This window comes from Micrasema longulum, unplaced genomic scaffold (assembly GCF_059751315.1).
Source record: "Micrasema longulum isolate JH-2025_06_02 unplaced genomic scaffold, ASM5975131v1 h1tg000951l, whole genome shotgun sequence".
Taxonomy (NCBI): Eukaryota; Metazoa; Arthropoda; class Insecta; order Trichoptera; family Brachycentridae; genus Micrasema; species Micrasema longulum.
In genome coordinates, this window is record NW_028278142.1 from 63 (window position 1) to 144,241 (window position 144,179).

The 144,179-nt window shown below is 31.9% G+C and overlaps 1 protein-coding gene across 1 annotated transcript; it reads right to left on the reverse strand.

Annotated features, from left to right (window-relative positions):
- Positions 1-5,092: 5,092 nt before the first annotated feature.
- On the reverse strand, positions 5,093-81,379 carry Syt7 (Synaptotagmin 7). Its single transcript, XM_088232129.1, has 6 exons — positions 81,239-81,379; positions 53,655-53,831; positions 47,685-47,765; positions 27,456-27,624; positions 12,971-13,183; positions 5,093-5,214 (listed from the first exon to the last, which is right to left on the reverse strand). Exons 1-6 carry the CDS (start codon positions 81,377-81,379, stop codon positions 5,114-5,116), a joined length of 882 nt encoding a protein of 293 aa, XP_088088255.1. The 3' UTR covers positions 5,093-5,113.
- Between the last annotated feature and the right edge of the window lie 62,800 nt (positions 81,380-144,179).

Below are 144,179 nucleotides of genomic sequence, written 5' to 3' on the forward strand. Positions count from 1 at the left end.
GATTTGACTCGTATTATGTCATCGTGTATAAAATTGTGTCAAAAAATCACCACAAAACATTTGAAATACCGTTATTTTTCTTATTGTTTTGTAAGATTTTCACCGTTTTCACGTAAGCCGAGAGGATGTAACGTCCACATATCTATCTTGGCAAAAAATACTAGAATCTTCCACATTTTTACATCACGTCACGTTTATATATATATATATATTTGGATAATTTATATAGCGCCGTTTTTGTGAAAATCACCTCAAGGGCGCTGTACAGTAAATAAATATCCCAGCACGTCTTGCAGCTACAGAGCGCATGGACAATAAGAAATTTAGCCCCTGTTTACATTTCTATTTTTTCATTTGACAATGGAGTTTTAGTGATATTTAAAAAAATGAAATAAAAAACAAATTTATAAAAATAGAAGTTAGGTAACAACAAGTCTTGCAGCTACTGAGCGCATGGACGGTTGGAATTCTTGACCTCATTTACTAAATTTGGATATTTGATAGTTGATAACATTTACCTCTTGAAGCTAGATTACTAATCGTCTTACAGCTACAAAGTGCATGGACGAGTGAAATTCTGGCAACTTAAAATTATCAATAAATTTACAAAAACAAACATTGAACATAATAGTAAATTTGTAAAGTGTTCGTGCTAAAAAGTAAATAATAAAAAACTAAACAGATAAAGCACTTCAACACTATGGATAACATAACAGATAAAAATATCCGAAGGGTAGCTTTCGTAGATGTTCGGTAGTCACTAGTCACTGTTGTACACGTGTAAACACATCTTTTTGCTAAATTCCTAGAATATGGTCCGGTCCACGTGTAGTTGCCGGAGGGGGGGGAAACCTTCAATTATGTGAACTTGAGACGATAGCGCCGCAAGCTTGAGCGCATAACTGATCATCTTTCTTTCATGTGACAAATTATCAAGATACGCACGAGAAAGTTCAGTGCTACATGAAATTTGACATAAAACAAGAGTCCAGGCAACTCAAAACAATCTGTATCATAATGGACTTAAGATGTTTACTGAGTTGCCTGCGGAGATTAAGGATGCTGGGTCTATCGCATCGTTTCTTGGCGATTATTTTTGTTTAAAACAAACATCCATATAAGTGGATAGAGTGTCATCGGAAAGCGTCTGGATTTTTTAACAATGCTTTTTAAAAAAAAATTATATTGTATAACTAGGTGTTAAAATTTTATTTGTACAACTATCTAAAATAAATACATTAAACATTAAAAATGATTTCTTACAAGTGGCAAAAAATTTGTACATTTAATTGTACGGCAAATTTTCTCCAAAATGTATTAAAAAACAGATAAAAATGAACTACTTTAAAACGTCACAGGTTCACGCGAATACGCGTTGATCACATCAATCAAGTACAGCGTTGTGATAATTTTTCAGTTTGTGGGTAGAATTGTTTTTTGACGTTTAGCGTGTTTTAAGGGGTACGGAGTTCTACTTTCAAATGTAAGGAAAACTCACCGGCTTAAATTCGTGACGTCGCGGGCGGTGTAATTTCAAAATTACAAAACGTTGAAAAATCATAGCGATGACAATCAATGGATAACATTTAAAAAAAAATTGGCTTAGTTTATTCATCCTCATAATCGTTCCCTTTTCGCACCTAATGGTGCATAGGGCACTGCATTCGTATACCGATCGAAGCGTATCTTGATCATTTTTGTTACATGAAGGTAAGATGATCAGTCTTATGGTTCAGGTGCCACTCCAGGGACCATAAAATATTCTAGGGAATCCAACCTGAGACTTCTTGCATGGCAGGCTAACGCGCTGACTATTACGCCACGAGGTCGACATTATTATATATATTATATTAGTCTAATAAAAAAAACAGTTGGCTAACTTAACAAAACATCTGAATTTCCTTATTGGCGTTGGTGTGAAAATGCAGAAGCCTATAAACGTGAAAAAGGAATAGACGGCTTAATTCTGGGGTATTTTCTGACACAATCTTACGTTTTAAAATAATTTTCTTGTCTATAGATACATATTTTACAAGTGTGATGTAACATTCATTATAATTTTTAGAACATTGACTTAGATTTTAGACATTCGTAAGCGTTCCTATAGCACAGTTAAGTATTTTTCTAGTAGACATTTTAGTTTTGGCCTGTAGAAACATGATCTAGATTTCTTACTTAGTAAAAATGAGCATTCCAAATACTTAATGAATGAATAAAATGCATCTGATTAAATAAAATTACATTCTAACACCAATAAATTATAAAAAGGTTGTTTCCATTGTAAAATAAATTATATTTTAATTTTGAATTCACAATATAGATGTTTTGAAACACAACGACAACTGACAACTAACAATATGTTGTTCTGGGACCAACAATTAACATCGGGTTTTTAAAACAACATGGACCATGAACATTATTGAAAATGAGTAACTCTGGAGAATTGCGGCGAGCGTGAAGCGAAAAAGTGCAGTGAAACGCGATCAAATAAAGTGGCACGTTGACAGATGAAGTTGACAGTTAACGGTATCACAGGCGTAGGATGCGGGCGCAGATCTTCAGAAAATTGGGTTTGTTCTAATTTTTCTGACTGCGACCACAGAGTTCACCCAATGGCCCTCTTCACACATGCCACGCCAATCTACGGCCCAGTAACTTTACCGGGTACACGCTTCAAACGCAAGTACCCGGTAAATTACCGGGCCGGGTAGATTGGCGTAGCATGTGTGAGAAGGGCCATAGTGTGTATTGAACGACACAACACAAATCGGGTCAAGATCTTGTACCATTTTCTAACCCGTGTGGTACGTGCTTAAGAAAGTATGAATCTAACCAGGGTAAATTCGATGATAAAAATAAAAAATAATTTTATATGGGCTAATAATATTTTACATTTTTTTCTTCTTCTTCAGCCTCAGATATAGGCCTCTTCCATATCCTTCCATTTCCTTCGTTCGGTTGCTGCTTGCAGCCAATTTTTACCCCCCACATGTCGTTGGACCATCTTTTTTGAGGTCTTCCGACGCCTCTCTTATTACAATACGTTTGAAAAATTATTAATTTTAAAAAACACTGAAAAACTATGAAAAAAAAAACAAAGTCAACTTGAACATGATCATAATACCAGAGAAAATGTAAAAATCAGACGCGCTTGTAGAAAAAAGGCGAAGTCATAACATTTATAAATTATTATAAGGCTATCTTTTTGGTGGTCTTCCGGGGGGTCTGCCGCCTACTAGTATTGCACTTGCCACTATATTCACCACTCTTTCTGAATTTGCTCTCTCGATAATCACCAAAATGTGAAAAAAAATTAGTTAAAGCTCACAGAGTGGGCAAGCGGGCGATCCTTAGTAGAGCTCCGAGAGCAGATGAGAGCAACTGGAGTTCTGTAGCAGTGTTACAGACTGGCCTGCGTCACGCGTGAAGTTGTCTCTCTCGCTCGCGAATATACCTGAAGTGCCGAGAGAGAGACGTAAAGAGTGTGTGAGACAATCGTATATTCGGTAGTCTTTTACTTCATACGCCACTACTTCTGACACATTGGTAAGTTTTTGATAGTATAGGTGATGTATCTCAAATTTCTGATGAAATGCTTCATCTGTGCCCAATAAGTGTTGATTATTTATTGTTAATTTATTTCAATCGACACGTAAATGAATAACGAAGGAATGCCGAAAATCCTAACTCAGTATTTATTATATTATTTACAGATATTTAAAAGTTTTTAGATGATATGTATACTGGCTACACATCACCAGGAAGAGAGAGTTAATATCTTCTTATTTGTTTTCCACATCCACTACAAGTTGAGCATGTGGACATTACCAGACGCCTACAGGTGACGTCTGTAACACGTCTTTCTCGTATTTTTAGCTCAACATGATAAATTTGGTTTGATATTATAATAAACTATTATTACATATTATAAACTGCTATAATTATGAATAATATTGAAAGCGTCAGTTCTGTAATCAGTTCTGTAATTTTGTTTACACAACTAGAGGGCGCTTTACAAAAAAATAATTCATGGAACATTGAATTTAATTTCAATTAAAATTTATGTTGGCTTTTAATTAAAACAATCCATTTTGTCATTATATGCTTAGCATTTATATTAGAGTTTTAAGTTTTGCACTTCTGCTGGATTAGCATTCCATGCCACAGGAGCGAATGTGAGTTTACCGAATACAATATGAATATTTGATGCATATTAAATTGTTAGGAATTCTAAGGAATTCTTGTTATACATTGTGATTATAATGATGATTTATTATAAATGGTTATTTTAAAGTTTTGGTACTACCCATGTCAGCTCAAGACAATGGTTCCGTGGAGCTGGAAAATATAATAAATTTAAAATTGTAACAATTGTGAATAAACAAATTAATACATTCTTTATCATTTAAATTGATTTTACAATGGAAACAACATTTGACTCTTTTCTATATTAAAAAAAACTGTTATCAAAGTGTCACATACCTCGTTTTAAAAATCACCTTACTATACTATTTTCCGTAAAATTCAAAAACAATTGACTTATCTCTGAAAATTTACGTCTAAATAAAAAAGTTCCTGATAAGTTTTTGATCAAAATATGTTTTACAATAATTTGCCATAATTATTAACGACAAGTGTTGTGACACCCTGTATATAATTAATTTTTAGATTTATATGATATTTCAAAAGTAAACATGAATAAATTAGTTAATTAATTAAAAGTTTCAAACCAAATGCAAAATATATTTGATTGATGGATTTATCTAAAAAAGCTTTGAAATCACTCAATTTTATGAGTAACAGAATTTAACGTCTCGGAGGAGGTTAAAATATTTTTGCATAAAGATTCATTAAAGTAAGGTCACTTTAAATATACAAAAAACACAAATATAAGATGAAGTATTTAGCAAATATACACGTAATTATTGAAAGAATTAGTCAAAACGTATTTTTTCCTTAATCCTCCAAGTTTGAATTGAAAACCATAGATTTAGACTGAGAATAGATGAAGAAACGGCTGTTGATGATTCCGTGTTTGGAAATAGTTCTTCCAAACTCCGCCGTGGTGTAAGTGTATGTCAAGATGGCCGCTGCAGAGCTGATTCTTGTCAAATTATTCCGGTTTTAACCTGTGCCACTGAACGATAGTTTGCCGCGGTTTTGTGATCATATCTTGCCAGTGCTTAGTTTCCGACGCTCCTGATCCATTTTTGCCTGAAAACAGTAGAAAAATAAATACATTATTCATAATAAACATGATTTGCTCACTACCTAATAGAGAAGATAGTTAAACAGTCACGACACGAGCGAATATAGAGAGCACTTGTTTCCTACTGAGGAGCAGATTTAGCAATATGTCAATACTGCTTGGTTTGAGGTCACCACTGGAGTTCGCCAAGGTTGCGTCCTTGCACCGTGCCTTTTTAAAATCTTCACTAGACTAGACTTCATCTTTAGAAAGTCGATTCCACTAGATCGACGAATATCCATCTCTCCCTCCCAAAAACTCTGCGACCTAGAGTATGCCGACGATGCGGTTATAATTGACGATTCGTCGGGGGTCTTCAGGTTACTGTAGATAAGCTAAATAGGTACTCCGCATTCATAGGTTCAAAAATCAATATTGCAAAACCCGTGTAATGCGTAATATTTTGCGCCTTGATGCTCGAAACCCCTTGACTGTCAAACTAAATCATCGAAAGGGTCGAGAGTTTCAAATACCTGGGAGTATATGCTACTGCAACCAAGAAACACGTCGCGTTTTTCTACGAACGTATTTTTATTGAATTTCTTTTTTACATTCACGTATGAAAACATTTCTCCTCAGCATCCACATTGATTTTGAAAATACAATTAATTATCCTAAATCCATTTTATATATTTTTATCGGTATTCGTAGTATGTGATATTTCGCTATTACCGACAAGTTTTGTTTATTACAAACGGCAGCTAACTTTTTGTAATTTAGGGATTCATATTGAGAGTACATCCCAAGGTATTTTTAACTTCTGTTTTAAAACATGAAGCATTTATTTTAATTTTATTATTTTTTTAACAAAAATTTTTTCCCCAACAATAAAATATATTCTATTGTCAATTTTACATTGAAAAAAATGTTAAAAATTACCGATTTATACCAATTTTTGTTTGGGAAGAAACATTGTTTGAAGCATTTTTGCGATATCGTTATTAAGGCAATAGTTTTAAAAGTGTTCAGTAAATATGTGTTTTCCCACTTTTTTCTCAATTTTTTAAATAAAAAATTATAGTTACCAGAATTTTATCGCCTTTTTTTGTTATATTAAGTACTTTTCATGTATTAAACTTAACGCCAAGCTAAATTTTTTTTCATGTTTTCAAAAATTGACCTGGGCCCCGATTACAATGGGAAGTTAACAGAGTTATCTTCGACTGTCTATAAAGAAAAACCGATATTTGTGTACAAAATGAGTATATTAGCATGAACATTTAAAATATCTACGTCGGCAACACATAATAATTGAACACTTAAGTTTGTAAGTGAAAATTCTTGATGAAAGTTCATTGTAATTTATTATATAAATAAAAGACGAGTGATACTTTCATCCACAAATTTGGAATATCCAGTGACCGGTTTCTTTCGCGACATCTTCGAGACTGGTATCTTTATTAAGGAGTTCAATATATTTTTACAAAACAGAGGTAAGGATAGATAATTAAAAATTATATGGAAGTAAATGCAATAAAGTTATTTTTATCTTAATGATCATTATCACTTTTTAAATTTTTTTTGGGTTAATTAATGAGTTTATATAAAACTATTTTAATGAGTTTAAGTATTTTATTTTTAGTGCCCCATCCTTCGTGAGTGTGATTTTTGTCAATTATGATTTCTGAAACACAAAGTGAAACCCACTTTTTACCCTCTTAAATGTTCTTCAATGTTCTTCATCTCTGTTGTAAAATGTTAATATAAACAGCTCCCCAGGGAGTTGAATCCAGTCCTTGTCTACAAAAATTTGGACAAACTCAAAATATTGTTGATAAATTACCTGGTCCATGAAGAAGTATAGAAAATGAAAAAATAATATTTTCAGGCGTTGCCTAGTATGTAGGTGAAATAATTCAATTCGATGAATCTCACCCGCATAAATAAAGGTTTCAGCTCTTTAACTTCACAAACATCAACAGATGAAAGAACTGAAGGAATATAGATGTTCAAATATGGGCAGAATGGTGAATTTGGTAATGTATCCAAAATAAAACAAGTTTATTGGATTATAATTCTACTTTATTTTTTATAAAATATACAAAGGGTATATTGTGACGCGTTTCGTCTTGTTAGGACATTTTCAAACAAACTCCACATTACCAAATTAAATATGGAATTCTACCAATTGTCTGCATACACAATAAATAAGAATGGTGAATGTTACACAGTGTGTAAAGTGGCCACTTAAACCAGCCATTGACAGATCATAAGCCCTGTAGATGCCGATTTCTATATTACCTTCTCTTAAATGTTTTTTATCTCTGTTGTAAAATGTTAATATGGCCACTTAAACCAGCCATTGACAGATCACAAGCCCTGTAGATGCCTAGACTTCTATATTACCTTCTCTTAAATGTTCTTCATCTCTGTTGTAAAATGTTAATATAAACAGCTCCCCAGGGAGTTGAATCCAGTCCTTGTCTACAAAAATTTGGACAAACTCAAAATATTGTTAAATATAAAATACTTAAACTCACTGAAATAGCATTATATCAACTCATTAGTTAACCCAAAAAATATTATATTTTTTTTGATAATCATCCTTAAGATAAAAATAATTTTATTTAATTTACATTCATATAATTTTGAATTATCTATCCTTACCTCTGTTTTGTATAAAAACATTGAACTCCTTAATAAAGATACCAGTATCGAAGATGTCGCGAAAGCGATGAAACCGGTCACTGGATATTTCAAATTTGTGGATTTAAGTCGGTAGTCAGATGGCAGAAGGGACCATCTGACTGCCGACTATCACTCGTCTTTTATTTATATAATAAATAATTGAACATGTTTAGAAGAAAACAATGTATGCATCATCTGCTTTTCACACAGAAAACTTCGTAAATTATAATCGAGGCCCTGATGTTAAACATCTATTATCTCAGTTTGACGTTCGTGTAGCTTAACGGCTTAAAGCTAGGGTTTCCTAGGACAGCGGTGCCCGCATCGTAACGGCCGTAGTGAAGGGTGATGCGGTGGACAGCCGTCGTAACGTCGACTAGAGAGTAGTTTCCTAGGGAAACGATGTTTAATGGTGTTGATGACACCGTTTTCCTAGGAAACCACTCTCTAGTCACCGTTACGACGGCTGTTCACCGCATCACCGTTCACTACGGCCGTTAAGATGCGGGCACCGCTGTCCTAGGAAACCCTAGCTTAACACATTTTTGCATAAAACCATCCAAATATGAAATGCGGTTGGTAAGGCTTACGTGTATATTTTTTACATTATACATGTGATCAACATTGTGTATTTTCTGTTATAAAATGCCCATGTATTTGAATTTAAAGCGGAAAAACGGACACTGTTAGTGCTTATTATGGAAGCTCGCTGCATACAAATAATGCAACATAAATAGATAAAATAAAATAATGCATTTCGTAACACTATAAAACAGACCATAAACTTAGCTCGTAAAATCTGTTTAGGTTAGTGTCTTGCCGCCACTGAGGTATAATAAATAGACACGTGATTCCTTTACAAACTACCTCTTGGATAAAGCAATGAGGAAGTTCAGTTCTATGGTAAATTGGATGGAAAAAAATGATTAAAAGTTAAAGCATTTAGTTGTACTACGAAGTATCTTAAAAATGAATTTAAAAAGTAATAAAAATAAACTATTTTGAATTACGTCACAAATTCTTCCGAAAAAACCAATTATAGTGATGTGATATATATGGATCGGGTTGTGGTCCTGAGGCTAGTGTCTCGGACTCACGGACCAAAGGTCCGTGGTTCGAATACCATTGTACCCTAACTCGATTCCCATTTTCCAATAGTGAGTTATTTATTTATTTATTTATTAACGGACATTGTCCATGTATACAATTTATAGGGTTTAAATATTACAATAAAAGAATAGTTTAAAACATAAAAAAAAGAAAAGATGCATTGACAACATTTTCCAATAGTGAGTTATTTATTTATTTATTTATTAACGGACATTGTCCATGTATACAATTTATAGGGTTTAAATATTACAATAAAAGAATAGTTTAAAACATAAAAAAAAGAAAAGATGCATTGACAAACATAAGGGACATCGGGACAAGATCTGGACTATTTATTTAGAGCTCGTTTAAATCGTTGTAAACTTAAACCAAAAAAATCCACATCTTGTCTTGAGTTAACAATATGACAGAGGCGGGTCATTGGAGAATTAAGGCCATAGTTTGTTCTATGCTGATCGATGAACAGTACTTCATTGTTTCTCAATCTACGAGTCGGAATTTCGAATTTTACTTGTCCCAGTAATGATGGAACATCGATTATACCATTTAGTATGCCGAACATATATATGGAGTCAATATTAGTTTTACGTTTTTGTAGACTAGAAATATTTAACATTGACTCTATTTTAGCATAAGAATAATTATCTCTCTCTAGTCCAAGCATCCACGCTATTTTTCGAAGCATGTGATTGACATTGAATGGAGACCAGACCACTCAGGCATATTCTAGAAGAGGGCCAACAGTTGAGCAATAAACAGTTTTGTTTGTACGGACATTAGTAAAATACACGAGTTATTTACAACTCGTTGAAAATGGCCCTCAAAATGAAATATTTGGGTAAATCATACGAACGCAAATATTTATTTTTTCATTAAAAAAAATAATATATTTCCGGTTAGCCAACTCACCAATCAACAGAACTCACAGACTAGAACTTGTGAAGTCGCTGGCGGAATAATTTCAAAAATACAAAACTTTTAAAAATCATGGCGCTGATAATACGATACATAAAAATATATAAAAGTTTAGTTTGATAGTGGAAGTACCTCTTCCACATACTGTTTTAATGACCGTAGGTCTTCCTATCGGTTTCACTCATACAAACAACAATGTTTATTGGTCAATAAACAAGTTAGTCTTTTAAAATTTTCTATTTAAAATATCGCGATTTTAATTCAATTTAACTCTTCATATTACTCTCCAAGTTTCTATAGAATGGTTTACGAATTTGGAAAAATGATTTTCATTTAGGCACCTTAAGTGTTCTTTTACTCTAATATTAAAGTTTATTTAAGCTTCCTATGTAAATTAAACCGCTACTATAGGGAAATATCCCCCTTTAAAAACAATTAAAAATAAATAAGGGTCTATGAAAAACTGCCGAGGAAACAAAATATTTTTTTACTTATTAGCAGCAATAAAAATATTTTTTAATTTATCATTTTGAATTCCCGCGAAAACGGTCCGTTGCATTGGCCACGCCCCTAATACGTCACGATCCGGAAAAAATTTGAACTTTCTGACCGTTTAAATTTCAAATAGAACGTTGATACGAATCTTGACGTCATACTTATCAAGGCTAAACATATAGCGTTTTTGTAGGGACATATTTTTTATATATATTTTTTTAAAGTTACGCATGGAAACATTTCTCCAGTATATTCATATTAATTTTGAAAATACAATGTTTTTTTCTAAATCCATTTTGTATATTTTTTCTATACTGAAAAAATCTGATTGGGATGCATAAAAAGCGAATATTGTTTGTAAACATTCAACTCGATTCCGTTTTCTAATAGTGAGTTATTTACAACTTGTTGAAAATGGCCTTCAAAAATTAAATATTTGGGTAAATCATAAGAACGCAAATATTTCTTTTTCTTTAAAAAAAAAAAAACTTTTTTAAACACAAAAAAATAACATCCTTACATTTTTTTGTATATTATGCGTTCTCGTCGAAACCAACCCTGGTAAGTCGATGAAAAAATGATTTATGCTTCTAACTTTTTTTTTACAGATTCAATTAAAAGTTTTAATGCAGCGCAAAGATCTATATTTCTCTGAAAACCGCATGTAAATCGGTTCAGCCGTTTAGGAGTTCACTGACATCACACGTACAGAAGAATAATATTTATATAAAAAAAAAAAAAAGGAAAAGAGAAAAACAGTTTCAAACATTGAGAAAAGTTTTAAAATTTTGCTATATGGTTGGATAATTTTTGTAGCGCTATTTTTGTGAAAATCACCCCAAGGGCGCTCTACAGTAAATATGTTTATTGCAAGAGAAAAAAAATCAGACTCGTTTTCAGAACTCGAGTCTAGAACCAAATATTAGCCTTATCCTCATCGTTGCATTTATACAGAAAATTTCTTCATGGGGTAGATTATTTGGGATAGTTTCTAAATGTGCATCTTGAGTGGTTTGTGCCATGTATATGTGGCGCATGTAATGTATTTTATTTTATTAACTAAACGGCAAATCTTCCTTTTATAAACATTTATAATACTACAAATTTGGCTTAATATTTTTTTTAAAACATAAACTTCCTTATACCCCAGATTTCTAAAAAAAAAATTAAACCTAAAAATTAACCGAGATTTATATTAAAAAAATTAACCTAAAAAATATACAGCATATTTAGAAGAAAGTTTAAATAATAAAACATTCTACAGTAATACAACAAGAAAATCATAAGTACTGTTTCATACAGCTGGGCAAAGTGAACAAAAAACTGTGTATATTATGAAATGCATGAATAAATAAATATAATTACCATTCACCATCTTTGATAAATTCCAAAAGGTTTGTTCTATAGGAACAATACCCTACACTAAATATATCAGATACGTGGGAATAACTATTGCCGAGTTCATGAAGTCTGTTTCATACGGCATTACAAGTATACACTGTCCGTGAATTGTTGCTACAAAACGGTGGCACCTGTCTAGTCATTCTTCCAGGCACCCTGAAGTTGATGAGAGATAATAGTTCAGGGCAATCCCATACTGAATTTACAATTTTGAATAAATTTAAAAGGTCATTAATTTTTCTTCTATCGTTAAGTTTTAACAAATTAAATGTTTTTAGTAAAAAATCGTAATTTAAAAATTCATGACTGATTCTTAGTTTAAAATTTATACACCGCAAGAATTTTTTTAAACTCTTTCAAGAGAATTTTGGTGACAGTTGAAGTAAGGAGTAAGGAGTCCATATTGTAGAGTTATACTCTAACTGGCTTCTCACTAATGAAGTATACATCAACTTCAAAGTGCCTATGTTTTTTAATTCCTTAGTCACACGTAACATGAAGCCTAACATTTTTAGAGATTTACTAGTAATATTATTTATGTGCCTAATAAAGGATAATTTTTGATAAAAAACGATACCCAGTATATGTTTGTGAATGTTTTATATGTGCGTCCATGTGTGTGCGTGGATGGCTCGGAGTGTGCATTCGGTATTTTATTTATTTTAATTTATTACCAACGATAACCTCCATGGAAAACGCAAATGTTAACAATTATTATTTTCTCACTTGAATTTCTTATTTATTTTTTTTGTCACATTTAATGTTTATATCTTTTGCATAATTTATGAAAACTTAATTGGTCTTTTTACGTCAAAAATTGTTGTTTTTAATACTCATTAAATAAAACTGTATGTTTTCTGAATAAAATAAAATAAAATAAAATAAAAATATTAATAACGTATAACCACAAAGTTGGTAGTTCAAAATTGCAATATAAGTATTCTTATTACAAAAGTAAACGTCCAAGTACGCATGTTGGTACAATAGCAAAGCTAATTTTAGTGACAGGGATGCACTGGTAGGAATACGTTTTAAAAAATATAAAAAACATTCCCCAAGTCAAGCAAACTTTGTAACTCTCTAACTAACGGGTCAGTACTTTTTTCAATATTTTGAATGTCAATGGGTTCAAATATTGATTTTATTATATTTTTTTTCAAAACGGGTTTTTACCTGCAAGTAGGATTCTGCCAATCAGTTCGTTTCTTCCAATGTTATCAAAATCCATGACCATCACATCCAGGGAGCATTCCCTAATCTTCTCCCAAGGGACATTGAAGGAAAAGGTCTCGTTAAAGATGGGGTTCAGGGTGCACTTGAAGATGGGCGTCTTGCGTTTCTCTATCCTCTTGTCACCAAACTGGAGCCACACCTTCACGTAAGGATCTGAAAGGCAATGAAAATAAATTTAGAAATACATCGTATTAATAAAATAATATGAGTTATAAAATAATACGAGCACTTATCAAAGAGTGTATGAGAGTCATAATCCGTTGATCGATGACACACACACACGTGCTAAATGATTTCAACTAAAATATAGAGCAACGACTGCAAGAAGAAACTCAGCGTTTTCTATTGGATACAATGCATTATATTTAAATTTTAATACCAGCCATGTGACTCGGAGCACAGACTTTTTGGCATAAAGTAATTAATATTTTAAATAAATATCGAACTTTATTGAAAAATACTGTATTTTTCCTACCTCGTACATACACAGAAGTGTTATTTTCGGTTTGGTTTTTTAAAAAAATCGTTTTTATCGATTTTCTCAGAATGTGCTCCGAGTCGCATGGGCCATATTTGATGTGCAACGACGATATAATAACAGAGATGAAGAACATTTAAGGGAAGGGAATATAGAAGTCTAGGCATCTACAGGGCTTATTGGTTTAATCATCAGTCATTGGTTCAATCATCAGTGTGGCCATATATGAAGCAAAAATTAGTCGCATGGAAAAATATGAATATCCCCAAATTAACCACTCCCTAGGAGATATAGAAGATTTTTAATTGCACCACTGGGGTAGTATTCCATACGCATTTACAGAGCGCTATAACGCGTATTTAGTACGCAAAAACGCGCTGTACCACGCTATAATTGCGTACGGAATACCAATCCTGGTTGCTTACTGCGAACCAGTTTGTTAATAAAATAATTCAACATGACATTGGCAAAAGCTTCAAATTTAATATGCAATGCCATTATAGTTGATAAAATAATAAAAAGGAAAAATACGTAATTTTATTTTGAAAAAACATTTAAGTATGTTTAGTTGAAACGAAATTGTGTAATCTTAATGAGAAATTAAAAACATTAAAAAAAAAAAATAGCTTAACGGATATTGCCAGCGCAATGACGATAACAGGATGACACGCGGTGACATTACATACGCGGTGATGGATTATCGTCGACGATATTCCCTTCTTTGACTAAAATGCTCTCCATCTTCTAGTAACATATGCTTATCTTTCTATTTTAAAATATTATTCTAGCTTTTTGAAGTGTGCTTTAAAATTTAGTTCGTATTTAAAAAAAAAAATGTTGGTTATTTATTTTTTGACATGGGTACTTTGTGTTTTTTGAAAAAAGGTTGGCGTTTCCTGAAATAAGCAGGGGAATTGAAGCATTTTTAATCCGGTTTAAATGACATTCCCTGACGTGGAACTCAGGCAGCTAAAGGCCATTAAAGTTACACATTCTTTATTCAAAATGGAGTGCACTTCCATTAGTGTCCGTAATGGAACCAACCCGACCATTTGATAAATATTTATGAACTAGAATTTAATATCTTATCTATAATGTTATATATTATTCAGCAGATAAATCCCAATAAACTAGATGGGAAACCGAGTCTGGATGTGATCCCGTGGGTAGAGTTGCGGAGTCAGGATCAGGAGGTCCAAGGTTCGAATCCCACACTACCACAACTTGTTCCCCGGTTAAAAAGGAAGTTCAGTGGTTTTTTTTATTTGACGTAACTTAACCAAAAATAAAAATGAATATTTTTTATGTATTGTATTATCAGGGCTATACTTAACTGTCATTTTTGTTTTCCATTTCTGTAATCTAATATTTTTTATTGATGACAAACTGTAGGAAAACTCTACTCGTCTGGGTCTTAACATTAATACCAAAAAGACTCAGATTATAGTCAACGAATCCTGTCCTGACCCTGATTGGCCTCTCTTTAATAATGGACGGAGGATTGATAAAAGTTGACAGCTTTAAATACTTGGGAGTTTACATAACTGAGGATGGAAGCATGCACAAAGAGCTCGCAATCCGCTTAGGAATTGCTGGAGCAACATTTAATATGATGCGTGTTGTCTGGAACGTCTATACTCGGTCAAAACGAAACGCTAATTATTCAACTCTTGTATAATGCAAGTTCTCCTATATGGGTGCGAATCTTGGCACCTTACCAAAGCTCAGAACACCAAACTTCTGAGTTCTGAGAGTAAGTGCTTGAGAAGAATATTAAGCAAAAGTTGGTTCGATTTTATAACTAACATTGAAGTCCGAGAACGGACGCAGCAGCCTCCTACAATGAGCGTCTTGAGAATGCGGCGGTGGATCTGACTTGGACCCGAGCTGCGCATGTCTCAAGAGAACCTAAGCCCAAGTTGCCTTTTCCTTTAAACCTGCGGGCTCACGCTGTCCTCGAAGGCCGTCGATAACAATCTTTCGACTTTATTCGGCAGAACTAATGGGCGCTGGATTGACGTGGGAAGAAGCGAAAATGCTGGCTAGCGATAGGGTCTCCTGGAGGCAACTGGTGATATCCACATGCTCTATTTATAAGCAGATGTGGAAACTAAGAGGAGTAAAAAAAAATTAAAAAATTGGTCCGTGCCAGCAAAACAATTATAGCCTTTTTCATCAAGAGGAGGAAGTAAGCTGCTCTTAAGCTTCCTACTCTTTTTAATAAGACTTTGAACTTTTTCAACGATGTCAAATATCTAGGAATAATCTTGGGTCAAAGACTAACTTGAAATTTACACATATAACATGTTATCAGAAAGGCCAAAATTATACTGGACACTAGCTGCCACATGTGGGTAAAAAATGAGGCCCAAAACCAAATGCCGCGACGCCTCGGAATTTTTTTGTCCTGCAAATTGCTGTTTACACGTGGACAATGTCGAATCCTGGGACAAAACAGTATTGTGTTATCCACGTATAAACGGCTTTTTACAAAGGGTTAAATTTTGAACACACTGTACACTGTATATTATGAAAATGATTGCCCCTCCTATCCATTAAACTAATTACAAATAAAACCACCCCCGCTTTTCTTTCTGTCGCTAAATGAAATAACATGAACCCAGCTAATTTCTTAATCACTTTGAAATGAAAACAAAACGAAATTACGTATAACTAACTTATTTACCCCTATTCGTATGTATTTTATTTATAATAGAATTATTTTTATTTATTTATTTAATCAAAGGCAGTTTATTACATATTATTTGACAAAAGTCCCAACTCCATGGGACTAAAAGTCTTGTGTTGAATTAAGACGAGCAATTAGTTGACACAGGCATAAGAGTATATTATCACAAATATTATATGGAATCAAAAACACAACAATAATAATAACAATAAAAAAACAAATATATGGCACATCAATATGGTTAACAGTTTTATTTTTTCTGTAGATATGAATTGAAATTTTCGATTTACTTTGTTTTATTTTTTATCTTGTTTTGATTACATTTATGAGCACACACTATTTATATATGTGTTTATATTTTTTTCCTATATTTAAAATATATTCAGGTAAATTGATATTCTTCAATTTTAATTAAATGATTTTACTCTATTTTCTTACTTTAAAAAAAATATTTCTTTAAACTATTTTTATCTGGTTTTGTTGAGTTTTTTTCTTCTTTATAATATTTTTAAAAGCATCAAAAACAAAATTCATTCATTGTTTTATACGTATACAGTATTATGTCTGTAGTCTTTTTATTGAAATATTATTTAAAACTAATGTCTGAGCACCCGATGACAAACTATTATTGAATAGTTTATCGGAACAAAATATATTTTAACACTTTGTTTTCTTTATAATGTATTATTATTGTGAAAATGTGTATATTTTATTGAATTCTATGAAAAAAAAAAAGTTAACTCAAACATTGGGAAAATCATTAAGGAGTTTTCCACTCAAATTCCTTCCACTAAGGAAAATCCAGTCCTTAACTATCTTCTCTTGAAAATAGTTTTTGTCCTTGAAAGTTTAATACGCTTTTCTAAAATATTGAACACTCTTGGTGCGATAAATGAGAAATGTCTCTGAGCAAAAGTCCTACGGGTAGTGGGTGGGAGATGATTCCACTGTAGAGAAGCATGGAAACTGAATGAGTAAGAGAAGAAGAAGGAATTGTGGTTAGGAATTAAGAAGGTGCTTTGAAATTAAGAACGAAAAGGTAAACAATTAATTTTACTTTAATACAATATATAATGAGTTAGAAACTAGCTTAAATATATCTTCTCTTCAACTGTTGAAATAAATCCAACCTTCTAGTCCTATTTAAAATTCACAACTCACTCTTTGATGCGCCTAAACTACTGAGCTCAATAAAATGAAATATCCCAACTAGAAACCCCAGACAAAACTTACTCTTTTATACCGATAACCATAGAACTAACTATGGTTTTCATTCCCCTATGCCCAGAATTCTTAGGTCTGCCAACAAACATACCAGTCTTGATTTCTTTGATAACAAGTTGTCTTCTTTCAAACGATCACTGAATCAAATTCAATTATAAACACTTCTCTCACGCTTCCACTCCCACCGAGTCTACTATATACCATTGTGTCTTTCTACTTTCCTTTATAATAATTTTCTATGTATACATGTCCTTAAACGTGCCCATTGGGCGTATATAGAAATAATTTTGATTTACTGTTTCTACTTATTGTGTTTTCGTATTATTTTCATTGTTAAGTAATTCTTTCTTATAAAAAGTATGTACATAATAATACTCAACTGTGTTACGTAAGACTCGCTCGCTGTACTGTTATATTTGTGATACACATTTCTATGGTAAAACCAGGCATTGAATAAACGGGCTGAAGCCCATTTTCTATAGACCTAAGAAATGAAAAGCTTGAATAAAAACATCTCATTTTCATAGAGTTACGTATTCATCAATAAATATATATCAGGGCTGTGCCTTAAATACTCGTATGTTAGCAAAGTTCTGAAATTCATGTCTTACCAGTTGCCGAAAGTAAAGTTATTGAAATATTTTGAGTTGCCCAAATGTTTGTAGACAAAAGACTGGATATCATTAAGATAAACAAATGACAACAGGGATGGAAAACATTTTAATGAAGAGAATATGAAAGTCTAGGCCTTTACAGGACTTTTGACCTGTCATTGGCTGGTTTAAGTGGCTTCTTTAAAAAACAAATACAATAAAAACTCACTCCCCCAGATACAGTTTTGTCCGCAGAAACTCACTCCCGCACAGGTTAATTTAGTTGGTTAAGGGTGACCATTGCAATGAAACATAGTATAACAGGCTATATTGAAAGGTTGTTTGATTATTGACCAAAGGAATATGATTTTTTAAAGCTCCCCTAATGTGAAATGTTTCCATATTATTTACTTTTAATCCTTATTTATTTAATTTTAGACTACGCCACAAGGGGCATTAACAAAAAATATACAGGTAAGTACAAACATAGTAAGTAATAATTTAAAAAATAAACAACGCTTTTTGTATACATGTAGAAACAATAAAAAGCATACTGCTATGCAAAATAAAAAGTAAAATTTTACACAGTACAAAAGAAAAAATATGGATATAAGAAAAGTGATTGAATTAAAAAGCAAATTGTAAATACTTCGAAAAATTAAAACAAAAAAAATATATATACATACGAGTATATACGTATAAAAAAATTGATGTTAAAAACAAAAAATAAAAATTAGTTTACAGTAAGTATATATAAGATAAAAATATAATATCTGGTACACAAAAGTATTTGATACATTTATTTTAGAAAAAGATAGGATAATAATAATAATACATGTCAAAAACAAATAAAAAATTGTAAGAAAAAGAAAGTTTCATTACGACATTAATAATAAGTTTTAAACAGTGCAATATTTATTATTATTTACTATTTGTATGTAAGATTTTAACTGCTATATTTTTATTAAGTCATGATTAAAATTGATTCGGTGATTTGCAAATTCAGAGAAATTTTTATTGAGAAGACACTTCATATGTTCTTTAACACGAATATAACAATTTCTCGATGTTCTTCCAACGAAAACAGAAGACATACAAGAATTGCACTTTTCTTGGCTTACACTTGAATTATTTTTGGTAGACATAGAAAAGTTCGTAAGTGGTTATAGACAAATATTTAATAACATTACGCAAAATGTTTGAAGTTAATGTTTAAAATATAAATAAGTTTTTTTAAATTGGTCTGCAAATTTTGATTTATTATTTATAACTTCCTTCAAAACCCTCTTTTCCATCTGCTGAAAAGCTTCTAAAATATAAACTTAATGGGTTGTTAAATTTCTTAAAAATAAAATAAAATAATAATAACATTTTTTTAAAAAGGGAAAACAAATATACACACACATATTTTAAGGGATTCAAAGAAACGATGAGAAGAATCTTTAAATAAGAAAATAAATTTAAGTCAATTTAAAAACATCTTCAAAATTAATGACACATAGTAAGAGCAGCAATATATTGATTTTATATACATATACAATATAAGTAATTAAATGTAGTTTAAAAGTATAAAAACACGTCAATGCAGCGGAGAAAAAAGAAGGAATAACAGGTATAGCGAGTATGTTTTAAAATTTGAAAAAGCAATATATGGAGAAGATTTTAAGCCAAAGGTAGTTGATAAAATTTCAGTAAAGCGATGTTCGCAGTAATACAAATTTCAGTAGAAAAAATTGATTAAAATTAACAATATTAATGTATGTAAGAGAAAAAGAGATCAACGGGAGTTTTATTCAAAAGCTTTTAATACACTATTTTTGAATAATTATAATCCTGTATGATAGATGTATGTAGATGTATATATGGTTAAAAAAAGCTGTTAAAAGTGGAACACGATCTATGTAAAAATGAATTCTGACAATATTTCGTATTGGCACTAGGTATTCGAAAGGTTGGGTGATTTCGTAGGGCACATGATGGACAGTTAATTTGAATTTTATTAAGGAACTGGGACGAATCAGTTAGACTGTTAATAATTTTGTAGAGGAAAGTGAGATCCATTAATGTTCTCCTTTTTTCAAGGTCAATAAGTTTGTTAAAACGTGCAGATAAGTCATAATTTGGAAATATAAGAGAGCATAGGAAATTCAAATGTTTTAAAAATTTGTGTTGTACTTTCTCCAGCCTGTGTGACAATACATTACTTATATTGATAAGTAATGTATTGTGGATTCCAATTGATAGACGAAAATTCAAGATGGGTTCTAACATAGCTATAATAAAGATTTTTTATTGTTAGATCATTCTTAAAGGGTTCAGATACACGTATAATAAAACCTAACATTTTTTATGCCTTTTCAATAATTTTATCAATATGTGATTGAAAGGTCATTTTTGTGTCCAGAACTACACCTAGATCTCGTATTTCTTGGACACGGTGCAAGACTGTACCCGATAGAGAATACGAATAATCTATCGGATTTTTTATTCTCGTAAAGGTAATTGTTTTGCATTTAAGCGGATTTAATATTGGCTGATTATTTACACAATAAGTAGAGAAGTTTTCAAGATCTTCTTGCATATCAAGACAATCTTGTAGGGAAGTAACTTTCTTGTATATTTTTGTGTCATCGGCAAATATTATGTTATGATTTTTCAAAGTTTTCTATATCCAAAACAACTTCGCGTGAGACGTCAAAGATTCTCTTCCGCTTATTCTCGATCAGTTTTGCCCATTGATCCATTAACGGCAAATAAACCAGAAAATTTCCATAACCCTCTTATCATTGGTTGATTCGCATGACCCAGTGACGTCGTTTAAAGTAGTTCGTTTTAAATTTGTTGCAACAGAGAGGGAAAACATATTTTAAAAGGGAATATGGAAGTCTAGGCATTTACAGGGCTTATAATATGGTTTAAGTGGCCACTTTACAAATTGTGTAATATTCACTATTTGGACATTCTCAAAACACTGTTTAGTTCGTTTTTATTAAAATATTTTTTGTTATTTTTTTCGTATATTTTCAGGAAACTTCGTTGTACAATTTAATGCTGCAATTTTTACCGCGCGCAAGATAAAAAATATTGTATCCAATTTCCCGTTCCTCATTAAAAAATTTCATTTTTTTTTGGCAACCCTGTTTAACCTATCCTAATGATTGATGCTCTGGGCCGGGATATTGAATCGCATTGTATACTGTAGCCTTTTCGCTCCAGTCACGCGTAAAGTGGCGAGTGAAAGGGACGAGAGAATTGTGTTTGCGTGGCCTTATTGGAAGTTGTAGATGTCACTTTGACAACGTACTTCAAGTTCGATCAAATCGACACCTCTTATTTTCGGGAAAAGTAAATCTTTAGGGTGAAGTGGTCCATTACTGGATATTTTGCGACTTGACATGAATTTGCATTTCATGCTTGCGTTGAATAAATAAACAAAAACCGCTTTTTAGATAGTGTATCACGAGAGAAGGACATTTATTATAGAAATAAAAGACGACTTATATTGAAATCCACCAATTTGGTTTAGCATAATATCAACTGAAAGTATATTACATGGTTATTATATTAACTGAACGTATTGGAGGTAAGGATGTAGCAAGGATTTTCTCCAGGGGGCATAAGGTTTTCTGTTAAAAAATGTTTTATTTAAAACGCTCAATTCGAACTACATACATATATTTTTTTTTTGGATACGTATTTTTGTTTATTTCTTTATATATAAATTATACATTTGTGGATTTATTGCCAAATTCCATCTTCTTCCAACCAACTGATAAAATGAAGGTGTTTTAAGATTATTTAAGCTTTCACATTGATCCAAAAAACGTATTATTTAAAAAATCTTATTCTTGTATTTTTTTTCTTTTTCATTATAACCTAGCTAAATACTAGTCACTTTATGTTTATGCCGAATAGTTTTCAATTTTAATTTGCTATATTTATAATATAAGGTTTTCTCACTTCAATTTGTTATCTTTTATTTGTCATCTTATATTTGTATGTTTCTTTTTTACTTTTTTGCAGCTTAAAAAAAAAATATTTAAAGTTTAGTTTTAATTATTTAGTTGAATTATATAGTTATATTTCATATTATATATTACATAATGAATTGTTCACTGCTGTGATTATTTCTGTAAAACTTTTTATTGTAAAAGGTCCTTTGAACCGTTGATATATAAATAAATAAATATCTGTAGAATTTTGTTGTTCAAGGTTGGAGCTCCTAACCCAGTAAGACATTAACAGAAGACACGAAGTTGCTGTTTGATGCGTATTCATTAAATAGCGAATAAATAATGAATTGTGTCGCGCGAGTGTTACAGCGTTGAGGTGTTGAAGTAACCGCACTTGAACTAAACGCTGGCGTTGATTAGGCGTTACCGCGCCCCGTGGTCTCTTTATGGGCTACGTTTCTTTGCTCTTCATTAATCCATGAAGTGAATGTACTGCAGGACTTTGCTCTTTTCGCTATGTGCCATACTGTTAGAGTTATATAATATGTCGGCCTCGTGGTGTACTCGCGGGTTTGATTCTCGACATGGTTGATTTGAATTTTTTATTTAAAAAGAGCGTTTTCATAGTCCCTGGACTGGTATCTGAAGCGTAAGACTGATCATCTTACCTTCATGTAACAAAAATGATCAAGATACGCTGCGATCGGTGTACCAATGAGTGAATAAATAAATAAAAAAAGCAGGCCCTGTTTTTTAAATTTATTTTGTTTATTCAGAAAAACAACAGCAATACAAAAAATATACACAACATTATAAAAAAATAAAAAAATAAAGCCAAATCAGTTTTCCACATAAATACAATTATAAAAATCCAGTTTAGTTAGATATTAATTCATAGGAGAATCAGAGGAGAGTTCTGTGCATAGTTGGTGCGAACTGTAGGTACATGGAAAAGAGATAGATTCGTGTGACGGGTGCGGTAGCCAGGTGCATTAAGGGCCAACTCAGAAACCAGAACAGGACCATCAAGACGTCCATTATGAATGTCATGTAAAATCCCCATATCTAATACCAAACGACGATCCTCAAGACTAAGTACATATATTATGTTTATGACAAGAAGTTTTATAGTTAAGGTCCGTAAATCTGGATCTCCAATTGAGATGTTTTCTGAATATTTTCAAGACTTATCTTGTGTATGGAATACTGAGGAGACCCACAGAGGAGGCATATTCTAGGAGACTGCGAACGTAAGCGAAATAAATCAATTTGATACTACCAATATCATTTAAAACTTGACAAGTGCGGATAACAAAACCTAAGTTTCTGTGTGCCCGGTTCACTATATTTTCGATGTGGTTTTCATACGTAAGTTTTTTAAATCTAGAATCACACCAAGATCACGAACACTTTCAACTCGTTGTATAGATTGATTACTTTAAAAATATTGATTTAAAATAGGTTTGGAGCTACGTGAAAAAGAAATGAGTAAATATTTTGAGACATTTACATTTATGATTTTTTTTTCATAGTTATCTGTTGATCGGTAAAGATCGTCTTGGAGATTATGGCAGTCGCTAGTATCTTTGATATTCAGATATGTATATATTTTTTTTTTTTTTTTTGCTGTCCACAATAAATGGTAACACGTATTCAAGAGGTCTATTTTTTGTATGATTTCTTTCAGTATTACCTTTAATTCACCGGTACAATTAGCTATATGAAACTATGACGTCAAAAAGTTCTAAAGATGCCTGGACTTTTTTTACTGATGAGTCATTTTATTATTTTAATTACCTACCATTCATACAGGTGTAGGCGTCAGGTGTTTGCGCAAGCTTTGTTGACGAAATTCAAATGAGTCGCAAGAGTATTCTTTATTACTCTTGCGTTAAATTCCCTTAAATTAAACATTTACACATGCAAACAGTCATTATTTGTAAGTTTCGTATTCTGATCGCTCACTGGCAGAACTTTTGGCCAGGATATTCAATACGATAAAACTCCAGTCATCCTGATTGACAAATATCAGTATCATTATCAGGAAATAAAAAGCGTATGCGGGACCTTGCTGGTCTTAAATGAGTTTTTTCGTCAAAGCAATTAACTTTTCTGGACATGTTTAAGTAAGGTTTTAATGTGATTCAAATTCGCTGCATTATTTTAAAAGTAATAAAAAAGTGATCTTAATGTTCATTTTGAGTTGTCATTCAAAATGTTGCCTTAATTTAATGGTTAATTCCACTATCCGGATTTTTGTCAGTTCCTTTTAATCCGGATAATTGGAGTTTTATTGTATATTTTAATATTTCATGTGTTTGGGTAGCACTATTAAAATTAGAAATAGTTTTTTTTTTACATTTCGATCGCATAATACATATTCTTATTTTTTAAGTATACCTATCTGAATATGTTGTGTGGTTTTGATTCTTATTCATTACATTTCGATTGCTCCAAAAAACAAAAAAATAATTGTGAGGCCCGAAGGGTAAATATTTCCAGGTGTTTTAGATTCTTATTAACCGAGACCCGAAGGGTAAAATCTTTTAGCACGTAACTGTTTCCTGCCAGTTAGTTTCTATTTGATTATTTTATAGAGCCCATTTAATTTGTATAATGCTCCCATAAATCAACTAACGAGAAAATGTTTTCCAAAAAAAATATGACGGCGAGGTTTGAGTCTTTTGTACCACAGCTTAAATTTGTGAGAAAAAAACTACCTCTGCCAGTAAAAATGAATCCTATGTAGGTGTGTACATAATATATTATTATGAACGCGTTGGCCGGTTTTAGGCGAATTTACGGTAAAAATATAAAGTTCTTTCGTTCCGAGACAGCTCTTTTATTTATAAGAGTAATTCGTATATCGAAATACACTCAACGGAAGAATCGTACATTTTTTATTATGGAACTTATCTGAAAGAGAAAACAATTTACGTCTAGTGCAGTCTAAGTAAATTAAACAATATTATTTGAAACCAGAAAAACAGCACCTTTCATCTTTTTTTATCAGTGGCAAATGGTGAGTTTATTTACAGGTAAGCTATTAAAAAAAATCATATATTTGTACCTACATAGAAGGAACATAATATTATGTAAGTAATATATACTATAAATTGATATTTTTCTGTGGTTCTATGTGATACAACGACTCTCATCCATGAAATCAACTTATGCGACGTAACTGCTTGATATATTGTATTATATAGATATAGTATCCATTCCTTTAATCCAAAACTCATTTAAAAATAAATAAAAAGTAGCACTATGAATTCAGTCTATATTAGGTATTCAATTGAAATGACAACTGGCCGAAATGTTCTAGAAATAATTTGTGCTAAAAACGGCCGCGTCGAGCGCATATGTCCTGAAAAATGACGCATGAAAGTAATTATCGTCTTATGTCAAAAGTACCATCTCAAAGAAAAATAGCTTTTAAGAAATAATGTATGAAATACTGTTTTCCAAATCAAGAATCTTCTAATAATTTGTGTAATCTGCAAGTTTAATCTAGCAGGAAAAACCCGCACTGGGGTTAAGACATTTAAAATACAGTATACTTATTTGTAAGAAAAAATAAGCTGGAATAATCGGCAACTTTCTTGGCTCACCGCAGGCGCTGGGCGCGCTTTATTAATATTGATATTTATATTAGGATAAAATACAAACGGTGGAAATGATTTAAAATAAATAGTAATTATTTATTTGTTTTTCTGTAAACAAAGTTACAGTAAAACATTATTATGGTCAGTCAAATATAATGGTAAGCTGCGCATAATCGCTTTTATATACAGTTCGCCCCTGTTTATTTATACATGTTGATACTTTTACCATATTTTTGTCAGAAACTTTTCCCAGCTTATAAGGGTACAATCCCCGTTCTAAGGCAGGCAATTACTTTTGAACATAAAACTGTTTATATTTAAGTCGTTCAAAGTCAAAGTTTGTCTTGTCCATTATGCATTTATTTATTTATTCATATTTTTTCTCTTACAGACTATAATTAATAATAAAAATAATGTGACCTCACTGGGGTGGTTTAACCCGTTCCAAGGACACTTAACAATATACTTTTTTTACTAAATGTTATCAAATATTTGTACATAACTACTTACCAACTTTTCTATGTCTACCGGTTTCGAGACGTACCCGTCTCTTCGTCAGGACAACAATTAAACCAACATGCACTAAAACGACTATGGCTTCAGCAGCTATAGCTCAAAAATCAGTGATCAGAGTTATATTAAAAAAAAACTATACCGATTCCCGAGTGATTAGCTCTTCAAAGAATTTCAAGTGCTGGATATTCGTCAACAGTATATATTGAGGTCAGTTGCGGTCACACATCTCAACAGGGAAAAATACGCAAGGGTTTGTCATGTTCATAATACTAGACACTCCAATAAGGATCTGATTCTACAGAGAGGGGTCAATACTTTTTTGTCTCAAAGGCAGCAATATTATATAGGCCCGAGAAAATATATCCTTATCCCAGATTAATGGAAATGTGGTGGGATTGCCAGGCTGAGGAAGGTGTTGACTGCATTTTTAATCCATATTGGTCGAAGGGAGTCAGAGAAAGTTGTTGTCCGACGTAGAAGGACGTAAGCCGATTTCTTGGTTTACTAGTAATGACTTAGGACTTAGGATATAGAGATTTTGGTATTATTTATGTTTTCACTTATATTTATTATATACTTTTTAGACTGAAAAAGCACACATAATAATAAAACTGTAACGACTTTTTAATATTATTATAAAATACATAATTTACTGCCTTAGAACGGGGAAGCTATCCCTAGTTTTGCAGTTTAGATGAACCAATAGCAAAAATAAAAAATATTTATGTTTACTTTTACTACTTAATTAATTTGTTGTATTAATAATAACTTGTAAATTGCCGTTATAAATATGTAAAAAATAAATAAATAAATAAATAAAAATATTAAAAAACATGCGAAACCCACTATACACCTTCACTATAGATATTCATTTATTGAATGTGTCTCTATTTTTATTTAAAAAAAAAACTGATTTCGATGGGAGTTAGGACCATCCAAAATCCTTTAAAGCGCCCAGTTTTATCTGCCGTCTTCGGACGTATAATAATTTTGAAAAACGGAAAACGTAGCGATACAGAAAATTTCAGTCTGATATTCAAAAAAATACCAAATCGGTTCAGGTTTTAGGTGCAGTAAACGGGACAACGAACCTTTGTTTTTGTATATTTTATTTAGGCATAATCAGTCCGACGCAACGTGCAGTTGTAAATTGTAATAAATTATAAATTGTTGTAATTCATCAAATCTGCTCTACCGCCACATTTCCTCGTAAGGTTAAATTTCATGTTTATTTTTATTTTTATTTCCAGTAGCTAGAATAAGATTCCAAACCATGGCATCCATTAAACTCCTACTCAAAAAAATCAGGCCTGAACATTTCTGCTGCAAACTGATTTAGTCTTCCGATAAAAATTGAAGGCTCTTACCTGATTTTCCGTTGATATCTTTAGCCTTCAGGTTCCTGGCCTTTAGCAGCGTAAGGGTGAGAATACTGTTGCTGGGGTGGTAGCACAACGACGTCAAAAGTTCTCCGCATTTATCCTTAGCTGGAGGCTTCAGCGCCTTCCAGAATGATGGCTTTTCACTTAGGTCCACCTAAAATAGAAAAATTAAATTAGCAAACTGAAAACAATAATTTAACATTTATTTATTAACCTTTAATCCTTTTTTCACTGCAATATTAATTTTCAAAATCATTTTTAATGTAACAAAAAACAATTTAGATACGCCACAATTTGTGTATCAATTATATTGGCCTGACTTGCTTGACTCTCGCCCGGAAGGTTCCTTGTTCGATCCCCGGCTAGAAAACAAAAATTCCATTTGTTTTTTCTCAAGCCTGGGTGTTCTGTGTTGTAATTCACCACTGTTATTGGGCCTCTTGGCCTGTTGTGGTGCAAAAAAGGATTGGAATTGTTTAAGGACGAAATAAAAAATCAATGGAGTCATTAGATACAATGTTACACAGTGTGTAAAGTGGTCTTTTAAACCAGCCGATAACAGGTCATAAGCCCTATAAATGCCTAGACCTACGTATTCTCCTCTCAAAAATATTTTCCCTCTCTTTAGCAATAAATTTTGATGACAATTTATATTTTAAAAAAAATAAGTACAAATTTTGACCAATTTTTTTTGACGAGTCGTTTATAGGTAGGCTAGAAGATTTTACTTGTAGCAATAAGCCCGCCAAAGTGCAAATATGTTTTCTTGAAGTTATAATAAATAACATAAATAAATATTTGTTTATTTATGGTTGCGATACGATCCCACTTGCTATTTAATGATGCTTACACTTACACACACCTAAATACTTATTCCCACATACACACAAACACACCTATACACTTACTCTCATACAAATACACATAAACACACCCCTTTGTTGTACCACAATTTAGTATGTATATTTTTTATTTAGAAACTTCGATGGTCTGTCCTTAAGCTGTATCTTTTTTATGTTCTTATATCATTGTCGACTGCTTGTTTCTGTAAAATAAATAAATAGTGTCCACAAAGATCCTCCAAGCATCTCTGTCAGCTGTCAGCTCCTGTGCATCCTCCCAAGTCAGGTTCGCGTCCCGTAGTTCTGTCGCGAACTGCCAACAAACAGTCAGCAGTGGACGTCCAGGACATCGAGAACCTGATGCCTTGTAAAGTAGACTTCCATATTACCTTCTCTAAAATGATTTTCATCTTTGCTTTAATATGTTGAAAATAGAAAAAATAACGCCTACAACGTTCTTTCAAAGAAACCATAATTTATCACGTTGAAAAAGTAAAAACAACGAGATTTCAAAATTTTATTTTAACTGGAATAAAATTTGCACGAAAAATGTCAGTTACCTAGAAAACCACCCCCGTAGAGGGAGTGTAATAAATCTTACCGATTTACAATTGTGGAGGGTGAAATTGTTTCCAAAATGTCCAACCTTGGAAAATGTACAAAATAAACTTATATATATATTGTATTTTCGTAAAGATTTATAATTCATACAATCTAAAACAGACCCCGCTAATTAAAACGGGAAGGTAATTTTCATTACGCTTATTAATTTACCGCTTTGCTGTCTATTTTGAATAGTTAACCCTTTCGTATCTTAATTGATTCCTATGGATACCAAAAAAAATTGTATGGGAATTATTTGAACAATGTTGGTATTTTTAATAAATACGTTTTCAAAATAAATATTAATTACTTTGTCCAGGCGGATGAAGCATACAGTTCTGTCTGTAAAAAAGAGCCCTGGGCGAGTGTTTTTGACTCGATGGCTGCTCTCAGGTAAAACTCCTGAGTAAGGAAATCAAGCGGAGATAAGTTTGCCTCGTTGTGTAGAGATTAGTGCATTTGTCAACCATTTTTAAAGTTTCTGGGTACGTATTCTGATGGGAAGTCAAAATTTATCTTCAATTTTATCTATAAAGTAAAATTAAGTTTTCTGTATGAAAAATAGAATATCTATAGATTTTTTTTTCTATGCATGTTTAATCACCGGTTACCGACGAAGGTATTTTGAACTTTCATTCAAATACGCACACTTTTGTACATAAATATCGATATTAGTTTTACATACCATAGCCGTTCATAATCGCGGCCCTGAATCCGAATCCTGGCAGGATAAATGTGAAGTATTGCTTTTAAAGGTTATTTGGAACTGCAATATTTTATTGTTCCCAGACTTGCATCGGAAGCGTGGAACTGATCACTTCGCTTTCATGTAACAGATGATTAAAATACGCATCATTTGGTTTTATAGGACTGCTTGTCGGCTGAACAACTGCCAGGCTACCATAGATCAACGGGCACAGCGCAAAAACCTTCGGTATTCCATACCAACAGACCTCCCTAACCACCGTTGGTTGCAGAGGTAACATTCAATTTTGTAAAATAGTTGTTTGCTTCTTTTTCTTCTCTGTTTAGATCGGTTGATCTGGTATCGGCGAGAGGATGATTCTTGAGACGCTTAGTTCCACCTGTCCTTCCATCTCTTTGGTGGTCTTCCAGGTAGACAGCGACCAGCTGAGATTTCATACGCCACGGTATAGGGGGTTCTGCAGCTGTCCATTTTATCGAACTGATCTCTCCAGAATCTTTTCCTTGTTCTGCTCCGCCGTATTCTGTCCTAAGATTTCCCCCACTATTGCCCTTAGTACTTTCGTTTCTGACGTTTTGAGCAGATTTTCAGATTCAATCCTCATGTGTTTATTGTGCCTTTCGATATTACTCAAGCATCCAAATATAACCAAGGCTTGATTAGTTTATTCCCTCACTTCAAAGTAAAGGTCACTGTGGCTTGAGATTTCAACACCTAAATATTTAAAAGACATGACTTGTTCCACTGTTTTATCATCTATCATTAATTTGCATCTCTTAGGGTGCTTAGATATTGTTAATCTTTTTAATTTGTTTTGTTTTTGCGCGGCCAAATGTATAAATCAGTATTGCATACATCCATTCGTCTTAATTGATTATTTAAGTGATTATTATATTACGTAAGTCAGTATATAATATTTTTTTATTTAATATGTTGCTGACATATTTAATCTTGTTTAAACACACAACTTTACAACATGTACACATTAACACGAAAGTCGTAATATTCCCCACAGATTCAGTTCCAAATTTCCTTTGAGTAATAGTCATTAGTGTCATTACTCATTACCTACGTCTACCTGCTTTGAGTTTGAATTGACCCTAATCTATCTATTTGTGAATGTGTATGTAGTTATTATAAGTTAAAACCTTAGGGCCTTACTTATAAACCCGGTATAATGTTATGCCTAGGCGTTTATAAGGCCCTTAGAGTATATACATACATCTTAAAACTATCAGGACAAAGACAGTCCGGACCTAACTTGTCGGTTTGAGCCCATTTTATATGGATCGAAATTCCCTTGAAATTAGCCAGAAAACAAAATCAACATGTGATATATGATATAAACTTTATACATTATTAGAAGGATTAATAATACCGCCATTCCTATATTTAAAAAAAAAGTAAAATGCTAGGCTTGGTAATACGATCACTACACTATAAGGCCGTTTACATGTGAACAACATGTAGGATTTAGGTAGTTGAGGGTTGGAGCTCCTACTCCAGTTAGAGATTAACAGAAGACACGGGGTTGCTGTTTAATGCGTATTTATAACATAGCAAATAAGATACAGCACTTGGTTGAGTAGCGGGAGCGTAGCGGCGATGATGAGTTGAAGAGACTGCACTTGAACTACATGCTGGAACTGTGTGACTGCGTTGAGCTGGACTTGTTGGGCTGACTGGGCCTTGACTGCGCCCTGAGGTCTTTTTTTAGACCACGTTCCTTTGTTCTTCATATCTTTATGGTAGGGATGATGTTAATATACTGCATGACGTTTTTCTCGTGTTACGCAGAATGTAATGAATCGAATTCAACAGAATACGCTAACTTGCTTCTCTGGTCGTTGTTTTATAATTTCAGATGAAATTTTTTAGCGCGTGTGTGTGTCATTAATTAATGGACTATGAACCCCACAAATATAATTAAAAAAACGATACCGTCTTGCCCTAATTTAATTTCTCGCTACCTTGCAACGAAACTGTGGTAAGGAAAACCAACGATTTAATATTAACAAAAGATTTCACTACACAATGAAAGATTTACTTACATAGTTCTGAGATTTAATAGATAATATGATGAATACAAGATAAACAATGTGATTAAATTAAGAACAACATTGAATGAATTAACCGTGACATGAATTCACATGATGTGGGTATTTGTAAGTTTTGAAGAGAGAGAGAGAGAGAGCATAAGCCAACTGAACCGAAGCAGACCGAAAACACGCAGATTCTGGTGAGCTTCGATCGTGCCAATGTCGTGCAGTTCTAGTTTGTTTCGCGCGGTGTTATTAATGGTAAAAATACGGCGAAAGTGCGTGCCCATAGAGCTATGAAAAATTAATGTCTTTTCCCGAGTCTGGATTTAAAATAAGGGATTTCTAGTAAACTATTTAATCTTTGACTAAATAAAGTATTTTTTTAGTAAAAATTTTAGCGTTTGCATGCAAGATCAAACAGTACGTATATTACAGGACACAATTTTTTTTGATTCGTGATCTATTCTGGCCAATTTCTTGCCCAGTTTTCAGACTCATATAAATTGGCTTCAAGGACGAGAAAGTTGAGCAATATTAATCACTCCTGTCTCAAGACGTGAATAATTTTCCTTAGTAAGTCTGATTTGAATACAAAATATAAACAATTATACCAAACCAAAGGTTACTCGTGGAACTCCATTAAAAAATGTAATAAATCTGTAATTTATAACATGAAATTGAACTGAAATGCTTTGTAATTCAGAGTTTTTATAAATAGTTTATATAAATATATTAAACCCTCTTAAAACAGTACAAAGATTCATTATTGAAGTAATTAAAAAAAAAACCTCAACATTAAATACGGACATATTTAAGGTTTATACAGTAGACACTTTTATAAAATAAATTCCATTATACAAATTTATAAAGAAGAAAAAATAAAAGAATTTGAGATGAATAAGTCACTCAGATACCAAAATAATATAAAAATTCCTAAATTCCACACAAGTCATCGTCAAAATAGCTTTGTCTTCAAAGGTGTAAAAAATTATAATAATCTCCCAAATGAATTTAAAGCAATTAAAAATAATATATCAATAAATAAATTGAAAGTAAATCTAAAGAAATTTTATAAGCACGTGTTAAAACTGCATTAAATGTTAATTACGATTAATGTATTATTATTTTATGTTTTTTTCTTTATATATTTCATGTTTTTTTTTCTCATATACTCGTATATTCAAAATTATATAAACTCTTATAAATAAACAACTACAACAATGTAAGTCACTCTCCGAGCACAAGAGGTAGTGTCTTTTTTTAGTTACAGTAATAAAATTTACTAGATGTGAAAAAGTAAATCTGTCTAGAATTTAAAAAAAACACAAACTTTTTATGAAATTTATTAATTAAAAAAATAAATATAAAGTATTGTAGGTGGTTCATGCGTGATATGGGCTCGGATTAAAATGGGAAGTTAAAAGAGTTATCTTCTATATTATTAATATTTAAAGCTTTAACTTCTGTGGTCAAACATTTTACTAAATGTTATTGAATATTTGTATATAGCCACTTACCGACTTTTCCTTGCCTACCAGTTTCGAGACGTACCCGTTTCTTTGTCAAGACACCAATTTTAACCAACATGCAAAACCCACTATACATCTTCACCATAGTTGTTGCAAAAAAATATAAAACCAATACGACATGCATTTTAATAAGCACATGCACGGATTAGGACAAACATGCAGTGATTAGATTATGAAAATATTTTATGTTGTTTTAAAAATAGTTGAAAAAAAAGACGAGGGGATGAATGGAGGGGCGCGAGTTTAATAGGTATAGGGCGACCATTACAATTAAATATCGTGTAACGGGCTATATTGAAAGGTAGTTTGATTATTGATCAAAGGAACATTATTTTTTAAAGCTTTTGTGTTGGTTTTATATTTTTGTGCAACAACAATGCAAAAGGTGTATAGTGGGTTTTGCGTGTTGGTTAAATTAGTGTCCTGACGAAGAGACGGGTAGGTCTCGAAACCGGTAGACATAGAAAAGTCGGTAAGTGGTTATTTACAAATATTAAATAACATTTAGAGTTATCTTCAGTTGTTGTAATAACCGAAATTTCTTGCCGCGGCCCTTGCCGGTACCGGAATGGAGGTAACAAAAACCTAAATAAGATTTTGTTAGAAATTGAATAATACAACCAGAATTATCTTCTTTAAAAAAAAAAAACATTTCTATAAAAAAAAAAAAAAAAATAATTAAACTAAAATATTTCTGTAAATATTTGTTTTGAAGTGAAGTACCGAAGGCATAATTTCACGTAGAAATAAAGAAAAATGTCTCAAAAATTTATGTGAATTGCTTGTATTTCTTTTCGACAGCAAAAAGTTGAGATTTTTCTTCCCCTATCGTAATTTTCAATTTATTATCTTAAAATTTTTATTATTTTATTTTTTATTTATTCATATTTTTCGCTTACTGACTATAATTAATAATAAAAATAATGTGACCTCACTGGGGTTTCCCGTGCCGAGGACACTTAACAATTTAGTTTTTTTTATTACATTTGAGAATAAACAAAGAAGACTCACTTAAAAAACAAACATAATTAACAAATATTTAGACAGTTTTAAAAACAAGGTATTTATAAACATCTACATTATTTATATTACAAAACACACAATGAAAACAACAAAAACCTAACATAAGCCATACAGTTGTGGAGCAGTTGATTCAGATTAGTTCTTCTAGTTTTTATATAAGAATTGTGGCCCCAGAGTTTAATCTAAATTTGAAATGGCGCAATCTGCCGGTCAAAAAGTTATTATATTTTATTACAATATTTGAGTTAGTCCAAATGTTCGCAGACAAAAGACTGGATTTCACCCCCTTTAACTTCACTAAAATCAACAAATGGAAGAATAGATTAGAAGAATAGATTGTAAAATATATTAATTTTAAACTTCATATTCCAGCTGCTTAATTTAATTATAATCAATTGTTGTCTTCAGCAAATTTTTTGAGACTTTCTGATAGAAGAATCCTAACTGACCTAATATTACTTTTTAAAGTGATCAATTCATTAATTGATTGTCCTGATTTGCTGGAGTTGGTGTGTTTCCGCGTACCTGGTCGACATACCCGCCACAGATCTCCTTTTTGTTCTGCTAGTTCTAGGACCAACTAACACATGCACTCGCCTATCCCTAGGCTCCATAGATATGGTAATCAATGTGAGGACAAGGCTGATATATTTGGTTCTGGACTTGATAGTTATAAAACGAGTCGGATTTCTTTTTTTCTCTTGGAATATTATTTTTAAACTTTTCTTGTTATTTAAAAATGTTTTTCTTTTCATATTTATGTATTTATTTCGTTAATATTTTTGGTTGCTTGTGTATTTACCTACTTGTTACTATTGTTATAGTTATGCAATTATATATTTTTTTGCTATGTTTTTACAAATATATATTTTTTTTTCATATTTATGTTCAAAATATGTTAAAGGCAATTTATGCCGTTTATGTAAAATAAATAAATAAATGAAACCAACTGGTCCAAAAAGAAGTTTAAAAATTGAAAAATTGTTTTCAGGCGTTGCCTAGTATGTGGAATAATTCAGTCAGATGAATCTCTTCACAACAATAAAGGTTTCAGCTCTTTGACTTCACTAAAATCAACAAATGGAGGAATTGAAGAAATATGGATGTTCAAACATAGGCAAAATGGTGAATGTTACACAGTGTAGTGGCCACTTAAACCAGCCAATGACAGGTCATAAGGCCTGTAAATGCCTAGACTTCCATATTCCCTTATTTAAGGTATTCTCCATCCCTGTTGTAATTTGTTAAAATTATATTTTAGTTATGTAAAAAAACATTCGTTTGGCAAAATCGTATTATTTCTTTATTTTTCGTGCGTTTTACCGGACTACAGCCTTTTAACGAATAATAAAAATGTAATTGCCTAGACTTCCATATTCCCTTATTTAAGGTATTCTCCATCCCTGTTGTGATTTGTTAATATTATATTTTAGTTATGTAAAAGAACATTCGTTTTAAAATGGCAAAATCGTATTATTTCTTTATTTTTCGTGCGTTTTACCGGACCACAGCTTTTTAAAGAATAATAAATAAACACTGAACATCCTTATTTTAAACAGATAGTAAATATCTAAGGCAAACATAGATTTATATTATATTAAGCGTGTTGTCCAGATTTTTATTAAAATTAATATTTATGCAATAATTTAAACTTTTAGTGTTCTTTAATAAATTTCTTTGATAAGATTTGGTCACAATGTAACGAAGGATATTGCAACTAAGCGTGGAGTGAGACAAGGCTGCATATTATCGCCCTTACTTTTTAACTTATACTCGGACAAGATATTTAAGAATGCTCTCTCTGATGTCAGGAAGGGAATAAGAATTAACGGCGAAATTATCAATAATATCAGATATGCTGGCGATACCGTTATCCTGGCTGACAACGCATGTGTCCTTCAGGAACTTCTTAGTAAAGTTGACGAAGCTGGTAGAGTAATGGGCTTGAACATCAATGTGGCCAAAACAAAGATGATTGTGTTTAGCCGAAACCCTCACAATGATGCTGTATTGCGAATAATGGTCAAACAATCGAGAGAGTGACTAACTTTAAATACCTCGGCAGTCAAATTACTTCTGATATGGATCCGGATAAGGAAATTAGATGCAGAATAGAAATAGCACGATCAGCATTCAATGGCATGAAATCATTCTTCTGCAGTGGATAGTCTTAATTTAAAACTGAAACAGAGGATGGTCAAGTGCTATGTGTGGTCAATACTGCTCTACGGGATTAAAACATGGACTCTCAAGGTGAACTCCATGAACCGATTAGAGGCTTTTGAAATGTGGCTTCACTGGAGAATGCTGAGAATTCCGTGGACAGATTTAGTGACCGACGTGGAGGTGTTGAGACGAGCCAGTGCCGAAAAAGAACTACTGTCCTCAATAAAACAGAGAAAACTCGCATATCTGGGCCATATCATGCGCGGAAGCAAATATACTTCTACAGCTAATTGTGATGGGAAAGATCGAGGGAAAGCGTGGAGTTGGAAGGCGACAGATGTCCTGGCTGAGAAACATCCGCGACTGGACGAGAGTGCGCGGGGTTGAGGCGCTGTTCCAGTTGGCGCAAGACCGGAATGCCTACTGTAGAGTGATCGCCAACGTCAGGGAGACCTGATATGGCACAGAAAGAAGAAGAAGGTTCTTTAATAATATGCATGCTTCCACTTTCCATTACGTTGTATTCCAACTCAATACAGGGCTCTTGGCCTCATAGAGTTAGGGATACGTTATTATTTTTTGTAATATATATCTTTGTATAAGTAAATACAGTGATTGAATCTCAAATTGAAATTTTTAAAATCCCATGAAAAATAAAAAGAGGAATTTCCGTAAAAACTCGTAAAAATGCCTTTTCTGTCTTGCCCCGTGCGCCTGTTACGGATATTTAATTAAAAACCCTTTGATACCCCCAGATAAAATAAGTTAAATAATACTTAAAAGGTATGAAAAACCACTTCCAAAGTAATTAAATTTTCCTGTAATTTAATACATTCTTAAGGGTATTTCGAAACGCCGTTGTTGCCTGTCTCCAAGCTAATTTTTATTAAAATTTTGACATACGACCGGCGGCGGCACGCTGAAATAATTCTAAGGATATTTTCATTTATTTTTCGGTTCGGAGAAACACTTTGAGCTGGACGCACGTCGCGTTGGACAGTGTTTCGTTTCATGCAAAGCTAGGTGCTAAAATTTTTAAGTCTTGAGATTCACTTGAGCGATCTATTTCATCCTTCCAAGAAGCAAAAATTGTGTTAATTTAATTTTACTTATTTTTTTTAACTTAATTTAAAAAAAAACCATAACAGGCCAGGAGGCCCAATTACAGTGGTGAATTACATCACGGAATACCCAGGCTCGAGATAAAGTACATTTGAATTTTTGTGTTCTCACCGGGAATCGAACCCGGAACCTTTCGTGTGTGAGTCGAGCGTCTTGACCACTACACCACGGAGGCCGCCGTAAATATGATTTATTATTAAAAAATATATATATCAGGCGCGTTCCGTCCAAACATACTGTGGATGCGGCGCATCCCTTGAATATTTGAAAGTAAGAATATGTATTTTATTATTAAAAATTACAAATATGAATAAAAAAATATTCTTAAAATTATCGCAGAAAATGGAGCGCACGCACGCAATTGACAATTTCAAATAGTGATCATTTTTAGTATACATACCTAAATACGTAAGCGTATTTCCTATACCAAAGTACCATGGCCTTAATAGTTGATAGAGTTCGTTTGATACGCTGGAATCTGAATAATACTCTTCATTTTGAGTCCAGTCTTATTACAAATGCTGGAATTTCCGCGCATGCGCATTAAAGTTCATAAAGTTGTATTTTTCTACGAGGCCCACAGACATAAGAGCATCCAACTTGAGCAATGCAAAGAAAAAACGACTCTAATAACGTATGGCATGAAGTTTTCAATAGCGTGTTATTGAAATTCAACCAAAATTTTAGAACATCTCGAGTTTAAGGTATTGTCCAACAGCTTCACCGTTAGACGCGCCTGCTCCTGTGCTCCGTTAATTTATATATGACTAACTATTAATTATTACTGTTATTATGGAAAACTTACATATGATCATTTTCATAATATAGTAATACAACCTCGAGCGCACTTTACAACAGTGATTATTTGCAATATTTATTTTAATTAGGCATCTCGAAATACAACCTTGACCGTAGCGCGGCAATGAGGGAATGAATGCAACTAAGAAATGGCATATAAATATATGTACTTTAGGAAGCAATCATTAGTAAACGCATAAATCAGTCAGAGTAATTACAAAAAAAACTGGTCTGAATATTTAATAACTTTAATAAGCATAAATTTGTAAAGATTATTAGATGTGATTATCCAGAAGTACTTCCATGACGTCAACGTTCAAAAATTCTAAATTGAATTAATAGTGCCTTGCTTGTATGAACCAAAACAGTTTGCGTCGGTTTAAATTGTTTTTTTTTATACATATAAGGGATGATGTAGGACTGTGTAAGTCCATAGTCCATGACAGGCGCCGTGGCGCAGTTGGTTAGACGGCTATCTGTGAAACTGGCGTCGCGGGTTCGATTCCCGCCAGTTGCAAGAAAAAGATCCAAGAAAGATTTTTTTCTCAATTCGTCTGGGTGTTGTGGTGTATTTTTCATTACCCCCTTCCATATCCCCTCTATTCCACCTGCTGACAAGCCTTAAAATAGAGGCTTAGTGGGTTATTCCAAAAAATATATATATACACTATTTAACAAAAAAATAGACACAACATATTTTTACAGAACACTTTTGTAATAACAAAAACGCAAAAATGTTTTAAGCAACTATGCTTCTCAAAAATGCATAAATTTTTCTTCAATTTTTGTATTATTTTTCTTGTAAAATTTTCAGTGGAATACATTTTATTGCGATTTAAACTTTTGAGTAAATAATGAATAAAATTGAAATAAAAGCTTCATGTTCCAAACCAGAAATTAAAAATACTTCTACCCGTATGCAGAGACAAAACTTAAGGTGAGGAAAGTACATTCTAATTTCAAATGCAGAGAATAACCCGAAGGTGAAGACAATAGAATGTATCTTCCTCACCTTAAGGTTTGTCTCTGTATACGGGTATTCGGAATTTACTATCAATATAAATCCCCAAAGTACAAAAAATTCTGCAAAGAAAGCGTCAATTGCGGGTTTAACACATTTTTGCAATATTATTATCATGTTAGGCATATATTGATTTTAATTTTCAATAATACGTTTTTTATTTTTTATTTTTTAAAAATAAATATTTGCGTTCTTATGATTTACCCAAATATTTAATTTTGAGGGCCATTTTCAACGAGTTGTAAATAACTCACTATTAGAAAATGGGAATCAAGTTGGGGTAAAGTGGGATTCGAACCACAGACCTTTGGTCCGTGAGTCCGAGACACTAGCCACAGGACCACTACCCGATTCATTTTACCCGTTAACCATCTTAAAGCAATATTGACATTGTTTTTAGTTTGGCAAACTTATATTCTTATAAAACATACAGGTACAATTGAAATAAAATACAATAAAAAAAAATAAAGCGAGGATAAAACATTTAATAATAATTACTACCCCAAGACAAGATCTGGTCTATCTTAAAATACTTAGCCTCGGGGCCCGGCTAGTTTGTGTCTTGGGCCTTTAAGTTTATTTTATACGAACCGCCACTGATTATTTGATCTAAGACAAGTGTTGCGACCGAGAAATGATATACAAGGAAAGTTGTTTAAATTACCAGGGGCGGTTGTGGTGCGGGCCGTTAGCAGAGCAGCTGAATATATTATATTATTTTGTATAAACATCCCTTATCAAATTCACTTTCATTCCTCCAAGCTGTTCCGTATACATGATAAACGTTGAATATGTTATAATATATTGGTACATAAGGAATAATAGAGACCCTATATGAGATGGAAAGATCTAGATCGGTTACTCTAGATAAGTTGAATGTAAAAACAAGTAACATTAACGTTGAAATATATATCAAAATATATCGTTTATGAAGCCTGTGTAAAAAAATGTGAATATATATTTTTATTTATTTACGGGAATTGTTCATTTATATGAACATGCTTAGGTTATCGCAGTCATATATCAACGCGTGTGTAATCTCTAACTCAACGCTCGTGTCGGTTTGTTTTTTGTTTTCCCCGTAAATAAATACAGTTCATTGGCGAAAAATCGGCGTTTACTATAAAAAAATAAACAATATATTGCATTTGAAAAATAGTAAGGTGTATCTAAAACAAAAAATTCAAAATCAAATTACAATTACTATGGCAACTGCTTTTCTTGACATTTGGCTTGCCAACCGCCGGCTAAATACAATGAATAGCATAATAAATATTAAATAAATCAATTTAAATTGCAGTTACGGAGTATTTTCAATATTTACACCGGTGAAATTCAAATATGTGATTGCGCCGCAGGATCATACGTCGCGAAACGTAAATGTTTTGACATTTTATATTAGGTGTTCACGGATGTTTAATTGTGATCGCGAATACGACAAACAACCATGGTGAGAATTTGTTATCACGTCGTTTATTAGCACATCGGTTTTTTTTTGTGATTGAGCTACAGGTCATGGTAAATTTAATGAGATTTTTTTTGTTTTTAATATTATCGATTCTCCTTCGTGCTGCTGCGGATATCCTAATCAATCTTTTGAAGACATTCTGAGGTCTTGGCCCTTTTCCCCTTCCGATGATTACCGAATGAAGCTTCTCCCTACAATCTACGAACCACCTCATGCTTAATATTCTCCTCAAGCCCTTACTCTCAAAACGCAGAAGTTTGATATCCTGTTTGTACATATTATACTTGACTGATATTATATGTCATAACTTTCAGCAGTTATTACCCATTCTATCACAGTGATTCATTCTCTTTCGAACAAACCAATTACTCTAACCAGATATACACGTTCACCCAGGGGCGAATCGTGCATAGAAGCGATTATGCGCAGCTTACCATTACATTTGACTTTCCATAATAATGTTTTGGCGTAAGTTTATTTATAAAAAAACAAACAAATAATTACTATTTCTTATAACTTCCACCGTTTTAATTTTCACGGATGTTCTATTGTGATCGCATGTTCGCAATTTCTCACCATGATCGTATATCGTAAAAAATCGTATTTACGATATACGATCATGGTGAGAAATTGTTATCACGTCGCTTATTAGCACGTCGATTGTTATTTGTGATTGAGCTACAGGAGTGCAAAAAAGAAAAATGATTGACTCTACATGAGGAGCCCCTTATGTGGTGGAAATCAAATTCTTACAAATAAACTTATCTTTTGCCATTAGTGCGCCAATATTTATCAGCTCCTTCCAGCAGCGTCGTTAGTGAGCAATTATTTAGCGAAGCTGGTCTTATATATTTTTAGGTGTAAAAGCGGCCAAACTACTTTCCATAAAACATAACTTACCACTACATAATTTTGAATATTTATTTAATTAAAAATTGTATTTGAAAAAAAACTACTTTTTTACGTAGTATTTACATTTCCGCATCCGCTTTCGTTTCTGTTTCCACTAAAATTGACTTTTTCATCTGTTTCGGTTTCTGATTCCGTTATGATACTTCCGTTGCATCACTAGTTAACACCCGATAGATTTACTCAAGTCTCAGTGACGTCAGGAGTTTGTTTGGGACTGACCCCCACTTACTATAATATAATGTTATATCGTATTCACTGAAAAATATTCACACGAAAATATTTAAAGTATGTATATTAAACAATGACTCATATGTATTTTAGGGGTTTTTTTTATTTTATTGCTCTAAAAAACTTTTAATTTTTAAGTATTATTTTTTTCAATTGAATAAATAAATAAATAAATAAATAAAAATAATAATAAATAAATAAATAAAAATAATAATAAATAAATAAATAAATAATGATAAAAAAAGTAAATAAATAAACAAATAGACAAATAAACAAATAAACAAATAAATAAATTAATTAATAAATAAATAAATAAATAAGTAAATAAATAAATAAATAAATAAATGAATAAATAAATAATAAACATAATGTGACCTTACTGAGGTAACCCGTGTAGAGGACACTTAACAATATATTTTTTAATATTTTTACATGTGAAAATATACAAAAAAGACTTGATACACAGAAAGAAATAATGATGAGTATTGGCTAACATTGTACAAGAAAAGTATCATCAAAGAAAAACTAGTAAAAAAAATAACTATTTATTAGTCTTTGTGGACGTAAAAATAATCAAATGTACCCCAGTTTAGCTCAATTTTACCCCCAGTAAAAAACGTTACTTTCATTCATATCAAATTTTTAAATATAAATTAAGGGGTCGATTAAACTTGGAATAATATTAAAATACGTCATAATTTTCGTGTATTTAATTTGGAAACCGGAAGTGGAAAAATCCGCCATCACTGTCAGAGTCAAAACCGGAATTTATGACGGTCCGCTTCCGCTTCCGGAAGGACGTAAAAACCATTTTTAAGGCTGTAACGGAGTTTCAGAAAATTAAGTAAGGCCATATGTAGCTGTCACTTTTATCTTGGAAGCTCAAAGGTAGAATTGGATTTTATTTTATTGAAGTTTATAATTTCTTTATTTGTTTGTTTCATCCTAAGTATTTTATTTTTTAATTACCAGCCTGACTAGAGAATTACGATGTTACAAAATTATTCGTAACCATATTTTATTATCTTAAACATCCCTGGGCCGCGATTATGAACTGCTATCTTCATCGGTATATACTAAGACGGTTAAACTAATATCGATATTAATGTACGAAATTATGTATATTTGTATGAAAATTCAAAGTATCTTTGTCAGTAACCGGTAATTGAACATGTTTAGGAAAAAAACTGTAAACATATTCTATTTTTCAAACTAAAAACTTAATTTTACTGAACAAAAAAACAAAATACGTACCCTGGGATGCTATTCTGAACCACTCTCGTGGCACGAGAAAACATTTTTTCTCTTGTATTTTGTATGTAAATACACGAAATAATACGGCCACGAGAGCGTTTGGAATACCAACTCTGGTTTTACCAAGTATATATTTTTTGAACCACCTAAGATTGTTGAAATCCGTTAAAATCAGTCCAAGTGTTTCTTTAATAACTTTCTATTACACATTAAGATTTCGCGACAAACAAATATCTCAGATTTCAGTCACTAGTTACGATGTCCTTGATTACACTTGCCGATGACTAACGTATTTTTCTCATATAGAGATATGAAGAGAGCCTCTCAACTTGCTGAAAATAATGATCCACTCTTTTTCATACGATAACAAATATTTATTATAGCCTCACTTCATATTATATTATCTTTAGAAGCCAACGCTTGACATATCTCCGGGTAGCTTCAGATAGGTCTTCTTCTTTGCAGTCTCAATCCTGGGGATTGGTTTGCAGCAAAGTCCTGCATCTCGTCCTCGATTGGTCTCTATTTTCTGCAGCCCTCTTCAGCTCGACATAAGAGATAGGTAACATTGCTTAAAAGTCCGTGTTTGTTTGGAAAAATTGACAACATTAAACTCCATAGAATTAATAGAGAAATTATATTTTGAAGTAATAACTGTGTTTTTCATAGATGTTTCCTCGAGTGTTGTGATATTGTGTATATACGCACACATTGTTCACAGTGTAGTTGGTCAGTGCATAATTGTTTCATGCTAAGCAAAATGCGTAACAATGCGTCTGTGCATGTTCTCTATCTTCCTGTTGCTGACATTCATTCAATAATGGACAGGTGTAACGTGTCATAGATCAAGCTTATTTGTCAACTGATTAAAGACCAGCTCAAGGAAACCCCTTTAAGTCATATTTTATTTTATTTTATTTCATTGGAAAGCCAACAGACATTTATGCATTTATAAGAATCAATTATACCATAAATACATATCATAAAGTCCAATTAGAGGCTTCCACGTAATATTGTTATTGTAAATGTTCTCACATAAAAATTATACATAACATAAAATAACTAATCATACAAAACTTATATAATATTATTACTAGAAATGTAAATGAATATTGGTCACACAGTTGCACATTACAATAAATAATACAACTATTGACCATACAGTGTTTATTTATTATGTGCCTACATACAGAACTGCAAATCACCTGCATAATAGGCTGCGGATTCAAGGCGCAACATCATAACTTGAATTATTTTTGTAAATTTCACTTTTAAAGGAAGTTAAAGATATGTTATTAATATCAATACAATTTAATTTCTGATTACACATATGGCAGGTTCTATTTACAAATGATGTGTCCGATATACATCATGTGTCCGTTATCACATCGTGTCTCGTAAAATGGCCTTTAATTACAGTTTCGTATAGGATGAACTACCGTAATTAAGCTGCGTCTAACTACAATTACCCTTTTTCTTATTATTATTTTGTCATATTTATTTACTTTGCCATTTCTAGGTGATTGTAAAACATAATGTAATAACTTATTTTTACATTTAAGTTATTATTTTAAAAAATACTTGGTACACTTCCACTCAGACTGGTCCAGTCTGAAGATGCCCACTAGAAGGCGAAAGCGCTAATTGGTCATAATAAATAAGTGAAAGTGTACCAAGTATTTTTTAAATTAATAACTTATATGTAAATATAAGTTATAACATCATTACCATGGAATTCCATCAAGAATTGTCAATAAATAATTTTAATTTAAAAAATATTGTAAAACAGTTTTAGATCGACAACCCAAGAAAAAACCCATCCTCCATAAAAGAGTTATCATGCCGGCAGTTTAAGGATAGGATAGTGGTATGGGACAGCGTTCACTTCTTTCCGAACCTCATACCTTCTCCAAATATTTTTAATACATTTCCATAATGTAACATCACCTCTTATAGGGAAATATCACAATTTATTTTTAAAAAAATTCAGAGTAATAAAAGTCTATAAAATACTGCCCAGTAAAATAAAAAAAAAAGCTAATTATTAGTAGCATAAAAAATACTTTTAAATTTGTAATTTTAAATTCCTCAAAAATGGTCATTCCATTGGCCACGCCCCTAATACGTCACGATTCATGTTTTTTATTCCTGGCCATTGAAATTTATTCAAAACAATATCACGAATCTTGGCGTCACAACAACCGAGGCCAAACACGTCGCATTTGATTTTATTTAGTATTTTTATTAAAAAAATGTTTACACTTATTTACGAAAATATTTCACTACAATATCTTTATTGATTTTGAAAATACAATTAACTATTCTTAATGTACTTTTATCGGTATTTGTAGTATGTGATATTTTCCTTTTTCTGTACCCTAACAATGTACGAGTATAGGGGTAGGAATAATACTTTTTTTGAATTTTTCATCATGTTTGTTTTTTAAATTTATAAAATAATTATTTTACCTTTTAACTAATTTGTAAGTGCCGACAAAACATGTTTTATTTAGCAATTTGGGACATAAATATATTACTCATATATTGCATTGAATCAGTTCAGCATAAATTTATAAGAAAAATTGCGTACAAACTACTAATCACAAGAGATCACTATAACTATACCGACATGGAACTTTTCATGAATATATCCAGTCTCTAACAACGTCGATTTGATGCAGATTTAATTTGCACGTTTAAGATACTTAATAGTTTATTTGATGTCCCAACTATTCTCCCTTCACGTAGTTTCAGAAATAATGAAAGTCTGTTCCTCGGTCATCATAAGACTAATTATGGTTGCCATGCGCCTCTACCCAAAATGATTAGATTTGTAAATCAAAAACAAGATCTAAATTATTTTGATTGTAAATGTAGTTTCTTTACATATTTTTATTCTTTTCCACATCCGCTCCTAAGTGGAATATATGGACATCACCAATTGCCTCCAGAAAACCCTATCGCCAGCCAGCACTCTCGTTTCTTCCCATGTCAATCCAGTGCCCCTTAATTCCGCTGAATAAAGTCTAAAGATCGTCATTGACGGCCTTTCAGGACGACGTGATCCCGCAGGTTTAAAGAAGAGGCAACTTAAGTTTAGGTTCTTCTGAGATATGCGCAGCACGTGTCCACGACAGGTCCACCGCCGCATCCTCAAAACGCTCGTTATAGGGCTGCTGTGTCTGTTCTCGAACTCCAATGTTAGTTATAAAACCGAACCACCTTATACCTAATATTCTTCTCAAGCACTTACTCTCAAAACTCAGAAGTTTGGTGTTTCGAGCTTTAGTAAGGTGTCAAGATTCAAACCCATATAGGAGAACTGGCATTATACAAGAGTTGAATAATCGGCATTTCGTTTTGACTGAGTATGGACTAGAGTTCCAGACAACACGCATCATGTTAAAAGTTTTTCCAGCAGTTCCTAGGCGGGTTGCGAGCTCTTTATGCATGCTTCCATCCTCAGTTATGTGTACTCCCAAGTATTTAAAGCCGTCAACTTTCTCAATCCTCTGTCCATTCTTATAAAGAGGCTAATCAGGGTCAGAACAGGATTTGTTAAACATAAGCTGAGTCTTTTTTGTATTAATATAAAGACCCAGATGAGTTGAGTTTTCCTGCAGTGTGTCAACAATTTCTTGAAAATCACCAATAGATTTTTCAAAAAGGACTGCATCATCTAAATACTCTAAGTAGCACAACTTTAGGGGGAAGTTCACTTCTATACCTCGATCAGGTGGTATTGATTTGCATAAGATAAAATCCATCAGTTTGATGAATAGGAACGGTGCAAGGACGCAGCCTTGCCTCACTCCAGTGGAGACCCCGAACCAATCAGTCAAAGAGCTACCGATTCTCAGACGACAATTGCTATCTATGTGTAGCGCTTTTAAAAGAGCAATAATCTTGGGAGGAAGTACCATACGCTTCGAGGATTTTCCAAAGAGATGGTCGATGCGGACCATCAAATGCTTTCTCGTAGTCAATGAGTAGTGAGTTCATTTCATTGCTCTGATGGAGAATGCATCTTATGTTGTGGATATGGTCCGCACACGACTTACTGGGAATAAACCCAGTTTGGTTGACTTTCAGAAACTGCAGTACAGGAGCTCGTATTCTGCCCAAGATTATGTGCGCAAGAATCTTTCCTGGAACGCTCAGCAGAGTTATTCCGTGGTATTTTACAAATAAACTGAAGAAATATTCCCAATAAATTGACTGTATATTTGTAGAATTAACCTGGATTCTATAATGCCTGTCTAATGTATTCACTTGTTTTTGCTTTTCTTTGTTGTATTCCTTCTATTATTTGTTACTCTATTTTTATTATTTTTCGTTATATAATTTGTTTAAATTAGACATTGTCCGTAAATTTGTTAAAAAATAAAATAAACATAAAACCAACATTATGTATTTAATGTTAAAATAAAACATAAAATCAATAAATTAATTAAAAATTAAGTCAAATATTTACATATTATATTTTTTTTGTTTACTTACTTGGCACAGGGGCAGAAATACTTCACCAATAGAATCATCTCTCGAAAACCGATCGTAGTCAAACACGTGCAAATGGAGAACCTGAAAATGAAATGATTTATTTTGTTATTCAACTTTTATGCAACTGTATTGACGGATTTTGACTGCTTTTATATCAAGATTTCCTGGCTCTCATATATAATACATAGAACTGATAACTACTGCTACTACTACCATCACGCCATTTCCTCGTAGGGGCAGACAGAGAGGATAGACCGCGACACACGTCTATCCTGACATACATTCCTAGCTTCATCCTCATCTTATTTATTTATTTTAAAGAAACAAACAGTCGACAATGATATAATAACATTTTTAAAAAAATACAGTTTAAAGACAGACCAGCAAAGTTTCTAAATAGAAAACATACATATTATTAAATTGTGTTACAACAAAAGGATATGTTTATGTGTATTTGTATGAGAGTAAATTTAGATGTGTGTTTGTGTGTATTAGTGTGGGAGTAAGTGTTCAGGAGTGTGCGTAATTAAATAGTAAGTGGGATCGTATCGCAGCCAGAAATAATAAGTCTTAATTTATTTTTAAATAAATTAAGGGGTACGTAAAATATATTAAAAGATAAAAAAAAATTATTGTTAGAGTAAGAACGATAGAGAAAAGAGTGTTCTGCATAGTTAGTGCTACAGACTGGCAGATGGAATAAATATTTATTTTTTGTCACGCGAAAAGGGACATTAAGATTAATTTTGGAGAGCAGGTTAAAAGAGCCTTCTTTATTATTTAATAATTTATGTAAATAGCATAATTCAGATACAGTGCGTCTATTTTCAAGGGTAACAAATCCATTTTGTTTGGCAGATTGGCTGTAAGTACAAAGCGTTTTATTGTTTTTATAATCTGGATATTTAAAAAAATTTCGTTGAACATTTTCAATCCTTTCTATGTTTGTTATGTATTGCGGGCTCCACACAACGGATGCAAACTCCAAATTACTGCGCACAAAAGTGTTGTATCAAGTTTTTAATGTATTTGGTTTTTTAAAAGGTTTGGAAATTCTTAAAATAAAGCCCAGCATTTGGTAAGCTTTTTCAACAATATAATGTATGCGAGACCCAAACAGCAATCTACTATCAAGAATAACTCCTAAGTCTCTAATCTCGCTACGCCGTGATATGAAATTATCTTTGATCGTATAATTGTGCGTAAATATGTTTTTACTTTTAGTAAATGTCATAACATAACATAACATAACATAACATTGTGCATCATTAACATCATCTTGTCATATTTGCCGTTTAGTTGTGTCTGGTTTTGACATGACAAGGGCCCCGATAACAATGGGAAGTTAACAGAGTTATCTTCGACTGTCTATAAAGAAAAACCGATATTTGCTTACGAAAATGAGTATATTTGCATGAACATTTAAAGAATCGTCATCTGTAACCTTTAATTGAACATCTTTAGAAGAAAATTTTGTTATTATTTTTTATTACCACATTGATCGCCAATAAGATTTTCGTATAATGTCCAAAAAATGTTTTTACTTTTTGAGGTTTTTAATTTAATATTAGATCGAAAAACAATGATTTTATTCGTTTTGAGGTATTTTTTAGAAAATTTTTAGGGAGATAAGGGTATCAGCCACCGGTGGCAGCATCACCGGTGACACGGCGATCAACGTGTTAATTAATATATTTTCATAAATGGTGCATGTTTTTTTTATTGTAATACAAATCTACTTTTATATATCTTGTAAATGTTATAACTATAACTCTCCAAAAAAAGAGACTAGCTTTTATGTAATATGTACCTTAATTGTATGCGTATTCTGCTTTACAGAAAACTTAATTTTACTTTGTAGATCAAATTGAAGATAAATTTTAACTTCCTAATGTAATCAGGCCCCTAGATAATACATAGAATTTACCCTGTGCCCGGCCCATTTTTGTGAAATTTCATGCTTTGTGAAGGGTTTCTTAAAAGTGTCAAAATTATTTTTCTCAATTTCGGAGTTTTCTATTAGGTACTCGAAGGAAATCGGTTTTTTTGTTCCATGAAATGACATTATTTTGCATTTTTTAATATTAAGTTCTAATTTATTGACTTTACACAATTATAAAAATTAAACTATTATTTTATTGGTTGGTTGGAAGAAATTTGCCATTTGGCAACAAGCCCGCCAATGTACAAATTACGTTATGTACAAAAAGTAAAATAAATAAATAAGCAACTTAAATGTCTAGAATTCATTATTCCTTCCCAAAAATGTTTTCTCTCTATGATGAAAATATTATTTTGTTAATATTTTTTATTTATTTATTTTCGTATTTATTTAGAAAACAATGAAATTATAGCTCAGTTTCAGCATCAAACCGACGATAAGTTGACGCAAATTAAGGCATGCCAATAATATCTGTCGGCGAAGGACAAAAAAAGCAGATTATTGTTACACAAGGTAACGTTATGCGTTAGTCCGCATTGCTATGACAAATGTTCCCATAACTCACCATAGTGACATAAGTCCTGATGATATTAATTGAATCCCAACGACCTCACCCTAGTCTCCTGGAGCAAATATTATTTTTGTTACGAATGTTTTCCTAGCGAAGAAAATCCAAATATTTTTATAAAAATGGCCATCCCGTGTGTCGCGAACGATAACAGAAATATTCCATTTATTGGCTCCGATAAATAATCAATCGTGTATTTTGTAGGATCGTAAATTACTCAAGTATATTTTTATTTATATCCCTACAGAGATGAGGTAGAATTTTTTTCAAATTCAGGAATGTGGATATTCGAGCGTTTACAAGGCTTATGACCTGTCATTGGCTGGGTTAAGTGGCCACTTTAAGTACTACAAAATTCCCCATTCCGCTTATTAGCGAATATCCACACCGGTAACATTTTTGATTTTTGTATTTATGTTATGAATTTGAGAAACCATCCACAAGCGAGTTGGAGGGCCATCTATGTATTGATATTGAAGTTAAGTATTTTAATTAAGCAGGTTACTTTATTTAAAAAAAAAATATATATATATATATATATACCTACTCCCCCTTGGGAGAAAATCCAGATTTGTACAAGTACACGTACCAAAAATAATGTTGTTACTCAAGTATGCCTATCCAATCTCTAGATTAATAATTTCAAAGTACCAGTACCATATTATCTTTTACAGAATATTATTTTTTTTCTTTCTTATGTTATACAAAAATATTATAACTGTCCATTATTTATTATAGGAGCAAAAATTCATTAACATTTTCTTGTATACCCACGAACAGGCCATGCCTTTGTGGGATTTTTTTGTTTACTATTTTTCTATTAATATGTATTTCGTTGACATGTAATTATGCTTTATTGTTTTAATTCTCTGTTTTATTATTGTGTTTATTGTAAGAAAACAAAAAAAAATAAAAATAAAAAAAATATTCAGCCCGAGCATCATTTTTTAATTTTTTATTATCATTTTATTTTTTTCCACAACAGGCCAGAAGGCCCAATTACAGTGGTGAATTTCATCACAGAACCCGCAGACTTAAGAAAAATCACATTTTAAGTTTTTTGTGTTCTCACCGGGAATCGAACCGGAACCTTTCGTGTGTGAGTCAAGCGTCAAGAGTCAAGCGTCAAGCACTACACCACGGAGGCCGCCGATAAAATCGCCCCCCCAGGCTTTAATTTATCAGCTTTTCGTGCCTCGGTTATTGAGGACATCATCATCATCATTCCTTTTCCGCACCTAATGGTGCATAGTGTACTGCATTGGTACACCAATCACATTTTATATCGATAATTTTTGTTAAATGAGAGTAAGATGATAGGTCTTTCGCTTCAAGGCCCCGATTACAATGGGAAGTTAACATTTATCTTGAATTTTATCTACGAAGAAAAATTAAGTTTTCTGTATGAAAAGCAGAATATGCAAACAAATTTTTCTTCTAAACATGTTCAATTATAGGTTAGCGACGAAGATTCTTGAAATGTTTATGCAAATATACTCATTTTCATACACAGATATCGATTTTTCTTTATAGACATTTGAAGAAAACTCTGTTAACTTCCCATTGTGATCGGAGCCCAAGTGCTGCTCCAGGGACTATGAAATATTCTAGTGTGAAAACACCTTTCAAATGAATATTTTCATTAACATATACAACAGAGATAAAGAACATTTAAGAAAAGGTATCTAGAAGTCTAGGCATCTACAGGGCTTATGACCTGTCAATGGCTGGTTTAAGTTACCACTTTACACACTGTGTAATATTCACCATTCTGCCCATATTCGAACATCTTTATTCCTTCAATTCTTTCATCTGTTGATGTTTGTGAAGTTAAAGAGCCGAAATCTTAATTCATGCGGGGGAGATTCATCTAATTGAATTATTTCACCTACATACTAGGCAAAAATTTGGACAAACTCAAAATATTGTTGATAAATCCACCTGGTTCATAAAGAAGTATAGAAATTGAAAAAATAACATTTTCAGGCGATGCCTAGTATGTAGGTGAAATAATTCAATTAGATGAATCTCTTTGTTTTTTTTTTTAGCTACTCTCTCGCCATGCCTAGCTAAAATCAACAAAATTGACGTTAAAATCTCGCTCCTCCGTTTCCGCATCCCAAAACTTGACCGATTTGGTTGGTTTTTTTAAAGAAAAAGTATCATAATGAAGTTTTTTGTGTAATTATCTTTTCCGTTTTTTTGAATAATTTATCATATTTGTATTTGTATTTGTATATCTTACGCCCGACGACGGCAAATAAAACTGGGCCCTTTTAAGGGTTCTAGAAATTACAAAAAAAAAAAACAATTTGGACGTTTTGGAATATACAATATATATGAAGTTACGAGTATTAATAATTTTAAAAATATATATTTTTGCTCTCCTGCATAGTAGCCGATTAAGACATACCACAGTGTACATCTGAAGGCACAAGATGACAAAAACAAAGACTATTAAAATCGCGAAAACAAAAAATATAATTCCACCAAAACTCAAAACTGATGAAGACATCTAAATTAAAGACATTCACAACTTTAAAATTTTTATGAAAAATACAATTTATCGAAAACAAAAAAAAACTACGTACTGCAGCTTTGAAATACATTGTTTAATAAATATTTCACAAAACCCACGTCGCGAATCGAACCAGAGACCTTTTGCATGGCAGACAATCGCGACAACCATTAGACCGCGTGACGGACAATATTCAATGTACTTTTGACAGAAAAAACAAAAGTAGTTATTAAAAAAATATTATGACCCGTTATTGATTGACTTGACACACATAACTGACTTTGTAAAAAACATCAGACGGAAGAATTAAAGACATGCGGACATATGGAAAAAACTGTTATTATGATACAGTTAGTAAAATGATCACACTAAAACCAGCTAATGACAAGTCGTAAGCCCTGTAAATGCCTATGCTTCTAAAATTTTGTCTAAAAAAATAATTATATTTTAGTTGAAAAAAAATAAAATATTTTAGAGGTTTTTTCCATTATTTTTTATTTTACTCAATAAAAAAGGCAGTTTGTACCTTTTATATGCAAGAAGGAAAAGTCGTTTTCAAATATTTATAAAAGTAAATAAAGTTATTTGTAAAATATAACATTGTAAATAAATTACGACTAACAGTTAATCCAACAATCCACAAATACTCGAGACGTTTGAAAAATGTAAATAGTATAAAAAAATGTATGTTAGTGATTTTTTTTCGAAATAGAAAAAATAAAATAGAATCAGGTTGTGGTCCCGCGGATAGTGCTGCGGACTCACACATCAGAGGTCTGAGGTTCGAACACCAACCCTACCCCAACGGATTCCCATTTTCCAATAGTGAGTTATTTAGAACTTGTTGAAAATGGCCCCGAAAATTGTCATATATTAGTAAATCAATAAAACGCAAATATAGCATTTGAAAATAAATAAAAAAAAATAATGTGAAAAACTGACCCTGCTCTGTAGTTTTTGAATGGGAAATCCTTCGAAGTAAAATGTCTCGTTCCACCTCGGGTTGAGGGTCCGTCTTTTAATCTTGGTCTCCAGGCGGTGCTTCTTGTCAGGCAGAAGGGTCACTCGGACATAGGGGTCTGAGGTACCACTTAAATCCTTTGCTGGCAGTTCTTTCCCCTGAAAATCAATGAAAAATTCATTCAAACATAAAAAATAAGGCTATGAGAATAGTTTTAAGAATTAATATATACGCAGAGTTTTTAGACCTTTTATGTGTAGATTGAAAGACATATAATTACATATATATATTTATATATATTTTTTAATGATGTACTTTTATATAATTATGACTTTTGGACTGCTGTTTAAGGAATAAGAAAGCACTTAAATATTGAAATTTGCTGCGCGGTAATATTTTATATAAGGAAACATTTAGCTTTCATGTTTTGGAATTATGTCGTTTTTTTAGGCGACTTTAATTTTAACCGGCGCGTCTTAGCGCCGGCCATTAGCTCTAAAATAAAACGGGCAAAGGGGTAGGCGGAGAGGATAGAACGCCGTATTACTCTGTCTGTGCATACGGACCTCGTTTCCTCTACTTTCATATGCCTTATCTTCGCCGTCGACATCTACGTCCTGTTTGTTACTTTTGTACTTTTAAATTTGTGACAGAAATAAAGGAAAGTTTAATCAAAAGTGTTTTTCTACACTACATATTTCTACATAATAAATCCTGTCCTGACCCTGATCAACCTCTCTTTAATGGTGGACAGAGGATTGAGAAAGTTGACAGCTTTAAATACTTGGGAGTTCACATAACTGAGGATGGAAGCATGCACAAAGAGCTCGCAACCCGCCTAGGAATTGCTGGAGCAACTTTTAACATGATGCGTGTTGTCTGGAACTCAAGTCTATACTCGGTCAAAACGAAATGCCGATTGTTAGACTCTTGTATAATGCCAGTGCTTCTATATGGGTGCCAATCTTGCCACCTTACTAAAGCTCAAAACACCAAACCTCTGAGTTTTGAGAGTAAGTGCTTGAGAAGAATATTAGGTATAAGGTGGTTCGATTTTAAAACTAACATTAATATCCGAGAACTCGATAAAAATATGAATAAAATAACCCTAACACATGCTGTTCTGCAGTGGCGAATGGTGATTTTATTTACAGGTAGGCTATAAAAAATATGATATAATTGTACCTACATAGAAGGTACATAGTATAGTGTAAGTAATATATGCTGTAAATTGATATTTTTTCTGTGGTTCTGTGTGATACAACAACTCTCATCCATGAAATCAACTCAAACGACGTAACTTCGGGATATATTATATTATAAAGATATATTACCCATTACTTTGATACATAACTCATTAAAAAATAAATAAAAAATAGCAGTATGAATTCAGTCGATATTAGGTATTCAATTGAAATGTCAACTGGCCGAATTGTTCTAGAAATTAAAAGTGCTAAAAACGGCCGCATTGGGCGCCATATGTCCTGCAATATGACGCATGAAAGTAATTATGGTCTTGTGTCAAAAGTGCCATCTCAAAGAAAAATAGCCCTACAGAAAAAAATATTGAAATACTGTTTTCCAAATCAAGAATCTTCAAATAATTTGCTCACTGGGGTAAGACATTCAAAATATTGTATACTTATTTGTATAAAAAAATAAGCTGGAATAATTGGCTAGTTTCTTGACTCACCGCAGGCGCTGGGGGAGCTTTATGAATATTAATATTTATATTAGGATAAAAATACAAACCGTGGAATTGATTAAAAATAAATGTTAATTATTTATTTGTTTTACAGTGAAACGTTATTATGGTCAGTCAAATAAAATGGTAAGCTGCGCATAATTGCTTCTATGCACGGTTCCCCTCTGCTGTGCTGTCCTTATAGAGAGAGGCAATAGCCTGTATCAGATTTTCATTCACTCCATAAACGTAGTAAAAGATGGACATATCATAGTTTATGAAGTGACCACCCCCACCTGACAATGACAGGTCACAAGCCCTGTACACATTCATATTTTTTTCTCAAAATAATCTCAAAAATGTTAAAATATTAAGCAAATTTATTGCAATTGCTAAAATTCTATTATACATGATTTATGGCAAACTTAGTATGCGTCTCGGCGTCCTCTGTACCGTTTATAACCGATTTAGGCACAGGTGTATGGCGTAGAGGCCGTCCCTTAATCGGTATTTACAAATGAACGAGTAACGCACCCAACCGTTACTAAAAGGATCGACATTTTACGATAAAAAAAATTATGTTCAGAGTGAAAACACCAAAACGCCGACAGTCAACTTTAAAAATGTCTCTTTTATTTTATTATATATCTCAACGGAGATGAAGATATTATTTTGCAATGTGGTAATCGACCCAGATAGGCCCAGAGTCTTACTGTGGGTTAACCAAATGCGACCCTCGCAATGAACTAAGGTCGTGGGCCCAGACGAAGAGTATAATAATCTGGTAAAAAGTACCCGGTAAGCACCGTGCGAAGGGATTATTTTAGGGATAAACCAAAGGTTTGCTTCCGTCTTAATAAAACTTATCGAAAACCAAGTGAAGCTTATCACTCACAGGGGTGCCATTATAATTCTTTTTGCGCGGGTAGAAATTATTTCTTTATTTCTTTATTATTTATTTTATTCAGAAAACATACCGTCATACAAAATAAGTATTAAAAACAACATTTTTTAACATAAAAAGAGTTTTCATAAATTATGTAAAAGTTAAACATTAAATGTGAAAAAAAAATTAAAAAAATAAGAATTTCAAATGAGAAAAGAATAATTGTTAACATTTGCGTTTTTCATGGAGGTAATAAATTGAAATAAATAAAAATTATATTCCCTTAAATCAACCTTGGCCAATAAATGTTTGTCGCAAGAAATGCAGACTATACGAGTAAGAAAATAGCAAAGAAGGTTAGGAAGAATAAGGAATAAATTAGACATTAAAACCTCTCTGCTGATATTTAAAAGTATTATCGTTCCCCACATTGATTATTGCTCCAGTATTTTATATTTAAGTAATGAAGGAGATCTAAAAAGACTCCAAAAAATACAAAACAAAGCGATGAGGATAATATTAAGATGTGGGAGACGAACAAATGTTAAGAAAATGATTCAACTTCTAGATATCATGACAATTGATCAAAGAATCAAATTCAATGTTGCCAATGAAATAAACAAAATTATTAAAGGAATAGTTCCGAGATATTTTCAAAATAAACTAAAAAATAATGAGTTCTTTCATAACTATGCAACAAGAGGATCTAAAAATATAAGACTGGAAAAGAAATCAAAAGCAATGTCCCAGAACTGCCTTATGTACAAGGGAATAAAACTATTTGAAGAAATGCCAGAAAGCATAAAAAATGAAATTAATGTAAATATATTTAAAATTAAATGTAAAAAGTATATTTGTGAAAAATATTAGGTAGTAAATAGTGTAAGTAGTGAATATAATTAATGAAAATGTACATATGAAACAGTTAATATTATAAATTAGGATACTAAGTGTAAAATAGTGATAAATAATGTTAGAATAAGTATAGATGTAAATATTGTGTTGTAAATATATATTAGACTATGTAATACATAGAACTAAATAAATAAATAATAAAAAATAAAAAAAAAGAGGCAAAATTAGCAGTTCACAACGGAGTCCTGGTCCCGACCTTGATGAATGGGAGCGAAGTATGAACTTGGAAAAACAGGGATGAAAGTAGGTAGAACGCTGTCGAAATGCGATCTCTCAGGCGAATGTGTTGTAAAACTATCTACAATCTCACTCGCACCGAAGTAGGTAGAGAAGGAGAAGTTTAGTATACCATCTCGGTATGTACGGATGAAGATAGCGTTTGTAATTGCGCCTCAGGGCACTGCATATTGAATAAACACCTTGCTAGAAAGAACCTTTCTAAAACTTCTGTAGGTAGGTTCTGCAGTGCAGATGAAGAAACATCCATACACGTTCTATGCGAATGTGATGCTTTACATCTCAAAAGAAGCCGCACCCTCGGGGGACCACTGATCAAACTTTTATCAAAGCAGGCGTGCTTTAATATTATTTTATGCTTCCTCACACTATTGACTTATTGAATATTTTTATTTTATTTCAATGGAAAACCAACAGACATTCTTAAATTTATAAGATACAATTATATTATAAATACATATTATAAAGTCATATTAGAGGCTTCCACATAATATTGTTATTGTAAATGTTGCCACATAAAAATTATACATAACACAAAAAAACTAATCATAACATATCTATTTAAACAATCAGTAACGAGAAAATGTTCAAAGAGGCTATAAAAAAATGAAAAGTGGAGCTAGGTAGAAGTAAAATAGATTGTCTCATTCGCCCAAACTAATATTGAATCAACTGCTCCACAAGTGTTTGGCTTATGTTAGATTTTTGTTATTTTCATTGTGCGCTTTGTAATATAAATAATATGGATGTACATGAATTAATTATTAACATAAATACGTAGTTCTTAAAACTGCTTGAACATTTTGTTAATTATCTCTGTTTATTAAGTTAGTCTTCTTTGTTTATTCTCAAAAGTAAATAATATGGAAATATTTTAAATTAGGAAAGCTCTAAAAAATAATGTTCCTTTGATCAATAATCCAACAAACTTCCAATATAGTCCTTTATATGATTTTCCACTGTAATGGTCACCCTATAAAACCTATTAAGCTTACTTTAATTTATTTTGATTTTATTTCATTGAAAAACCAACAGACATTCTTAAATTTATAAGATACAATTATATTATAAACACATATCATAAAGTCATATTAGAGGCTTCCACATAATATTGTAATTGTAAATGTTGTCACATAAAAATTATACATAACATAAAATAACTAATCATAACAAATTTAATTTACTTTGTCCCCATTTAGATATTTTTAATACAAAATTTTGTGACTTAAAAAAAAGCTTTCTTAAACATTGTAAAATAAAACATTTGTCAGTGTGTATTAAGTTTATGTTCCTTAAAATATGTTTATTTTATTATAATATCAAAATTTTGAATTGGTCAACTATATTATAAAAATCCCTCTCCTCCACTCCTCCACTCCTCCACTCTATTTCCTCATCCCTTAACCTTCTTAAGAGCTTTTTTTTCTCTCATGTCTTGTCTTTATTATTTTTCTCTTTACTGTGTAACATGTTTTCTCATTATATTTGTGAAAAACTTTAACTGGATGTATGTTCTATTTTTTATATTTTGTATTTTTATATAACAACTGTTGTTTTTCCTTAATAAATAAAAATAAAAATAAAATAAAAATATCTATTGAAACAATTATTAGTAACGAGAAAATGTTTAAAAAGGCTAGATAAAAAATGGATAGTGGAGCTAGGTTGAAGTAAAATGGATTGTCTCATTCGCCCAAACCAATATTGAATCAACCGTTCCACAAGTGTATAGCTTATGTTAGGTTTGTGTTATTTTCATTGTGCGTTTTGTAATATTAATAATATAGATGTACAACATATACGTAGTTTTTAAAACTGTGAATATTTTGTTAATTATCTTTGTTTATTAAGTTAGTCTTCTTTGTTTATTCTCTAATGTAAAAACAATTCAAAAAATAATATTGTTAAGTGTCCTCGGCACGGGTAACTCCAGTGCGGTCACATTATTTTTATTATTAATTATAGTTTGTAAGAGAAAAATATGAATAAATATGTGAGAGAAAAAAATAATTAAAAATATGTCTACTTTTGAATTTTGGTCACACAGTTGCACATTATAATATAAAATACAACTATAGTTGACCACGCAGTGTACATTTATAATGTGCCTACATACAGAACTGCACATAACCCGCATAATATAGGCTGCGGATTCAAGGCGCAACTTGTTTTTTTTTGGAAATTTCATTTATTAAAGAAGTTAAAGATATGTTATTAATATCAATACAATTTAATTTCTGATTACACATATTGCAGGCTCTATGTACAAATGAATTTTGAAAATATTAAGTGCATTATTTGGACATTTTAAATAGAGATTGGTTTCTGGTCTGCGTTACTGGGACTCTAAAATTAATAAGTGATAGAATCTTAGGGCAATCTATCATGTTATTAAAAGTTTTATACATAAAAATGGCGTCAGCCATGTTCCCGCGAGATGTATTTATATTTATAACATAAATTTGGCTACTTCCTAATATTCACAATTCTAATTCATTATTTAATAATAATAATATTGCGACTAATAACCTAGCTGAGCTCCTTAACTGTAATGATACACGAAGAGAGACTGTTCGATTCATTACAGGGACGATCAAGCAGGCTAAGTTATTCAATGGTGGTATCTAGCTCCTTTTGTTTTTTGTGTCCAACTTTTACGATTTTTTATTATTTGTTAATGTAATATTTCTAGAATTATTTTGTTTATTCTGATTCTGCTTTATTTTTATTATTGTAAATCTACGGTGAAAAATGTTGAAGTCAACGGAATATAATTTAAAGATAAATGTATTCGATAAAACCTTGCACATAATAAAAGCAAGGTACAAGTAATTTGCAACTACAAAAAAAAATAAAAATAATAATAATAATATTTGGCTGATACATAGCGCCATTTTTGTGAAAAATCCCCTCAAGGGCGCTTTACAATGTTTATTTAAACTTACATTCTAACTAAACTAAAGTGAGGTATTCTATTTTCTGATTTATATACTGTCGATGACTCGTAAGTTTGTTGGCAATCGGTTCCAGGCAGAAGGGTCGGCAACAGCAAAAGCACGATCTCCGAATCTAGTGTTTGGGGAGCGCCGGATTTCGACAAGTTTTCCTCTGCCTGAATCAAATAATGACCCAGGAGTAGATTTTCTTTGACATGTATTCTCCCCAATACAAAGGTCCGATAGGTATCTTGGAGCCATTTAATGAAGGGATTAGAATACTGTCCAGCAAAGCTTATATTTTCTCAAATCTGGAAGATGTTGTGAGATGTGAGAATATTTTTTTTACTCCCGTAATAAGCCTTGCTGCTGCATTGAAAACATGTTTATGTGAATTTTCTCATCATCCAATAAGTCTTTCCTCTTCGCTAGATTTTTTTCAGGAGTTTACCTAAAAGGGAACATCGCGTCACAAAACACAAGAACCTGGCTCCTTGTTAGTAAGTCTGAGTTTAAAGAAATATTTGAGTTTTTATTGTTCGAATTTTCAGACCGTTTCCTAACGGGAGTCAAGTTATGGTAGAGTGGGATTCGAACCTCGGACCTTTGATCCATGAATACACATTAATACCACAAGACCGCAACTCGCGTATATGTAAGTATTTCAAATATAATTTTGACTCTCGGCTTCCTCGCTGCGAGAAGTGACGTAACCTCAAATTCGTGACATTTACAATTTTGTAGGAAACAGCATTTAAACTCCCCCTAAAGGTGTCATAAAATGTGATATTCACCCGTCTTGTTAGAAGTGTCACCTACGGAAACTTCCCACCATTAAAACCGACACTTTTAGATTTTCAATTAAAAGTTATTCGACTTAAATTGTCAGAAACTTCAATTCAATACCTAGTTATCAAAATAAAATAGGTACTTTTCGCAATATTTTCATCGTCTCTAATTTTCTGTAGATTAATCTACCAATGTCTGTTATTACAAGATTATCCTCTTGTGATGCTCAACTACAGCTATTTCTCCAACGTTTTGAGGGTTTGTCTGGTGGATGCTGCCCATCTGGTATTCCACGGAGAGCTATGTGTAGAACTCTTGTGGATTTAATTCCCCGTACAAGTTGGTAGCAATATCTGCACTTATAAGCAAAAATACATTTTTCTGTATCGTATACAAATATAATAAATAATCTTGAAAAACGGGAATACGAAACGTCAAATTAGTAGATTTTAGACAATAATAACATAATTGACACATGTTTTTTTTTTTACTATACAATCTTCTTTTATTTTAAAAAAAAATTATAGCTGTTACTCTTCAACAAAAAGACTAGCTCTTGTGCTTGTAGAGTGACTTAAACTGTTATATTTATTTAGTAATTTGGAGTTATATAATTTATAATATACATGAGAAAAAAGAAAAAGAAAAACAGAAAACAATAATATAGAAATATTAATAAAATTAGCATGCTGTTTTTACTTAGGTTCAAAAAAATTCTTTAAATTTACTTTCTATTTATTTACTGATATAGGAGTTTTAATAGTTTTTAGATAGTTGGGGAGATTATTGTTATTTTTGATTTCTTTGAAAACAAAAAATGTACCTTATGCATGTATTCTGAAGTCATTCAAGTTTATCGAGTTTCTCATAGCTTAAATCAGTCATGGAAACATCAGCGTAATCTAGAATGGGTAGTAGTAATGCTTGTACCAGGGTGTATTTAGTACTAATGGGTAAGAATTTTTGCAACCTTCTAAGTGAGTGTAGACTGAAAAATATTTTGCGACTTAATTCATTAGTATGAGCTCGCCAGCACAGATGTTCATCCATTTGTACTCCTAGATTTTTTACGGATTTCATGTATTGAATATCGGTACCATTGACAATAAGAGGATTAAGTGAAGGTATGTCTAGCTTACTAAGCAATCTTTGAGTATCTGCAAACATTATTTATAACTTTATAAACAAACTGGGAATCTCAAATTTTATCAACAATTTTCTCAACTAAGAGAACTTGCGAAGTCTGAATCATCCAATTGTTATAGATCATACATCAATGAAACTGAAACAATGTTGTCCATAAATCCCAAAAAGTTTTGGAGTTTTGTTTCTAATAAGCGTTTCAATAACGATCTGCCAATAAGTATGTTTCTTAAAGATAAACACGCATCTAATGGTACCGACATAGCTAATCTTTTTGCAACGCATTTTTCTTCAGTATATGTTAATAATTCTTCCAATGTTAATTCCTTATTTAGCTATTCTAATACTGTAGACCTGAATAATTGTGAAGTGTCAGCTGAGGATGTCAGAATCGCTCTAAGTAAACTTGGTAATGGTAAATGTATTGGTCCAGATGGTATTCCTGAAATACTACTATCAAATTGTAAATCTAGTCTTGCCAAGCCTCTGTCTTTACTGTTTAATATGTCTTTAACAACGAGTGTATTTCCTGATATTTGGAAAATTTCTATAATAAGACCGATATTCAAATCTGGTGATAAATCTAACGTAACTAACTATAGACCCATTTCAATGATATCTCCTGTACCTAAACTATTCGAATCAATTATTACAAAAAAAATAACACCTATATTTAAAAATGTGCTGATTGAGGAGCAGCATGGATTTAGGACAGCCAAATCAACGACGACCAATTTGCTTTCTTTTACTGATACTATTTTTACAGCGTTCGAGAATAATCTTCAAGCTGATGTACTGTATACAGACTTCTCCAAGGCCTTTGACAAAGTTGATCACAACATTTTATGTGCTAAACTTCGTGCTGTAGGCATTAGAGATCCCTTTTTATCGTTTTTAAAATCCTACCTCTCACATAGAAAACAAAGTGTAAAAATCAATAACTTCATATCAAATAGCTTCCTAGTAACTTCTGGTGTACCACAGGGTGCCCACTTGGCCCCTCTTCTATTTAATCTGTTTGTTAATGATGCTGCTAATGTTTTTTCTTTTACAAAATTCTGGCTTTTTGCTGACGATAACAAGATACTTAAGCTAATTAAAAATATTGATGACTGTGTCAGACTCCAAGAAGACATAAATGCATTTCATACTTGGTGCAAAACTAATAACATGGAACTTAACATCGATAAATGCAAAATTATTTCATACCATAAATGTAAACATCCTTTTATTTTTGATTATAAACTTAATGGCCAAGTTCTTTCGATTGTCACCTCTATAAGAGATCTTGGAGTGATCCTAGATAATAAACTAACTTTTCTGGAACACTTTGATAATATAGTAAACAGATCCTTAAAAATTTTAGGCTTTATTAATAGAACTACGTCTGATTTCCAAAGTATGCTTACACTTAAAACACTTTATTGCTCTTTAGTTCGCCCTATTCTTGAATATGCATCTGTAATCTGGTCCCCTCATTATGCTGTTCATATCAAGCGCCTTGAATCAGTTCAACATCGTTTTATAAGAAAAATTGCATGGAAGATGGGATTGGAAAGAGGAGACTATTCATATTCTGATATGGAGAGGTTTTTAAGCATATCAAGTCTTGAAAAACGCAGATGCATTGCAGATATAATCTGCATGTATAAAATTATGAACTGTCTCATTGATGCCCCTGAAATTTTGCAAAAGATTCTTTTTAACGTTCCCACCCGTAGACTAAGAAATAATGAAATGCTTTTCCTCGGTCACTACAGGACCAATTATGGTGCACAGTCGCCTTTGCCCAGAATGATCAGGCGGGTGAACGATCATCAAGATCTTGATTATTATGGTGTAAGGATGTCTTTCTTTACAAATCAGCTAAAGAATCTGTATAGTTAGCCTATGCTTTTTACTTAATCTAAAAAATCTATCATCTGTCTTTGCTGCTTATTTCTGTTCCTTATATTTTTTTATTCCTTTGTAAAAATTTCTTTTAATTGTAATGTTTATAATGGACTTTGTCCGTAAATAAATAAATAAATAAATAAATAAATAATTTGTGTTTTAGATGGGTTTATTAGTAAACCATACTCTTTTGTCCCGACTTCCTAATTGATTGTCATTAGCCTAGCCGGAATGGCATAACCAAGAACTTGAGCTTCAAGTAATTATTTATGAATTTAAACCGATCATAACAACATTATTATTTAAACTTTTGTATTTACCCCGCAACACTTTGTAATAAGGTCTTTAGGACAAAAATAATTAAAAATTACTGGGCTTTTCTTATAAATCGGGTACAAAGTTTAGCTTGAGAATAGTGGTAGGATAATGATGGTATAGCAAAAAGTATTACTTATAAACCTCGCATAGAGTTAAACTCAGTTTAAAGCTGGGATAGCGACCATATAAAACTTATGTCTGCACATTATGTAGTATAACGCTGGAATAAGCACGCGATCTGTCTAAAGCAGTGTTTCCCAGCCTTCTTTATGCCATGCCTCACCGTAGTCTTTTCAAAAGTCAGATGTCCCACCAGCATCTTTTTTAAGCAAAAAGGAGGTAAATTTTCAAATCAAATATGTTTGTAAACATATGAACCCCTAATGAAATTTAATAAAACCTATTCTAATACAAATATTATAACTGAAATGATTACAAAACACGAATTGAAAATGCAATTCAGTAGAATAAAAAAAAAATAAGACAATAATAAAACACGAGTGACAATTGCAATTGAGTACAAACACATATGTACATATCTCGACGCCTAATTCATGATTAAATTCAGTTACGCTCGCTACAAAGAAATTTGACGTCCGGATCTAACTTAGTTAATTTCAGTCTTAGGTCCCCCCTCTTTACCTCTATTAGTTATATCCAATCGATTTCGTTTTTTAATGAGTATATCGCTTATGGCGCTAAAACCACATCCACCAAATTGGACGAGGGAAAGGGTACTAATAATTTTCTGGCATGCAAAGTAATGTTAGCATATTTTGTGTTAGTTTCTTCTCAAATCTACGCTATTAGTCCTACATCCTGCACAGTATCTGTGTTTTCGGATAATTATTGAAATTGTAACGGGTTTTAATCTATTTTAAATTAAATTTTGCGTATATTTCAATTTTGTACATCTCATTCATTTGACCAATGAGTATTCCTCTTTATATGTGGAATGCCGACGTGTCTCATCTCTAAAGCGCGGTGCCCCACCTCTGAAGCGTTATATATACACACTGGTCTAAAGTCATATTTTTCGGTAATCAAAATGGATAGTTTATCAGATTTTTTTTCAATTTTAAACAATTTCGAAGTCCTGCGACCTTCTTCAAGTGATTTGCAATAATTTGTTTTTATAATATCTGAAATGTTATAGGTCTGTATGTATTTCCATTAATTGTGATAAAAAAAGAAACACGAATAAACTAAAGAACTCGTTTTTACCTTCTCCTCTTCTTCCCAATTTTGATTTTGATTTTTCTCCTTGTTCTCCATTACACTGACAGTAGTCTCGATTTGACTTTGACGTTTGATTGTTTGTGTTGTTATAAAAGTTACTGCGCACGCGCACATATCAGTGTTGACTGTTTAAAAAAATGAAGCGTGTAATAACAACTGAATTGTTATTCCAGGTAATAAATATTTTTATAAGTAAGGTTTTTTTTATATCGGTTATAAATAGTTAAATTGGGTATAGTTAATTCTTAAGGTAAACCTGGTATTATAAAATCTAATAAGTAAGGCCCCCTATCATATAATTTCAAATTTTTTATCCTTACTGTTTTTGAATAAATACATTGAATTTTTCAATAAATATACCAGTTTTAAAGATGTCGCGAAAGCGATGAAACAGGTCATCGTTATTCTAAATTTGTGAATTTGTCTTTTATTTCTATAATAAAATACAATGCAATACAACTTAGGTAATGAGTGCATGCGTAAGATAATGTGACTCTTAAGATTGACTTATTTATTATTTATCTGTGAACGCGTATCAATATATCGATAGAACCCGCTTTATAATAAGTTGGTAAATATAATTAGACACAAAGTCAAACATACCGTCCTAGGAACTGTCAAATTTCATATAAAAATCATGTACAAACCAGCACTATTTGCTTTAAGCGCGATTTTTTTGAATTCCTTATCGTTTTGAAGTGGCCGCTTTTTATCACAAAACCCTATTTAATATACGAAAGTGGAACACTTTAATTTTGATTAAGCGTTGAACGCGGAGTAAGGTTTCAACGCCACTTATTGGTTGAATTCGGTCGTATGACGTCTGAAATGACATAATGAAAACACGTATCAACATGTCGGTATCTTTCGATCTCAAAAGTACACCATACCGAGGAAGGTAGAGATAGTATAAAAGTTATGTATACCGTCTCGATATGTACCGAAGAAAAAATCGTTTGTAATTGTGACCCTGGAATCTTCGGCAGTGGTTTAGAAAACCAGTAGCTCAATTAAAAATGACTATCGACGTGCTAATAAGCGACGTGATAATAATTTCTCACCATGGTTGTTAATCGTATTCACAACCACATGGAACATCCGTAAACACCTAATATTGATTGTAAAAATATTTACGTTTTGCGACGTATAATCCTGCTGCGCAATCACATATTTGGATTTCACCGATGTAAATATGGAAAATCTTCCAAAACTGCTATTTTTATTTATTTATTTATTTATTGTTTATCATGCTATTCATTGCATTTAGCCAGCGGTGGCGGTTGGCAAGCCAAATGTCAAGAAAAGCAATTTACTATTTTGCTTACTTACTATTTTTCAAATGCAATATATTGTATTTTTTTTTATAGTAAACGCCAATTTTTCGCCAGTGAACTGTATTTATTTACAAGGAAAACAAAAAACAAACCGACACGAGTGTTGACTTAGAGATTACACACGCGTTGACTTATGACTGCGATAACTTAAGCATGTTCATTATTCAACAATGTTTATAGTATGTCCAAATGCTTGCAGACTGGCTGGATTTTCTCCCCGGGGAATTGTTCATATTTAAATTTGTTGCAACAGAGAGTGAAAACATTTTTGAGAAGGGAATATGGAAGTCTAGGCATTTACAGGGCTTTGTTCATCATTGTTCCGAGTTGAGGAAATGCGGATGTTCAAACATAGGCAGAATGGTGAATGTTACACAGCGTGTAAAGTGGCTACTTAAACCAGCCAATGACAGGCCATAAGCTCTGTAAATGCCTAGACTCCCATATTCCTAACTCAAAAATGTTTTCCCTATATATTGCAACAAATTTAAATATGTTCATTATTAATTTCTTTTCCTTTTAAAATTTTATCTGCATATTTTGTTTAATTTTTTTTTATATCTAAATATGTTCTTTATTTAAAACTGCTGTGTTATATATATAGTATTTATGTAAAATAATACTTTTGTATTTAATGTTTAGTTTTTCACATTATATTAAGATGTTTGTTATTTTTAATTTGTATCTTTTTAAAATAAAAGGCACTGCGTGCCGTGTATATTAATAAATAAATAAATTATTGTTCTTTGTGATCGCTCAAATGCTAAGTACGTCGATATTCATTTGTGATAGCGCTGCAGTTGCAGCAATGTTCGTCGAAATGGCCGAGGATCAAGAGGCGTTTTAAGTGATCGCCGACCTTCGATAGAAGAGGCGCGAGAAGAAGAAGAGGTAACTCCGTTCAGTCGATCGATTTCACAAGGTTAGGCTCTGCCAGGCGCTAGTCTCCAAAGGTTAGTTTAGTAAAGTTTCGGCCCAATGAACTGGACAGGGGTTGTGTTCTCGCCTTTTCCCCTGTTATTATTTATCGCTTATCTCACTGGAAAATCGATAAAATACTTAAATTCATATTTAGTTCGATTAACCAAATTATGTCTTTTTAAAATGTTACTAAATATTTTCATATTACAACTAACCGACTTTTCTATGTCTACCGGTTTCGAGACGCAACCATCTTATCGTCAGGACACCAATTAAACCAACATGCAAACCCACTATACGCCTTCGCCATAGTTATTGCCCAAAAATATACAACCAATACGATATTGAATCGGGTTGTGGTCCCGTGGCTAGTGTTGCGGACTCACGGATCAGAGGTCTCCAACTTGATTTCCATTTTCTAATGGTGAGTTATTTACAACTCGTTGAAAATGCCCACCAAAATTGAAATATTTGGGTAAATTGTAATAATTTATTTCAACAGAGAGGGAAAACGTTTTTGAGAAGGGAATATGGAAGTCTAGGCATTTACAGGGCTTATGACCTGTCATTGGCTGGTTTAAGTGGCCACTTTACACACTGTGTAACATTCACTATTCTGCCTATGTTTGCTACAAGCATTTGGACATACTCAAACATTGTTAAATTATAAGAACGCTAATATGTCTTTCTTAAAAAAAAAATATGTACACCAATAAGCAACCCTTCCATGCACCGATTAGGTTATGAAAATATTTTATGTGATTAAACCACCTTTCAATATAGCCCGTTATACGATGTTATTACTACTGGCTAGTCCAACTCGTTAACGTCCACGTCGCGAACCCCGGGCAATGGGGTCACACTCATAACGATCACAGCAGATAACGAAAGGATGAAAGGCGAGTTTTTGGCGCCTCAGAACCAAAACCAACCAGCTAAGGGAAGGTAACCCCGACAGGAAATCCACCAGAGAAGGCAACGGGAAACCACTCTGGTCATCTTTTCCCAGGAATCACTACGGCGAGTACATCAATAAGCATTCGTCCTGGGTGCGAAATGTAAAATTAGCTCAAGACAGATACACATGCTTTCGCTGTAGTGATCGCCAAAGTCGGGGGGACCCGGTAAGGCACTAAGAAGAAGATACGATTTTCCGTTGTAATGGTCACACTATACCCATTAAACTCACGCCCCTCCTTTCATCCCCTCATATATTTTCATAACCTGATCTAAAGTAAGGGTTTTGCAGGCTGGTTAAATTTGTGCCCTAACGAAGAGAAAGGCACGTCTCAAAACCGGTAGACATAGAAAAGTCGGCTAGTGGTTGTGTACAAATATTTAATAATATTTAGTTTGACCGCAACATGTTATTAGGAATAAGATCTTTACTATACTATGCATTTATCAATAGGTTCACAAGTTATAACTTTTTTTAGATTACATTAGCATTTTTTTTGCACCACAACAGGCCAGGAGGCCTAATTACAGTAGTGAATTACATCACAGAGCACCCAGGCTTAAGAAAAATCACATTTTAATTTTTGTGTTCTCACCGGGGATCGAACCCGGAACCCGTGCGTGAGTCAAGCGTCTTGACCACTACACCACGGAGGCTGCCATTATACACTGGCTCAGTATCAAGCATAGAAGAAACACTCAGATTCTATCACTTCTTGACAATATTATGAATAATCTCATTTCACATTTTTATCTGAAATGGTTCTTTCAACCTCTATCACAGCATGGGCTATCTTTTCGGTCTAGTAACGAGAGAACCTCGCGTTAATGTAATTAGTGTCCTGACGAAATCGGTAAACATAGAAAAGTCGGTAAGTGGTTTTATACAAACATTACTAACATTTATTGAAATGTTTGACCAAGTTAATGCTTTCAATACAAATAATTATACGTAATGATATTTGTTCGCTACAAATATTATTTTTGAAATTACAATAGCAAAAAAAAAACGCCATAAAAGCCCCAGGGTCCATATTTTCAAATTTTACCACATAATTACTTCTAATAATTAAATTTAAAAAAAAAACGAATCATAATTTAATAGCGTCTTTGAAACATACAAAATACGATGAATAGACTTGAGTTACATATATTAAATTGTAAATTTAGTTTTTGCTTTTTAATAGGCATATCAAAATTAAAATATGTAATTTCATAAATTAAAATAGCAAACTGAAAACCTTCCGAAGACTAATAATTAAAAAAATAATATTTGTATGTGGAAAGCGGAAACCATAAAATAAATTTAATATTGGTGGGTAATTATTTGACTATTTTTTTTATTAAATTTTTGAAGCAAAGCGGATAAAGATATTTGAAAGACATAAATGAAATTCATTATGAGATTTCTAATAACTATAAATGAATTAAATTTTAAAAATCAAAACTTTATTTGGAAATTACGTCGGCGGAAATTCGAAACGCAGTAACGGACAAAAAGAGTTGATAGATGATTTAATAGATAAAAAAATTAACTATTTCTAATGTATAAATATAATTTTATTGATTTATTTATTATAGGAGTCATAGTCTTTTAAATCCACTCAAGGTACAAAAGAACGATTTTAAAAAGTAAGAAAAAATTAAATACTCAAAAAATAAATATTACAAAAAATAACCAAAAAGTACATAAAAGGGAGAAGAAATGTATTTTATTAATTAATTTAACTTTTTGTACATAATGTTATTTGTACATTAGCGAACTTTTTGCCAAATGGCAATTTCTTCCAACCAACCGATAAAAAAAAAGTTTTATTTATATAATTCAAGTTACAGAATATATTCAATAAAAAAATATATTAAAAAGCTTAAGATATATAAAAATTAAAATAAACGTATTTGTTTATAAATTACCTTAAATTAAAACTATTACTCAATGGGAAAAAGGAAAAAAAGAGGAAAAAGGAAAGGAGGAGAGATTAAGGAAGAGAAAGGAGATGTTTCTTCAGACGTGATTTAAACAGAGATAATGTAATAACATCTTTAATGGTGGATGGAAGATGATTCCACAGTTGAGCCGCATGGACACTTTATGCGTTAGAGAAGAAAGAGGAATTGTGGATGGGTATTAAAAGAGTGCCTTGAGAATTAGAACGAAGAGGTAAACCATGAAGTGATAGTTCTACTTCTACTTCTAACAATTTCTGGGCTATCGATTATGTTTTCAACAATTTCATAGAGAAAGCTCATATTCAACATGGTATGCCAAATTGCTAGATTTTGAATTTTTTGAAAATTAGAGGACTCAGTCCTACTTGAAAACATCACATCAAAAAAAAATCTTATTGTCTAAGATAACAGTTTTGAATATGTTCAATGCGATTTTAATAAATACTAGCTGACCCGACAGACATTGTCGTGCCCGAACGTTGGCTTGCCTTGGAAAAAGACTTTTTATTTATAAGTAGGTACTTGTTTATGGTTGAATTCCAAAACATAAAATAAATATTTTTTTCAAATATGGCATTCTTTTTGCAAACGTCAAACTCCGGTCTTCTCACCAACAGAAGGGGTGTACTTATGAAGGAATACGATTTTAAAAAGATTATTACATTTAATATTATTTTAGTGTTACCAAAAATTCTGTAAAAAGAAATAAATGTGTGGAAATTAAAAAGAATTTAAGAAAATAATCTGATTGAGATTCACAAAAAACAAATGCTGTTTGTAAACATTCAAAAACAAACTTTTTTTACATACAAAAAAACAAAAGCTTTCATTTTTTTTGGAATGCATTCTCCTGGAATGCAAGCCTGGTAGATCGATAAATAAAACGTTTATGCTCCCAACTTATTTTTTACACATTCGATTAAATATTTTAATCTCTACAAACACGCACAGCGCAAAGATCTATATTCTTCAGTTTACGTTGGAAGAACATCAAGAAATTATGATGATTTTGGTCTAAGGAACATATGAGGTGTCTTCACAATAATATTTTTTCTGAATTCGCAAATCACCTAATCAATTTAAATCATGACTTTAATAAAAATACTAGAGTTAAAATCTTTCATACAAATAATAAAGATTATTTTTTGGTATGTGTATTTTTATACATACACAAATCTGGATTTCTCCCGAGGGGGAGTAGGTATATATTTTTTATTAATATCCCTACAGAGATGAGGTAGAATTTTTTCAAATTCAGGATTATGGATATTCGAGCGTTTACAGGGCTTATGACCTGTCATTGGCTGGGTTAAGTGGCCACTTTACGTTTTACAACATTCTCCATTCCGCTTATTAGCGAATATCGACACAGGTAACTAATCCTGAATTTGAAAAAAATCTACCTCATCTCTGTAGGGATATTAATAAAAAACAAATAATAAAGGGTTAAAAGTAGATAATATGGAAATATTTCAGGAAAGCTTAAAAAAATAATGTTCCTTTGATAATTAATCAAACAAACTTCTAATATAGTCCTTTATACGATGTTCCACTGTAATGGTCACCCTATTAAACCTATTTAGTTTATCCCCTCCCTCCATCCCCTCTACTTTTTTCATTAATTCTCAAACAAGACAATATGTTCATAATTTACAGTAACTTAATGTTCTTAAAATTAATATTTTAAAAATCTTTGATTATTGAGTACATGAAAATAACATTTTTATATGTATAAATTGTATGTATTTATTTAATATGTAACATATATTTTCTTTACTTACTTTGTATACTATGTGGAAATCTGTTATTAGTTCTGAGCTTATACACTATATCTGTTTGTTTACTAAAAAAATATGTATGTAGAACTGTTGATTTCCCTAATAAAATAAAAATAAAATAAAATAAAATAAAAATAAAATAAAATAAAATAATTTAATCAGTGCATGTTTGTCCTAATCAGTGATGTGCTTATTAAAATGCATGTCATGTTGGTTTTAAATTTTTGTGCAACAACTACGGTGAAGGTGTATAGTGGGTTTTGCATGTTAGTTTAATTGGTGTCCTGACGAAGAGATGGATACGTCTCGAAACCGGTAGACATAGAAAAGTCGGTAAGTGGTTATATACAAATATTTTATAACATTTAGTAAAATGTTTGACCACAAAGTTAATGCTTTAAATATTAATTGTCTTTTATTAGTTAATCGTTAATCGTTAATCGTTAATTATTAGTTAATCGGTTAAGGAATAAATATTAAATATATAATGCGTAATTATGTTGGACGTTGTTATTTCATGTACCGTTTCAATTAGCAGTTGTTTTCAGCACGGAGTATATTTTCAAGAGGTCATGAAAATTTTAAATATGCAGCGCGCTACAAGCGAGCTCACACAAGGGGTGGCTTTCACATTTTCAGTTGTAGTTTCAGTAGAAGGCTTCCGCCTCATTAGTGTGAGCTTTCAGCTTGAATGATGAACATATTCTGAGAGGCTTTGTATGCGAGGGATGTTTTTAGTTGTCCGCGGCAAGGATTCCAGCTTTGGCGTCGCCATTTCCCCATCTTTCTTAGTGATTTGGAGGAAACCTTCAATATGACAATACAGAAGCATTTTCTTTTAAAATGTGCACTTAATTGATATTTCACCGAGATGAAGAACCTTCTTGACAAGAGAAAATGTTTCTACAACAAAGGAAATAAAATAACTAGAAAAAACTACTAAACGGCTCTACCTTAATCGTTTGATCCTTCTATATACCAGGGGCGAACCGTGTATAGAAGTGATTATGAGCAGCTTACCATTATATTTGACTAACCATAATAATGTTTTATTGTAACTTTATTTACAGAAAAACAAAAAAATAATTACTATTTATTTTAAATCATTTCTATCGTTTGTATTTTTATCCAAATATAAATATAAAGCGCGCCCAGCGCCTAAGGTGAGCTAAGAAACAGTTTCAAATTCAAAATAACCCACCAGATCCTGACCCGATAAGTATCGGCACAGCAGCTGAAAATACCTCGACAGAAAAACTACTATCGAGATAGAACAATGGAGAGTGTAGTACTAAAACTGTTCAACTTAATACCTAGTGCAAATCTAGAGGAAAAAACTTCAATACATTTGAAAAAATCATCAAAAACTTGTTGAAAAGAACAAGTGAATCTTAAGTGTGCACATAAATATTTTCTTAATTTTTTATTAAACTCTGTATCCACCTTTTATAAAAAAAATAAAATGTAATGTAAGCCGTAGACAAGCCTCAGCTTTGCGGTAGCAATAATACAATTAAGTATGCTATTTTTTAGTTAAAATAAATAAATAATTTTAAAAAATATAAACAAGGTGTTCTTTAAACTCTGTCACATCCGAAACCACGATGATCATTAGCATATTTAAAACAATATTTAGAACGCAGAAATTTAAAAAAAAATGTTTAAAAAAACAAATGGTTGCTTATTTCTGCAGGAGAGAAGCGAGGGGCCGTGGCCATGTGGTAGACGGTGTATCATACTCTTCTCTCCCCTCTCCTCGCTTCTCTCGTGCAGAAGTAAGCAACCATTTGTTTTTTAATATTTTATTTTTGTAAATTTTATTTGTTCTAAAAATTTATTCTAATTCAATTCAATTAATTTATTTTAATTATAACATATACATTATAAAAATATATTCAATACGTACATATTTAAAAAAAGGAAAATAAATAAATTAATGTGCTAATATGTATTCTTGGTCATACGTGATCATCGAAGATCAAGTGCCGAAATTTAACTACTTATTATAAAACAATTTCTGTATGATGTAGTGCTACCTCTCTATGTTCATTTAAAAATACAAATGATACCTTTTTTCCTGTATCACGTAAAATTAATCGAATATCAAAAGTAATACACAAGTTTATCTGACATCTTAATCAAAGTAAAATAATAATAATCAAAAATTTTATAGGCGGGAAACATGCGTAATAACAAACAAAATTAAAAAGATGCAGATATATTCCTTGGTACCTACACTCTACACTACGCAGATGCGTTTCTACTATCATCTCCCAGGGAACAGCCAAATGTGAACCAAGTGTTTTTACAGTTATTTACTAGGAAAAAGACAAAAGATCCTGTTTACTGCATACGAAAATGAAATAGGGACGAGTTTGAGTTTGGGTATCGTCTATTGTCTTGTTAACCTTAATAATAAGTTAAGGAATGCTATCTTTGTTTACTTTTTTTTATATTTTACTTTTTGTGCTGTTACATGTTCACTTAATTGCCATACTTACTAGTTCTTTGCTCAATGTATTATTATTACGTTTCTTAAAATTATTTTTTAATTTAAACTTTTTAAAATCATTCTTATGTTGTTGAAATTCCATTTGTTGATGCGTTTTGAAGCTGCAAGACTTTTTGTGATGTTAGCTATCATATTATGTAAATGTTATCGACTTTTAAATATCTAAATTTAGTAAATGGGGTCTAGAATTTTAACCGTCCATGCGCTCAGTAGCTGCAAGACTTGTTGTTATCTAAATTCTAATTTTATAAGTTTGCTTTTTATTTCGTTTTTAAAATATCACTCTAAACTTCATTGTCAAATAAAAAATTTAAAAATTAAAATGTAAATAGGGGCTAGATTTCTTATTGTCCATGCGCTCTGTAGCTGCAAGACGTTCTGTTATCTAGCTCATATATATCGTAATTGTAATATATCATAATTGGAGACGAGGAACTAGAATCCTAACCGTCCATGCGCTCTGTAGCTGCAAGACGTGTTGGGATATTTATTTATTGTACAGCGCCCTTGAGGTGATTTTCACAAAAATGGCGCTATATAAATTATCCAAACATTATTATCGTGGTTTCGGATGTGACAGGGTATAAAGAACACCCTGCATAAAAACTAACTTTAATATTTTATTAGATTGTCATTGGTCTATTTATGTCATCTCTATTTTTTGTTTCCATAGTAGTTGCATATGACATATTTTAGTTTTTACATAGGCAATTGGAATTTTTTCAATTTTTGCAAAAAAGATTTTTGATTTCGTAAAAAAGACTCAATAATTTAATTAAAAATAATTGCATTTCTTTAAAGTTGCCAAGGAAGGTGCATTTTTAATTAATCTTAAATGCATAGCTATAAAGATGAATTTAGGTGCTCAAGCATAAGTAAATAAATATTTTGCAATATCGAATTTCAATTTTATTATACTGGTAAGTTCGAGTTGTGTTTTAGGTTAAAGAATTTGTGGTTCTTTATTTGAAAGCTGTCAGAGATAACTGACGTGCGTTGAACTGTCATGTCACTTTTTCGATTTAATTTGACATTTACTACCTACTTTCGCATATTTGAAATATATTGTACTAAGCTTCATTTCGTTCCCTTAGTAACACAAAAACTTTAACTATAACTTTTTAGAGGAGAAATAAATATTAGCGTTTTTATAATCCACCCAAATATTTCAATTTTGGTGGCCATTTTCAACGAGTTGTAAATAACTCACTATTAGAAAATGGAAATCAAGTTGGGGTAGAGTGGGATTTGAACCTTGAACCTATGATCCGTGAGTTCGCAACACTAGCCACGGGATTACAACCCGATTCAATGTATTAATTTTGAGTTAAGTATAAACAACTTTTCTCGAAATATCAGGTTATATTTAGTCACAAAGACACGTATCTCGATGAAACTTTATTTGAAGCTTTAAAAGTAAAAGCTTTGAAAGGTATTAATTGTATTCTCATTTTTGTATGGTGTCGCGCGGTTTTTATCAGTTTTCTCAAATTGGGCAAAATCAAGATACGTTTTTGTTTTACTAAGGGGATGATTTGAAATTGTGGTGTCCAATACTGGTGACATTACCAAATTTGAACAAAATGTTGGTCTATATTAACACTTTGTACATCGGAGTCGTGTAAACACGTGATTATATTACCACGCGTTGTGTCCCGGTCCCGTGTTTTCACGTGGTTTAGCAGCTGTCCAAAAAAGTGCATTTTATTGACATTTAGTGACTTTAATCCGTATTTTTTTGCTGTTGGTAAACTACCTTGAGGTGATTTTCACAAAAATGGCGCCCAATGGAGGCGAATTCTTTTTTTGAATGACATTTTTTCAAAACATATTTCAAATTCCCTACCATCAAACATTAAACCGGCTTTCTACACAACTAATAATATTGGAACATTGTTAAAAAATCTCAAAGACGAAGTCTATAAATATAATAAATATGGGATATACCAATTATATTGCAATGATTGCGATTCAATCTACATTGGAAAAATTAAAAGAAACTTTAATTTTAGAGTAAAAGAACACTTAAGGTGCTTAAATAATGATAATTTTTCTGAATTCGCAAATCATCTGATAGAAAATAATCATAACTCCAATAAAGACACTGCATTAAAAGTACTTCATGTTGAAAATAAAATATTAAAATTAGACAACTTAGAAATCTTAGAAATTAAAAAAGCGATTCATAATAAGAAAACAATAATTAATAACCAAATAAACAATATTTCTTTTAGTCCTCTCCTGTCTAACTTCGAATATCAAATTACCGTGATATCAAATTACCACCCGTGTAAGGAAGAAACGACTTGATTTATTGGGTTCACGTGTAGTATTTAGTGAACATGATAAAAATAAAAAAGGAATCAATTCATTAGTTACGTAAACCTTGACGAAGAAGCTTGTTTGCTTTGAAACCGGTCGGTGGAAAAAAAAACAAAAAAACTAGAAGTTAAAAACAAAGTTGTTTTATTTATTTGATTATTAATTTATTGGTTGGTTTGAAGAAATTTCCATTTGGATTTCCATTCTCGGGTTCGATTCCTGACATGGTTGACATAAAATATATAATAAAGGTGTTTTTACACTAGAGCATTTCACATTTTCTGGACTAGCGTACCTAACACTAATTACCTTACCTTCATGTTACAAGAAAAAGAGGTACACTGAGATTGGCGTACCATAGCAGTGCTCATAATGATATTTGTAATAAATTTATAAATAAATAAAAATGTATCTCGCTTTAACCCAACGGGCTTTCTGGGTTTTCATACTTCATCTATCTATTGAAGAAATGTTTTTGAAATGTCGTTTTCATATTTGTTCATAAAACGTTGATTCACTCATCGTATTTACGAAAACACGCTGTGAATATATTTTTACCTGTTTAAATAAAATTCCTTACTTTAAATCCATCCCATACTCCTTATTTTTTCGCTCTAATACTTCATTAAGAGTACAAATATGTACACGATTTCAATTTTATAAAACCTTTCCGTTTTACGTAATCAAAATTATTTTCCTTTAAATTACACCTGTTTGAATTTAAATATTGGATTAGGGAAATCCCTCTCACGTACGTATGAATAAATCTTTAAACGAGTAATTTATTTTTGGATTTCGTTTTATTTAGATTTAAACTATAGAACCTACTGTCATCTGACCTACTTTTGTCTTAAGGATAGTGTAGAAGGTGAACCATACATTTTCCGTACGTAAACAACAAATAATGAAAACAAGAAAATTCCTGATTTAACGCGGATGTCAAATTGCTGACAGTCGGGAAATAGAAAGTAATAACTTTTCTGCAAGATTCGAAGATGGTTTTAAATTGGCGATGTACAACTTGCACACCATATACCGCACACCAGGGGCAAATCGTGTATAGAAGCGATTATGCGCAGCTTATCATTATATTTGACCAAGCATAATAATCTTTTACTGTAACTTTATTTACAGAAAAACAAATAAATAATTACTATTTATTTTAAATCGTTTTTTCCGTTTGTGTTTTTAACCTTATATTAATATTAATATTAATTAATCGCGTCCAGCGCCTGCGGTGAGGCAAGAAACTAGCCGATTATTCCAGCTTGTTTTTTCATACAAAAAAGTGTAATATATTTTGAATATCTTTTCTCCTAGATTAAACTTACAGATTACACAAATTATTTGAAGATTTTTGATTTGGAAAACAGTACTTCAAACATTATTTCTTAAGGACTATTTTTCTTTGAGATGATACTTTTGACATATGACTCGCAACACACGTGGTGCTCGACGCGGCCGTTTTTGGCATTATTCATTTCTAGAACAAATCGGCCAGTTGACATTTTAATCGTTATGAGAATACCCAACACTGACTGAATTATGAATTTTTATATAAGTAATGTGTTAAATTAATGGATAACATATCTAGACAATATAATGTATCACGAAATTACGTCGTTTGAGTTGATTTTATAGATGAGAGTTGTTGTATCACACAAAACCACAGAAATCAATGGCAATTTATCGTACAAATAACTTACACAATACTATGTAGGTACCAATAAATGATATTTTTTTATAGCTTACCTGTAAATAAAATCACCGTTTGCCACTGCCGCACACCACATCTGAGGACATAAGTCTCCTTGGCGGTGCCCACATGCAAACATGGAAAAGTTGCTCATTGCCGAACGAGAAAAACTGTCTGTAATCTGGTAGCCTTAGTATATTTATGTTGGAAGGAGGTAATCCAGAAGTACAAAGAAGAGAAGAGAAAAAAGGGAAGTGAATTCTTAACTGACTGGGATTAAACTGATTGAACATTATGCCGAAATGATTACAGACCTTTTTTAAGCTTTGAAATTCTTGGAAACCACCAAATCTGTATATCCGACAGGACCTATAACAGGGCCACAAAAAGTAGAAAGAAGCTCCATTCGGTAATCATATAGAGAGGAAAAAGGAAAAGACCACAGGATGTGTTCAAAAGACTTTTAAAAAAGAAAATTAGGATAGCCGCAGCAGCACGAAGCGGAATCAACGGTATTGAAAACAAACAATTTGTCATAAAATTTACCATGACTTGATAAAAACTGCGTAGTCCAGTGATAATCCAAGAAGATTTTAAGCGCTGACAGATTGAAGGAAAAAGAACAAAGGTAACCCTCCCCGAAAGGGATGATTGGCAATGTACAGTGAAATTCTAAACGCATCGTCTATTTTTTTACGTCAACAATTTGTTCAAAATTAATTAATGGCATACTTTTTACTAGGCGTCACTTATGGTGCCTAACGTGGGGCAAAAACAAAATATATTTAATTTTATAAGGAATTTCCCGCAAAGCTAAAATGCATTTTTAAAATTATTTAATTATCTGCAAAAAATAAATATTCATACATTGGCGAGCTTATTGTCATATGACAATTTTCTTCAACCAACTAATGAAATAAAAGTTTTATTTAAATTGTTAAGGTTTTAAAACGGATTCAAGAGAAAATGAAATATTGAAACTGAATAGTTTCAAAAATAAAATTAGCAATATTTGTTAACATTTTAATTTAAACCAATTATAGTATTCAATGGAGAAAGGAAATAGAGAGAAAAGAAAGAGAAGAGAGAGAAGAGAAAGAAGAGAGAGAAGAGAGAGAAGAGAGAGAAGAGAGAGAAGAGAGAGAAGAGAGAGAATAGAGAGAAGAGAGAAAAGAGAGAGAAGAGAAAGAAAAGAGAAAATAAAGAGTAGAGAAGGAAGAAAGAAGGAAGAGAAGAGAGAGAAGAGAGAGAAGAGAGAGAAGAGAGAGAAGAGAGAGAAGAGAGAGAAGAGAGATAAGAGAGAGGAGAGAGAAGAGAGAGAAGAAGAAGAGAGAGAAGAGAGAGAAGAGAGAGAAGAGAGAGAAGAAAGAGAAGAGAGAAAAGATTAAAGAAAAGAACGTAGATGTTTCTTTAGGCGTGATTTATGTAGAGATGAACATCTTTGATAGTGGATTGGAGATGATTCCACAGTCGAGGCCCATGGATACTATATGAGTAAGGTGAAAAATAGGAACTGTGGATGAGAATTAAAAGAGTGCTTTGAAAATTATAAAGAAGAGTTAATCATCAGGATCATTTCATTTCCGCACCTAATGTTGCATAGGGCACTGCATTAGTATACAAATCGCAGCGTATCTAGTTTTTTTTTGTTACATGAAAGTAAGATGATTAGTATTATGTTTCAGGTGCCAGTCCAGAGGCTATGAAATATTTTTGTGTAAAAACACTTTCTAAAATAAATATTTCATATCATCCATGCTCTTGCGTGGTAAACAAACGCGAGGACTAATACACCACAAAGCCGACCAAAAGAGTCAAACCATGATATATTGAGTGTTGGAAGTTTACGGAGGTATACAGGAGGGTTAGGACTATGGAATACATTGAACAGAAGTGAGCAAGTGAGGGGATGTGATTGTATCACTGCTGTCTAATTTCGAGCCATTTCAGTAGCCTACAAATTAAGAGGCTTGTCAGCAGGTCAGTATAGAGAATAATATGGAAAGATGTTACAAAAAATGAACAACTCACTCTAATAAAATGGCTGTTGCTTACCTGCAAGATTCGGAGGATGAGGGTGGTGTTTTGGAAGTCATACTCCAAGGAGAAGTGGATCTGCCCCACGTTCTCTGATGGTTCCGAGTTGTCAATGTACATATCCACCAAAGAGATTGAGCGGTTCTGCAGAAAGGCCATCTGCTGAAGGAAAAAAACAAGGGTTAGTGTTTAGAAATACAGGAAAAACTTCAAAATATGCATGGGAGCTTTATGAAGGGAGGTCAATTAACAAAGCTCCATTCAACACTAACTACACTAACATGCAAATATTTTTAAACACCTTTACAATCATCACTATCATTCCCTTTTCCAAGAAGAAGGACAAAAGTACAGCTTGCGCCCTGTGGCCTCTTAAAAAATTCCATTAAGTAATCCTTTATAATGAAAAATCTAAAGATTAAAACAAATCTGGTATTTTTGGAAAGGTGGGTAATGATTGTCAGAACGATTAGCAAAATGTTGTGAATTTTCGATTTTATTTCGGTTCTTTTAGTATAAAAAAAAACTGAATCTGACCATTTTCGTGAGAGTTTTCATTAGTTTGTTTTTCGCTCGTTTCCACAACAATATTATTGTTTTTAAATAACTATTTAAAAAATCCATTAATTATTTATTTATTGGACACTTTATATACATATACAATATATATACATACACGGGCGGGCATATTGCCTTAAGGCAATTTCTTCCTACCTACCCAAACCGTTCGGTTTGAGACAATTATAAATACATGGACATATTGAATCTTACAAGTTTATACAAAAAATAAAAACTAAGATTAACAAAATAAAAATATAAAAAAATAACTCTATACTATGAAGAGAAGAGAGGGGATGGGAAGGAAAGAAAAAGGATAAAGGTATAATTGAAATATTTAGATAGTGACATTTTAATCTTGACTTAAATGTAAATAAAGAACATAAGTGGGTAGATTATTCCACAATCGAGCGGCTACTACTGTGAAAGAGGAGGCTAGAAAATTAGAGCTATGGCAGGGTATTAAAAGGGTTCTCTCGTTACTAGAACGAAGAGATAGTCCGTGTTGTGAAAGAGGCTGGATGAGCTCTCTCAGATAAACAGGCGAAGTAGGATTATTAAAAATATTGTGAAGAAGTGATAGAATGTGAATGTTTCTTCTATGCCTGATACTGAGCCAGGGTAGTTGCGTGCGATACTCGGTTATGTGGTCAAATTTGCGAAGATTAAAGATATAACGAATACAAATATTCTCTAAAGTGATCTTTTATACTAAAAAATCAAAAGAATTATACTGATCTGTTATTTTTGGAAAGAAGCGTAAAGGTTGTAAGAACGACCAGCATTGTGTTGTGATTTATTTTATTTTATTTTGGTTCTTTTGATATAAAAAAAAACTGAATCTGACCATTTTCGTGTGAGTACTTTGTTTTTCGTTTGGTTGCGCAGCAATATTATTGTAGTGAAATAAGTGTGAAAACTCCAACACTTGATACTAATCTCGGTGTTAATTAAAGTTCCACTTTAACTGATAAAATTCGAAGCGTATAAAGACTTATTAGGCTTATCGTTCCGCGTGAAACGAACTCTTTCGCCGGCTCTGAAATAATTTTCCGAATATTTTCAGGAGTTTCGACGCTTTACGATATTTCAGCCCGCCTAGCTAAAAGAGACTGATCTGGAAGATAAAGAGGATTCTAAGCAGACTTATAAACATCGAACTTTTAATTAAACGCGAGTTAAATGAAGACACCATGTCGTGTTAATCTACTTAATCAGTTTTTGCTGCTTCTCTAGAAACTCATTTCAAGCCACTTAAGGTAATTTAAAAATGTTTACCTAATAGCGAAAGCAGGCTTTATTATTTTGCAACTATAGGACTACGTCGTGGCATTAACCCTTCACTGCTCAATTTTTCTAATTCGAACGAAAATATTGCGCCTTGATGCTCAAAATCTCCTGCCTCTGTCAAACCAAATCATCGAGAGTTTGAAATACCTGGGAGCATTGAATTAAGAATAGTCCAGAAGGAGCGTAGAATCATATTTGAATACATCGGACTGTGTCCATTAATTCCTCCACTATGCCTCACTTTCGCCGCGCGCATTCGTGATGCCGCCGCGTAATGTTGCCCGATGGGAATTTTTTATATTTTTTTATTTATTTAACTTTTTGTACACAATGTTATTTGTACATTGGCGGGATTATTGCCAAATGGCAATTCCTTCCAACCAACCAATAAAATAAAAATGTTATTTCTATGATTCAAGTTACAGAACATATTCAATAGAAAAAAAAGATTAAAATGCCAGATATATAAAAATAGAAATAAACGTATTTGTTTACAAATGACTTTAAATCAAAACTATTACTCATTAGGAAAAAGGAAAAAAGAGGAAAGAGAAAAGGAGGAGAGATTAAGGAAGAGAAAGTAGATGTTTCTTCAGACGCGATTTAAACAGAGATAATGTAGTAACATCTTTAATGGTGGATGGGAGATGATTCCACAGTCGAGCCGCATTGACACTGTGTAAGTTAGAGAAAAAACAGGAATTGTCGATGGGAAGTAAGATTGTGCCTAGAGAAATATTTCACGCAGGTATATAGGAGCGTTAGGACTATGAAGTACATTGAACAGAAGTGAGAGGGAGTGATAGTCTCTCCATAATTACAACACAAATGTAAGGTTAAAAAAAGCAATTTGTTAATTTCTCTAAAATTTTATTGTGCACGCAGAAATATTGATTGACACAGCAGGGTAGATAAGTAAAGGGTCATTTAATAAAAGTAATTGAATTAATGAACTTTAAACTTATAATATATAACAAATTTTATTTTACATAAAACGGATATTTTTATATCATGTTAAATAATATTTGGTGTTTTAAAGATAATGTCGGTCAAATGTCCACGACAGAGTTGTTTAATCCGAGATCCAATTTTTATTATTTCTCTCATTAGATGAGCAAAGTAGGGTAAAAAAATTAACTACCCTGGCAACACTAACGAAATGTTAATTTTGTTTCTTCGACAATCTGACAGATGGAAAAATAATTAAATTTTTAAATAATGCATTTGTTACATACACATTCATTTGCTAATTACACATGAAATGTGATTGAATCCTGTTTCTTTAAGATCCTAGCAGTATTTCTATACTTTAAAAGAACACAACACGGCATAGTTGAATTCAAATCAGGAGTTGCGTACTGAGCGACGTCTACAAAGAAACTAATTGGTCAAAACGTAAACCTACTCATTTATCAGTAGTTGAGTCGCCTTCTGTTTGATGTGCGTATGCGGTTTCTGGACTATTCTTAATTCTATGCCTGGGAGTATAATACAGGTAAAAGTTGTTTTGCGCCGGTTCGATTTACGCCAATTTTCAATTACGCCGGTAAGTGCCGGCGTGGGATTTCCCGGTTCGGCCGACACCAGACAATAGTAGGCGCCGCGATTCTAATAGCAGGCACACTTTTACGCGTTGTTTTATTCTATTACTGTGTACGCAAGCAGACTGTTGTGTGTGTAAAATTGTTTCTTAGTTAGTTTTCGTTTTTCGTTTTCGATTGTTTTTTTAATTTTATTATTATTAAAATTAAAAGAAAATTAAAATATGTGTACTTTATGCTATGATTCTGCAAGAAAGGAAATAACAATCAAATCAAATGAAATTGGATGCTTTTTTCAAAAAAGTGCAAGAATTTAATTTCATCATTATCATCATCATTTTTTCCGCACGTAATGGTGCATATGGCACTGCATTATTAATCAATCGCAGCTTATTTTGATCATTTTTCTTGCATGAAGGTAAGATGTCCAGTCTTACGGAAGAAGGAATGTAGATGTTCAAATATGGGCAGACTGGTGAATGTTACACAAAGTGTAAATTGGCCACTTAAACCAGCCAATGACAAGTCATAAGCCCTGTAGATGCCTAGACTTCTATATTACCTTCTCTAAAATGTTCTTCATCTCTGTTGTAATATGTTACGATGTTTTACTTATTGGTACATGAAACAGGTGGTACCATCTACAAATCCTGGCTGGCACATGTATTGTTATTAAACTAAGTAGTTCTGCACAGGCAACTATTCCTGTCATAATTTTGTGAACCAGTAGTTGGTCAGAACACACTCTGCGGTATTGTAGAGAAGTGATTCCATGGTAGGTGGAGGCAGTGAGCGTTGATACATAAGAAATACCGGTTTTGTATTTAAGGTACTTTATGATTTTTTTTGAATATTTTTTATTCTTGTTATATATATGGCATACTGAGGATTCCATATCTGAGATGCGTATTCCTAGTAACAGAAATAGCTTTATAAGTTACAACTATAACAAAAATGAAAATTGTTGTATTTTTACTAACTCGGGAGCGTTACATTTTATCACACTGAGATTGATCACATAATAATAATCGCGAGTGAAATTGTGATTTCTGATAGTATTTTGTGCAAAACACGATGAAAACGTGACTCGGATAATCCGCGCTCACGCCACTGGTTACCATAAACGAGATTATTAAAAAAATAAATCTAAAATAAAAAAGGCAATACAAAAAAACATAACTGAAGTAACTTACATACTCGTATCTTGTTTTCAGTGACCATAACGCATAATAGTATATTTTATTTTTTAAATTTTAACTATTTTTAATAGGCGCATAAACTAATATATCGTCAAAATTATCGTCAATTAATTAAAATTAATCGTATTGCGAACTCCTTAAAATGAACACGCATAAGATGATTCGATATTCAATATAAAATTGACATTGTCGATTGATAGTGAAGTTTTCCGGTGGTACGTCACTATTGCAACGACTCAACAATAAAATACGACATTTGTTTCCGACACTTAACTGTCAATATCTCTTCATGGACAAAAAAACACGGACTTCTCATAAATCCAGCAAAAATCCAAATTGTACTTGTTGGTAGTAAAAAATTGATTCAATAGAGAATTTTTCCTCACTTCCTCTTTTCAAAATAGATGGTACAGAAATTCCATTCATGACTTCAGTCAAAAACTTAGGCATTATCATTCATAAGCATTTAGGGTGGCACTGATCGTGCCGTTAACGAAGTTAGTCGTAAACTTTATAGCAGTTTGTACTCACTTTAAAGATAACAAAATTTTTTGCCAATTAATGTTAAGCAAACATTAGTACAGAGCTTACTTCTTCCACTCCTCGACTATGCGGATGTATTTTATCCAAATGCTAACTCTGAATGACTTGATAAGTTAGAACGATTGCAGAATGTCTTTATACGATATATATTTGATCTTCGCAAATTCGACCACAAAACCGAATATCGCACGCAACTACACTGGCTCAGTATCAGGCATAGAAGAAACATTCACATTCTATCACTTCTTCACAATATTTTAAAAATTCCCACTTCGCCTATTTATCTGAGAAAGCTCTTCCAACCTCTATCACAACACGGACTATCTTTTCGTTCTAGTGACGAGAGAACACTTTTAATAACCTTTGATCGCTCTAATTTTCTTGCCTCCTCTTTTAAAGTAGTAGCTGATTAATTGTATGATAATCAACTCACTAATGTTAGAGACCCTTCTTTATTTACATTTAAGTCAAGATTGAAATGTCGATATCTAAATATTTAAGTTTTTCCTTTATCCTTCTTCTTTCCTTCCCATTCCCTCTCCTCTTTTCATAGTACTGTAAAAAAAAAGGTTCCCAACGCTGTAAACTCGCCGCGCAAAATGCTAGACGAAATCCGGCAACACCACTGTGTGCGCTGGTTCCCCCACTCTAGATCCCGCTTTAGTAAAACTCGCTGCGACGCTCAGTGCCGGCCTGAAAGCCATCCGCGATGGAACCCCTGATTGCCGTCACCGCCAGGTGCGAAGTTTGTGCAGTAGTCCGATTTTTCCACGCTAAAAAGTTACCACCGGTTGATATTCACAGGCAGTTGTGTGAAGTTTATGGGGAAGCTTGTATCAGCGTTCAACACGTCCGCAAATGATGTAGGGAGTTTTCCGATGGGCGCACAGACATCCACGATGAGCAAAGGAAGCGTAAGGCCATCGATCTCGGACAAAGTTGTGTCGAAGATTAAGCGAATTCTGTTGGAAGATCGGAGGATAACGATTCGGGAACTAGTTATCCGGGTTCCTGAGGTTTGTGAAAAAACAATCCACACAATTTTGACTGAAAGGTTATGTTATCACAAGGTGTGTGCGCGGTGGGTTCCGCACATGCTTTCAGAAACCCTCAAAGCCAAACGCGTCACTTGTGCCTAGGAGTTTCTTCGAGAATGCGCCGAGAATACTGAAGATTTCTAATTAAGATTAAATTATTGCGAGACCTTGAAACTTAGAAAACTTAGAATAGCCATTCAAAATCACCGGAGAGGAAGACCGACGAAAGGCGTTAGACTGCACCACGACAATGCGCACCCGCACGTCTTTCGCCAAACCAAGGATTTAATGGAAACATTCTGCTAGGATCTCGTTGAAAAGGCTCCCTACAGCCCTGATCTTGCACCGAGTGACTTCCACTTGTTTCCAAAGTTAAAGCAACACTTGGGTGGACAACGTTTCGAGACTGATGAAAGGGCGCAGGAAGCGGTCACCAAATTCCTCCACGGACTTGCAGCGGACTTCTTCGAAGCTGGATTCTAAAAGTGGATTAGTCGTCAACAAAAATGCGTTGAAATCTGGTGATAATGTTGAAAAATATTTAAGAAATTAAGCTTTCCAATGATGTATTTTTCAGTTCAAATAAAAAATTCCTTAAACTTAAAAAAAATGGAGAACCTTATTTTTTTACACAACCCTCGTACTTGTAATTTTCTTAAACTGATCGGTTTGGGTAGGTAGGAAAAATTTCCTTAAGGCAATATGACCACCCTTATATGTAGTGTTAAATAAATAAAATTATTAATATTTACAAAACTTTATCAGCGCGCAAACGTCGAAAGTCTCTTCTTAGATTGCCTGTAGAATAGTCGTCGAGCTTTTAAAAAAATTGAAATCATTTTTATACTCTGATTATTGGACTGTAGCAAATCGTCCATATTGGGCAATGCAGGGTTAACTTCAATATAAGAACTTATTATCATACTAAAAGTGTTTTGATTAAATCGCAAATAAAATCACCCCTCAGAAACTTGGAGCCAAAGACATTTAGTTGAGGACAATCGTTACCGTCTGTGACTTCTTTCTCTGACGGAATTTAAAAATGATCAGACTTGCATCGTTTGGGGGTTTGGAAGGAGACAGGAAAAGGATCAATAAAAGAAAATGAATAAAATGTGAGGAACGTTACGGTTCTAATGATTCAATTTTATATTCGAAAATCGAAAAGTTTCGTACAAAGTTAATGAAAAAAAAAGATTTTAAAATCAAGACAAAACGATGAAATTCCTAGCCTAGAAAATAAACCGCGTTCCCTTTACAAATTGCGTAAAATAAGTCCTGACTAAATTTTTAAAATGCAATTAATTTAGAGTGAAACTGGAGAGCTCTTTACGCTGTTTCTGTGAAATGTTCAAAGGAATTCTTAAGAGAATTAATAAGGACTTCATTTTGGTACAATACTGAACGGAAATTTTGAATTCTTGTTTAGTAAGTAAAATACAATAATTATAAATAATTAACTCTTAAAGGATATGCGGTTGCAGAGAATTTCGATGAATAAGTATCAGTGACGAAAAATGATTTTATTTACAGGTAAGCTATAAAAAAATATCACATATTTGTACCTACATAGGAGGTACATAATATAATGTAAGTATTATATACCATAAATTGATATTTTTTGTGGTTCTGTGTGATACAACAACTCTCATCTATAAAATCAACTCAAACGATGTAACTTCGTGATATACTATATAGATATAATAACCATTATTTTAATATTTAATTAATAAAAAAATAAATTATAAATACCACTATGAATACAGTCGATATTAGGTATTCACTTGAAATGTCAACTTGCCGCATTGTTCTATTAATTAATAGTGCTAAAAACGGCCGTCGGTCGTCTCAAAGAAAAATAGTCTTTAAGGAAAAGTGTAATCTGCAAGTTTAATCTTGGAGAAAAAATCCGTACTGGGGTTAATACATTCAAAATAAAGTATACTTATTTGTATGAAAAATAAGCTGGAATAATCGGCTAGTTTTTTGGCTCGCCGCAGGCGCTGGGCGCGCTTTTTAAAAAATTATATTTATATTAGGATAAAAATACAAACGGTGGAAATGATTGAAAATAAATGTTAATTATTTATTTGTTTGTAAATAAAGTTACAAGAAAACATAATTATGGTTAGTCCAATATAATAGTAAGCTACGCATAATCGCTTCTATACACCGTTCGCCCCTGATGGGTATTTAAGTTATGTCGGTATATCACTCTGTCGCAAATGTTTCTCTGAGACTGTGCGAAATAGACATTTGCATGTCGGAATAATAAAATTATGCCCAAATAAAACAAAAAAAAAAAACGAAATTCCATAGTTCCATTTTGTGGTTGTTTTTTTAAAACTCGTTTGGCTGTAATATTATACTGGTCTACATCTGACAAGATACTTGATACATCTCTGTATTTTTTTAAAATGATAAAGTTGTATGTTTTTGATTTCTTCAAATGGTCATTTTCAAACCGGATTTGGGAAAGTAAAATTCATATAAATATGCTAAATTTTAATACAACAAAATATTCATCCTTGCTACGCAGAGAATGAATGTGAAGCTAAGACCGCAATAAATCAATTAAAATGTATAAATATATATATATATATATGTATATATATACAAATGGCAATAATGATGTTTCGCATTATATTAAATAAATTGTCTATGTTTTATGAATGTACCTATATGTATGTGGATGCGCATGGGTGTATGTACATATGTGTGTATGTATGTATGTATGTATATATGTGTTCAGCTCTTTAACTTTACTAAAATCAACAGATAGAAGAATTGAAGAAATATGGATTTTTAAACATAGGAAAAATGGTGAATGTTACACAGTGTGTAAAATGGCCACTTAAACCAGCCAATGACAGGTCATAAGCCCTGTAAATGCCTAGACTTTTATATTCCCTTATTTAAGGTATACTCCATCCCTGTTGTAATTTGTTGATATTAAAGAATAGTTTTCATTGGGTGCTCAGACATTAGTTTTAATGCAATATCAAATAAAGAGTATAGACATAATATTGTCCACATAAAAAAATGAACATTTATTTATTTTGTTTTTGATACTTTGAAAATGAAAAACATTATTAAGAAAAAAAAAACTCAAAACAACCAGATAAAAAGGTTTAAAATATTAAAAAAAGTATAATCATAGAGAAAAAATACAGTTTGATTATATTTATTACGATTTTAAAACTTTAGAAAAAAAATAGTGGTCATTAATGCAATTTATTTTAACAGAGAGGGAAAAATTTTCTGAGAAGGGAATATGGAAGTTTAGGCATTTACAGGGCTTATGACCTGTCATTGGCTGGTTTAAGTGGCCACTTTACACACACTGTGTAACATTCACCATTCTGCCCATGTTTGAACATCCACATTTCCTAAACTCTTCCATCTGTTGACTTTCGTGAAGTAAAAGAGCTGAACCTTTATCACGTGGGTGTGATTCATCCGGCTGAACCAAATCACCTACTAGGCAACGCCTGAAAACAATTTTCCGATTTTTGTACTTCTTCTTTTACCAGGTAGTAATTCAACAATGTTTGATTATGTCCAAATGCTTGCAGACTGGCTGGATTTCCTCCCTAGGGAGTTCAGAAATTTTTTCCCTCTCTGTTGAAATAAATTTTAATATGAACAACTCCCTAGGGAGGAAATCCAGCCAGTCTGCAAGCATTTGGACATAATCAAACATTGTCATTAATGCAACCTAAAAAAGACAAAAAAAAACAAAGTTAATATAAATATAATAAAAACAATATGAAAACATTTTAAAATTAAAATTACACATTTAAATTAAAACATCAAATAATTTGTGAATAACATGATAAACTAATCCATGTAAAAGCCCGGTAAGCTCTTACAAATAAAATAAATGATATTTTATTTTCCACGTTTGTTTCCAAGTATTTTTTGATTAATATAAATTTCGTACCCAGCTGGGTCCAATCGCAAGGTATTGTATTCGAAGAAAAACTTTTATTTTAGCTTTAAAAATACAACACACCCAGACAGTAATCCATCATCATAAATATTTGTTACAAGACAAATACTATAGTTTCGTATTAACTTTTCTGACAATACATTGATCATTCTCGTACTTAGAAATGTATTCAAGAAAAAAATATTTTCCCGAGAAAACCAATCTTATTTAAAGCATATTTTATCAAACATATACAGAATGATGGCCCCACTCACCAGATAGCTTGTTAGCAAATTAGCTAATTTGCGGTTTTCGCTGGTTCGTGGATTTGGTAGTTGCAATGAGGAATTCCAGCCCAACCCGGAATAAAATTTTAAAAATGTTTTCGTGTACACGTGAATATTTAAAAATTTTGGTGTAGGATGAAATATCTCAAAAACGCACGCAAAAATAAATGAAACAAATTAAAAATTGTATTCATTTTCAATTCGTAAATAATGACGTCACTCCTTATATCTACGTGTAGTATTTCCGGTTTCCACTTTAAAGTCCCCGCATCTTGTAAGGAACGTTTTGACCATAGAAATAATAATAATTTTCATCATACTCTTTTTTCAAACAGAGATTATGTCAACTTTCTAGGTTTTTCTAAATCGAAACGTTCGTAAAAATAACCATAACATAGAAATGAGCAAATTACGATCAACTCAATGAAGTAATCAAAGCAATATTCCATAGATTCTTGTCAGTTTTGTTATTGGCTGGAGAAATACAACTTACCGCGGTCAGTGAAAGTAAGAACGCCAAAACCGTTTCATGACGTCACTACTGAAAAGTGACACACTGATGACAGTCATTTGGCGCGGTATTTGATAAATGTGATTTAAAAAAATTATATTTTTGTAAATAACGCACAAAAAAAAAAAATTTTTGCTTAGTTAAATGTTACGCTAATAGAAAATAAATAAATTAGAAAACAGTGGAATTCCTCATTGCGACATTTTTAAATACTTTGCCACCGAACCCTTTTGCAAATGAATGCAATTACCTACCTTGAAATGGAATTCTTACAATCTTATTGGTCGAACTTCTCTTGATGAATAGGTATTTCGATATAATATTTTCTTTATTCTCTCTTAAATATTTTACCGAATACTTTAAAAATGAATTCTTTCAAATGATGTGTAATCTTTACTATTTATTTAACTTTTAATGCTATTTTTTTTATTCGAAAAAGGACACAACTTATGTTCATAACTTATATTCGACACACAGGAAAATACAAACTCAATTATAATTTCTTGTTTGGGACATAATTTTGTTAATTATTTTTATTCAAAGTCCAACTTTTTTTGTTCAATATTTCATTACGGCGTTTTTGATCCAAGTTTAAATTAGTTAGTTTAATATTCAGTCGCGAAAAGTTTTTTAAACTTTGTATAAATTTTCATTGCTCAGTTGTTTCTCATTAATAAATATTTATTTTTAATTAATCCCTGTTACACAATAATTTAAATTACGAGGCACCCAAAATTATTGCTAACCTCCTTTCATTTTTTATTTTTTAAAATATTTTTTCATTCAACAATGTTTGATTATGTCCAAATGCTTGCAGACTGGCTGGATTTCCTCCCTAGGGAGTTGTTCATATTTAGATTTATTTCAACAGAGAGGGAAAAAGTTTTCGAGAAGAAATTTGGAAGTCTAGGCATTTACAGGGCTTATGACCTGTCATTGGCTGGTTTAAGTGGCCACTTTACACACTGTGTAACATTCACCATTCTGCCCATGTTTGAACATCCACATTTCCTCAACTCTTCCATCTGTTGACTTTTGTGAAGTGAAAGTGCTGAAACCTTTATCACGTGGGTGAGATTCATCCGGCTGAACCAAATCATCTACTAGGCAACGCTAAACCAGCCAATGACGGGTCATAAGCCCTGTAAATGCCTAGATCCATATTCCCTTCTCAAAAACGTTTTCCCTCTCTGTTGAAATAAATTTATATTACTACCTGGTAAAAGAAGAAGTATAAAAATTGGAAAATTGTTTCCAGGCGTTGCCTAGTAGGTGATTTGGTTCAGCCGGATGAATCTCACCCACGTGATAAAGGTTTCAGCTCTTTCACTTCACAAAAGTCAACAGATGGAAGAGTTGAGGAAATGTGGATGTTCAAACATGAGCAGAATGGTGAATGTTACACAGTGTGTAAAGTGGCCACTTAAACCAGCCAATGACAGGTCATAAGCCCTGTAAATGCCTAGACTTCCAAATTTCTTCTCGAAAACTTTTTCCCTCTCTGTTGAAATAAATCTAAATATTTTTTCATTCTTTGTCTTTCCTGGTTCATCTTTCTGTCTCTTTCCAAACTCATTTGGGTGGGTGCTATATTAATAGGACGTTTTAAATCTAATGTCAAAAATAAGTTAACGTTCGTTTGGAAAAATAACACATCAAAAAGTATCTTTTTCATGGTGGAGATATTGTGTTTACTTATTTTTGACCATCAGATTTAAAGTGTCACATGTCCATTTATCGTAACACACACCCTATTTGATTCCAGAAATCTCATTCTTTAATGTGTATAAAATAATGAACTTTTTTAAAGTTTATATGTGCAAACTTTTTCTCCCCATTAAAAAAAGATGTTCTTTTTAATATATTGGGTTATTTTATATTTCCATTTCTTGATGAAATATACTATGTTTTTTTAGGCACATTTTCGACTAACTCTTCTTTTGGTTAATTTTGTTTTCTGGTTGGCTGCGAGATATTGCTTTGAGCAATAAACCCGACAAGGTACTTATTATTTATATTTAAAGATATAAATAAATAAAAATAAAATATTAATTATCTATATAATTTGGTTATGTTTTTTTATGATTATTTTAGTTTTTTATTGTTTATTATGTTAATCTCAATTAAGTTAATTTGATTAATAACGTTTTTTGGGGTTATTATTATGTTAACTTTGTTAAATAGCTAATTTAAGGCATGTTTCACATTTTGTAAAATGTTTCCCTCGGCACGGGACATCCCGGTGAGGGAACATTATTCTGTATAAAAATAGAATACAAACAATTTAAAAGTAAAAATAAATAAAATTATCATTTGATACACGAACAAACTTTCAAACAATCCACAATGCGATTTCTCTGTAGTTGTAGGCAGAGAGAATAGATCACCATTCACATTGAAGTTTTTATTTATGAAAAATAAATATTTTCATTCGTATGATTAACACAAATATTCAAGTTGGTAAAATAAAAATTCATCATGAAAGTTTATTGTAATTATAAAAATCCAAAAAATTGTGGATTAAAGTATTACGCGTCTTTTATTTCTATAATACATTTTACAGGCGGCCACTGTGGTGTAGAATCAAGACGCTTGACTCACGAACGGAAGGTTCCGGGTTCGATTCCCGATGAGAACACAAAAAGTCGTGGGGACATTCAACTTAAACTAACATTAAAATGATCCAGTAGCTCAATCACAAATAACAATCAACGTTTGTTTGTCAATGGTTGTTTATCGTATTCGCGATCACAATATTAAATGTCAAAATATTTACGTTTCGCGACGTATAATCCTGCTCCGCAATCACATATTTGAATTTCACCGGTGGAAATATGAAAAAAAATATCCAAAACTGCTATTTTAATTTACTTATTTATTATTATTTATGCTATTTATTGCATTTAGCCGGCGTTGGCAAGCCAAATGTCAAGAAAAACAATCACCATAGTAATTGTAATTTAATTTTCAGTTTTTTGTATTAGATACTCCTTACTTTTTTGCAAATGCATTATATTGTATTCTTGTTTATAGTAAACGCTGATTTTTCGCCAATAAACTGTATTTATTTACAAGGAAAAAAAAAACGAACCGACACGAGCGTTGACTTAGAGATTACACACGCGTTGACTTATGACTGCGATAACTTAAGCATGTTCATTATTTTTCATTGTGATCGCTCAAATGCTTAGCATGTTTTTAAGCACGTCAATAGTAATTTGTGATTAAGCTAAGGGGCCTACAGTATTCTATAGTTAATATGTTTTCTTTTTCGTAATTAGAAAAAAAAGCTTTTTATTTGTATAAAATATACATACATGTAAATTCATTGATTTTATTAATTTGAAATTTTTTATTTTATTTTATTTTTATTTTATTTTATTTATTTGGATAACCTACAGCTATAATTTAATCTTATATACATATAACAAAACAAATAACAAATAAGCCAATTACAGGTTTTCACAAGTAGCATCACAGTAATGATATGTTAGTATTAATTTTAATCTCCGCCAACGAGCCACAGAAAATGGTTTGGTGGGATTTTAATTATTGCAATAAAAATAATTTAAAAAAATATAATGCTAAAAGTGCAAAAAATTATATTAATGTAAAAAATAAATAAAATAAATATTTTTCACTTTCAAAATATTCCCGTTATGATTCGTTTTATCTTTTTTCTCTCTCTTTCTTTCATTTTCTGTCTTTTTCATACAATATTTTATGGTATTCATAGCAACGCGTGTAATTATAAGTTAGTTGAATTCCTGACGATGAGGTAGTAACCTCAAAACTGGTCGAAGTGCAACTCAAGATTAAAGTGGTTTGTACAAATTTATAAACACATACGTGTAAAATGTCATACCACCAAGTGAAAAATGTTTTTGTTAACCATAATAAGTATTTTTCGTTTATAAAACTGGTACTTAAAAATAAATCACTATTAAAAAGGACGAGAAAATAAACAAAAAAACTGAATCCATAATCTCATTGTGAAAAGGTATTCCACATGGAGAGGATTTTCAATATCTAAATCTGCAGATTCTAAAAAAGGCCGATCCTCGAAGCCTTTCAGATCCTTTAAAAGGTTTCAGAGTAAGTTCGGAGTACCAACACAACTGCAATGTGCTACGTCATAATTTTATTCAACTCTACAAAAGAAATCACTAAAAATTTCCATTGAGATAGGATTCGTTTTTAGGTAGATGGTATTTGTTTTGCTATTTTTTTTTTAATTGCTGCATTTGGTTACGTATAAATAAAAGTCTTAGAAAACAATAAAAATATTCAAATACAAGACAAAAATAAAGCTAATTAACCAATGACGATTGTGGTAGACACGTTATACTCGCTTCTCATATCTGACAAATGTTGATTAATATAAATAGTTTCTTTTTTAATTTCCATATTTTATTTATTATTATATACCCTGGGATTACCCTGAACTGTTCTCTCATCAATTTTAGGGCGCCTGGCAGAATGACTAGACTGGTGCCACCGTTTTGCAGCAACAATTCGCGGACAGTGTATACTTGTAATGCCGTATTAAACAGACTTCATGAACTCGGCAATAGTTATTCCCACGTATCGGATATGTTTAGTGTAGGGTATTGTTCCTGTAGAACAAATCTTTTGAACTTTTTCAAAGATGGTGAATGGTCATTATTTTTATTTATTTTATAATTTTTTTTTATAATTTTTCGTTTACTTTGCCCAGCTGTATGAAACAGTACTTACGATTTTCTTGTTATATTACTTTAAAACATTTTATTATTTAATTTGTTTTAAGGTTAATTTTTTTTTATAAATTTATTAATCTTGGGTAAAAGGAAATTAATATTAAAAAAAAAAAAATATGCTAAATATGTTAGTACCAAAAAATTTTGTAAAAAGCGGATTTGCCGTATATGTTAATAAAATAAAAATAAATAAAATAAAATAAAAATAAATAAAATAAAATAAAAATAAATAAAATAAAATAAAATATACGCCCAGAAGGCTTTTACATGACGGGTACAAAATTTCAATTCAAGCTTTTCATTACAAAAGGTGGTCTAATTCCAATAATATCCTGTGACCGGTTTCATCGCTTTCGCTACATCTTTGAGACTGGTATCTTTAATAAGGAGTTCAATGTAGTAAAATGAATTATCTATCATTACCTCTGTTTTGTATGAATACATTGAACTCCTTAATAAAGATACCAGTCTCAAAGATGTCGCGAAAGCGATGAAACCGGTCACTGGATATTCCAAATTTGTGAATTAAAGTATCACTCGTCTTTTATTTATATAATAAATAGTTTATTTAGGTTTTGAGTAGTCATAGAAGTGTAATGTCAATACCATTGATGCAGGTATGTACAAGGAACGTTTTCGCATATAAATTAGTAGAACGATAAGTTCATGCTTTTACCAGCTGAGACAGATTAAATGCATACGCAAAAATTTGCTAGTTGATGCCGCCCGTCAATTAATAAATGCGTTTGTAGTGTCTAGAGTCGATTATTGTAATGGTATCTACGCAGGTCTACAAATGAATAAAATGACTCGCCTACAGTCTGTATTGAATGCCAAAGCGAGGAATCTTTAAGTTCAGTTATATCACTCCACTAATTCGGAAATTACACTGTTTATATTTTCCACAGCGAGTAGAATACAAACTCTGTTGGCTTATGTATAAGTCACTGCACAACTCTGCTCTAGAATATCTAAGGGAACTATGCATTCCAGATGAACTAGCTGACAGACGTTTTACGCTTAGATCAGCTACATCTACGTCGAAAAGAAAAGTTATACCTCTACGCAAACAGCGCCCTAAATACGGCGAACGCGCATTTGCGGTCGCAGGCCCTACGGCATGGAATGCTTTCCCAGCAGAGGTGCGAAACTGTGGGAGTAAAGCGACGTTTCGGAAAAAACTTAAAACCCACTTGTTGTCCAAATCATTTGATTAAATCCTTTGCATGTGCATTTGCACAAAATACATTGTTCTTCTTAAATTACAAATTAAAAAAGTTAAAACTATATTTATTTCTTTATATAATCACTTTGTAAAGCGCCCTTGAGGCATTATATTATGAAAATGGCGCTATATAAGTTTTCCATGATAATAATAAAAAATGTAAAAATGAACCAAAATGAAGCTATACTCTCATTTCCGGCCATCAAAGAAATATCGATGTTAGTTTATACCGTCTCGATAAGATAATTTATGGGTATAAAGATAGCGTTCATAATCGCGGCGTTAGCCCGCTTAATCAAAAAATATATATTTACATTTAATTGACCGAGCATTGTTTTTCTATGAACTAAAGTTAGGCGATACGTAAATGGATAAAAATAGGAATATTTTATTTTCCAACAAATATACATATTATTCATTTTAGTTTCACCCTGTGTTTTATAAAAAGGTAATATAAAAACAGCCCGACACCACTACCTTTGAAATATCAGGTGTCAAAACCTTTAACTGAAAAATGATCCGATGTCACTTTAGAGTAGGTAGAATATCCAACCCTTACAGCGTTTATCGACTGTCCGATCAGAATGCTCAATCACCACCGTGGAACTAGTCAATTTTAGTCACAAAACTGGTGAAGTCCAGATCACAGAACTTCTGTGGAAGCCGAACAGCTGAATTTTAGTAGCAAGGCTTTTTTATCTTCTTTCCTTCCAATCACCTCTCCTTTCTTTCTCTACATAGTGTAAATTTTAAAGTTAATTTTGCTTTTGAATTAAAAAAAAATATATATCTAGAATGTGTCCATGTACTTGTAATTTTTTAAACTGAACGGTTTGGGTTGGTAGGAAGAAATTGCTTTGGGGCAATATGCCCGCCCTTTTATGTATATAAGTTGTAAACGTATATAAAATAAATATTTAGGAGGATATCGAGGCTTTACTAACAGAATTATTAAGTCATTAAAACTAATTCCGAGATAATCGCAATAAAGCTTTTTTATTTTTTCTATGCATTATTTCTCCCACAATTTTCTAATTAAAATTGTTTTCAAAGCTTCGAAAGAGTAATTTTTATTTTACGCATAGCATAAAATTTGAAATTAACATCTTGCACCTATTTAAACAATATATTTGAAATATATAAAGACTGTTGACTTCATGCATTCTGTAAGTATAATCTCGATATACAGTGGCAGACAGTAGGGAAATATGACATACTGCGAATATTGATAAAAATATATGAAATGGATTAAAAATAATTAATTTTTTTATCTTATAATAAAAAATGTAATTTTCTAGCTAAGAACGGAGTATGTACCCTTGTTAGCTGAATAAAGTGTTGAAAAAATGTATATATGATAAAAAGTTTAAATAAAAATAAATACAAAAATCGGATCCCAAAATCGGACGCCGTAGACGAACGTTTTGTAGGCACCTTTTCTCTCTGGGTTTGAGGTCTGCACAGACCACATCTACGCCACTCGGCCCAAAAGTGATTAATCATAGCGATATTCACACTCGGAGGTTAAATCCTTCTCTAAACGTTTAGCCACATTCATTCTGCAAAAGGGTCAAACTGAATTACGCCGCCGTAACACTCTACACCGCCATGGCATTTATATCATAATTTGTGGCTGAAATATACCTCAAGAGAAACGAAAAGTCTCTACTTTTAATCCTTTTTTTTAAAACTGACACATTCAGTACCCGGCAGTAAATAAAAAAAACATTGGGCTTAATTTTTGCGTGACTATGATATAACACGATTCTACATATGATACAAGACTGGATACATCTCTTTTGTTTATTTGTATGATTAAGTTGTATTTTTTGAAATCTTTAAATGAACATTTTCACATCGGAGTTGGAAAGTAAATTTTCTAAAAAGATGCTAGATTTTAATACAAAAAATATTAATCATTACATTTTTTTTTTTTAGTATTTATTTAATAAAATATAAACATTATTACAATATTTGGTGACGCGAGAGAGAGGCGCAAAAGTTAATTCCCCGATAGCTTAGAGAGCACATGAACAGATCTAAGATGGTCCAACAAGGTCAGCCAACACACACGTTACTAAGGACGTTTACTGCCACTTAATATACAACGGAAATCGACTCACCTGTGTTGAAGTGTTCCCCCTTGCTTCACCAGATATTAATGCGGGATTGATGTGGATGTTAGGTTCTTTCTTATTCTGCTTTGTGCATCAGTCTTTTTGGATATTGAATGCGGTGATGATAATAATGCTGACACTTTAGCGGTAACTTTATGTAGCAAGATAGCGGTACGAATATGATTTGTTGTTGTTAGTTTATAGTGCGGATCACAGAAGCCATCATTTGTTTTAAGAAAAAATACAGCTGTCAGTTTATTTTGAAAATGGAATTTGTGAATTGTTGCAATGCGGTAGGTACTGCCAGGCTGCTCGGGTTCCTACTTCTCAAGGAAAAGCCGACAACCAAAACATATAAATGGCAGTAAACATTTACGCGTAACTAATATTATTTTCTCTTAAATGTTCTTCATCTCTGTTGTAATATGTTAATTTGAATAATTAGTTTCATATTTTCGTTAAGAATCACTTTAATTGCCTTCACACTTGCGAATTATCGACAGTCCCAGTACTCACCTAAAATCTCCTTAGTTTTTAATTGTTTCAATTTTAAAATCATAAAATATAGTATGAAATGAGCTTGGTTAGAGTCTAAGAAAAAAAATACAAGTCCTAAATTCCGGTTATATTTCACACGTAGAACTGTATTTTTCATTACACACACAGATTTTCAGTATTTTTGGATATTGGATGCGGTGATGATAATAATACCAATTGTTGCAATGCGGTAGGTACTGCCAGGCTGCTCGGGTTCCTACTTCTCAAGGAAAAGCCGACAACCAAAACATATAAATGGCAGTAAACATTCACGCGTAACCAATATTAATACATTATCAAGAAAACAAAGTATTAAAATATATTTAGTCCCGATAAACTGTTCAATGATAGTTTGCCATCGGGTGCTCAGACATTAGTTTTAATTAATAATCAAATAAAAGAGTGGAGACATAAAACTTTATACGTATAAAATAATGAACATATATTATTTTGTTTTTGATGTTTTGATGTTTTTGTATTTATAAAATATTTAATTGTTATGTTGATTCTACATTTTGTAGAGAGAATGTACCCCTGAATGTCCCCAGTCGACGATTGAGATCATACACAACATTTTATCTTCCAACCTTCAATAATAATATGGCGCACTTTAATGCATTATCGCGTATGTTAAGATTGTATAATAATGATCTTGACCGAGATAACCCCGGGCCAACTGCACCAGTAGATGACACATATACGGAAGGAATGGATTCATGCTGGTCGAGGTGCGCAACTCATGTCTGTGCCGTCTTTGTCCCGATCTAAGGGAAAGTCGGGGTAGTTAATCCTTTACCAAACAGGAGTCGTGTCGAGACGTCTGAAATGTAATAAAATATTTGTATATAACCACTTACCGAATTTTCTATGTCTACCGGTTTCGAGACGTACTCGTCTCTTCGTCAGGAAACCAATTAAACCAATATGCAAAATATTGGTTTAATTAGTGTCCTGACGAAGAGACGGGTACGTTTCGAAACCAGTAGACATAGAAAAGTCGGTAAGTGGTTATATACACATATTTAATAACATTTAATCATCGGAAACATACTACAATCCCTCGTATATGTGAAACATTTAACAAAAAATTTAATAGTCTTGATATATTTAACACTCCATACAATATGTACAGAAGAGAATTAATAGGCTTGATTCATGCTCTTCATTCATAATTCGTTTAATCATTAAATCAAATGCAATTTTCCACTCTCACTTTCCTTCAATCATCCTTTACCACTCCTTATCTATTTCCTTCTTTTCCTTTCCACTATCTCCTTGTTTTGTCCATATTTATCTTATTTTAATAAATAGTATATTTATTATTTATATAGTTTAAACTTCAAGCCGTCGTCGCTTTATTACAGTATTATTTAGTAAATACATATAATTGGATGGCAGGCCCTACTATGTATACATTTTATATAAAAAAAATAAAACATATTCATTTAACCTGTACATCTGTTTGTATTCGAAATAGATAAAATAAAATAAAAAAAATAAGTAAAATGTTTGACCACAAAGTTAATGCTTTAAATATTAATAATAGATTATATTTGACATGTGTGATACATATTTTTTTCTCTTATTTTTTTGGATTGTTGTTCTTGATTTTTTTTGTATAATATGTTTTTATTATGAAATTTGAGTAACTTTATATTTTTTTGTTGTTATTTATTGTGGATCAACACGGGCAAAGCCTAAAAAAATATAATAAGTTAGTGAACCGTTTAACAAATGTTATTTTTAATGTAAATACTTAACATAACATCGACGCGATAGTATATCTAACTTCTCATCCCTATAATGAGGGTTAGAGTAAGGGTAGTGTCCTAGTAACACAAATTTCACACCCTTTTCATTTTATCATAATTAAACAGAACTCGCTGACTCCTGATTCCATAAATTGTCGATTTAGGACGAAGTTTATTCCAAAATATTCACATTATCGAATTCAAATTAGCCATTAGCATGGGAAATTTATTTACGTTTTCATATTTGAGGATCGTAAAATGGAATTTCACACGTATTTTATATGTACGTGAGTCTGAATTATTAATTAATTACTGATTAAGTATGTGAACTAAAAAAAATATTGAACGAAATAGTTGCGTCACATGTACTATGTTATATAACTAGAGTGAGCATGAGCGTTCAAAATATGTTCCCTCAACTTGAGGCCATTGGTTTATGTTTGATATAACGGACTTTAGTCTGTTGCGAGGGTTTACCACAGGGGCGAACCGTGTATAGAAGCGATTATGCGCAGCTTACCATTATATTTGACTAACTATAAATAATTATTAATGTAATTTACTGAAAAACAAATAAATAATTAACATTTATTATCAAATCATTTCCACCGCTTGTATTTTTATGCTAATATAAATATAAATTTTAGTAAAGCGCGCGCAGCGCCTGCGGTAAGCCAAGAAACTAGCTGATTATTCCAGCGTATTTTTTCATACAAATAAGTATACTTTATTTAGAATGTATTAACCCCAGTGCGGATTTTTTCTTCTAGATTAAACTTGCAGATTACACAAATTATTTAAAGATTCTTGATTTGGAAAACAGTATTTCAAACATTTTTCCTTAAGGACTATTTTTCTTTGAGATGGTACTTTTGACATAAGACCATAATTACTTTCATGCGTTATATTGCAGGACCTATAGCGCTCCACGCGGCCGTTTTTAGCACTATTAATTACTAGAACAATGCGGCCAGTTGACATTTCAATTGAATACCCAATATCGACTGATTTCATAGTGCTATTTTTTATTTCTTTTTTAAAGAATAATATATTAAAGTAATGGGTAATATATCCATATAATATAATATATAACGAAGTTACATCGTTTGAGCTGATTTCATGAATGAGAGTTGTTGTATCACACAGAACCATAGAAGAATATCAATTTATAGTATATATTACTGCCTTTATTATTATGTACCTCCTATGTAGGTACAAAAATATGGTATTTTTTTTTAACTTACGTGTAAATAAAATCGCTATTCGCCACTGATTTATCAGCTACTTTTCTACTTGAAATGACTAAAATGCCTATATATACGCTAAGATACTGCTCAAATCGATCTGAAAAAGCGATAGTATAACCTTTTACCGGCAAGTAATCTTCGTTTTATAAATATGTTAAAATTCATGAGTTATCTCCTGTGGCCGTCCTGCTCAGTTAGTCGGGCGTAAAGCGAAACGACAAACAAAAGTGACGCGTATGCGGAAGGGAGCGACGTGCTCAATAGAACTTACAGTAGACCGATGTAAACAGTCCGTGCTTTTTACTGTACTACTTATTTTGCCTGTCAAAGTCGACGTGACTCTTTGCTGGTCAACCCCTGTCCTTTGGGGACGACTTTTTAGCTCGGATTTGTATTGAGTGTAAAAAAGCTGATTTAATTTTAAAAAAGTTTTATTAATATGATACCAGTATTTCCTGTCTCTGTCCTGCTCAGTGAGTCGGGCGTATAGTGAAATGATAAACAAAGGTGACGCGTATGCAGAAGGGAGCGACATACTTAAAAGAACTTACAGTAGACCGATGTAAACAGTCGGTGCTTTTGATTGTAATACGTGTTTTGCTTGCCTAAGTCGTCATGATATGACGTGCGATACTTGTTATTTTTAGACGACTTTTTAGCTCAGATATGTATGAAGTGTCATCTTTATATTTTATTTCTTTATTTATGTATTTCACAGTTTTGAAATGTACAGAGTTTCTTTATTTTAGGTACCGACTAGCTAGAAAATTCCTGAGTTTAGGAAGGACCTTCTTTTTCAAATGTGTTTTTTTATTTCATTAAATGATGCTTAATAAATTCGAAGAATAATAATAACATAAAAAAATCAATAAAAAATCAATAGAAAACTTGCATTGAATCATAAATATAAATTAGAAGATTTAACATTGATCGTTAAGAAATGAGACATAATTATTATAAATTAGAAAACATATTGATAATATTAAAAATTGGAGCTGAAATATAAATTAGAGAATATACCATTTATAATAAAAAAAATAAACACACGTGTTAATACTAGTAATAATAAGAAAAATAAAACAAATGTAAATAAATAAACATAAAAAGTAAAAATAAAATATAAATAAAAACAATAAGGAGATATTTGGCAATCAAAAGCAACTCAATTTTAGTCATGAAAATAATTTACAGGATGTAAAAAAATCTACCCCTTATCCACTTGCTAACCTTCTTCTTATAAAAAATATAACTGACAGACGCCAGAGTCCAACATGTTAAAACCTTAGGGCACAGGACTGCAAAATGCCTCTGAAAAAATGCAGTTCTACTCTAAAGTACGCCAAAGTTTATGCTCATTGCATATCTTGTTTTAATATTTTGTTGCGTTCTCTTTTTTATTAAATATATTATAACTTAATGCATATTGCACATTTACTAGGTTGCTGTGTTTAACTTAATAATACCTACTGACTACTGAACCCTAGTGAAAATGTTGTAATTATCCTACTGTAGGTACAATCTTTTTCTCTCCGGCCCAATAGCAACTACACTTTAACCGAATAAATTGTGATTTGAATATTCTCAGCGGGATCGCAAAAAAATATTTTAGCCATCAATAAATAAATGAATATATTCAGAATAAAAAATTTTTTTTAAAAAAAGGCATTCCAATTCATTGTATCGTGTTATCGTATGAATCAATAATCAAGAACCAACAAGTAGGTACCTATTTGAATACAGAATTTGATAGAACTTGCCGAACGAACAATTTCGAACTTTGAGGTGACAAGAATCCCAGTACAAGGCAGGTAATTGCATTAATTTGTATTGGGGTTCGAACTCAACTGAAAATAACATAAAAGCGATTTCAAATGCCACGAACCAGCAAAAAACGCAATATTCGAACGCACATCTGCTATCTGGCGAGTTGCGCGATCAGTTACTGTATTATACTCTCAGAGTAATAATGCGCCAAGCTATAGAGGCGCCCAAACGTAGAAAAACCATTCTATAACTATTGGGTATTAATTTAGCTACAGTTCGCAGCAAAACAATTGGCCGTACTCAGGTCGAGAATTGCTAAATGGATATTTATATGGATGCCTGGTGTGGCCCTGACATATTGCTCATAATCAACTGTCATTATCAGCAGTAAACATACTTTAATTCACAAATTTATCTCCTAAATTGAGAAAAAATAGTATCTCAAAAAAATATGTTGATAAAAGATAAGTTTTTAGGCAACATAATACACGTGTCGAGACAATTAATGCCAAAAATCAATGTAAATCATGGGAAAATGTTCTCTCCTTATACACCTTTGACGCTCCTACTGCTGCAACCAAACATACTGCAATTCACCATAGTCGGATTTTTATTTATTATAACGTAAATATCTAAGTTATTTACAAACAAAGCCAAGCACAGCTACAAAAGCATCCGATCGAACCGTTATGTTTATGTTGTCAAATAAAACGAAATGGCCACCAATTGGTTGCTAACCAACAAACCAACACCGCTTGCGTTCTATGAAACATAGTGATAGGACTTCTCTCTAGGTTACGCATTGTTACTTTATGGTTATACTCGTATTTAACTCGTTGACAGAGTATATTATATTTTTAAATTAGCATTGGCCAACACTGGTCAACATAATTATTGTCTTACGGGTACCAATAGATGTACCCAATGCAGTTTTTCATTCTCTTTTTAAATATGTATTCATAATACCTCCTCCAGAGCTATAGGTGTATTTAAAGCGACAGTCTCTTTCGGTGTGATTGATATTTAGACAATTCAAACACCTTTCATTGCCACGTCTTTCTTGGTCTTTCACAATCTGCGTTACAATTCGATTTCGTTATATAAATATCTGTTTTACCATTCTTTCGGCATCCGATATTTTGCTACTACGTAATTAATAAATAAATAAATTGTTTCCAAACTACACATAATACGAATCGGTAATACAAAACTTCATCTATTAGGGCAATACCTAGGGGGTCTTGGGAGCCATCACTAGTAAACTAAGCCAAGAATTGATCTATTGCGAAAACCCAACCTTTTGACCTGTGCTATGTTCCTTTTAGTTTCCAGGAGTTCAATCACAAATAACTATCGACGTGCTTAAAAACACGCCAAGCATTTAATTGATCACAAATAAACAATAATTTTTTTTATTTTTTATTTTTTTTATTTTTTAAAAACCTTTATTTTAGCATAAATAAACAATACATTCAGTAGAAAAATGAAACACTTAAGGTTGAACTTGCCAAAAAAGAGTCTAGCTCTTGTGTTTGGCAAGTTTACAAAATAACATAAAAATAAAACATAAGATGCAAAACAAAATAATAAAATAAATAAAAAATTAAACAATTTTAAAAATTGAGAAAATATAACACTAAAAAAAAAAAAAAAAATATATATATATATATATAAAAAAAATATATTAAATAAAAACACAAAATTTGTAAACACGGGCACATATTAAACATACATCTCTTTTTTTAAAATACAGTTAATGTTAATGTCAAAATGTCAAGAGTTATGTCAAGAAGCTTTTCTTTAATCTATCCTTAAATTTTTCGTAATTTATTTCTTGACGTAGATTTTGAGGTAAATTATTGAAAAGCTTCCGTCCTACGTAAGTATAATGATGTTTGGCCGTGGTAGTTTTGATTCTCGGTAGAGCGAGGCATCCTGTTCTCAACCTTCCCGTAATACGGTCCGATGGGAGGCTATCCTTATGCACCCGGAGCATACAGCACTTTCCGTAGATATCCTCCACTCTTAAAACATTAAATTCTTTGAACAGTTCGGTAGTTGAGAACAAGGATGGTTTATAAAGTATTATTTTGATGATTTTTTTTTGTAGAATTTTTAAGGGTCTAAGATGAGCGTTATAAGCCCCCCCCCATCCAACTATTGCATATTGAATGATTGACTGTACTAGAGCATAATAAACTGTCTTTAATTGATTCGTCGATAAAATACCTCTAAGCTTTAAAAATATGTGGAATAATTTTCTTAGTCTTTTGCACATTGAGTCTATTTGTTCTTTCCATTTAATATTTTGGTCGATTATTATTCCCAGATATTTCATCTTAGATTTTTCGGTCAGGGTAACACATTGAGAAGAACAGTTTGTATGGTCTCCGCAGTTTTTGTCGTGAGATTTTAGGTCTATATGGTTATGTCTATTTCTATTGTTTAATGTGAATGTTAGGTAGTGGGTTTTTTCTGAATTCATTGTCAAGTAACTTTGATCCAACCACTCTTTAAAAACTTTTAAGTCTTTATTAGCCATTTTATTAAGCTCATTCCAAGTTTTTTCATTAAAAATCATCACAGTATCATCGGCGTAAGAAATGATTTTGCCTTTTAGTGGTAAATTGAACATTATATTGACATATATTATAAATAGTATAGGACCTAGAATAGTACCTTGTGGGATGCCAAAACAGGAGGAAACTGAATCGCTCAATGTTTTGTTTATCCTGGTGTACTGGATTCTGTTTTTTAAGAATTCTTCTAACCACACAAGAACCGTTCCACCAATCCCATAAAATTTCAATCTGTTTATCAGTCTGACGTGTGATACACTGTCAAAAGCTTTTCTTAAATCCACAAATATTGCAAGTACCTTATTACCCTTGTCCAATGAATCGTATATTATTGACGTTAATTTGGCTATGGCATCTTGAGTGCTTATATTTTCTCTAAAGCCATACTGGTTACCGTTAAGTATGTTATTTTCTTTTAGATAAATTAACAGTTGCTTTTTGACTACTTTTTCAAAAATTTTGGCAATATTTGATAGAAGAGAAATTGGACGATAGTTGGTAAGTTCTTCGTGATCTCCGTTCTTATACACTGGGATTACTATAGTTTTTTTATAGTTTTTCGGAAAAACTCCATTTTTCAAGCTTGTATTTACAATATGAGTAATTGGTTTAGTTATAAAAGGTAATAGAGCTTTGATTAATGGGACAGTTACATAATCAAAACCAGGACTGGCAGAGTTTCTTAGACTATTAATGTGTTTTTTAATTTCATCTTCTTCTATTTCATCAAAAGAATCAAATTTTACTTCATTTACACTGTTTTCGAGGATATCGTTTTTAAAATCTGGATTAATATTTTTTGCTAGATTTTCACCGACTTTAGAGAAAAAATCGTTAAAGTGATTAGCCATCTGTTTTGGTTCCTTGTCTGCCAGAATTAATTGATTATTTAGTTTAATTTTTTGTATCGGATTAGAAACATTTCGTTTTCTTTCAGTTATGTCGTTTATTATTTGCCAAATTTTTTTATTGTCATTGTCACATTCTAGTATTTTTTCTCTAAAGTATGTTTCTTTAGTCCGTTTAATAATTTTTGTTAGGTTGTTTCTATATTTTTTATAAAACGATGATAATTTTAAGTTTTGTGGATATCTTTTAAAAAGTCGAAAAAGATTTTCTTTTTTGCGGATAGACACAACAATTCCATGGGTAATCCATGGCTTTATTTGTCGAAATTTAGATTTTATTTTGAAGACAGATTGAGTCGAAGCCGCTTCGATATAATTATTTAATGTTTTTTCAAAAGACAACGCACAATCATGTGCATTATTAGAAGATAGCGTGGATAACCAGTTTTCGTTTAGTATGTTTTCACGCAATTTTTTGATATTAATCTTACTTATAATTTTAATATTATCCCTTTTCTGACTAGTTATTTTTTGATCATATATTAAAATAGCAGTATAGTGGTCTGTAATGTTTGTTTCCCATATAACAGTTTCCATTTTATCTATATTTTTGCAGTTTGTCCATATGTGGTCTAAACATGAAGGAGTTTGTCCCGGAACTACTCTTGTAAAATTTTCCATGCATGAAATAAAACTTACTTCAGCCATCATATTAAGATATTCCTCTTTGATTTCACTGCTGTTGTTATCAGCAATATTTATGTTGAAATCACCCATTATTATTGAAGGGTATTCCTTGTTATTGAGAATGGTTTGTTTTAGTTCCTGAATAAATTGGATAGGTTGTGAACTGTGTGTGCGATATATTGCAAATATTTGTAAACTTTTACTGCCTATTTTGATTGTTATTAATAAACAATTTGCAAGTTGAAACTGTATTTCCTGAACCTTTTCAATAGTATGGTTATTGTGAATAAAAACTACTATTCCGCTATTTTTATTTATATGATTATGGGTTGAGACACAATTATAATTATCCATTTTATAATTTTCTTGACAATTGCTATTTAGATGTGCTTCAGTAAGTATAATACAGTCCATAGATTTTTTCAATAGACTTATTGTTATTAGAAACTCGTCAAAATTTTTATTAATGCTTCGAATATTTTGATGGACAAATGTCAAGGAATCAGGATATTTGTCTAAAATATTATTACAATCACTAGCGTTATGACCAACATTTTGAGTTATGGTTAGTAGTTTATCTATTTCATTTGTAATAAAACTAGCGCCGGCAATTTGTGAATCGACTTTGCGACCAGTGCCTTGGTTTTGAAAAATATAAAAAGTTATGTTTTGTTTTACGTTTATAACACAGATACCATAAGAAATTTATAAATGTATTTTTGATAGCTTCAAAACCCGTTATAATCGTTAGTAGTACACAATATATATACAAAAGGTAAAAGTAGATAGAAGAACTCATGCATTCAAAACTTAAAAAACAATAGTCAAAGACATAACAAAATCTTAAGCCTTCAAAGACCTTAATTAATATTAACAAATTACAACAGGGATGGAGAATACCTTAAATAAGGGAATATGGAAGTCTAGGCATTTACAGATCTTATGACCTGTCATTAGCTGGTTTTGCAAATTGAAAATTTGTTTTCAGGCGTTGCCTAATATGTGAAAAAAATCAGTCAGATGAATCTCTTCGCAACAATAATGGTTTAAGCTTTTTAACTTCACTAAAATCAACAAATGGAAGAATTGAAGAAATATGGATGTTCAAATATAGGCAAAATGGTGAATGTTACAAAAGTGGCCACTTAAACCAGCCTATGACAGGTCATAAGCCCTTTAAATGCTTAGACGTCCATCTTTCTTTTTTATCAATGTTTTCCCTCTCTGTTGCAACAAACTGATGCCAAGGTCTTTACTTCATACGGGAAAGTTTATGTCTCAAGAACGAAATTTTAAGCCTCAAAAAAAAAGGTTTATGCCTAAAGGAAAAAAGATTACACAATAAAAAAAAATATGCAAAAAAAAGTGAATGCCTAGAAGATAAAAGTTCTTGTAGCAAAGAAAAAAGTTTATGTCCCAAAAAAAGTTAATGCCTCGAAGAAAAAAGTTTACACATTGAAAAAAGTTTATGCTAAAAAAAGTGAATGACTGGAAGATAAAAGTTCGTAAGGCAAAGAAAAAAAATTATTCCCAAAAAAAAATTTTGCCTCGAAAAAAAAGGTAGAGCCTAAAACAAGAAATACATAAAAATATCAGTAGTCAAAAGGTAATAATGTTTCGCGTTAACTCACCGAAGGGTGGGGCTCCTGGCCCCCCTTGGCGGTGCCCGCCGCGGGCTGCTGGGCCTGCCCGCGGCGCGCGGCGGGCGTGCCGCCCCCGCTGCCGGCCCCCGCGCATCCCGCGCCGGACGCGCCGGCGCCCCCGCGCTCCCCGCCCGGGGACTTCGCCTGAGGGGAACTGCCGGTCGTCCTGAGGAAGAGACGAGACATTATTTTATTGCACTGTAAAGTTAATAAACACATATTTGAACACAAGAGAAACATACAGCTTATAAGCTAATACCAGGTGTACAGGATTTAAAATGTTAAATAAATTCAAAAAGGAAAAAAAAACAAACAAGTCATTACGCTGTTTCCCCGAAAAAATAAGCAGAGAAAATAGAACGCCACACCACTTTATCTTTGCGTACAGATCTCGCTTTATCAACATTCATACATCTTCTAATGCCCGCGTGCCGATTTTTCCGGCTTTTGACATGCCCATCTTCAAGTATTTGTTGGATTTGGTCATGCCATGTCTTCCTCGGTCTTCCTCTATTTCTGCATTTATCAAAATTCGCATTGTTAATATTCTTAGCCGTTCTTTCGCTGTCCATTCTCTCTACATGTCCAAACCAGCGCAGAGCTCCTTTTTTGATTTTGTCGATAATGCCTATCTCAGCCTTGCATAATGTACGGATCTCTACATTTGTGCATCTATCGTACATAGTTTTACCACTCATTCGCCTGAAAGATTGCATTTCGACAGCATTCAGCCTACTTTCATCCCTGTTTTTCCAAGTCCATACTTCGTTCCTATACATCAGGGTCGGGATCAGGACGCCATTTTGAACTGCTAATTTTGCCTCTTGCGACAAACATTTATTTTACAAGGTTGATTTAAGTGCACCGTTCACTCTGTTCCCGGCACTCACCCTCCTTTTAATATCTTTCTCAGTCATTCCATCCCTAGGAAACATACTTCCCAGATACACAAATTTCTCTACTATTTTAAGTATAATTATGATTTCACGTTTAGTCATACTTTCATTTCTTTCTAAAACCATCACATTCGATTTACCGACATTTATCAGCAAATCGCTTCCCTTGCATATATTATTATTCTAGTCCTATTTAAAATTCTCATCTCATTGTTTTATGCGCCTAAACTACTGAGCTCAAAAAAATTGAAAAATTGTTTTCAGGCGTTGCCTAGTAGGTAAAATAATTCAGTCAGATGAATTACTTTACAAAAATAAAGGTTTTTAGCTTTTTAACTTCATTCAAATAAACAAATGAAAGAATTGAAGAAATATGGATGTTCAAATATAGGCAAAATGGTGAATGTTACACAGTGTGTAAAGTGGTCACTTAAACCAGCCAATGACAGGTCATAAGCCCTGTAAATGCCTGACTTCCATATTCCCTTATTTAAGGTATTCTCCATCCCTGTTGTAATTTGTTAAACTTTTTTTAAATATTAGATTTTGCCGGGTTTGCAAGTAACACGCCTCAGTTACGGTTTCCTAGGAGAGCGGTGCCATTATCTAAAAATGTTTTGAATTTTAATATTATCACCTTGCGTTATCTCTAGCGAGATAAAAATAGAAAATAATCATAATTTTAATAACTTGATTCTTTTAGCTGGTGCGAACATATTTTCCGTTTAAAATTGTGAGTTTCTAAATTTCAGCAAACTCAGATATTTTATTACAATAATTTTGCAATTCTTCAAAAGCCTTTTCATTTTGCCACGTCACTATAATAAGAAAAGGAACAATAATTGAATCTCGGGGAAAAAAAAATTAACTGGAAAAATTATCCAACTATTGAATGTTTACATAGGTTGAGTCGTTTTATTCCAAATTTGAAAATAAGCACAAACTTTAAAAAAAATGGAAAAGGTTCATACGTCATTTGAAAGAAATTTTCTGTTCTGCTTTAATTTGCTTTTACGTTATGTGTATTATTTTATTTGATAACAAGCCTTCAAAATGGAATGTCAAGCAGACGAATGTATGCATTTTGGACCTGATGCAAATTCCAACCAAATGACCCAGGACTTTAACGGGAAAGATTGAAGAAGCGGACCGCAATACCATTTTTTCAAGATTCCATTTTTTACGCGTCACCATGTTGTATTTATTCACTCGGTCCATATAATTAATCTAGGAGTACAAATGGATGAACATCTCAGCTGGCGAGCTCATACTAATGAATTAAGCCGCAAAATATTTTTTAGTCTACACTCACTTAGAAGGTTGCAAAAATTCTTACCCATTAGTACTAAATGCACCCTTGTACAAGCATTACTACTACCCATTCTAGATTACGCTGATGTTTCCATGACTGATTTAAGCTGTGAGCAACTCGATAAACTTGAACGACTTCAGAATACATGCATAAGGTACATTTTTGGTGTTAGGAAATATGACCACATTTCTGATTATCGTAGGCAACTGAAATGGCTCAAAATTAGACAGCGGAGAGACTATCACTCCCTCTCACCTCTGTTCAATGTACTTCATAGTCCTAACGCTCCTATATACCTGCGTGAAAAATTTCAACGCTTATCAGTTCATGGTTTACCTCTTCGTTCTCATTCTCAAGGCACTCTCTTAATACCCATACACAATTCCTTTTTCTTCTCTAACTCATATAGTGTCCATGCGGCTCGACTGTGGAATCATCTCCCATCCACCATCAAAGATGTTACTACATTATCTTTGTTCAAATCACGTCTGAAGAAACATCTCCTTTCTCTTTCTAAATCTCTCCTCCTTTCTTTTTTTCTCTCCTCTTTTTTCCTTTTTCCCATTGAGTAATAGTTTTGATTTAAGGTAATTTATAAACAAATACGTTTATTTCTATTTTTATGTAATTTTAGCTTTTTAATCTTTTTTTTTTCTATTGAATATGTTCTGTAACTTGAATTATAAAAATAAAACTTTTATTTTATTGGTTGGTTGGAAGAAATTGCCGTTTGGCAATAAGCCCGCCAATGTACAAATAACATTATGTACAAAAAGTTGAATGAAATATTAAAAAAAATAAGATAAGTCCAGAAACCGCATACGCGCATCAAACAGAAGGCGACTAAACTACTATCAAAGGAGTAGTTTTGACGTATTAGTTTCTTTGTAACAGGTTGTAACAGGATGGAATCACATTTCATGTGTAATTAGCAAATTTATGTGTAAGTATCAAATGCATTACTAAAAATTGAATTATTTTTCCAACTGTCAGATTTTCAAAGAAAACAAAATATACAATATGTTGGTGTTGTCAGGGTAGTTAAATTGTTTAAGCTTCTTTGCTCATCTAACGAGAGAACAAATGAAAATTGGACCTTGGATTAAACAACTTTGCGGTGGACATTTGACCGACATTATCTTTAAAACACCAAATATTATTTAACATGATATGAAAATATCCGTTGTATGTAAAATCAAATTTGTTTGATACTTTCAAAGTTCAAAGTTCATAAATTCAATTGCTCTTATTAAATGACCTTTTACTTATCTACTCTGTTGTGTCAATAAATATTTCCGCGTGCACAGTAAAATTTTGGAGAAATCTACAGATTGCTTTTTGTTTACGTTACGTAAGTGTTATTATTATATTTTTTTCCGTCGTGCAACATTACGCGGCGACATCATGAATGCGCGCGGCGAAAGTGAGGCATAGTAGGGGGATTTTCGGACACAGTCACAGTATTCAAATATGATTCTACGCTCCTTCTGGACCATTCTTAATTCTATGTATGTATGTTATTTTTTTTATTACAAGCCTTCAAAATGGAATATCAAACAGACGAAAGTGTGCATATTGAACCTGATGCAAATTCCAACCAGATGACTTAGTAAGAATTTTATAAAAAAACATAGCAAGTAATGAAAAATACACCACAACACCCAGACCAATTGAGAAAAATAAGTCTTTCCTGGATTTTTTTCTCGCAACTGGTGGAAACTAAAACCGCGACGCCAATTTTACAGTAACCCGTCTTACCAACTGTGCTCTGGCGCCTGTCAGATGAGATGTGATGTAAAATTTGAAACCATTTTACTACATAAAAAAAGAATCTCGTTATTCTAAAAATTCAGCGGGATCGTTTTTCTTGTAAAGCTTTCAATCCCTTTGTAAATTTCAGTTATACTCACTCAAGTTGTGCTCTTCAGGTGGTAGATTCAGGACAGGTTGTGACGCAATGACGCGCAACAGGAAGTACGTCACGATCCAAGATGGCGGTGGAAGAAGCGGACATGAAAAAATAGAAAAGAAAACATTAATAAAATAATAATTTAATCGGCCTTTACTTTGTAACACTTCGTTATAAATTATTACAAAAATAAAACTGTGTTATTAGAGTTACCCAATTGAAAAATAATACTAGGAATAAAGTTTTACTTTCATAATAATTTATTAACATAATATTCACGACGCACTTAATGTTTTTACCGAAAGTAAACATTTCTCAAATCTCTTAAATTAAAAATGCTTCGAAAAATTCCAAATCCACAGGAAAAGAAAATGACAGAATAAGCTCGATTTTGTCGTGTGTTGATATGAAGTACCATAATTTCTCATTTCATTTATTTTATTTTTCGGACTAGTAAAATACCGGAAATGCCATACTTAAAATGCATAATATACCATAGCAAATTTGTCAAAAACGCTACGATTAACCGTATTATGGATACGTATAACAGGAAATTTAACGACATAGATATATTTACCAAAAATATTAAATTTATCAAAACTGCCATAGGTAATGAATTGTCTTTGTCCGCATCCTCCTCTCCGTTGCTCTCTATCCCTGAACAAATATAAGTTTTATAGTGAGAAGATCTTTTAATATAATTATGTATCCCCGTACTGCGGGCTAACTGTTTGTGACTCCTGATTTTTATAATCCGAATAATTTCTATTAAACTTATATGTTATTCTTATTTATATATAATGTAGGTGCATATAATATGCATTTGTGTGTTCATTTTGAATCAACGTTCGCGTATTGTCAAACCTTATTTTATTGTTGTCATTATTTCGTATTTACTGCATTTTGTGGTAACCTAAAGCACTCGTATTGTATAGGACGTGTCGCACATTATTTATTCGGTGTGTTTCAGTTCAATTTCAAAATAAAATTTTTTTTTTTTCAGAATACGGTTTTGAAATTTAACATACTTAAACAAAAAAAAAACAATTTATATCATTTCTTGATTTGAATTTTAACAAAAAGGTTTCTAACTTTTTACTAAGCTCTTTATTGTACCATTTTTAATACAATTACAAGTTTTAAACTATTATTTTTTATACTTACGCACCCACACCCACACACACGCACCCTCTCCCTCATTCATTTCCACACGCACATGTATCCTCTCCCTCATTCATTCACACATACACACATTCACATACACATGAATACAAACGTCACACAAATACAATTACTAAACTTCTTTTCTTATATATTATAACCGTGTAAACCGTGTAGAGTGCAAGTACTAATATTTTTGCTCTCGCTTTAAATTCAGTTAGTAAAGCTTAAAGGTGCATATTTACTATTGTTTTTAAACATACGTATTTATAAGGAATCGATCTTTGCCTGGTGAGATATTTTACAACTAGTTTACTTGTAATCTCGAAGGATTTGAAATTTTATGCGAAAAAAATCTGTGTTGAGTCTACCTACATTAGAATAAATCATATTGTCCCGGCTGAGGTCTATTTGACAGCGCCGCATTGAGTAGGTACTTGCTAGCTAAGTCCGCTACAAACTCAGGCGAACACAGCAGTGCCATTTTTCAATTTAAAAAAAAAAACGAAAAAGTATTTTATACTTTAAAAAAAAAAAAAAAACTGAAAGTAAATATGGAAGCTCAATCTTTCGTTGAATATGCTAAGCGTGCTATAAATGCATTGACTACACTGCTAATGGATCCTAATAATAAATTTACAAAAGAACAACTCGGGAAAGTAGTCCCAAAAACCAACGAAATTTTGTGCACAATAGGACAAATGGCAGTAAAGATGAGCGCATTAGAGACTGAGGTTGCTACGATTAAGAAGTATTCCTCTTCAACTAATATCGACGTCTTTAATATCTGTGATCTAGTATCCGAAGTCCAAGATAGAAGTTACAGGGAGAAAAATATTGTTTTATGTAACTTACCTGAGAGTCAATCTACGACCCGAGCCACAGCTATTAAGGAAGATGATTCTGCTGTCAAGAAAATACTGTCTGAGCTTGATTCCTCTGTTCAAAGTCAAGAAATAAAAATATACCGACTTGGAAGAAATACTGGAGAGAGGCCTCGAGCAATTAAAGTTGAATTTTTGGAGGTCAAATGGTCACGACTACTACTGAGTAGGAAGCACCTTTTAAAAAATAATATTCGCATGTACCAGGATCAGTCTTCATTACAAAGGAAACAGCTTATCGAACTTCGTAATGAACTTGATAGTAGGAAAGCAAGCGGCGAGACTGATATCACAATAAAGTACATAAATAATAATCCTAAAATAGTAAAAATGTTTACAAAAAACGACAATCCATCAAACTCTACTATCAAAATGTAAGGGGGGTGAGAACAAAACTACAGACACTTAAAACTGCATTACCAACTACGGATTTCGACATTTACTCACTTACAGAAACATGGTTGAACAACAACATCGACAATACCGAACTTGGTTTTAGCAACCACCTAATATATAGAAATGATCGGGATAAACTTGCTTCTAACAGATCTCGTGGAGGAGGAGTTTTGATTGCAGTATCGACTAAGTTCTCATCACGAATGCTCAAATGTAAAAAACAAAATTTTGAACAAATTTTTGTAATGATTTCATCAAAACGAGAAAAAATAATAATAGGCTGTGTCTATATTCCCCCTTCGTCTGATACGCAAACCTACAAAGATCATTATTTGGAAGTGGAATGTCTACGAAGGCGGTATCCTGAGGCCGCTATAGTTTTGACGGGTGACTACAACTTACCCAATATACAGTGGGATCCAGATGGTATCAACACTAAATCTAGTGATGGCATAGACCATGGGTCAAGTGAGATAATTGAAATGTCAATGTTTTTAAATCTCCGTCAAGCAAATTATGTTTATAATTGTCTTACTCGTCTCTTGGATCTTGTTTTTTCTAATTCAGATAACATTTCAGTGCAACTTGCAAATGAAAATATTTTACCAATTGATAGATACCATCCACCTTTATGCATTAATTTTGGAACCCTTATTTTAGCAAAGTACAAAACCTCTGATGTTAGATTAAATTTTTTTAAAGCAGATTTTCCTGCCATTAACTCATTTATCCTTAGCAGTGATTGGAACTTTTTAAATCAAAATTTAAATGTAGACGATATAATTGCACAATTTTATCATATCCTTGATACTGCCATTGAGTCATCTGTGCCTAAAACTACATTCATAGCAAGTCATTTTCCTAAATGGTTTAGTAAAAAACTTATTGAAGTTATACTACATAAAAAGATTGCTCATAGTAATTTTAAAAGGTCTCGAGACATTAAAGATTATGAAGAATTTTCGAAATTGAGAATTTTGTCTAAGCAGCTTTCTAAAACCTGTTATCAAGACTGTGTAAGTAAATTTGAAGTCGAGGCTGCATCTAAGCCGCAACATATTTTTAAATTTTCCAAGATTCTTAACAGTAGGGAATCTGGAATTCCGTCCACAGTGTATTACAAACGCAAAATGGCAGACACACCACAGGAAGTTGCCAATTTATTTGCTGATTACTTTAGCAGTGTTTATAGTTCTACTTCTAATTCTAGGTTACACAGTATTGATAATACAGATTTAATTGATTTTAACGACTGTGTATTTACTGATTCTGATGTAAAAAAGGGGATTTGTGCCTTAGATCCAAAAAAAAGCGCTGGGCCAGACAATATCCCTACACTTCTTCTTATACAATGTTGTCCCTCTTTAACTGGTCCACTTACAAAAATTTTCAACTTGTCCTTGAAAACTGGAAACTTTCCCAAGAAATGGAAGATCTCATACTTAACCCCCATTTATAAAAAAGGAGATAAAACTGACGTCTCCAATTACCGACCCATTTGTATTCAGTCAGCCATTCCAAAGTTACTGGAATCTGTTTTGCTAACTAAGTTCACCAATGAAATTAGTAAAGTTATCACTCCGTTACAACATGGTTTCATAACTGGTAGATCAACTCTTACAAACCTTATGTTGCATCAGAATCGGTTGATCACATCAATGGAGAGACGTCATCAGACTGATACAATTTATACTGACTTTAGTAAAGCGTTCGACAAGGTTTCTCATACAATTTTAATACACAAACTTAGTTCACTGGGAATTACTGGTAATATCTTGGAATGGTTTAAAAGCTACCTGTCATCAAGGAAAATCTTAGTAAAAGTATTCGGTTATAACTCGTATCAGTTTGAGGCATCTAGTGGGGTACCCCAAGGCTCCCACCTGGGACCAGTACTGTTTTCTTTGTTTGTTAATGACATTGTGTCGATATTTGAGAAAGTAGACATTCTTCTCTTTGCCGACGATCTTAAAATTTCAAAAACTGTTACCTCTGATACCGATTGTGGAGTTCTTCAGTCTAATTTGGTAAGGCTGTACAACTGGTGCCAGAAAAATGAACTTTATTTAAATGTCGACAAGTGTTGTGTAATATCATTTACAAGAAGTAAAAAACCCATAATATTCGATTACAACATTAATAATATCAATCTGGGAAGAGTTACACAAATAAAGGATTTGGGGATAGTTTTTGACGAAAAATTGACATTTATTCCTCACATTGATACCATCACTAATAAGGCAATGAAATGTCTCGGATATTTGCAGCGAACTGTAAAGGATTTTAATTCCATCACTACCCTCAAAGTGCTATTTACTGCCTTGGTTAGAAGTAATTTAGAATTCAATTCAACAATTTGGTCACCTTATTACAATGTTCATATTTTAAAGTTAGAAAGAGTACAACGTAAATTCCTTAGATTCATCAATTACAAACTTAATATACCCGCTGAAAATATTGATTATGATAATTTATTATGTACACTAAATATGTCAACTCTATGTAAAAGAAGAATTATAAATGACTTATTAAATTTATATAAAATAGCGAATGGCGTATTGGACGTCCCGGAATTAACTAGTGTTATCAGCTTGAAAGTACCTCTTCGAAATACTCGGCAGCTAACGTTATTTTTTGAATCTCCTGGCAGTCACAATTATTATTACAATTCACCAATACCTAGACTACACCGGCTAGGTAACGAGTATGGTGAAGTTGATATATTTTGTCTGTCTTTATATAAATATAGGTTAAGTATTCAAAAGGTTATAAATTAATTTATGTAAAATTTCTTAATATTTTTCTTTATTTACTATTTCTTTTTCTCATGTATCTCTTTAATAATGTATAAACTTATATGTATGTATATGTATGCGTGTATGTTTTCATATGTAAATTTTAAAAATATTTTTCTATGTACCATATACCTATGTTGGTACATTTCCTGATTTTTACCTATTATTGTATCTTTTAGCTTTTCTTATGTTATCTTTTATTTTTACCAAACTTACATACTTATGTTTCACTGCTGCACTTAAATGTAATTTCTAAAATATGTAAAAGCCCATTGGGCGTGTAAATCAATAAATAAATAAATAAATAAATAAATAAATAAATAAATATTATGTGTCATTATATTTACGGTGGATTTTTTTAATTGGCTTTAGCATTGTTGAGATTTTTCTACTTATTTTGTTTATGTAATAGCTGTAAAAATCTCAAATAAAATAAAAATAAAAATAAAATAAATAAATAAAATAAATAATTGAATAAAATGTATGATTTTTATTTGAAAACTTCACTGGTCTGTTTTTTAATCTTATCTTCATTATGTTTATGTCAAATAATCATTGTTGACTGTTTGTTCCTGTAAAATAAATGAATAGCATCATTAGACTGATTTATTAAAAAGATTATAAGAGTTTTAACAATCATAGACTTAAATCATTATTACGTTTATAATCAATATATATGTGTGTATTTATACTAAACATATGTTTGTAAATACATATTACTGAGTTAAGGTAGAAAAAAAAACGACTAAAACATATTCTTAAATATTATTATAAAAGAGTCTTTATTCAATCATAACAATATTAATACGTAATAAATAAAAACATCGTTAAAATATTAAAACATATTTGTCACAATAAACTATGAAATAATACCAGTGTGTAAAGTGACCACTTAAACCAGCTAATGACAAGTCATAAACCCTGTAAATGCTTAGACTTCCATATTCCCTTCTTTAGGGTATTCTACATCCATCCCTATTGTAATTTGTTTATCTTAATGACTCCCGAGGCGGTGAAATCCAGTCTTTTGTCTACAAACATTTGGACAAACTCAAATATTGTAATAAAACCAATTGGTTCAAAAAGTTAAACAATTGGAAAATCGTTTTCAGGCGTTGCCTAGTATGTAAAATAATTTAGTCGGATGAATCTTTTTACAACAATTAAGGTTTCAGCTCTTTAACTTCACTAACATTAACAAATGGAAGAATTAAAGAAATATGGATGTTCAAACATAGGCAAAATGGTGAATACTACACAATGTGTAAAGTGGCCACTTAAACAAGGAAATGACAGGTCATAAGGCCTGTAAATACTACCATATTCCCTTCTTGAAGGTATTTTTCATCCATCCCTGTGGTAATTTGTTAATACTAAATGTTATAAAATATTTGTACATAACCACTTACCGACTTTTCGAATCAATTTTACTATAAATACATATCATAAAGTCCAATTAGAGGCTTCCACATAATATTGTTATTGTAAATGTTGTCACATAAAAATTATACATACCATAAAATAACTAATCATACAAAACTTATAATATTAATATTACTACAGTTGCACATTATAATATATAATACAAATATAGTTGACCACACAGTGTACGTTTATAATGTGCCTACATACAGAACTGCACATAACCTGCATAATATAGGCTGCGGATTCAAGGCGTTGAAATACCGCTGATTTTCTCAAATTGAAAGGTTTGGGTAGGTAGGAATAAATTACTTTAAGGCAATATGCCTGCCTTTATGCATATGTACGTAAACTGTGTATGTATATAATGTGTTTAAATAAATAAATATATTTGAATTATTGAGGGTATTAACACCCGGACTAAAAGGGTTAACAAATGGCTTTCAGGTTTCTGCTGATTTCGATAAATACATTAATAAATATACGTTTTACCTTGAAAATTCTGATAATCCCACACTTTAGTAACTATTTACCGAAATTCGTAAACCTGGATATCGGAAACAATTTAAACTTAACAAAAGCGATATTAAGTGTTGCTTGTATGAAGGCTAGATATTAATGATTTAGCCAGCTCGGAAACCCATCGTAGAGATTATTTACTCTTGAGATTGAGAGCATGTATTATTCAAGTAATAACTGAGCAGTTTTAGTTACATTACAGTTTTTTTTATATTTTTTTTTTATAGAGTCTTTATTCAATAAAATAAACATGTTATTACAATATTAATACATTATAAAGAAAACAAAGTATTAAGATATATTTTGTCCCGATAAACTATTCAATAATAGTTTGTCATCGGGTGCTCAGACATTAGTTTTAATTAATAATCAAATAAGAAGAGTACAGACATAATACTGTATACGTATAAAATAATAAACATAAAAATAGTTTGAAGATATGTATTTTTTTTTTTAAGTAAGAAAATAGAGTAAAATAATACAATTAAAAATTAAGAATAGTAATTTACTTAAATATGTTTTAAATATAAGAAAAAAAAAATAATAATAGACACACATATAAATAGTGTGTGCTCATAAATGTACCTAATCAAAACAAGGTAAAAAAATAAATTAAACAAAGTAAAGTAAATCGAGAATTTCAATTCACATCTACAGAAAAAAAAAATTAGTAAGAAAATTAAAAGTACATATTAAAATTAAGATCTAAAAAATGTAAATGAAATAAGAAAGTAATAAAAGAAAAGAAAAGGTTAACCCAAGAAAATAAAAAAATGTATTCAATGAGGGATAATATTTTTTTTTTTTTTAAATATATATATGTAAAAAAATAATAATAGATAAAAAATATAAAAAAAATTAAAAAATGTATTACATGAATATTACATAAATAATAAATCAATATAGGAACGTTTTATCTACTAACCACTTACGTAATAGAAACTTAATTTTATTTTTACTATGACATGTTTTCATGTCAAGTGGCAACAAATTAAATACTTTTGGAACAATATAATCCAACGTACGTTGTCCATATTTATTTTTATTTATTTTTTTAATGACAGTAGACTTGGAAATAATATTATTTATTTATTTTTTATTCAGAGCAACTCTTCAAGGAATTTAATGTTTTGGACGTTAGACAATTGTATGCCAAGACAATAATAATTAATCATCACAATATTAAAATTGACCACGTCTAACAGCACACAATATATCAACTCGTGGTGTGGCGTCACATTGTACCACGGACGAGAACTTCATAAGGATTAAGATATTTTATTCACCCAACACGATGTAACTTCTATAGAAAAAAATAAAATAACCCAGTGGCTTATTAAGTTAGGAAGAAAAGAAGCTGAAACCTTATTAAACTACATTGTAATACAATGACAAGAAGGATATAATTTATATATTTATATATATGTATGTAAGGGTGTGTATGTATATGTGTGTGTATATATGTATGAATATTTATGTAGGTATTTGTATATGTATGTGTATATGTACATATATGTATGTATATATGCATGTATATGTGCACACGTGTGTGTGTATGTATATGGAAATATATAAATAAACATATTTGTTAGTCTGCCTTAGCACGGGTTTTCTTCTGCTAGGCATAACTTTAAAATATTTATTTTAAAAAAAATAATTTTTTTTCTTCAAAATAGCACGTATAAAATAGCAAAACAAAATAGCAAAATAGCATGTATGAATGTTTATGTAGGTATTTGTATATGTATGTGTATATTTATTTATTTATTATTTATTTATTTATTTATTTATTTACGGACAAAGTCCATTATAAACATTACAATTAAAAGAAATTTTTACAAAGGAATAAAAAAATATAAGGAACAGAAATAAGCAGCAAAGACAGATGATAGATTTTTTAGATTAAGTAAAAAGCATAGGCTAACTATACAGATTCTTTAGCTGATTTGTAAAGAAAGACATCCTTACACCATAATAATCAAGATCTTGATGATCGTTCACCCGCCTGATCATTCTGGGCAAAGGCGACTGTGCACCATAATTGGTCCTGTAGTGACCGAGGAAAAGCATTTCATTATTTCTTAGTCTACGGGTGGGAACGTTAAAAAGAATCTTTTGCAAAATTTCAGGGGCATCAATGAGACAGTTCATAATTTTATACATGCAGATTATATCTGCAATGCATCTGCGTTTTTCAAGACTTGATATGCTTAAAAACCTCTCCATATCAGAATATGAATAGTCTCCTCTTTCCAATCCCATCTTCCATGCAATTTTTCTTATAAAACGATGTTGAACTGATTCAAGGCGCTTGATATGAACAGCATAATGAGGGGACCATGTATGTATATATGCATGTATATGTGCACACGTGTGTGTGTTTGTACATATATGAAAATATGTAAATAAACATATTTGTTAGTCTGCCTTAGCACGGGTCTTCTTCTGCTAGGCATAACTTTATAATATTTATTTTAAAAAAAAAAATTTTTTTTTTTCAAAATGCAATAAAATCCACAAAACAAGGTATAAATATTAATAATAAAATTCCAAAAAAGACAATTTTTGAAAAATAATCAGATATATATGTTAAAACACAAATTTAGATTCAAACATAATCAAATAAACGAAATAATAGTATCATTGAAATCTATAGAAAAAAAAAGTAAAAACAAAATTGAAATGATAATTGATATATTATAATAAAAAAAATACGTATATAGTTTCAATCCACTTTTATTTATAAATTTTGACCAGTGGCCGGGTTTCGTCGTGACCGACATCGTCAGACTGGTGGGAGACTAAACAAATTTCAAGTGCAAGCAAGGGTTGTAAATCATGATTTTGTATAATTATGGAAATAAAAGAGTTTAAATTAAAATAATTAAAGTATAAGGTATGGTATACAGTTGTAAGGTTGTATTAAGTATAAGGAATACAATTGTATGAATTTAAGTTTTGTTTGAATGCATATAATAAACTACTTTGCCTAGGCACAATTTTATACTTGGTCTATAAATAAAACCCTACATAGCTTTTATCAATATTGTTATTATGGATAACGTATACAGCGCCATTTTCGTAATGTAATCGCTCAAGAATGCTTTACTAGGTGATTCATAAAAATGAATATTTTTGTATTTTGGATAACTTATACGCTAATTAGCTAAGGCTTTGGAACAAATTCATTAAGGCTCGCAGGACTGATTATATGAGACCTGAAGGGCCGAATATACTTGCACGTAACCGTCGGTGATAGCCGACTGTTGCCTGCTAGTATAAATTAAATTTGTGATATTCGTTGCCAGATTTTACTTCCTATTCTGACCTCACGATTCTGTAAGAAAGAATCACGTTCTAACGATTCGTAGCCTTTATATTAAGTCTTACGATGAGGTTTTCTTAGCGTTAGGAAAAAATATTAGAACGCTAATATTACTCGGGAAAATAGAGTTGAGGAATATTAAAATATATTATTTGCTCCTGAAATATTTTTATGCGGTTAAATACCAACCCTTAGTCATATAAAAAACGGATTAATCATGAAAAATATGCAATTGACCACAAAATGATATACAATGCAAAAAAATCTGCAGTACTCATATTTAAACACAAGACGTCTCTTTCTGAGCTCGTGCGCCCATCACCACATGTATTCCTAGACAACAACAGTTGAACGGTAACTGTACAAGTCAAGTATCTAGGGCACATACTGACTGATGATTGTAAAGATGATCAGGACATAGAGAGATAGAGAAGAGCCATCAATGTCAGGGCCTCTATGCTAGCAAGACGCTTCTTTTAATGCAGTAAAGCTAGGGTTTCCTAGGACACCGGTGCCCGTATTTTAACGGCCGTAGTGAACAGTGATACGGTGGATAACCGTCGTAATGGTGACTAGAGTGTGGTTTCCTAGGAAAACGGTGTTATCAACACCATTTAACACCGTTTCCCTAGGAAACCACTCTCTAGTCGACGTTACGACGGCTGTCTACCGCATCACCGTTCACTACGGCCGTTAAAATACGGGCACCGCTGTCCTAGGAAACCCTAGCTTTACGAAGTGAAGAAAATCATCTTTACTTCGTATTTGACGTCCATGTATACAGCGGAACCATGGAACAACTATACGCAAGCAGCATGGAATAAATTAAGGGTCACGTTTAACAATTCATACAGACAATTATTCGGATTACCTAGGTACTGCAGTGCCACTGAAATGTTTACAGCTGGACGAATAAACACCTTCGCTGCCCTACTTCGCCAAAGAGTCTGGAGCTTATGGAAGCGCCTGAAAAGCTCTAATAACGAAATCCTCCAAGACACTGCAGGGTGGATCCATTCACCGTTGTTCGAGCGATGGTGCGATATGCTTAGACCACCATAAGTGCTGCTAATATAAAATTTTATTTTATGTTTATATTTATCTTTATTGTTATATTTATGTTTATGGTTATGTTTATAATTATGTTCATGTTTATATGGTAGAATTGGCTCTGCACTATGTAGCCATTTTACTGAAATAAAATAAATTAATATTAATACTTCACACCGCGAACTTAGCATTATTCATTGTATGTGAATTTAGTCACATGAAATGGTGGCCTTTTGCTTAATGTAATCATATTGATATATCTTCCATTTTGTTATAACCAAACAAATAATTAACGTCCCCTTCTTCAATGTCCACGCAAAACCAGAACTTATCACGTTTTCGAATATGTTAAAAAAACGCATTTTCTAACAGTAATTAAGTGAGGCCCAAAATATCTATTACATGTGGTGTGTTACTTATTAAATACAGCTTTAATTGAGTGGATAATTAATATTATCCAATAAGATTAATATCAAAACATATATATATAAATTTAGATTCCGTATTTTTGTGACTGTAAATCTCGGAAAGTGATCGATGGATTGACTCAGAATTTTTACAGAACTTTTCATTTTAGTGGAAGTGTTTTTATATTTTGGAATCGGAATATTCTATGCATTTTAATTGACTCATAATTTATTTATTAACGCCCAAAAGGAATTTACAAAAAATAACAATTAAATACATGCTAACATGCTAAATAATAAACACAGAATATACAGAAAAAATATGTGAAATTAGTTAGAAAAAATATAATAAAAAGTTTAACAAAGTAAAAAAAAAAATAATAATAACAAAGGTATGCAAGAAAAAACAGCAGGAATATTAACAAAAAATGCAAAGATATAAGCTTATTAAATAAATTCTGTGAATCAAACACAGTAAATAAAGTGTTACGGTAAGCAAAAAAGACTAATTTAAGCTGAATTAATAAACAAGCAAGAACATATATTATAGTGAAAAAAGAAGAAACAAAAATATGCATATATGAAATGCGTATTTGCCAATACAATAATGCAATTTGATATATTAGTAAAAAAAATAAAAATATTTAGTGATAAAAAAAAATAAGTATGTATTTTTTTGAATATATGAAATTAAATTTTGAATAATAGTTTGACGAGCAGCTACAAATAAAATTGATATTGTGGACTTATAAGATAATAAAGAATTAGACAGAATGTCTGCAGCCGTTCCATAAGTGTTAGCTAACCTATGCAGTCTCGGTGTCAATGAATTGTTTTGTTGGGTGGAAGAAGTACTGGAGCAATGAAACAATAAAGCACTCCTAGTGTTGGCAGCAGGTACTCTAAAATTAATCAATTCAAGTATTTTTGGTACGTCAAAAAGAGAGTTTGTCATAACTAACAAGTACTGAATAGCAGTTATACTCGGAGCTGATATTTTACCTATTTTAGCCAAAGTTACAAAACTTAATTCACTGTACAATAAGGAATAAAAACAATTTGATAGGATTTAAATAAATCAAATTGAATCCAAAAAGTGACATTACAGTTTTTAATAATTTGTTTTCTTTTGCCACATCAAAGGGTGGCCGGGTTCAGCTAGTATTTGAATAATAATATTGACATTTAAATTTATTTCAACAAAGAGGGAAAACATTTTTGAGAAGGGAATCTGGCAGTCTAGGCATTTACAGGGCAGGGCAGGGCAGGTGATTTGGTTCAGCCGGATGAATCTTACCCACGTGATAAAAGTTTCAGCTCTTTTACTTCACAAAAGCCAACAGATGGAAGAGTTGAGGAAATGTGGATGTTCAAACACGAGCAGAATGGTGAATGTTACACAGTGTGTAAAGTAAACCAGCCAATGACAGGTCATACGCCCTGTAAATGCCTAGACTTCCATATTCCCTTATTTACGGTATTCTCCATCCCTGTTGTAATTTTTTAATAACATATTGTCATTACTATACCAATGTCGTATGTATTGTTTATTGTTTGTGAAGCAAAAAAAATAATAAACATAAATTAGTGTTTTTTTATGTTTGATGTTTGAGTATGTCCAAATGCTTGCCTACTGGCTGGATTTCCTTCGTAGGGAGCTATTCATATTTAAATTGGGGAATGTTACACAGTGTGTAAAATGGCCACTTAAACCAGGTCATAAGCCCTGTAAATGCCTAGACTTCCATATCCCCTCTCAAAAATGTTTTTCCTCTCTGTTGAAATAAATTTAAATATGAATTACTCCCTAGGGAGGAAATCCAGCCAGTCTGCAAGCATTTGGATATACTCAAACATTGTTGAATAATATTGGAAATTATATGAATTTTATTTTATTTAAAATGAATTGAATCAGACACTGTAAAACTATAAAAACATCGGAAAAGAGATGTGATTGGTCATTAGAAAAAAATTAAATAGGTTGTGATGGTAAAATGACTGCAAGTTGCACATTGAAATGACGCTCTTTGTACTGAAAACGAACTGACATTTATTAGACCGAGAATTCTCGCCTTGACCTATATTTGATAAATAATAGGTATTCAAAAATAGATCCGCTGCAGTGTCCCATAGAGGTACGAGTAAATATGTATGGAAGTAACAGATCTTTTATTTGTCAACCTTGGCAAATAAATATTTGTCACATGAGGCAAAATCAAAAAAGGAGTCCTGGTTCTGATTCTACTGTATGGGGTCAAAGTATGGATATGTTTTAAAAAAAAAAAAAAATCTAGTGAGAATATTCTACCATTTATCCCATCATAAAATGCCAAACAAGAGTCAAATAGGGATGTGTAATGTCACCGTGGTTGTTCAAATCGATAACTGTATGAAAGAACTGAAAGATTTAAGAATGGGAGCAAAAATGAGTGGTATAACTGTTAACTGTCTTCTGTATGCAGATGATGCCGTGCTTTTTGCTAGCAGCAAAGAAGACCCGCAATTCTTGGTAACAAAAGTCTACGACGTATGCAAGAAAAGCGATTTGCTTATGAATGTTGATAAATCAAAAGTGATGGTTTTTGAAAGGGAGGAAAATATAACTAAATGTGAGATCAGTGTGAACGGAGATATTCTGAATCAGGTAGAAGAATTTGCGTATCTGGGAAGTATGTTTACTAGGGATGGAAAGACCGAGAAATATATTGAAAGGAGGGCGAGTGCCGGGAACAGGGTGAACGGTGCACTGAAATCTACTTTGGCAAACAAATGTTTATCGCAGGAGGCAAAACTAGCTAATGAAAGTAGGTTAAATGCTGCCGAAATTCGATCCCTCAGGCAAATGTGTATTAAAACGATGTATTATAGGTGCACAAATGAGAAAACAATGTTTTTCGTGTATTTTGTATGTAAATACGGACGCAAGAGCGTTTGGAATACAAACCTTGCAATAGCTAATGGCAACTAACATAATACCTTAATTATAAAATTATAACAGACATTAGAATTCGGTTTTATAACAGACATTAGAATTTTTATAATTCTAATTGAAATTTTATATAGAAAATTCAATGTACATTAATTTACTAGAATTATTTATTGACTAAACTGAGGGTACTATTTGCAAACCCGGCAAAATCCATCTTTCTTTATTTTGAGCAAATCACAAAAAACTGATCCAATACTTAACTTTAACTTTTTTCAAACTGATTTTTTAAATAATAATCAGTTAATATTTTATACGTAAGCAGTGATGACATAAGCATGATTATGTCAAAAAACAGTAGTAAAATAATAAATGCAATTTAATGCATTCCAACTCTACAATACTCAAGTACAGGTTGCCATGTATGCAACAGATCCGATAATTTAAAAGTTAAGTTCTACAAGTGAAGCCATATTTTTAACGGACAATGTTATAAAATTGTATTTTTGAAAAAGTTTCCGTTATTATCTAACTTTTTTTAGATTTCGGATTTTGCTGGGTTTGCCGGTAACCTCAACTGACAAACCAACAAAATTCTATCTGACAAACGATACTATTGAGAGGTACTACTTATTGTTAAAGTGGGCTGATTAAAAATTAAAAACCAAGAAAAATATCATAATTTATATGGCCAAAAACATAAACAATCACATGTGCATAAATAATTGTAAATATATTTTTGAACATTAAAATATGTTTTTACATTAAGTATTGTTATTCGCAATTACGCCATTGTTTTCCGGAGGTACAATATGTGAACTCTTAATAAATCCTTGATCTAAAAAGAATGTTAGAAAATGATACCTTGAGAAGATTTTTCCAAACGATATCGAAATAATACGGATTAAAGAAAAGTCTTAGTATACCTTAAGTATCGATAAGATCCCTTTATCAAAGATTTATGTTCTTTCTTTTCTTTTCCCAGGATTTAAAAATAAATTATCTAACCAGAATATCCTTAGAGTACCAACGCTTAGAGAATGGAGAATGGAAATGGATGTTTAATATTTAATTTAAAAAAGAGATCTTCAGACGAAAAATTTAATATAACACAAAAAGAAAGATTCTTTATTAAAAATGACATGGCATTGAATATTTTTGAGATAGACGATAAATATATTTAAAAAAATAAAAAAATATTTGTCTTCTCATTGTATTGTAAGTTGTGTCTGATTTTTTTTAAGTTTTAAAATGAACAATAAAAGTTAAACAAAATGGTTTAAGTTATACGACATTTGATAGAAAAATTTCTGTTCTTTAAGATATGGTATTAGTTTTTACGATATGTCATATTATTTTATTCATTTAAACTCTTTATATACTCTGTTGGCTTATGTATAATTCACTGCACAACTCTGCTCCAGAATATCTAAGGAAACTCTGCATTCCAGATGAACTAGCTGACAGACGTCTTACGCTTAGATCAGTTACATCAACGTCGAAAGGAAAAGTTATTATACCTCTACGCAAACAGCGCACTAAATTTGGCAAACGCGCATTTGCGGTCGCAGGTCCTACGGCATGTAATGCTCTCCCAGCAGAGGTCCGAAACTGTGAGAGTGAAGTGATGTTTCGGAAGAAACTTAAAACCTACTTGTTCTCTAAATCATTTGAATAAATTCTTAGCATGTGGTGACAAAGTACATTATTTTTCTTAAATTAAAAATTAAATTTATATCTTTATATAATCACTTTGTAAAGCGCCCGTGAGGTATTAGGTATATTACGAAAATAGTGCTATATAAGTTATCCATAATTATTATTACATAGAGTTTATATACATATGCATAAGGGTAAGTATATTGCCTTAAGGCAATTTTTTTTTACCTACCCAGACCGTTCAATTGGAGAAAATCAGTGGAATTTGAATATATTGCAGGAACATTATACAGGGGTGGGCACTAAAGTGTTACCAATTAAAATTTCTGTAATTTTTTTAATTTAGATTTTTTCAATTTAAAAACTTCAGTATATCGTAAAAACGATTTATTTTAAAAAAAAGGTTATTGTTTGATGTAGTAACCTTTAGTAGGGAAACAAGCATCGAGTCAGTCCAAGAAGGCTTCACACGCAGTACGAATGTGGGCTGATGATGTTTTGACCCATCCTCGGCGAAGAACAATCTTTAAGGCGTCGACCGTCTCAATTTTTTTAGCTGATACTTTGCCTATAGAATGAACCATATGGATTAGTCCATTGGGTTTAAGTCCGGGGAATATGGAGGCCACTGTTGTGATGAAATGAAGCTGGGAACTTCTTCTTGTAAAAAACGTTGGGTTTCACGGGCTTTGTGGGATGGTGTCGAGTCTTGTTGAAACGTCCAGTGGTTTCTATTATTTTTTTTACGTGCCCAAGATAACAACGCTTTTTACGGTAGATTTGCTGATTTATCTTAACACCCCGTTCAATAAAAACGAGCGTTGAGAGTCCTGTGGCAGTTACGGCTGCCCAAACCCTCACTGACGCATGCTTTTGCAGAGCAATTCGCTGGTCTAAATTGTCTTTTAATTTGCACTGCTACCATACACGATCATTTTGTTTGTTTACATATTGCTGAACCGTAAAAAAAATTTTCTTCAGAAAAGATAAAATATCCTAGCTTGCCACCAACGTGCAAGTGTTTTGATACCTTTGTTCTTGCTAAGCAAACTGCCTTTTGTACAAGTGTTAAATCTTGCACTTTTTTTGCTATGTAGGGCTTCAATTGTTGTTCATTTTTTAATATGCGTTCCATGCTACAAGCTAAGATTTTTCGCCAATTGAACTGCGCTTTGTCGTGGATTACGCTGAATTCTGGCCTTCACCTTTCAAACCATTTCTGTCGATGTTGCTGTTTTTGGATGTCTACCTCCATGGCGATTTTTTATGCAACCAGTATTATTGTAACGTGAAATAGTCGAATATGCAAACATTTTGTTAACATGTAAATGTCGTAGCTTATTCATAATGGCTGGTTGAAATTTTCTAGCAAAATATTGAGCTATAACACTGTTGAGTTTGAATTTCTTTTCGATAACTTTTTTTAATTGTGACGTAAAACGATATGCTTCGGTAGAATTATTGACAATGTAATAGACTGACATGTGTCAAAACATTAACGCACTGTCATTAGCCGTTTAGGTTGCTACATCAGCGTGAAGTTGGTAACACTTCGAGCGCCTATCCCTGTAATATTTTAATAATAAAACGAAACATTGATTTATGTAATTCATATAATAAGGAAAAGTCCAGAAACCGCATAAGTACGCGCATCAAACAAAAGGCGACAAAACTACTCCTTATATAGCAGTTTTACGTTTTGACCATTAGTTTCTTTGTAGACGTCGCACAGAACGTAACTCCCGATTTGAATTCAACTATGCCGTTTTGTGTCGTTTTAAAGTGTAGAAATACTGCTGGGATCAAAAAGAAACAGGATAAGATCACATTTTATGTGTTAGTAGCAAATGAAGTACTTGAAAATTTAATTATTTTAGTAGTATTGACAAAGAAAACAAAATGGACATTTTGTTAGTGTTGCCAGTATAGTCAATTTTTTTCGCTACTTTGCTCATTTAATGAAAGAACTAACGAAAATTGGACCTCTTGGATTAAACAACACCGTGGTGGACATTTGACCGACATTATATTTTTTTTTTCGAAATTGTCGACTGGCTGTTTTCTTCATAAATACGTTCAATTTACCTTTCGCACACAGAAGTGTTCTCCATCTCCATTGTAATCTGTTGACACAATAGTTTAATATATTATATAGACGCCATAGGCTCGCTTGATAATGCGCCATAGACAAAAGTAAAAGTTTCTATACCTTCATTGTATTGTCGGCGGCTAAATATACCTGTGTTGGCTGTCAGTGTTGACAGCTTTTCAATATTCTATACACAATAGAAGGCTTGATACGCAGGAAACTTGGCAACATTGAAACGAACGCGCTAATAATAAAGAGAGGTGGTTATTGTTTTCAATATAAAGTATTGTTGTTTGAAAATAAAATGAGAATCGATGTGTTATGTCAATACAAATTATATATGTGGATATTTGCTTTCACACGTACGTGAACTTCATAACCTTGATTCTTTAACAAACAGAAAAAATATCCACGACCATAGCTTTATAAAATCGTAAACCAAAAGTTTGATAACATTTATCTTCAATTTTATTTACACAAACAAACCATCACGCAGTTTCCCCGTAGGGGTAGGCAAAGATAATAGAACGCCATATCATTCTGTCTTTGCATACATATATATATCTTCTCATGCACTCGCGCCGATTATTCCGACTCTTGACATGTCCATCTTCAAGTATTTGATAAACTTGATCGTGCCACGTATTTCTCGGTTTTCGTCGTTTTCTGGATCCATCAATATTCGCATCGTATATCCTTTAAGCCGTTCTTTTGCTGTACATTCGTTCTACATGTCCAAACCTACGCAGTACCCCTTTCTTGATTCTGTCGATAATGCATGTCTTAGCCTTACTTAGTTCACGTACTCGACTTTTGTGCACCTATCATATATTGTTTTACCGCACATTTGCCCGAGAGATCGCATTTCGACAGCGTTTAACCTACTTTCATCAATATATTTTCCAATTTTATTCTTCGCTCCTAAACATTTGAGTTACGTTAGAACTCCATTGTGAACTGATAGGTTTGCCTCCTGGGATAAACATTTGTTTGCCAAAGTAGATTTCAGTGCACCGTTTATCCTGTTCCCTGGACTCACTCTCCTCTCAACATCTTTCTCGGTCTTTCCATCCCTAGTAAACATACTTCCCAGATACACAAATTCTTCTACCTGATTAAGAATATCTCAGTTTACCGTCTCCGAAGCACGGCATCATCAGCATACAGAAGACAGTTAACAGTAATACCACTCATTTTTGCTTCCATTCTTAAATCTTTAAGTTCTTTCAAACAGTTATCGATGTATATGTTGAACAGCTATGGTGACATTACATATCCCTGTTTGACTCCTTTATAAATTTTTAAAAACTTTTAAAAACTTTGATTTTATTGATATATTTAAGATTTTTTTATATTTTATGAAAACATTATTATATTGTGTTACCAAAATGTTTAAAGAGAGAAATCGCTGCAAAAAAACTGCTTTTGCAGTTTAGCGGGAATCAAAAAAATTGTTTAGAAGAATGCTTATGTGAAAAAAATTTCAATAAATTAAAAAAAAAAATGTTAAAACACGATGTAAATGACCTGTTCCCTTCACACACGCTGTATTGTCCTTGTACAGTGACGCAATAGCCCGCATCAGGTTACTATTCACTCCTTACTCTGATAAAACCTTTCACAATTTCTCTCTGTCAACTCTATCAAACGCCTTTTGCAGATCGACAAATGAGCAGAAAAGTTTGTGGTGTTTGGCCAGAAATTTTATCAACATAGTAAAATTGAGATTTTTGTTTGAAAAGCAGAATGTGCATACATTTTTCTTATAAACATGTTCAATTATAGGTTGCCGACGAAGGTACTTAAAATATTTATGCCAAAATACTCATTTTCGTACACAAATATCATTATTTCTTTATAGATAGTCGAAGATAACTCTGTCAACTTCCCATTGTAATCGGGGCCCAGAACTCGTTAATCTACTTGCTTACCGTGTCCCCTCCAGACCAAGAGGGTAATATAACTTTTTTAACAATTTTAAATTAATAAGGGTCGATTATGAAATACAAAGTAAATAAATAAATTGCGATTGTTGGCCTCGTGGTGTAATGGTCAGCGCTTTTGCCTACCAAGCACGTCACATCACATTTCAAAATCCCTCCTACAAGTTTGAAATTGCAAGATACGGATCGTTTTTTAGGTTTTGAATGAAAAATAATTTGAAACGTAATTAGCATTGTCTGAAAAATTAATTACGCAAATAATCACAGCGTCATTACGAAATGCCTTTGTTCATTTAATAAGGGATGAAAATTTGTTTTATTTGAATTTTCGGACAAAACTTTCGTGACTTTTATTAGGTCATTCTTGCAGCAGAAAGTTGGGAACCCGAATTTAAAATCATTATCAAGAATTATTTTTATTACCTTCAAAATACTTCAGGCATTTACTTTGTGTTCAAACATTGAAAAAAATCGTCGGAATACTAACAAAACCCAGTCTATTGTTTAAATATTATTGATTGAATCGGCATTACCTTTTTGGAATTACATGATTAAAAAATATATATCTCGCCTCCTTTCTTTTTCCTCTTTCCTCTTTTTTCCTTTTTTCGATTGAGTAATAGTTTTGATTTAAGGTAATTTATAAACAAATAAGTTTATTTCTATTTTTATCTACTTTTAGCTTTTTAATATTTTTTTTTCTATTGAATATGTTCTGTAACTTGAATTATAAAAATAAAACTTTTATTTTATTGGTTGGTTGGAAGAAATTTCCATTTGGCAATAAGTCCGCCAATGTACAAATACCATTATGTACAAAAGTTAAATAAAAAAAAATATAAAAAAAATAAAACTTTTTTTTTCCATGTACTTCAAATATTTTTTGATAAATATTTTAAATAGACAGAAAACATAGAATATATAACACAAAAAATTAGAAAACTTTCCCAAATCTTTAAGTCGATACGTAACATCTTATTACTAATTAAACTCAAACAATTGTATTCTATTTCATGGAACTCAATTATAATTTATGGCATAATAGGATGGGGAGGCACTAAAAAATCGATATTAAAACCTCTCGAATCTGCTCAAAAATCAATCATTAAAATAATTTTAGAAAAGCCTTTCAGGTACCCCAGCGTCAAGTTATTTGAGATTTTAGACAAAAGGCAATTATATATTTATGTTTGTGAAAGTACATTATCCTATCTTATCCCAAAAGGAACACTCCCAATCTACTAGAAGCAAAACTAGAGGATGGGTCATGGGGTATATCACAAACTCTGAATTCGGGCAAAGAATTTTCAGGTTTTTGGGCCATAAAATATTCAATATGTTACCCAAACATTGCAAAAGCATGACCCGGATTCAATTTGATAAATTTGTGAAAAAATGGTTACTGGGTTTAGGTCGAAAAAAATCGGAAAATTTACTCAAAATACATTCTTAAATAATAAATTAATATTGTATAACTGTATAGTAAATTAACTAGTAAGTAGTAATGTTTTTGTTTATTTTTTGCATAAAAATGTCTGCCTTAAAACAGGTTGTACCTAGTTATGCAGACTAGACATGATCCAGAAAAATCTATTACCTAAGTGTATATGCAGTAGATAAAGTAATTGTTATTTTGTTAATAAACTATAATTATCATTACTATTATTGTTTTATTTTTTTGAATATTGATATGCCATGTATTTTTTTACAATGTTTTTGTTCTGTATGATATAAATGGTGATATATAAGTTTTTTTTTTTTTTGCCAATCAATATGCTAAAGTACGCCTTAATAGATTGGCATTTATGAGTTATACTTAATCTAAACAGTCTTAAAATCGACTTCAATTTACAAAATGTATAACTAACAAAAGGTATAAATATGGCATAATCTAGGCGGAAATGGCAAGTGTGACATCGCAAGTAAGGAGAGAACACCGCTTGTTTTTCAAATGCCTGCCCTTGCTGTAGGAACACATCGACAGTACCGTTTAGTGAGATTACGTTCACTGTTCTGAAGATCCTTGGCAGAGGGGAAAATAATCCGTTGTTGGTTTTATAATTTCCCACAGCAAAGACAAGATTGGTACGCAAGTTACGGCGAGTTACATTAAGGTTTATCTGAGCAAGGATATCATGGGCATGTATACAGGTAGATATTAATTTGTGCAAGAATATCAAACCAGCCAAAATTTAAAACCAAAGATATGAAAGTACTCTAGGCGATCTAATAGTTAATTATGAAAGTATTTGACCCGATTCTAAATATTGACGATTTAAAAAATTTATATTGCACCGATTCAATCCACAATTAATGTTAACGTGCAATATATATTATATTGATGTTTTTTTGTAGATACTTCTTGATAAAACTTCATAGTTAACTCTTGTGTGGCTGTGATGTTACACTAGTTGACATAGAACTTGATACATATCTCTTATTAAAAAAAAATATGAACTCGTATTTTTCGTAATCTTCAAATAGACATTTTCACACCGGATTAGGAAAGTTAACTTTGTATAATTATGCTGGATAATATTTATCCTTCCTAAGCAAAGAATAAATATCCACTAATTCAGCAACATATCTGTATAAGAGAGAGCACGAAGATAAAACTTATAGCAAGGAAGACAAAAACGTTGTTCTGTGGCGGGTGTTGTATAAAACAGATTCAGTCTTTAGTCGTTTGATGACAGTGATGGGGAGCGCACGCACGTAACATGAGCGGCGTTTATAGTGTATATGATTTTGAATTAATTTTTTTGTACTTATGGAAAAGGAATGATTAAATAGTATGTCTCCACGTTATTTTCTTTTTTAAATGTCTGAACTTTAGAATATTCCTTCTTTTACTAGTGGTAACAAGATGTTACATCACCACGCACGAAGGGATTATTTACCACAGTATTTTGAGAGTAAACGAATTAGATAAAATTATAAATAAAGTTATTAAAAAAACCTTTTGGTTTCGATTCACTTTTATTTAATTTCACCAACGAGCGCTTTCGCCTAAGAAGGCATCTTCAGGGCTGGTAAAAATGAAATAAACGTTGGATAATTTTGAGGCTTTTTAAATTTTTTTAATCTTTAGACAACACACAGTCTTAAAAAAATCAATGATCATACATTAAAAATAAATTGACCTTTGTTTTATGAAGCACTTATTTTTTATCACAACCGACTAGTTTCGACAACTCACGTTGCCCTCCTTAGGGTTATATAATGACATAAATAAATAAATATAAATAAACATACTTAAAAGAAACAGTGAACAGTGGGTGTCGATGAGGATAGAGGAGGGGGTAATTGTGTTTATGGCGGTGTGGGGGTAGGAGAGGGGGTAATTGTATTTAAGATACGGTTAGACTTTACAGGGAAAATATTAAAAATAGGACTTTGACTAAAATTTAATTGATTATTTATGATATTTAAATTTTGTTTGATGGCTTTTTTGATTTCGAGGATTTCCAAATTATTTAATTGATGAGTCTTATTAATAACATGTAATATTTTATTTCATCTTAAAAATTAGATTAATTAAATTTAATTGATTATTTATAATGTTTTAATTTTGTTTGACGGCTTTTTTTATTTTATTTTTTAAAATTATTTTTATTTTATTGAAATAAACGGCACTTAATGCCTTATACATATTAGTTACAAATACAATTAAATATACATACATGTAAGCATAAGTAATACAGAGCATTTAAAACAATATTATAAATTAACAAATTAAGAAAGTCTAAGAAATATAAACTATATAAAATAATAAAATATTACCAGTTATAGAATTATCGATAAAAAAAAGATAATTTGGTATTAGAAATACTTTGAACCAGTTAAAAAAAACTAAGAAAACAATTTTGAATAACATTGAAAAAAAAATATATTTATATATGTATTATTATTTAAAACTAATATTTAGGTAAATAGTATATGTTTATGTATAAAAATATAAAATGATGTAAAAAAAATGATGAAGAGAAATATTGTGTTCTTATAAATTAATTCAAGAAAAGAGTATTTCCAAATTATTTAATTGATGAGTCTTATTATTGACTTGTAATATTTTGTTCCATCTTCAAAATCAAATGAATGATTATTACATAAAACGTGTTCAGCAAATTCCGAAAAATTTATATTATTTAGGCATCTCATGTGTTCTTTTATTCTAAAACATTTGAGCGATGAGAGGGTATTAAAAGGGTTCTCTCGTTACTAGAGCGAAGAGGTAGTCCGGGAACTAAATCGGTTGTGATAATAAATAAGTGGTTCATAAAACAAAGTTATTTTAACAATGTTTGAGTATGTCCAAATGCTTGCAGACTGGCTGGATTTTCTCCCTGAGGAGTTGTTTATATTTAAATTTATTTCAACAGAGAGGGAAAACGTTTTTGAGAAGGGAATATGGATCTAGGCATTTACAGGGCTTATGACCCGTCATTGGCTGGTTTAGCGTTGCCTAGTAGATGATTTGGTTCAGCCGGATGAATCTCACCCACGTAATAAAGGTTACAGCTCTTTTACTTTACAAAAGTCAACAGATGGAAGAGTTGCGGAAATGTGAATGTTCAAACATGGGCAAAACGGTGAATGTTACACATTGTGTAAAGTGGTCACTTAAACCAGCCAATGACAGGTCATAAGCCCTGAAAATGCCTAGACTACCATATTCCCGTCTCAAAAACGTTTTCCCTATCAATTAAAATAAATTCAAAGTTATTTTATTTATTCCTATAAAATATAACAATGAACTACAAAGTTAGTGCTACAAACATCCAAAATAATTAATTGACCAATTACGTTGTCATATATTTCTTACATATTTACTTATATAAAACAAAAATACAATTAAAAAAATATCATTGATATTCTTGACTCTTGTCGTGATTGCTCTCCTAATCTGCATAACGAGGCTAGGCTAGGTAAGAGGTGAGATAATCCAAGGTTAAGTGATCAGTCTTATGCTTCAGACGCTAGTCTAGAAACATGAATTATTGCAGCTTAGAATCGCCTTTTTCAACAATATTTTATGTCGATCTACCCAGGAATCGAACCCGGGACCTCAAGCATGGTAGCCGATCACGCCAACCAGTACATTACAAGGCGAACTTTCTTCCACTCGATTTTTTTGTTCAGAATTTTTATCTGAGAGCAGTCATCGAGTCAAAAACGCTCGTCCAGAGTTCTGGTTCCATTTGACACAGATAAATATTTGTTTTGACAAATTCGCGATGCAACTTCCTTTTTGTTTTTTGGTTTTAGCAACTATTTCTGTTTTGACACAAACTTAAAAATAACTCTCGTTAGTTCAAAAGAACAACAAACTTTAGTTGAAAACGAATTTCCCAATAATTTAATAAAGTTAAAATGTCAATGATTTTCAGCATTTCAGTTTTCAGGAGTGAATGCAGAATACAGTTCTAAACTTTTCAGTTTCCACTTCCGCCCTGAAAATGCACCTTAAAGTTTCGTGACGTCACAAATCAGAAAATAAAATTTATAACTTCTGGTTGCTGTCACAAAACGTATTTCGAAGGTTGTTTTCGCCAGCTAAGAAGTTTCCATAGATATCAATAGATCGATGAAAACAAAGATGCAAAATGTTTTCGTCGAGGTTTGATCACAATTTATGGCTGTTTACGCCAGGACACGTACAAAGGATATTCACTTGTTATATTTAACACAATTTTAAACTGTTGTAATTTGATAATTATCTTCAAGGCATGGAATTTTTATTTTACAAGTGAAGGAGTCACCCGGAACTCAATTTTCAGTATCAGCATCTACTATCGTATTAAAGACACGCAGAAACGAAATGATTTATTTCCTCTACATAAACAATTAATTATCAAAACATTTAATGAATTGCTGATACGAGCGGATATAAAATCGGATAACATTCTTTTCACCAGTATCAAATCTTACATTCCTGAAAATAGTAATATTAGGATATATTTTTTGGTAATCTACATTTTAAATAATCTATGAATTAACGAATGAAATGTAAAAATTTTGTGCGAAATATGATAACGTGAAGAATTATGGATTATGTTATCGCTGAATGTGGGCTTTCTAAAAGTACTTAAATCTAATTAACCGTTAATTATTTATATTGTTAAATCTTAAAAGTTAATTTTATTTCCGCCTAATTTTAATGTCAACTGAACAGATTTATCTAAAGAGTTTATTTGATTGAAAAAGAGATCTAAAACGCGTTTTAAATTAAAAAATCTTCTCTTAAAGTACACCGCCAACACATGTTTCAATAATTTGTCTCTCTCTATTCCATTAAAATATTGCGTATTGAATCTTTTTCATCTTGTTTTTAAATGTACTTACACTTAAGAAAATATTTAGTTTTATGTAAATTATCCTTACACTGTATCATATTCACTAGTCTAAAGATGACCATTAGTGAGTAAAAGCGCTAATTGGTCAAATAAATAAGTGGAAGTGTACCAAGTACTTTTTATTAATAACTTATATGTAAAGATAAGTTATTACATAAAAAACAAAGATGTTTTATTAATTTTATTAAAACATCACTTGTTCGACTATTGAACTGAATGATTGAAATGCAAAACAAGTCTAAATGTTTAATGCGAATTTGTTATTAGAATGAAGTACTTTATCGTGGGGGTAAGGAAAACCAGTTAACTACGTTTTTGGGGTATTTAAGTTATGAATACCATTTATTTAAAAATTTTATCCTCTATCTACAGGTATAATAGGTTTTTTTTTTAAAAGAAATATTTGCGTTCTTATGATTTACCCAGATATTTAATTTTGAAGGCCATTTTCAACGAGTTGTAAATAACTCACTATTAGAAAATGGAATCAAGTTCGGGTAGAGTGGGATTCGAACCACAGACGTTTGGTCTGTGAGTAACCACAAGACCACAACCCGATTTTATTACCCGGTTAAATGATATTATCGCTGTGTTTGAGAGAATTGTAGAGCGAGTAAAAACGTATATATACCATATCTTTTCAAATATGTACACCGAAAATCACTTAAACGATTTTAAGTGATATTTTTTTAATTAAATTATATGTTTTTAATATACAATAAAAAACGGTCAAGTGTCTTTGTCTGGTTTTTTAACTTAAAAATATCACATCCAAAGTTTTTATTAAAAGTAAAAATATTTGCATTAATGAAACCTTACTACAGCAAAGTTAAAAAAAGTCTTGTTAAAGTTATGCAAAACAAGAGTCATTTTCAAAGATTTCCATCATTGGTACAAGAGTCTTTCCACTTCCGCTAATGTGATAGATGCTTTATCTGAAGATGAAGACATTGTTGAATTTGATACAACTCAAATTCAGTTAAGCAATGTCACTGGCTAACTCAACCAGCACAAATTTCTTCACAAGGAAAATCAGCTAAATGATGATTTTATTTTTCTTATCTTACTTCATTATTTATTTAACAAATTCTGTTGTTTTTTAATTCATATAAATTCTGTTATGTATAAAAATATGTTTAACGAATAATAAAAAATAAATATTTAAAAAAAAAAACAAAACCTGATTTTTAATGAACTACCAACTTTCCCAATGACTTTAAAACTTGAAGCGCAGTTTATTGAGCAAGTTCATCAATATAAATATTTTAGATGTTAGCTGAATGATAAATGGGATCACTCGTAAGAGATCAAAGTCAAAATACAGGGGGTGCGAGACTGCTTTTTCAGGATGCGTGACCTTCTTCACAGTAGATACTTTAATTTAGACTTCCGAATGCGCATTACTCGATGTTACGTCTTCTCAGTACTTTTTTACGGCGTCGAAACGTGGACACTCACCCAAAACCCTTCAAAAAAGATCAAAGCCTTTGAAATGTGGTGCTACAGAAGGATGTTAAAAAACTCCTGGGTAGATAGAGCCCGAAACGATGATGTTCTCCGACGGATGGAAAAAGATAAAGAGGTACTGAAGACCACAAAGAAAAGAAAACTTGAGTACTTTGGGCATGTGATGAGAGGCAAAAAATGTAAAATTTTACAAGTCATTCTACAGGGAAAGATTGAAGGGAGAATCAGTGCAAGTAGAAGGCGCATCTCTTGGCTTAAGAACTTGCGCGACTGGTTCCATTGCAGCGCTCAGTCCTTGTGCAGGGCAGCTGCCAATAAAGTAAGAATCGCAATGATGATTTCCAACCTCCATCGGGAAGAGGAACCATAAGAAGAAGAAGACCAAACTTTTAGATTCAATTTACGCAAA

What these genes read in the sequence shown, in the direction of transcription:
- Syt7 (XM_088232129.1), bottom strand. Translation starts at nt 81,379, where the DNA reads ATGGCCTTTCTGCAGAACCGCTCAATCTCTTTGGTGGATATGTACATT. An exon ending in TCATCCTCCGAATCTTGCAG is followed by an intron (nt 53,832 to 81,238) that starts GTAAGCAACAGC and finishes ATTGATTTTCAG; the next exon opens with GGGAAAGAACTGCCAGCAAA. An exon ending in AGATATCAACGGAAAATCAG is followed by an intron (nt 13,184 to 27,455) that starts GTAAGAGCCTTC and finishes ATTGCCTTTCAG; the next exon opens with ATCCTTACGTGAAGGTGTGG.